Here is a 144179-nt window from a genome sequence, read left to right as displayed (position 1 = left end):
TTGGAATAGGTCATATAATGCATTGAAAATTCAGATTAGAAATAATATGACTACATTAAATTATTTTTGGCTTTAATCTTCTGAATTTGGGGGGATAATGTAAGCCTTCAACCAATATTTTTTTTAATATAAGTGTTTCTAAAAACATGGTTGGTTAATTTTATTCTTGTCTTATAAAGTAACATACATTTCTTAATGACAATACTAAGATTTTTTAAAATGATGATAAATAAGAAAGACCCCCTAAGCTCAAGGGAGGAACTTCCTTTTCAAGTATTCTGTTTTCATATTGTTTCATGATCAAAATTATCACTATCATCATCATCATCAGTAAGCGTGTATCAAGTACCTGCAAATTACATAAACATACATTCTGTAGGAACCCAATGTATGTTTTCTTATGGCATTGAATTATTCTATTTTGGTCTAATAAAGACCTTAAAATATTTTCTAAAGTAAAGTAAATGATTCCTTAAAAATATTCCTTACTTTGTTGTTGTTTTCTCTTTACTGGGTCATTTAAAATTAGATTGCTTAATAGAGCAGAAGAAGAAAAATGCCTTCAAGCCCTAATGTTAGATTATCTTAAGTTTTTCCTATTTTCAATCTTCCTGGTTCTGTGTTTTATTAAATCTCACTTTATTGCTCACTTTTAAAGCTGACGTAAGGGTCTTCTTAAAAAGACCATCATTCATGAACTGATGAGATCAGGTGACTAGGGCCTATCTTTGATCCGCAGGAGCCCCTTAGAAGGTTTAAAGGACTAATATGGTCCATGGGTCCATTCAGTTTTGAACTTCTAGGATGAGAGTGACAACACATAGGATGATCATTTCCACTGAGCTGAGGGTTTTTCCAGGTGGACAACTCTCTGCTCTGAACTGGACTGAGATCACACACACTTCTCTCAGGGCAGTTGTTTGACAGGACTATCCTTCAATCACACGTCTCATGCTAGGTTACATTATGAGACACACAGTGTGAATTAGAGGTCAGCACAAATATAAATACTACCTTCTTTAGTTTTTTTTTTTTTTTAGATGGCGCTCTGAGCCATTGGTTCAGGCAAACTTCAAACCATCAGTAAAATTTCAAAGTAAATAGAATGCCGTACATAACAGGAAAATTGAATTTCAGGAAATTTTTGTAGCTCAAGTTTCTAATTGTACAAAATTCACATCAAAATTTCTAGAATGAAGGAGGTCATGACTTATATCAGCTTGACTAATTGAATTGCTAAAGATTATGCAGCATTGCAAAGGACAGATGAGGGAGTTTCTATCCATCAAAATGGTCATAGAAAAACAAACGCACACAGAAAAATAAGGACAACAGCAAAAATCAAAGCAGGAAATAAACTGAACTACACAGAACCCTGAGGGTCCTTGTAATTTGAACTGATTTATAATAGGATTATAAAACATAAGAACCATAAGGAACCTTAGAGATGATCTCATCTACTTTTCTCATTTGCCAAATCTCAGGCCCAGGAAAACTTAGAAAAATAAGTTGCTTGTTTAATATCATGTGGCTACAGAACGGAGAACAAAGCATTGGATCTTGATCATTGGGTTTCAACTGCAGTGTTCTTTTCACCAAGTGAGCTTCAGTCATGCCCTAAAGGTAGGCAGGGGTGTTTTGACAAAAATAGGAAGAAAGAGACATTTTTGGGAAGTTTGGAATAGGTGTGACTTATTCAAGGAGATAGTAAATATTTAGAGGGGAGGAAGTTAAATGTTTGATCAGGGTAGAAAAGATACTTGTTCCACTCTTAGAACTCATCATCTTGAAGTTTACCTTCACCAAAAGAAAATCAGTAAGATATAATTTGTTATTGAGACTCAGAATTAAAGAATGAATGATGATTGATTGAAGACCGTATACTTCTTCTTAACAAATATACTGGGAAAGCTTATCAAGGTATCTACTTACTAGGTAGATTTCTATAATAAATCCACAGTCCTAGGCAAATGCATAAATACAGTTCTTATGAATTATGGTGAAAACTTTGGTCAAGTGGGCTGACTTATTTTCAGAAGAAATTACACATTCATTGATTAGTTAATAAATAGCAGTTCCAAAGGTGTTGAGATGAGAATAAACTGTTCAATGGCTTTTTAATGATAATAGCAAGCTAACAAAAAAGGAAAGGTGGTAGTTTTGAAAGCAGTTTAAGTAGGAAAAAGTCTAGATTTACTTAAAAGAAAATGGTCATGAAGAGTATAAATGACGCCTTTCCGAGTTTGAAGTCAGTGAGAAAATAAAGAGGGACGTTTACTCGTGGGAGCAGTGGCATCAAATGTAGTTCATTGTTCTCATTGTGCTACTAAAATACATGAATTATTAAGAAGCAAGAGTATTGTTGGCATTTACATTTGAAACAAAACTCATGAATTATAGGTGTTCTTTAGCATAAAGACAAAGAACACATACATTAAATATGAATCAAATTGCTTAGAGGCTACTTTAATTAGTGGAGATTGCTAGTCTACATAGTAGACAAGTTATTGTGGGCATGTTGAAATTTGATGATTTTGATCATTCTGCATAAATTCTATTTACTTTTTAAGAACTCGATTCATTAATTGTCTCCGTTTGGAGGCCTTCTTTGATACCCCTGTCCTCCCTTGGTCCCAGCCTCCTTGCTCTGTTGGGAACCTGGTTTTGTGCTTTATGTAGGTATTAGCCTTTTCCACATTCTGCCCCAGCTAGAGATTTCCTCACCCTATTTAGCCACAAAATAGTCAAGAGCAGTGATTGTATTTTTCTTTTCTGCATCTATAGCAGTGTTCTCAGCGTCCGGCATAGAGTAAGCACTCAGAAAATTGTTTCATGAACGAAATCATTGATGGAAAGATTAGAACGCAAAAAAACTTTCGTTTGCCAGGCCTCATTCTACAGATTACTCATTATTTTGTGGCTGTAGCAATAAAGTGTCCATGATAGTAAACATTTTTTTTCAAGGTGAAATGACGTATTCCAAATTGGAGCCCCAATGGAAATTATGACTCTTAACTTCAACTCTAAAATTATACAATAATTGTAAAACTGCTTTGCTCAAGAATGTCAAAATTATATCTTTTTTTAACAAGTGTCTCTCCAAATGCTATATGATACTAACTCAAACATTTTAATCTCATTACATTCTCAGAGTCATATTATCCAGTCCACACCATTCACTCAGTGAGTATTTAAGGAATGCCTGGGTAGTACAGTAACAATGGAACTTTCTTCTCCTCATGAAGTTTACATATGAGGATGAGGCAGAGGATAAACAAATAAATGTGACAAAAATGCAATGGAAGAAAAAATAACAGAATATGGAGTTACAGAATGCTAAAAAAAAAAGGTCAGTACATGAAGTTTCTCTATGTCATGTGTACGTTAAACTGTAGTGGCAGGTCACCAAAGCTCTACCTTTGTTCATGCAAATATTAGTCCATACAGACAACAGTATGTCAAATTGTCCCTCCTTAACTTTTGCTAGGGGTCCATTCTAAGGCTATCATGGTTGAAGCTCCAATGTGTTATCAGGTTTATATTGAATGCTCCCCACATCACAACAGCTTGAGTATTCTACTGTTGGTTATTCTCCAGACATATTCAGGCCAACAGAACTTGTAGCAGAAATTATTACTTTAATAAAATTTGAGAGAGATGGGGAAATGCTCAGAAATGCTCAGAAAATACTGTAAGATAATATTCTTTGAGAAACAACAGGAACAACGAAGAAAGAGGAAAAGGGGGTATAGGAGGTCCCCAGAAATCATTAGGAAAAATAGACTAGATGATCTGTTACAAAACTTACACCTTCAGCAAGATATAAGGTAAATTGGGCAGGACTTAAAACATAATATTATGCACACATCTGTACAAATTTGACCTACTAGAAGAAGTAAAAAGTGATATTGGTTGCAAATTAGTCATTCTACTTCCAGTAAATTCTATAAACCTTAGACTGGAAGTATGATTGATGGCGTTTAAGTAGGAATTAAAAGAAAGAGAACCAACCATGACATGATTATAGAGGCATAGCATTTCAGAGATGCAATAGATCTTAGAAGGACATTTGGATAAACTTCTTAACTTTACAGATGAAACTGAATTGAGGGGAATTGTTGAGTACAGACCACCTTGCAAGAGAGAAGATGTGGATAATGCTGTCACATTGCTTGCAATGCTTATAGATGTTAACATGAGCTTAGCTCCTTTGCTTACTTCTCTCATACCTCTTATCACATCATAGGGATATGAACTCGATTCTAGGAGCCATCTCTCACATATCACCGAAATCCTGTTATTTAGCACGGAGCCTGGTACAATAGTTCTACTACAAATACTTGATTACTGCCTTGCTTTGCTGAAAAAGGGAGTAAATGAGTACATGGCCAACTCTGTGCAAACTATGATAAGTCAGGAAGCCAACAACAGAGCATCTGACAAAACTTGACTCAATTTTTGGAAAAATTTCTCTCTCAAACTTAAGAAATAATGAAAAGAATTGTCAGTTCAATCTGAATTCCAAATAAAAATAAAGTCAAAATTATTGAGTACAAAGCATGTGCTAAACCACTTTACTTGTACTAAGTTGATTTCCCAATAGCCCCCGCAAGACATATATTATCCTCAGTGAGAAGAAAAAGTAGATAAGTCTAAGGGAAATTAGCTAAATTACCCAAAGTAACATAGCTTGTAAACAATGGAACTAGATTTGAATGCAACTCTGGCTTACCGCACAGCCAATGCCCAATGCCTTTGTGTTCTTCCATTCTTCCTTCTATTGAAACATGGCTTGGAAGAGTGGTGTTTAAAAACCTAGAAGGGTGTGATATTATTAACTAGAATTTATAACAACTATGGAAAGGAACATCGAATATCATTTAACTATAACCAAGACTTTAGGGAAACACAATTCAAAAATGTTAAGAGAAAAAATGCTTGATTCTACGGTCATCCATTTTAAAATGGAAGATGGCTCCAGTATTATAAAAGACTCTGAAACATGAATTTAACAGTAAGATCACTGCACTGCCTTCTTCTAAATCCTGGCTTTTTCACTTACCAGTGTATTATCTTGGGGACATGACTTCTCTGCACCTCATTTTCCTAATTTGTAAAATGGTGATAACAGCAATACTTCTCCTTATAAAGAAATTGGAGAATTACATGAGATGTAATTATAAAGAAAAGTGTTAGCATAATGGTTGGCACATAGTAGACATTTAATGAATGTTAGCTATTATATTAAAGAAGAAGAAATCCAAGTATCCAAATGGTTCCATGATAAAAGATACAGGATCAAACAAGTAGCAACAGAGAGAAGGGAACAAGTCAAGACAGCATGGGACAAAGGCCAGTGGAACCAATTGGGACTGAAAAGTCAATAATTCTCTTTAGGGAGAGGGTTGCGGTAGCAGCCTAAATTTCCGAAGAATAAAGCGAATCTGTAAAAGTTGAATGCAGTTTGCCTTTGCTCTCAATGGCATGAGTGGTATGGTCTTAGCAGCCGTAGGCTTTTCAGAGAATGAAAATATCAAAAATCAAAAAAAGTTACAATCTAGGGAAAACTGACTAAAATTTACAGGATTAAATATAATTGAAATAAATGTAAAGTTTTGCGTTTAGGCTCAAAAACTCAAAATAATAAGGAAAAAATTGACATTACCTTGGAGTCAAATTTGTTTACTGATTATTGAAAATTATCTTTATTTCCTTTGTGATACTTATCACTATCTCATATTATATGGTGTACTTATTTTTTACATATTAGTCTGCATATGTACTTACTAGAATGTATGTCTCCAGTTAGCAGAGAGCTCAACATCTTGTCCCCAGATGCCCACAATGTGCTTAGCATAGTGGCTGGCACATAGCAGGTACTCCAGAAATATTTTTTAATAAAGGCCTTGATTTTTAAAATAAATCCCTTTTACCTTACCTTTGTGGGGCAAGGTATTTGTCTAAGTTCCTGAGTTTTCATGTCCAAAACTGTTATAATAAATGAGTTAACATATGTAAAGTGCTTCGCCTGATGCCTGGCACATTGCAGCATCTCATAAATACTAATTTTACTCTTCCTGTCTAGTGTGGTGGGTAAAGGATAAATCCTGTACCTTGTAGAGGCATTTCCTGGTACGGAATGACACAGGACTGGTCTTTAAATACCATGCTTCGTAGCCTACATGATATTTTATGTATTTTATCTTTTCTAGAAACTCCTAAATTATTTTATAATGAAATTCGCTATTTACACTATATCTTTAGTAAAATATTGATAAAAAAATATCAAAGAAATTCAATTACAATCATGCATCACTTAACAATGGGGACACGTTCAGAGAAGTGTGTCATTGGGCGAACATGCTAGAATATACTTATGCAGACCAAGATGGTATAAGCTAATATACACCTAGGCTATATGGTGCTAATCTTAGGGGACCACCATTGTATATATGGTCCATCATTGCCTGAAATGTCATTATGTGGTACTTGACTGTATATTAAGGTCAATAAGCGCTTACTGGTCCTTATTACATTAATATAAAGATAATACCATCTCTTCTTCAAAGACTGTGTATGATCTAGCTGGGTGGACTTAGATTAAACAGGTATATTGCAAGAAATATATAAAAAAATGTAAAGAGGACCTGGAATTGCCATTATTTTCAGTATATAATTTTTTTTTACAAAGTTGATACCAAACTCTTGGAGACATTAATTTTAATACTAATAATTGCGTGCTCAGAGTTTCCTTGGATTGGGCAAAAGCAATGCAAAGCCGTAAAACAAATCACGAGGGTTATTTAGCTGTTCTTTTTTTTTTAACTTCAACTCCAAAGGAAAACAATTCTATTTGAGACACGCATTTAAGAAATGGATGAATCATAAGGTCAAATTATCTTTAAACAGAATCAAATGACCATTGAAATCTCTTACAAAAGACATTTGGCTTAGGAAAAGTGTTTTCTTTTACTTGAGACTCAGCATTTATACATTTGCTGTTTTAAAGTTACTTCTAAAGATTATCTTCGTATTATAATGGAATTGTTGTGCAAATACAGCTTAATACATAAAATGAGAGCTATTATGGTATCCCTTATGGTTCCATCACGATCCATAAAGAGTCCTCACAGGTCTCTGCACAGTCTGCCCTCTGGTGCCCTACATCTGTGCTGCCACAGACACATGTTCCAGTTTATCAACCCTGAAATAAAAAGCAAATTCTGAGCTCGAAAAGAGACTGATAGATGTAGCCCTAATTCTATTTAAGAAAATCAAATACTATCAAAGGCTGATTTTGAAAGAAGGCTTTCTACCATTCAAAAACAAAACAAAAAAATAATATATCTTAAAATGCCAGTTGAGCACAGTTCTAATTATCAGAAAAAAGCAAGATATGGCAGAAACACTTTCAATATATCATATTTAACTTTCTGCAAGGATTATAAATTGATTTTAGGATTTCTAAAGATGAGAGTTTCTATTGGAAATATGATCTGTATAATAAATACACTTAGTAACAATGCAGTCTTCATTATTTCACAGATGCCTTCTTAGGAAAAAACAAGTTATAGCCAAGTATATTTTTTCTTCTCATAGATATTTTAAAAAAATAAGCAGAGATTCAAATAAAGTCTACTTACTGACCCTATGCTACATGCAAAATTTCTTATTTTAAGCTTGGTGGCAAAACTTTTATACTTTAATCATAGGAAATAAATTCTAGGAAAGGAAAAGCATCTCTTGAACTCTAAAAAATGGTTTAGAGTTCATAAGTTACATGACAAAAATTTATTTTATTAATTTAAACAAGCTGCTGGATTTTATAAAAGACATCTTCATATTCCACAGTGGTATTTAAAATGTGATAGGTCTACAGCCTTATTTTAACCTGAAATTATCAAAATCAGGCTACTTAATACCTCCTTAATTGTAATGCATTAAAGATGATGACTAAATTCAGAACCTACTAGTTGAATATGTGATAATAGCTGACATTTTTGTGGTATTAACAGTTTACAGTAAATGTCTTTTCACATATGGAATATTATTTATACAATCAATACCATATAAAATGCATAGCAAAGGAAAGTTTTGTGTCTTGCAGAGGAATAGTTGGCACTCCTTTTTTGAAAAAATGTAACATTGGGGAACACACAAATCTGAAAATTGTGCATTAACTAAAGTGTTATGAATTCATTTTTTAAGGGGAAAGTACACACGGTTAATTTTGATGATGAGCTATATTGAATTGCTTGCACAATAGCACACGTCTTTGATGATATCAACCTCAGAAATAGATCATTTTAAGCAGCAAAGGCAGCAATTATAGAAGGATGTCAGGTTACAAAAACTGAGCCATTAGACAAGAATTTTAGCTTGACCTGATTCAGTGCAGGTATGGATTTTTTATATTAATTTCTGTTATATCTCTTTATAATAAAATATTTTAATCTCTCTCAAGACCTCTGTAGTTTAACTAAATCCTCCCACCAGATATGCAAACTAGAGCCACACTAGTCATTTTGGAATTGTAAAAAAAATGAGGTAATAACGTGTTGTGGTAACTCTACTGTTCCAATTCATTTCAATGAGAATCAGTCAATAAAAAGTCCCTGTTTCAGCAAAGGCGGGAGAAGAAACAAAAGGACTTAATGAAATGATCTGTTTACAAAATGCTAAGTGAGGGTTCTATGAGAAAACAGCATTAAATCCAATTTTGGTTTCCTAATGCAATTTAGGAAATCTCATATGCTCCCAGTTTTTGCTTGTCATTTTTTTTTATTTTGGTAAATGAACTGAGGCATGTGGTCTTTTTTCTTTTCTTAATGTTAAATTTTTTTAAGAAAGCTATTTCACTTTCTTTCTTTTCAACTTTGCTACAGTATTTCTAAATAGCCTAGAAGAGATAAATCAACACCTGACTGTAACCTTACACTTATATACTTGTTAAATGACTTTTTTACAGTCTGTTATTGCTAGAAATTGGATTGCTTTTAAACTAATGCTGTCTGGCGGGCAAAAGTGAGTGAAACCACAAAGCCTGGAGGAACACTAATTACTTGTTTTAATTAGCAGCAACTTTCACTTGAGTATAATCTCCCTACAGGCCACTTTTCGGTAGGTGTGGAAAAAAATCATGTAGGAGCAAACTGATAATCTCTTACTTGTCCCTAAATGAGAGCAGAACTCTGCTTCCAGTGTAGACGTATCATTCTGCACAAGCCCCTGTAAACCCTCGGGGAACAGGGCCAACCAGGCGAGGCTACCCAATTCAAAGATCTTTAGCAATCAGTTGCACAATAGAGCCCCTTACTTTATGCTGCTACATCATAAAAGTGGTCCTTTTGTTACATTTCCATCCTGAAAAGGGTCTTAATCCCTTTCTTTTCAGACCAGTCTATGGCAAATTCCATTGGGACATCCCATTCGCCACAAGGACTGAAATGACCCACTCCGAAAGCAGCATGTGAAGCTTTGAGCCTTTTTTTCCCCCTGCCACTCTCCAGAGAACATTAAATCGTACTTTTCATTCCCTTCACCATAGGGGGAACCCCCTTAATGATGACAGAGAAAGAAAAATTCCATCACACGGTCCTATGATACCATTCTGCTGTCAGACAGGCGTTTCCCTGGTCAGAGAATCAAACATGGCTTCCAGCAGGTGGACGGTGCTGAAGGTCACAGACAGCAAATGCAGAGGTTACACGCGGAGGAAGCGCAGGTTCCCACAGCAAATTAAGTCATCTGTGAAGCCTTCTCATTTCCCGGTGACTAAATTTACGACTGCTCTAAAGGGTCCTCATTGCTTGCATGCACATGTGCTTTAATGAAAGTATCTGCGAGTTTAGAAGAGCGGTTCATCCCAATTAAAAACACATACAGGAGCTACAGGTTTCAAGGAAATGCGTGAAATACTCAAATGTGCTTATGTAACTCCTTTATTACTGATTAAAGAGATAAAAGCTTCATAATTTTTAATAACTTCATAAAGGTTTAAATAACAGAACACGGGTATATTTCTAAAGTAAAAGTGGAGGTATTGGGAAATAGTAACTTTTTTTCCTTGATATGAAAAATTATTTTAACTTTTACATTAAAGATACTGAAAACCCACAATATTATAGTTGTGTAGTGCTATTATAAATCTTGCTTACTATCTATGGATTCCTATAGAGCTTGAAATATGCATTTCATTTAAAAAAAAATCAAAGCTGATTTAAAATGATTTTTTTATAAAATAAAAAATATGATGTAGTAAATTAGTAGTTTTCACTGGATTTAGTAACCTGTACTTGATTAATTTCATTCAAAATAAAGCTAAAATTTTCTCATAGATTTTACCAGTATTTAATTTTTTATTATTTAAAACATCTTTTAAATTATACTGTAGTTCCTGTTCAAATGTTGACATTAAATAGAATCTATTCCATTTTACACAAATGTCTTAGAGAATTGTCTAATAAACTTTCACATGTTGACATTTCCAACTGTAAATGGTTATATCATTATAAATATTCCCTTGACTTGATTATGATTTTTTTCAAAAAATTAGACATTTGTTAACATCTTTTGTTCATTTTCTTGATTAATAACTTAAGAGAGGCCTTGATTTAAAAGCCTTCCACCCTTTACCAGTATAACTTTTTGCAAACTTTTTTATATACAATCACATACCATAGGGAAATATTTTATCTATATATGATTTCATATGGTAGTATCATATACATATTCGTTTATCTCATACTTAAGGAAATTTCTGAATTACAAAAATAACCTTAAAAAATAAAATCAAATTCAAAACCAGCACATCAAGTCTAGAATACCACAGATATTTTATTCTGCTACTCTTATATGACTCAGTTGGTGATATTTTCCCATGCTTGGTTGTTTAAAATATCAAGGGGAAAAAAAAACCCCAAAATGCTTATACAATAACTTTCCTTTGTTACTGCAGAACATTTCTCTTCAGGAACTTTATTTTAGCTTGCATAAAGGTACCTTTAGTTCCTGTGTTGTAAAAAGTGAAAACTCACAAAGCATTTGTACAAAATTATTGAATCGTTGGCCTGGGGTTTGTTTTCTTCAATGGCCTGCTTGTGGTTCGGTTGTGTTCAGGGTCCAGCTTGCTGGAGGGTTGGGCTATGCTGTGCATGAGATAGCAAAAAGAGATCTGAATGAGTAAAAGTAAACACGCAGAATAAAGAATCAGTTGAAAGGAGCTTTGTGAATAAGGGGTGTTGCAGTAGGAGAGAATGGGTGAGGGTGGGGCTGCCCCAACTCTTTGTCTCCCTTCACAGCGGTGCCTCCGAGAGACCTGCATTGTGCCATGAATGAACTGACCATCTCTCAAACTGAGTAATCGCCACCCCTGTAAGCACATTTAAACTATCAAGCCTAAATATTTGGAGTTATTTGGGGTTTTTTTCATTAATTAGTGGCTACCTACCTACCATTCCTCTATTTTCTGGCTCTCTTTCCCCAATACTTTCTGCAAGATGCGTTCTGAAATCCATGGCTGAAGCTATGCCTGGGACTTCATGCTCTTTAATTAATTCTGAAGAAAAATGGTTTATTTTGTAAGATTTATATGCTGTAGAGAGAACCTGCACATCAAGTGAGATGCAAACTCAAACACGATTTATTCTTATTTTCAAGTTTTATTTTCTAGGCAGAATGCCTTTTTGAGTATAATTTTACCTTATTTGCTCTAACGTGGCCAAAGGAAACCCATGTCTGAAGAAGTACCTTTCGGAATCTACACTTCACAGGAGAAGGAAGTTCACCAAGTGCAGTTTGAAAAAGGAAAAAAAAACGAAGCATAATTCCCCCACCTCACTAAATATCAAGGTATTTGTGTTTTATAATCCTGAAGATTCTCTAGGTAGGTGTCTTGATGGGAAATAAAACTTGAATGTCCATGAGGGACTCAACCATAATTTCCAAGCGTCATTTAAATTCCATTATTAACTTTTTCAGTATTGTGACTGGTGATTAGCCTCTTAGGGAAACACCATTAATAAAATGACTTAATTTAATTACTGAAAATTCAAGTATAGAATATATGTGTACTTTATCATTATTTATATTACTATGTGTACATATATGTATTATATGGCTAATAGCTTATTTGATAGGGCCTTAGGTAAAGTGTAAATTTTTCTTCCGAGGTAAGAAGTGATAAAGCTACAAAAGATTTTAATTATTGACCTTTAAAGCAAACACTTATTCCTGACTCAAAACACCTTCACCAATTACGTATAAGGCAAAACTTTGAAGGTGCAGGTAACTTATCATTTTGGTAATTTAATTCTTTTTATCTTTAAAGAATATTTGTCTTTGAATTTTAAATATAAATGACAAAACAAGATAATCTTATATTTGAGAAAATGATAATATAAATAAATATTTTAATTATAAATAACTATAACTTTATCAGTACTTAATATGGGTTCTGGTTACACAGCTATGTTCAAATTGTGAAAATGAATTAACCTGATATTTATTATTTCCTCCCTTTCAGCATGTATATTTTATTTCAATGAATATCCTATTTAAAATTTTAAATAATTCCCAGAATCATAGAATTCCAGAAGTTACCTTAGGAATTGTTTAATACAGATTTCCCAACAGTTTATTCTTTTCTGAATAAACAATTTTACACCCAGATCTAGTCTTGACAGAGTCAAAGCCTCTGATGGCCCTTTATGGCATCTTTAAAAAGGGTATGAATAATAAACATGAGAGAACTCTGTAAACCAAATGCAAATTGTAATTATAAAGCGCTGTTAAAAGTTGTAAGGGATAGCAAGTTGTGTGAGACAAGTTTGCTTACCTCTGAGAACTCAAGATACAGAGAGAAAGAAGTTAGACATATTCATAAGCAAGTATGCCGATTCTGATTCTTCTGATTGAAATTCAAAGAACCATGGAGTATCCTTGACAAATGCTTACTATGTGCTAGTTATTGCTCTAAGAGTTTTACCTGAATAGTATCATTTATTTTTCACAACAACTCTATGAAATACTTACTGTTATTCCCACTTTACAGATGGAGAAACTAAGACATTAAAAAAGGTCGAGGGGCCGGCCCGGTGGCGCAGGCGGTTGGGTGCGCGCGCTCCGCTGCGGCGGCCTGGGGTTCGCTGGTTCGGATCCCGGGCGCGCACCGACGCACTGCTTGGCAAGCCATGCTGTGGCGGCGTCCCATATAAAGTGGAGGAAGATGGGCACAGATGTTAGCCCAGGGCCGTCTTCCTCAGCAAAAAAAGAGGAGGTTTGGCGGATGTTAGCACAGGGCTGATCTCCTCACACACACACACAAAAAAAGGTCGAAAACATAGTTAGTAAGCATTGAAGAATGAAAGTAGGCAATCTGACTCTGGAATCTATGCTCTTATCTACTATTTGAGACTAAAACACTCTGCAGGCCTCCTGGAAGTTCCCAAGAGTGTGTAAGCAAATGTGGAGCTCCTCATTCCTCCAGGTGACATACACAGTAAAGAGGAATTAAACAAGTTCAAAATGTTTGTTTCCAACTTGTTCATTTAGAACTTGAAATGGATTTCCACAAAGAAATGCTATTATAAATATTTTTTCTAGTTTACAAATATCTGTTTAATTCATGGTTAGGATTTTCTGTGCTAAACTTAGGGATCAAATTTGCTGTGCTTTATGTTGTACAAAGTACTCATTATTTAGTATCTATTTATTGAGTGTGTACTCTGTGCCACATCAAAACGTTGCACCACGATTATTAGGCACACATACCATATTTTAACAGAAGAAACATGGAATTATTGAATGCATTGTGATTAGTCCAATAGTAAATATACTTTCATAGTATTCTAGGAGTACAGTAGAATGGTAGATTTGTTCTGGCTGGCAGATTTGGGGAATACTTCAAATTACGAATGTTACTGATATTTAATTTGTAACCTAAAAGATGAATAGGATTTGACAAGTAGACAAGAGAGCAAGAGATGTTCCTTCTGAAATGTTCCAGATATCCATGTAATGTGTACTCTGTGAAATATATGTATTTTTTTGTTGAACCGTAACTGTCACAGAATAAATTCCCATTATTGCATGCCCCTTAAATGTAGGGCTATGATTTCTGATTCTTGTTTATTCAGAACTCAATTAGCACAGTATTGCAGAGTATGAATATTGTTGAGGTTTTAATACATGTTTGCAAATTCTTTAACACTTCTCAATGGAGAGGTGGGGTCAATTTCCCCTCCCTTTCAGTCTGAGTAGCCATGCAACTGCAATAGAGTAAGCTGGAAATGACGCTACAGGACTTGTGAGGCTAGTTCATAAAAGGCCATGGTACTTGTCTTGTTTGCTAGAACAGAATGCTTGCTCTTGAAGTTGTGAGCCGCCATATAATAAAGTCTGATTAGGATCCATATATTTTGAGAATTAGTAAAGCGACAGACACAATTCTATTAAAATGAAAAAAAATTAAAAATTAAAAATTAAAAAAAATTAAAAAGTCTGACTAACCAGAGGCCTCTATGGTAAAGAGGATCTCGTCAAGATTCCCAACTGAACCCTGCCTTCCTTCCATCTATCCCCAATAAGGTGCTAGAAACATGAGTAGAGTCATCTTGGATTCTAATGACCAGCCCATCCATCAGCTGAATGTTAGCAAGTAACCTCCATCCATGCCACTTGGGAAAAAAAGGAGTTGCCCAGCCAGGCTTTATCCAAATTCCTGATCCACAAAATCATAAAGTATAATAAAGTGGTTGTTATTTTAAACCACTATATTATGAGATAATTTGTTACACCACACTACATAGCTGGAACAAATTAGAACAAACATATTCAAAATTATCTCATATATTTTAAAAGTACTTGACTGTGCAGATCTCTCTAACTACACCCTTATCTTTCTCTTTCCTTCTCTAGAATTGTTGAATGAATGAATAAAAGATGGAATTAAGGATAGGGGCTTTAACAAATAAATAAAGACAAAATAAATATATTAATAAATAGTGATAAATGCTATGAAGTAACTTAAGAGGATGTTATGAAAAACAAATATTAGAAGAATCTACTCCACATTAGGTGCTCAGGGAAAATTTATCTTCAGAAGTGAGATGAAGGAGAGAAGAAGCAGGCTGGATAAAATTAAAAAAGATCTTTCTAGAAAGAAAGAAAAGCTATGTGGCAAGTCTATGAAACAGGAAAGAGCTTGGAATAGTCTAGAAACTGAAGGAAAAGGAAATAACCACTATAACTGAAACATAAGAAGCAAATAGGAGGAGAGCTCAAAATGATTTTGGAGATGTGCCTCAAGAGCCATATTATAGAGGAAAATTTCTTTTAAAGTGTTTGGATTTAATCCCAAATTCAATGGGAAGCTATGTAAATTTTTTATAGGTATTAGCTATTATTACTTCTATTTATATTGTAAAATATTTATCAGATCTCTTTCTACTGAAACATTATATTTATAATACTAATATAGCATTGAACTTTTAATATTTTTTCTTTGTAAAATTAATTTTGAATTCTTACTTCCCAAACCAAAAACATGTTCTCAGCAGAAAGAATAATGACATTTTTTCCTATAATTTGTCCCAAAATGGTAACTCTTAGGTAACCACTAGAAGCTACAGTGACACAAGGAGTTAAGTGGAGGAAGTAAAAGGGCCCTGGGGAAATACAGAGTTGAGGGTCCATCCGTTCCCAACATTGGAAATGTTGGACCATACATTTCCAATGGTCATAGTGAGGGCTAAAACAGTACTTCTCATGGCAGTTGTGAGGCTCAAGTAAAATAATCCATATATTTCACTCATGACATGGTACATAGTGATATTTTAATGTGTTAGTTATCATTGTTATGTTTGAGACGTAAAATTATGGTGAGACAACTTTTCTTCTGAAATGATATAAAGGATGCTTGTGAGGTGAGCATTCACAAGTTGAGTATTCCTTGTCAGCAGTACCCATTTAGTTAGAGAAGCTAACTTTTCTATTGGAAGTTATGTTCAGTATGCCAGGCTGTCACTGAAAAGAGCCGTTACTATTTTGAGAGCAAGCTAATTAACTAATTTTAAAAATAAGCCCAAATGATAAGCCAAGACAAAAATTTTATTGCTTAAAAAGGAAGTGTTTGCTGGTTTCTCATATATCTCACAGTACAGCGAGACCATTTAGGATCCTTTCACACAAATTTGAATAGTTAGCATAATCTAATAAGATTGAAGAGGTACAGACTCTTATTCTTCCTTATTCTTTCCCACCCGAACATGCCACGGGTATCAGAATATGGCCAGTTATTCCCCAAACCAGTTTTCTTTTTCACTCTTTCTCCCTATTTGTGTCCAGACGCGAAAATCCTGCAGAGAAATCCCAGGGAAACGTAGAGCCATGAGATGGGAGGAGCCTGGTTCCCTGAATCACCCTGCGAGAACTCTCCAGCCAGACACTGGCACCGAGCTGTTAGATGAGCAAGAAAGAGACGTCTTGCCCATCAAGCCATTCATTGAGACTTGGGCACTATATGTTTTAGCTATTGGAGTAGCTAGATTAATAAAACCACATATACTCCAGACATCCCAGAAAATGCCATTTTTTCAATGAGCATATTATATTTTAAAAAATCACTTGAAATTACATCTTTCCTTCCAAAAAATTTCTCCTCTTTTGTCTATTTCTGTTAACAGTACCACCACTTTCCTACTTTCTCAGGCTCAAAATCTTGGTGTTGTCATTGGATTTGTCTTGTCTCTCATGTATAATTGGTTGTCATCTTTAGTAAAGTTTGAATCCTCGGTGATTCTTATATCTAGCCCTTCTTCAGCTAAAATAGCAGTTTAGATTTATAGCCTCTTTCTTTGATCGTTATTTAAGCAATTCAACCACAATTTATTTGATTCTCAATATGTGCTGGGGAATACATCAGTTAGAGTCTAGCCAGGAGACAGAAACCATACAGTAATTCGAACAGGGAAAATTTAATATAAAGAATTAGCCAGCAAAAAAGATAAAAAAGGACTCTAAGGCTAAAGAAAAAGCAAATGCAGAAAGCGACTGCTATATCTAGAGCCAAGGGAGAGTGAACAAGAAGGAACTAAGAGCTTAGAAGAGGAAGCCCCCAAAATGCAGAGATTTAGACCTTATTGGAGAAAGCATGACAGACACAGATACATACAGCCTGATGGTGCTTAAGAAACTTGCTGAAGTAAAAAGTGTGCCTATCTGGCCCCTAAGAATGACCCACATAGGGGCTGAGAAAAATGCTTGAGAGTGGGGTAGGTTGTACGTCATCCTTAGAAATGTCTTATTGAATAGCTGAAAAACCTTCTGGAGGAGGCAGTCAGGCCAGAGCTAGCCCCTGAAAAAGGCTTTCAAAGAGGCCAAGAAAACTGCTGAAGGGTGTAGGTGGGCTGGTCCCTAAGCAAGGCCTGTGTTTTACTTTTATTTGTGTTCTCCAGCCCCCTGTCTTAACAAAGCCTCATATCAAGTCAGCTGGCGAAGGAGAAATGTTTGAGGGGTCCAGCTGCAGCATTACAAAGCAGGGAAAAGAAGAATGGATTTGGATCTGAGAAGCATTAATATAACTGGCAGAGGGAATCAGAGAATAACAACCAACTCCCCATATTCCATTAGCTCAGAAATGACTTGGACCAAGATAAAAAAGTAAGTATTTATAATAGATTTGGATAAGTGCTATAATAAAGGTATACAAAATTTTCTTAGGAATATAGAGAAGGTCACCTACTCCATCCTGGGGAAATGAAGGAATGGTCATGCAAGAGGTGATGCTTTAGCTGAGTTTCAGAGAATGAGTAGGCACTAGCTAGATGGGGCATGGGTGAAGAGGGGAAAACTTTCCAGATAGAGGAAACAGCAAGGGCCAAGTCTAAGAGTGTGCTAGAGCATTGCTCATATGATGAATTATAAATTATGTAAATTGCCAAGTATGGCAAAAAATGACCCTAAAAGGCAAGCATAGACTAGGTCACTAATTTGTCATACTACTTTTTTAAATGTTATTCTAAGAAGCTTGAATTTTATCCTGAAGACATCAAAGAGTAACTAAAAGATTAGAAACAATTGGTGGAGGTGGGTGTCACTATCAGAATCGTAATACTGAAAATCCATTGCCAGGGTAAAATTGATGTAAGTTGCACAAGGGTTGGAATCTCTATTCACCAGTGAAGCTCAAATACCTGTAGCCAGCACATAGCATAGGCTCAAAAGCTGTTTGCTGAATGAATGAAGGAATGAATGAATGAGTGAGTGAGGGTTCATTTTAAAGATGGTAACTAATTTAACTTGAGTTAGAAGTGATTGAGTATTCAAGTGTGGAAGTTTAGGAGCCAGGTGAAAAAATCTCTAGCTCAAGAGAGAGTTCTGCAAAGAAATTTAGCTCTGGGAATCGCCAAGATATAGGCAGGATTTGAAGTCTTGAATCTAAATAAAATCACTCAAGGAGAATGTAATAGAATGATATGAAAACAGGGTTATGACAGAACTTAAGAAACATCAATAGTTACGACAGGAGTAAAGAAAAAGAAATCAGAAATAAGACTGAGGAATAACCAAAGATTTTGGATAAGATCTTTAGAAAGAGGTAATTTTAAAAAAAGGAGAAGAGAGAGAAGATGAAGAAAGAATCAGCAGTCAATGGTTTCAAATGCAGCATGAGAATTAAGTAAGATAAAAGTAATGTCAGTATCTTTTTATTTGGCTTTCTCTCTCCAAGCCTATAATACAGCCCGCATGTTGCTCTCTGTTGAGCCTTACTAAACTCTAGCTCTAATCATTTAACTTCCTTTTTAAAAACTTTCACTGATTCCCCACTGCCCTAAAATCAATTTCAAGAATAGTCAACTAGGCCCTACCCTCAGGATAGGTGTGACCTCTACTTTGAACTCCATTGCATTTCACTGGGATGCGTCTTACTCTTTGTATCTCTGCAGATTTAGCATGATGTTTAATTTTTTAAAAATAAAATGTATTAAACACTCACCATATTCAAAAATTGAACTAGATTGCCTTTTCTGATAAAGTTATTAATTAGCATTAAAGCTTATAAGTTAGGTATAATATTACCATTTTTCCTGCTCGGTGGACTTAAAATTCCTTTCCAAATTACTATTATGTGGAAAACTGGAATTTCAGACCAGGACTGTATGCCTGACAAGACTGTGAAATGCTTTTCCCACACTGCACCACATTGTAGATGGAAGGACACCAATAAATATTTATTTAATTAAATTGATAGCAACCTTGGAAATGGTTTCCAATTGTGTTGGTAGAGCTCTATGCTTTGTATTATTGCACATTTTTAAAAATTACATGATTTGGATAATGATTTAGAAAGCAAGGGTTGGGGATACAGTGAGGGAGGGATAACAAGTTGTAGATGACAGAATTAGAAGTTTGAATGATACTGACAGGTTGAAATGATGGGTTAAAGTAAATGAGCTGAAATTCAACAGGGAGAATTCTAGAGGACACGTTAGTGTGGGGGAGGCACAAAAGGTGAAAGAGCAGTCAGGATGGTTTTCAACAGTCCGGGAGAGAAGAAATGAGGACTTGAACTCTGTTAATGGGAACGGATGTGAGTGACACGGAGCATTTAGAAGCTACATACCTTGACAAGTGAATGGATGCAAAGATGAGAAATAAAAATTCAAATAGGACTTTAAATATTGGAGCCTGAATAACCCAGAAAAGGTGAAGACATTGGCAGAGACAGAGAGGTCAGAAAGAAGGAGGCCTCAGATCGGGAGTGGAGTGAGAGGAAGCAGAGTGATTTCAACTTCGGGTACGCAGTTATTCAAGTGGACATAAAACCGTTTTCTTTTTGAAAATTGGACACTGTTGATTCTTCTTAACTCTTTATTTTAGGCAAGATATTGAACCTATTCATGAGTTTTAAAGTGACATTGTATTGAGCAAATACTTTGTGCCAGCAACAAAGGAGGGTGCTTTACATCTTACTTAATTGCCATAACTTGCCTTAAAATTCCATTTACAGCTGGGGAAACTGAAGCTGGCAACTAGAAAAGACAACTGAAGATACTCAGAGACATTTTTTACGACATCCAAAGACATTTGTGGAAATCACGAAAGCTCGTATTAAATTCATTATTAAAGCACACATTGAATAAAATTGCTCTTTTTGTAAAATTTCCACCTAATGTGAACCATTAGGTAAGCCCTGTTTTCATCTCACTGGACTTGATATGCGACTTTGTTTTCCATTTTGTCCCCATTTTGGCATTTATTCATGGGCTGAGTCTATCTGTTTCTGACCTACTTGCTTAGGAGGAGCTCTAGCATCTGGAATTAAAATTTTGAGTCTGATCCATCTGGCTACCCTTAGCTGGACTCATCCCACCCCTTGGTGGAAAGGAACTTGGATATCATCTGGCAGATATGTCTTCTTGAAATTCTCCCACTCTCTCTGGGCTTTCTAGGATTATTTTTTGAACCAGCTCTTGAAGGTTGAGTGGGAGTTTAATGAGTGAATAAGAGAGAAAAGACATTCCAGACAGTAGAAACTATGTGCAAAGCACAATGCAGGAAAGGCACAGTAGGCAGAGGTAATGGCCTCAATGATACTTCTTACACTCTTTAGTATGAAGAGTCTTTTCAGTGCAGGCTGAAGATGAAGACTAAGAGATGAGTGATTCTGTGTTTCACTTTCATCTCCCCAAACCAAGTGGCTCTCTGTTTTTGTTCATCTTTATATACCAAGCAGAGCTAAAATGGACTTTCTAGTTTCCAGTATTATCCTTAAAACATTAACTCATCTTTGACTTTGTCTTCTTGGTATTGGTCATAGAGGTCTATGACGTTATTTTTTATTTGTAAATCTTAGCTCATCAAATATTCTCTATGGTTTCTTTAGATATTCCTTCTTTACTTCTTCATAGGTTTTGTTTTTATTTTGCATAACTGTTCTGCCCTTAAGAGTCATCTTTGGGAAGTTGAAGGAGGGAGTTCTTGATATCAGAGCATGCCTATACTTTTGTCTATTTTTAATTTTATAAATGACTTTCCTAGAAATCTAAGGTACATGTCTCTCTAAGAATCTCCAAAAGATGATTTTTACACTTTTATGAGCTCCTAGATGACATATGTCAGTACCTGTTAGTTGTGTTCCCCTAATATTTACTTTTCCTTTATTTCCTGAGTGATAAACTATAAATTCTACCAGATACAGAATAAATCTCTCAACTTTTGTTGTAACAAGGCATGTTCATGGGCATAAATTTTGGTCAATTGGATATAGGTAGAGATTATGTGTATATAGGAAGTATCCTTAAAGGAAGGTGACATAAGCTTCTCCTTTAATGAGGATGAAATGATGGCAGCCCCAGCTGCCATCCTGGACTGTGAGAAGAGGGCCACATCAGAAAAGCAGTAGTGATAATAACAGCCAGTGGTATATATAGCATTTACTATGTACCAGGAATTACTCTTCACACTTTGCATGTATTAACTCATACATGCTTTACAATGATCATATGAGGTAGGGATCTCAGTTTCCTCATATCTAAATAGTACTTAAGAGCAGGGGTCATATAGCCACATTGCCCAGGCTGTTGTTTGATGCTACATTTTATAATCTATACCTTACTTAGCAAGTAAAGAGTTAAGAACAGTGCCTGGACATGAGAGGCACTAATTAAATGTTAGCTACTCTTACTTTTGAGTAGTTATTACAAATTACTATCCACAGTTCCAATTAACAATTTCCATTAAAGTAATTTATAGTCAGTGATTATAAATCTATTTGCAGATGTAGATATGGAAGCATGGAGAGATGAAGGGACTTGCCAAAGTTTAAACAAGTAGGAAGTTGGAGAGTTGGATTCTGTATCCACGTTGTTAACCTATTCTGTCCTGAATGAATGGCTGAAAGGAGCCTGGGATCTGCACTAATTTGTGATATTGCTACACTAACCCTAGAGAGCTGACCTCTAGATTTTTTAAACAAAGAATCAAATCTAATGCACTAAGCTAGTTAATTTGGGTTTTCTGTTGCATGCAGCTAAACTTAATTCTCACTGTATGTCTTCATTTCTGCCAAAGTCACTGCCACTTTCAGATCATTAAACAATTCTTCCTTATAGATTAAGGTAAAGTTCAGAGTAACAATTTTTGTATCTTCTGTGAGTTAAAATTACCAGCAACGTTAGGGAAGGATTTTATGTTCACAGGAAGTTTAAGTTTTCGTGGAGTTGGTGTTCCCCCAGATATGTGGATAGATGAAGGGCCCACAGCTACCATCAGCATCTTCCCCAGGTCTGTATCATTTATTGCCTATATTAGGAGATCCTCATTCACGTTCTCCGTATGCTCAGGCATTCCATAGTACACTTCCACCAGGGCAGCTCTAGAGTCTCTCTCTCTTTTTATTTTCAACCAGTCTCAAAAATGTTTCCAGGAGGCTGGCCCCATGACCTAGTGGTTAAGTTCGGCATGCTCCACTTCAGCAGCCCGGGTTCAGCTCCTGGGCGTGGACCTACACCACTCGTTGGTATCCCTGTTTTGGCGGCAACCCAGATACAAAATAGAGGAAGATTGGCACAGATGTTAGCTCAGGGCCAATCTTCCTCAGCAAAAAAGAAAAAAAGTTTCTATCCTCATGATCATGAATTTTAATAGAAATACATATTTAACTAGTTTACATCTAAGGCTTCTTATCACTAAACTTGTGCTTTTAAGAACAAGAAGGTTTTGAGAAGTTGTGGTCCTCTTTATTTAACACAAAACACTTATTCCACAATTCTGCTGGGTTTGTCTAATGGAAACATGGTAGGACCTGAGTCTCGCTTTTTAATTTTAGCTCTTATGACCTGTCAAAAATTGTTTAGTATAAAATAGCATAAGTAAAATAGGGAAAAGTGTTGAACAAATTATTAAAATTTAAAGTAACTAATAAATTTAGAAGCTTAGTGGAATCTAATCTAATGTTTTCTATTTGTTTTATCTGATGCTGCTATTAGATAATATTTAGCTGTAGTATAGAAATTCATCTATAGCTATTATTATTTTATACAATTTCAATGATCTAGCTATAGAAATTCATATTAGCACATTTTAATAATTTGCTTTTTGAATTTTTTTTTTAATTAATTCTTCTCAGAAATGAGAACTGGGAAATATATAATCAGTACTTGAGCATGAGGATGAAAAAAAAAGAATTATGTAGTGTAAATTGTAGACCAGAATAACCAAATAGAATATGTTTTGAAAACTGGTCCATCTTCTGTTACTGCTTCTTAGGCAGTCAACCACAAGGATGATTTGGTTTAAACTAGAATCTTCTCAGATATACTCTGAGGTGTAACACTAACACACTAAAGTAAATACCACAAAACATCCTTTGCCTTTGAAACATAACTGCTGTCATAATGACCATCTGCCAGCTGTAGGTTTTGAACATCCAGTGACCTCTGACATTTTTGACAAATTATGTACCAAAGTGTGAGCGACACCTTGTTAAAATGAAGCCAGAGGCCCTCAAGTTCTCAACCCCTCTTGTCTTTAAAAGCATGGGTTAAACGGCGGCAAGAGGCAGCTTGGACAGAAAACAGACATGGCAACAGCTAAAAGGAAATGAAATCCTAATCCTCTACACTTTGACTTTTGCAGCTAGCTTCGCTGCAATGTGCTTTCAACCATTAAACTACCTCAACCTTTGGAAGAGCCAAACCAGTTAAAATTTACTGAAAATTTGCACATCACCACAGAAGCTTTGATTGATTCTTATTTGAAAATTGCATGGAGGACAGTTGCTTACTGTAATATTTTTAACCAACAAAATAAGTTTCTCAGTCACCTCTGGTGCACTGTGAAATTGATGTCATAGAAAAAGCAATGTGAAGAACACTTTTCAAAGTCATAAAGTTAGTCTAGATGCAAAATACAGTAGCGCCAGTTGGATTTAGACTGAGTAGGCTATATTGTAAATGGTTTTTAAACCAATTTCACTTTTTGATCCCAATTTTAAAGTTACATACTAATTTTACATATATGGGGTAAAACAAGTCTAGTTAGTATTTTGTATTAAAATATCTGTATGTTTTTGTAAGCAACAATTTTGTATTGCTATTGTGAAAATAATGTACAAAAAATAAACTTACACAATGCAATTTCTTCATAGAAAAAAACAATGTAAGGCATTTTTAATTTATAATCTCATGACAGAAGGTAATGGTTCTGGGGACTAGAACCTTAGAATAAGCTAACATAGTAATTGATTAGCCTCTGAGCAAACTATACAAAAAGAAACTCATATAACTCCACTTGATGGGATGGCATGAGAGTGTTGACATACTGTGAAATATTAAGACATTTCTTAAGCAAAACCTTTAGGAAAATTGGGGCTCCTAGGCCTCCAATTTCTCACCTATGTTTTTTTGACTGATTAATTTAAAACAGACTGTAATCTTTGGCATAAAAACTAGAAACTGAGGAAGCAGATCGTAGAACATTAAGGCATATACTTAAGCAGTGCAAAAATCTATATTGTACCCTCATGCTTCAAGTAGTTGACCTATTTTTTTAAGAAATGACAAAGCTTTCACAGTTTTGCTTTGTTGGAGATATCATTTACAATTTTGAAAATTGCTTTGGATAAAATGCTAACTTGTCCAAAAGAGAATTAATGACTGACCACTGGAAAACCAACTTATGAAGAAGTTTAATACTTTGTCTCTGGGGATGTGAGATGTTCATCTAACAGATTTGAATTTCCAAATTGGATTAAATGATGAGTAAAATAAATTCTAAAAATACCCCATCACAATGTTTCTTTTGAGTGTGTTTTATAAATTGTATCCAGCAATAATTTTTTTTATCTTTTGTCTGAACTACTTTTTGAAGCCATGCGCCACAGATTTAGATATTGCACCATTGTCTCCTGGTAGAATTTTGTAAATCATGGGTGACTGTATAAAATATGCACATGAATATATGAATATGTTTGCATATTTGTCTACATATTTTATAAATATAACTTTATCATCTTTTATTTGAATATTCTAATTGACATTTCAGAGACAAAATCTGTGCTTAAGCAAAGTTGATCTGAATATATTTCCAGTTCCTTCCCGCCTTGGCGTTTCAGCAGATTCTTTCACCCTCATCCAGTACCTCTGTTTGTCCTTTTTGTCCCCAGAAGGACCACCACTTCTCTTTCCCACTATTCCCCATCAAAATTGGCAGCTATGTTGCAGTCCCCAGGGCATGTCTTCTCTTCTGGAAATTAACAAGCTACCAAGGAATACAACAGCACTTGCGGATTTCTCCATGGGACGTTAGATCTGAAACCTTAGAGATCATATAACCCAGTGATTTTTCATAAATGTGTTGTTTCAAATTAATGGAACTCCTTTTACTTTTCCAAAGATATCTCTGCTTGAAGTGGAAGTGAAAGACCAAGAGCCCTGATTGCTCATCTTGACTTCCTCCTCCCCAAACTTCTCTCCAGCTCCTATGGCTTGTAAAAGACTTCTTGAAGAGAGGTTGACGAGCCTTGTGTAGCCCACCTATACAGACTCCAAACTAAGTCTAAAAGAAATGAAGTGACTTTGGCTCCTTGTCTGAAATGTTCTTCCTTAGTCAACAGTGAAAAATTGAAAGCTCTTCATCTAAGATCAGGAATAAGACAAGAATGTCCATTCTCACCACTCTTATTCAATCTAGTACTGAAAGTCCTAACAAAAGCAATTAGGCGAGACAAAGAAATAAACCAAATTGGAAAGGAAGAAGTAAAATCGTCATTATTTGCAGATGATATGATTTTCTATACAGAAAATCCCAAAGACTCAACCCAAAAACTGTTGCAACTAATTAATGAATTCAGTAAAGTTGCAGGGTATGAAATGTTCCTGCTTCATCAATTTCTTCATATTTAAAACCCTTTTCTTGGGACACCTCTGTCAAGACCTAACTGACTTCTTCTAGATAAAGTCATCATATACTGTTTTGTTGCCACATACTTTTTCTTACAATTTTTAAATAATACTCTGATGCAATTGTTTGTATATTCCATGGGGGCCGAGACTGTTTAACTTATTTTTATCTCTAGCTCCTACTAGTGTCTGACCATAGCAGGTACTCATTAAATTTAACATAGTCAGCATTTTCTTCAGAGCTCACAAGAGTTATTATACAGCTTGATACTGGCAGAAATAAAACTAAATTGACCAGTTCTCCAATCTATATTGCAAAGCTTTATCTACTATGTAATTTTGTTTGAGACTCCTTTCTAATAAGATTGTGTAAAACTTTTATCTCGGTACTCAACTCAAAAAAGAATGAATGGTATGAGAATTTCAGATATAAAATAAAATAAAATTGATATACCTATGCTAAAGAAGTTATGCTGTATCTTACTTTGTAGCTAAATGTCTGTTAACACTTAGGAATGCCAAAACTATCTTTTTCACTGCATGTATATTTCCCACATGCATACATACATGTTTTCCTACATGCATACTTCTCTATCTTAGTCTTGGCTGGTGGATAAGGATATTCACTTTATCCTCCTCTCCTGCAGCAACTGGATGCTTCTTGTTTTGCAGTACATTTGTCTCTCCCACCCATGCCCAGGACTTCACAGTTTCACTCTATACCCGTTGGCTGAGTATCATGGAGAAGAAATTGTGGTACTCTAGGACTGCCTGAAATGAAATGGATTATTTTAAAATACAAATATTCAGAGTTGTTGGTGGATTCAAGTAGAAGGTGAACTATCTGTTTTCCAGATGTTCAGGAGTGAATTTATCCATCAAGTCATGGATCAAACACACGTCCCTACTATTAAATGTACCAATACTTACAGCAATATCCAAAAGCTCTGCCTTCCCCTGTTAAAACAGAAGTCTGTGCTTCTAAAGTAAAATCTTGCATTTGTCCCTAATCACATCCCTTCTCACCTACTCGAAGACATCACTCCAGCAATTCTCCCTCTGTCTCCTGCATCTTCAGTGCTGCTTTCCACTATGCAAACACAGTGTAACATTCTCCATCTTTAAAACAAATCCCTCCCTAGAGCTCTCTTATTGCTTGTCTCTGTCTACTTACCCCTGCCGCCTTTCTCTACTCTGCCTTGAGCAAAACTCCTGGAAATCGATCCTATATGCATCTCAATTTCCTCCCTTTTCTTTCCTCTTGTTTTCTGTTGAATCAATGACAGTCAGCCTTTTTGTTATTCTGAAACTCAGAATTATCTCCCCAAAGGATAGGAGACTGGGGCTTTTATAATCCTGAGTACCATCTTCTCATTATTAGGAATTGTCTGTGAGACCCTTGATTCCACACACCACCACCAAGACTGAGTGAGTTTTTTCGTTTTGGAAAAAAACCTTGAGGCAGTTAAGTAGAAAAACTTGGGAGATTGTTAGCATGGACTGAGACTGTCTACCACAGTTTCAGCTGAGCCTAGAGATTGACCAAGGGGATATGATGCACAGGACGCAAAAAGTGTCTGCTCTGACCTTTTCTGTTTGCCCCATCTCATTCTCTTTTCAGGAATCCTTCTCATTTTCCTAACCTTTAAATTGGCATGCCCCAGAAGTTAATCCTTAGACCTTTCTCTTTTCTAAATACATTTACTACTTATCTGACCTTACATGATCCAATTACTTTGAAATCATGGATATAATGTTAAATTCCAACTATATATTTATCTCTTTCCTGAATTCTAGACCAATATATCCGGTGCCTACACAAAATCTCTACTTGGATATTAGTTCAAACCCAAACTCTTGAGATAAATTTACTATACAACCTAGCCATTCTTTCTCCGAAGAATCTACACACAAGAATTAAAAACATATGTCCTTACAAAGACTTGTACATGAATGTTCAATACTCCAATTTTTATAATAGCCCCAAACTGGAAAAAACCCAACTGGTAACATATCCATACAATGAAATTCTATTCACCAATAAAAAAGAATAAAGAACTAATGCATGCTATAACACGGATGAATCTCAGAACATAGCACTAAGTGAAAGAAGCCAGACACAAAAGCCTACATCCTGTATGATTCTATTTGTATGAAATGTCCAGAATAGGCAAATCTACCAAGACAGAAAGTAGGTTAGTGGTTGTAGGGGCATTAGATGGATATGAGGAGTCACTGCAAATGGGCACAAAGAATCTTTGGGTGGTGACAGAAATGTTCTAAAATTAGATGGGATTGATGGTTGAGTAACTCTAAATTTACTAAAAATCATTAAATTATATACCCCTAATGGGCAAAATTTATGGTATGGGAAGTATACTTCAATAAAGGTGTCAAAAAAAAAACCTACCACTGATCTTCTGCCTTAAATTGTCTTCTGTCTTCCTCATTTCAGGAAAAATCAGCTCTGTTTTGACAGTTACTTATGCAAGAAACCTTGGAATCATTTTTGACTCTAATCTGTCACCTCTCCTCCTAATAATCTTCCTACCACCACTCTAGCAAGAGACCATTATCTCTTGCCTTGCCTACAACATCAACCCCCTTGCCAATCTCCACACATTTATCCTTACCTCTTTATGATTTATTTTCCATGCAACAAATTATTCTACTTATATTTTCAAAATACTCTAGCACCTTTCCTTCTCACTCAGAGTAAATTACAAAGATGTCATCATAGTAGGGTTTCCAGATACAATACAGGACACCTAGTTAAACATGAATTTCAAATGAACAAAAAATATTTTTAAAATTACATATGTCCTATGCAATAATTAGGACATACATATACCAGAATTATTTGTTTTTTCTCTAAAATTCAAACTTAACTGGGCATTCTGTGTCTTTATTTTCTAAATCTAGCAACCCTACATTGAAAAGTGCTTTATGACCTAAGCTTTCACCCTCTCTCTTTCTCTCTTTTTTTTTTTTGTGAGGAAGATCGGCCCTGAGCTAACATTTGCCAATCCTCCTCTTTTTTGCTAAGGAAGACTGGCCCTGGGCTAACATTCATGCCCATCTTCCTCTACTTTATATGGGACACTGCCACAGCAGGGCTTAACAAGCGGTGCGTTGGTGCGTGCTGGGGATCTGAACCGGCGAACCCCGGGCCACCGCAGCGGAGCGCACACCCTTAACCGCTTGTGACACTGGGCTGGCCCTCACCCTCTCCCTTATCTCATCTTCATCCTCACTCCTTTTTGCTCAAACTACTGAGGCCTTTTCACTGCTGTCATACAGGCTAAGAATATTCTAACCATAGGGCCTTGAAGCTTGCTGTTCCCTGTACCTAGCAAACTCTTTCTCCAAATTTCTGCATGGCTTGTTCTCCCATTTCATTTAGCTTTCTGCCAAAATGACAGATAGTCATAGAAGCCTTTCCTGATCAATCAATCTAAAATAGCTCCTGCAGTCCACCATCCTCAGTTCTCTCCTTTGGCTTTACTTACTTTCTTAGCACTTATCACGAGTGGACATACAATATATTTGTCTTGTTTATATCTAACAGTAAAGTAGAGGCAGGAATTTTTCCTCTTGATACTTCTGTATTCAAAGGGACTAGAAAAGTACTTGTCAGATAAGGTGATCAATAAATTCAGCAATCCATCTAATCATTGATTTGTTTATTCATCCATTCAACCTTTTTCTTTTTCTAGGTTCTAGGTCTCAAATCACACGTAGTAACACTGTCAATGTATCAAGTCGTGTATTTTTAGAAGGCAAGTGGAAAAAGAGAAGCAAGGGTGTGGTGAAGCTAACAGAGACAAATTGACAGACAGAAATTGATATGTGTCTGTAGGCTAATAATAGCGAGAAAAGTTGGATGGGCACATGGTTGCTGCACTTGCGTCCCTGAGTGACAAGCCCACCCACCCAACTAGAGTTCAGGGGAGAGGTTAAGTCGAGAGACAGTATTTGGGACTCATCTGCCTAGGGGTGATAGTTAAACTGACATATCCTGAGTTCCTGTCAGCAGCTCCTACACACTCAGGAACTCTCCATTAACATTTAAACTGACTGTCAAGTCCATAATTTTGTCCTCTCTCTTCCATCAATTACCTTCTTGCTTTTAAAATGTTGAAGTCCTCCCTGTCCACTGGCCATTTACCACTGCCTATACAATCCTCTAGTATTTTGTATTTTCAAACTGATTTCACGTTATCATCCAGCCTTATTTCTCTTTTCCTTCATTCCTCTACTTCCTAAGCATATTACATCACTTCAACCATTATATTGAAATTGAATTCGCCAAGGTCCCCAATCACCAATCTATTTATATTTTTCCAATCTTCATTTTCCTGGACTTCTCAGTTGAATATGAGACCATTACCTTTTTTCTTTGTATTTTTCTTACTTTGGTTTCCTCTATGTTACTCAACAAAGCCTGATTTTTTTTTCCTACCAACTTTATAATCTTGGTTCTTTTCTGAACAATTCACTTATCTTTTCCTCTACATATATGCCCTCAAATGCTAATAATCCTCAAAATTTGTTATCAATTTTCTGTTGCTCCTTCTATATTCTCTTGCCTGTGGAATCTTCATGTAACCTCATGACTTTGCATTTCAATACTAGGTATATGCCTCCTCAACTTACATAACCTGCCTGGTTTCTAATTCCTCCAGTTCTGGTAATATGTCACTATCTGCTTATTGTGTATATTCATTTTAATGTACTGAAGATATATAAATTTCAACATGTTAAAATATAACTCTTAATAATTAATATGTCCTGTCTTCCCAAATAGATTTTTATGTTACTTAGCAGAATAAGTTCTGACTTATACTTCTTTCCAAAACGGGTTTGTAAATATCTGATAATTGAGCAAAAATTGTTTTCGATGAAAGGGAAACTGAAAAGTTTTATTTATTTGTATAGATTAAGGATCATGCATAAAAATATGCCAAGGAGTTTCACTTTTTCATTTGTCAGCTTACTCTTACCAGCTTGAGGCTTAAAGTACAGTGGTACTTTAGAAAAGCAAGATGGTAAAAATTGGAGATACATATGCATTTACATTCATGCTCTCATTTTTGGTTGATGTCTTTAATCATAGTAAACTTCATATCATCTCCATTTATCCCAGATATGGCCATCAAGTCGCACTCTAAACCTGTGTCTTATGCTTTCTTCTGATTCTGTCCAACTCCAGAAACAATGATTGAGCAGTCAGCTCTCTTGGGAGACCTTTGATTGTGTCTCTGGTCAAAACCAGTCTAACTCATTTCTGGTGAGCCCCCTCGGTGTCTCAATGTCTAATAACCTGCTCAGTGGGTAGAAGGATTTCCATGCAATAGAATTTTGCTAAAATTGACCTTCTGCCTCTGTAAAAACGTTTAGAGTTTGTACTTGCTTGAAAATATTTGGATTTGAGAGAATTTAAACATGCTCAAAAAGAATTTCTTTACATAACCTTATAAAAAATCACCAAAGATACAGGTAAGCATGGGCATAGATACAAATTAATCTTTTGATCAATAAATATGTTTTGATTCTTAACTATCTAAAAAGTAAACAAGGTAGAGATAAGTGCATATCTGTTGAATTTACAATCTGATTGGAACAAGAGAAAAAACTTTGGGAGTTTGAAGAGGGATAACGAACAGCTAAGAAACGAGTTCTAATTTAATAAAAAGACAAAATTAAATGTAAAACATGGAGAATTAAGAGAAAAGGAAAAAACGACACTTCAGGAAAGGCGAGAATAATCAGAGAAACATATAAAACAGCAGATATAAAAGGTCTGTCAGTCTCATTGCAGGAGTGTGCTATTACCAAATTATAATAAAAGAAAAAATTACATAGGAAGAAAAGCACTATGACCAAATCTTTAAAAATATATTAGTGATTCAGAATATTAATTTCACTCGTGTGAGAAAAAAAGAATTTTAAATATTTGGCGTGATGTGAAATATCAGTTATATAACTGCTCTGATCTTTAGGTAAGTGATTTTGATACATACACAAGAATATCTAAACAACACACACAAAGCTAGAAAGAAAATCATCAGGAATAACAGCTGGTGCCTTATGGTAGAGTTGGTAGAGCTTAAGTGTGTAATCTTAGGCTCAATTTGATCCTTTGATGGATCATTTACTTTCAGAAGTAAGCAATTATGTATATATAATGTTTCTATTATATAATATTTCTATCACATTTTATAATATGATTGTACAGTTATATATTATATCACATTGTTAGAGCACAATTATATGCTATAAAATATCGTAGACAATTTATATTTATCATGTTAATGCCTATAAAATTTATGAAATGTATTTATCATTATTTTCACTTCATCAGTGAGGAAAATGGGATTAAGAAATATCGAGCAGCTTCCAGATTACATAGTGGGTATTAAAACAAGGTCTTAGTGAATCCCCAAAATCATGCTCTTTCTACCAATGTATGTTGCTTCCCTGTATCTGTGAATTGAAATGAGGATATAATTTGCATGGACTCATTGTCTTTATATCTCAAAATATAGCTTGTGATTATACTTCAAGGTCCACTGTAAGCGACTGGTTTATCCTGGCTAAAATTTGTGAATCTAGGAGTCCACAGTTAAAACGCAAATATTGTTAAAATGGTAACATATGGTTATCTCTGATTATCAAACTTTCTCACCCAAAGTGATCTATGAGATCAATATCTAACAGTGACCAGAAGGAGGAAGGACATCGGAAGGAAAAGTCTGGAGTATTGGCCCTACCTGCAAAGCAAAGCTCAGCAAGGACCCCCTGCTGGCAGGTCTGTGTACTGCTGTTAGGGAGGCGGAAGATGGGGCATCGAGCTCCTTAGCTAAGGAAACAGGCACCAAAACGGGAAAGGAAGTGTCAGCCCACCAAAAGCAAATTTCTTGCATTTCTTAAGGTACCTTGGACTTGGTGCTTTACAGTAGGACATTCAGGCAAAATTCCAATTGGTGTAACCAGCATACTTCATTGATTTGAACGTGCATGTTTTCACATTTTAAACTCTTTGAAATGAAGGTTGCATTTTATATAACAAATCATTGCATCATAGTTAGATTGGCAGCATCTTTATTTCTTAGTAGTGGTGTATCTTACAATTGATGGCACCTTAGATTTGGTGAAGGGCGGTAAGTGAGGTTCATCTGAGAATCAAAAGAAAATGTGTATGAGTCTATTCTTAAGTCTCCCGCTGATGCTCAGCATCATTTCTGGTGCAAATTCCGTTCTGATCTGAATTTCTTTAGTCTTTAATTACAAGACTAATATCCCCTAAGTGTGCCACTCAAGGTCTTTGCTGCTCCATTCCTCTATGAAGATGGTGTGATGTTAAATGAGCAAAGAGTGTAAAACATTCCGTTTATATGAGCAACGTATATAAAAGCTATGAAATCGTCATGGCATTTAAAATAGAATTTTAAAAATCTCATAGGATTCAGGATACTTTTACTTTTAAATGAATTTTCAAGTTTTGCAAGATGTTTTATTTTTGTAAGCTTCTGTACTCAAAAGAAATATTTTAACTAAGTAGCTGGTCTGAGATGTAAAGATTGAGTTCAATCTAAAAGAAATTGAGTGCTGGTTAAACTCTGAAAGCAAAAGCTCTGAGCTGTATGTTTCTAGCTTGGATTCTCAGTTTTTGTTTTGTTTTTTAATAAGGCATAGTTTCCCATGCAGTAACATATGGTTTCAATATTTGAGCATTCTCAGCCATTTTCCCCATATGTTTGTTGTAATCAAGTAACCACACATGGCCAAATTCTGCCCTTAGATGAGCATGGAGAATGCTCACTAGGGTCGAGGAAAGCAAGCACATTGCATGCAGCAACCGCCAAACCAGGCTTCTGTCACTATAGGCACATAATGAATGGTGCAAATGAATGATTATAATATATTTTACTAGTGACTCTGATTGCAGAAGCTCCTTTGCTCTGAGAATATCTGAGATTAGCTGTTTGACAAAGAAGTTGTTGAAAGACTTAGAGAAAGTTGTGTGCGAAGATGTGCGTGCATTGGGTAGGGGGATGAGGAGCATCAAAAATCATTTGTAATGTGGCATGTCAAAAGTTATCCAAGGCGTTATTCACTTATTTCATTTATTCCAAAATTTAGCACTCTCTAGGCACTAAGTATACATTATCTGCTCTCGTGGAGCTCCCATTCTAGGGACAAAATACCAATGCTAAACAAGTGAACTGATAAATAAATCAGTAAATTTATGTAAATAAATCAGTAAATTTATGTAAATGCAATAAAGATGATAAAACAGGATAATGTTATATTTCGAGTGTTGGGAATATTTTTTCTAGGGTAGTTAGAGAAAGTCCTCTCTGAAGAAGTGATATTTGACCAGAGACCACAATGATGAGAAGGAGCCAGCCATATGAAAGCTGGAGTGTGAGTAACAATATACTAGACAAGAGGAAGGCCCTAAGGCTTGGACAACCTCATGGTTCTGGAAGGAGGCGGGATCGAAAGTACAGGAAGGAACCAGATTGTGCAGATTCAGGTAGACCATGGTAAGTTTAAGCACGCTGGAGTGTTTTAAGCAAAAAAGTGAAGGAAACCTATTTATTTACACATTTATATTTAAATATTCCTTTACAGTTGCTTTGCTGAATGAACGACCACCACAATAATTAATTATTTAGCTGTGAGCTTTAAGAGGAAAATCAGGATACAGAATGATCCACATGTGAACCTGACATGATTAACATAAACACACTTACATCTGCGATGATTATTAGGAAAATTTGAATGAAAAGTGTTGTGATAATTTTTTTGACAGGTAAAGATTTTTGAAAATAGAAAAAATGGTTATATTTTTAAATCATAAAGTGATTTCCAAAATTGCAGTTTGGCAGATGCATATACAATAAATCTTCTACCACCCCTGTGCAATTTCAATTTGCTTCAATTTTTATTCACTTTAAATGTGATATAGTGACATTTATATATCAATATTAAGGATATTAGAATTCTTTGAAAGAGGTTTAATTTTCAAAATAGCAAAAGAAAATTTTTTGACATATAAGAATGTAATTACCCAGCATCTAATCTTCCCTTTTGTGTTCTCTAAGATGATGATAAAAGTAAAATCATAGAGAAAAACCCTAAATGTTTGGAAATCTTTAACAAGTATTTGCAGGTAGATTTATTTTCCAAATGTTTGCTGTGTATTTTCAGGTTTTAAGGTCCTCATAAGTTCCATGGCACTTTCAAATACTTGTATATGTTCAGTGATATATAGAGATTTATATCAAAACAAGATTGCCTTGCTACAGGAATCTGTAATCTGATAAATGCAGGATGATTGAACTTTTTCTAGAGATTTTGAGAAGGCATGGATTTTCTAACTTAATTTGTAGGCAAATACAGGAATTACCTATTCATTGGCTGCATCAGTAAGATAAACTAGCTCCTGCTGTGGTAACACAACACCAAATTTCAGTGGATCAAAACAACAAAGTTCATTTCTCCCTTGTGCTTCAGTTAATGGACATTTCGATTTTTCCCACTTTTTGGATATCATAAATAATCTTGCTATGAACGTTTGTGTACAAGTTTTTGTGTGAATATGTTTTCAGTTCTCTTGGATGTATATCTAGAGGTGGAATAGCTGTGACATAAGATAACTCAATGTTTAATTTTTTGAGGAATTGCCAAACTACTTTCCAGATTTGCACAATTTTGTATTCCCGCCAGCAAGGTATGTGCTTCCAATATCACCATATCCTCACCAACACTTATTTTCTCTCTCTCTTTTTTTTTAATGGACATTCTTGCAGGTATCTCACTGTGGTTTTGATTTGCGTTTCCCTAATGAAAAATGATGTCAAGCATCTTCTTATGTATTTATTGGCCATTTGTATATCTTTATTGGAGCAATGTCTACTCAAGTCCTTTGCCCATTCGATGATTGGGTTATCTCTCTTTTTGTTGTAAGAGTTACTTTTATATTCTGGATACTAGATCCTTATCAGATATATGATTTGCCAATTCTGTGGTTATCTTTTTATTTTATTGATAGTGTCCTCTGAAGCACAACATTTTTGTATTTATATAAAGTCCAACTTATCTGTTTTTTCATTTTTTGCTTTTGCTTTTGGTGTCATATCTAAGAAACCTTTGACAAATCCAAGGTCGTGTGAATTTACACCTATGAGTCCTTGTAAGATTTTTATAGTATTAGCTCATACATTTATATTTTTGATCCTTTCTGAGTTAATTTTTGTATATTGTGTGAGGGGTCCAAATTTATTCTTTTGCATATTGAATCTAGTTTTTCCAAAACAATTTGTTGAAAATATTATATTTCCCCATTGAATACTCTTGGTACCTTTGTCAAAAATCAATTGACCATAGATGAATGGGTTTATTTCTCAACTCTCAATTTTATTCCCTTGATCTATATGTCTAGCCTTATACTGGTACCACATTGTATTGATTACTGTTGTTTTGTAGCAGGTTTTGAAATAGGGACATGTGAGTCCTCCAACCTTATTCTTATTTTTCAAGATTGTTTTTGCTATCTGGAATCCCTTGCATTTCATTATGAATTTTAGGATCAGCTTGTCTTTTCCTGCAAAAAAGGAATTTTGGAATAGGGATTGCATTGAATCTGCACATCAGCTTGGGGAGTGTTGCCATCTTAATGATATTAAGTCTTCTAATCCATTGATGGAGGATATCATTCTATTTATTTAAATTTCCTTCAATTTATTTAATTAAGTTTTGTAGTTTTTAGTGTACTTGCACTTCTTTGGTTACATTTTTCCCCAAGTATATTATTCCTTTTGATGCTATTGAAAATATAATTGTTTTCTTAATTTCATTTTCAGACTCTTTGTAGCTAACGTCAAGAAATACAATTGAATTTTTGTACATTAATTTTGTATCTTGTAACTTTGCTGAACTCATTTACCAGCTCTGTTCGTGTGTGTGTTTGTGTGTATGTATTCTTTAGTGTATTTAATACATAAGATCATGGCATCTGCAAATAGATAATTTCACTTCTTTCTTTCCAATCTGGATGACTTTTATTTCTTTTTCTTTCCTAAATGCCCTGGCTAGAAATCATGTACAGTGTTGAATAGAAATGATGAGAGCAGATATTCTTGTCTGGTTCCTTATCTTAGAAGGAAAGCTTTCAGTGTTTCACCATTAAGTATGATGTTAATTATGGGTTTTTCATAGATGCCCTTTATCAGGCTGAGGATGCTTCCTTCTATTCCTAGTGTGTTGAGTATTTTTATTATGAAAGTGTGTTGGATTTTGTCAAATGCTTTTTCTGTGTCTGTTGAGATGATCGTGTTTATTTTTTTCTTTATTCTATTAATATGATGTATGACATTGATTTTAATATGTTTAACAAATTTTGCATTCTTGGGATAGATTCCACTTGGTAATGATATATTATACTTCTTCTATACTATTGAATTCTGTTTGTTAATATTTTATGTATATTCATAAAAATATTGATTTGTAGTTTTCTTTTCTTGTGATATCTTTGCCTGACTTTAGAATTAGGGTAACACTGGCCTCATAGAGTGAGTTAATAAGTGGTCCTTCATTTTCTAGTTTTGGGGACGAGTTTGGAAAGGATTAGTGTCAATTCTTTTTTAAACATTTGCTGTAATACACCAATGAAGCCACCAGGCCCTGGGCTTTTCTTTGTTAGAAGCTTTTTGATTACTAACTCAATCTCTTTGCTTGTAATAGGTCTATCTAGATTTTCCATTTTTTCTTGAATCAGTTTTGGTAGGTTGTACATTTCTAAGAATTCATACATTTCATCCAGTTTACCTAAATTGTTGGAATATAATTATTCATAGTGTTCCCTTATCATCCTTTTTATTTCTGAAAAGTGAGAAGTAATATCACCACTGTCGTTCCCAATTCCAGTAGTCTTCTCTCTTGGCTTCGTCAGTATATTTATAGGTTCTTCTGTTTTCATTGATTTCTCTATTTTTTCCCCTATTTCAGTTATTTCCACTCTAGTCTTTATTATTTCTTTCCTTCTTCTCACTTTGGGTTTAGTTTTCTCCCCTTTTTTGCAGTTTCTTAAGATGGAAAATTGATTTGCAATCTTTCTCCTTTATTAAAGAATGCATTTAGAGCTATAATTTTTTCTCTAAGGACTACTTTAGCTGCGTCCCATAAGTTTTGGTACCTTGTGTTTTTGTTTGCATTCATCTCAAGTATTTTCTAATTTCTCTTGTGATTTCTTCTTTGACTCATTTGTTATTTAGGAGTATGTTGTTTAATTTCCACATATTTGTGAATTTTCCAGTTTCCCTTCTGCTATTGATTTCTAGTTTTATTCCATTGTGATTGTAGAACATATTTACAATTTCAATCATTTTACATTTATTGAAATTTGTTTTGTGGACTAACATATGGTCACTCTTGGACAATGTTCCATATTCTCTTGAGAAAAATATGAATTCTGTTTTTATTGGGTATAATGTTCTATAGATGTCCATTGGTCTATTAAGTCAGATCTATTTGGCTTATACGGTTGTTCAGGTCTTCTAGTAGCTTATTGATCTTCTGTCTAGTTCTGGCTTTTGTGAAAGTAGGGTGTTGAAGTCTCCAACTGTTATTATTGATTTGTCTATTTTCCCTTCAAATCTGTCAGTTTTTGCTTCATATATTTTTGAGCTCTGTTGTTAGATGCATATATTTTAATAATTGTTATAGCTTCTTCATGGATTGACTCTTATATCATTACAGAATGTCCTTCTTTGTCACTACTAACAATTTATGTCTTAAAGTCTATTTTGTTTTTTATTTGTATAGCCACTCCGGGTTTATTTTGGTTACTGTTGGCACGGAATATCTTTTTCCATTCTTTTACTTTCAATTTATTTTATTGTACCATTTGAATTCACTTGTCACATCTTTCACTACATATTTTTAGTTACTTTCTCTTTGTTGCATTGGTGATTACAATAAACATTTAACTTATAACAATCTAGTTCAGATTAATACTAATTTAATTTCAGTAGTATACAAAAACTTTGCTCCTATATGGCTCTGTTCTCCCCCACCTTTAAGCTGCTTTCATCACAAGTTATCTCTTTGTATATTTTGTGTCTAACAACACAGCTTTATAATTATTTATCTAAGAAGTTTTGTTTTAAATCAAATAGGGAAAAAAGGATCTACAAACAAAAATATATTATTATGTCTTTTATATGTGCCTGTGTTGTTTCCTTTACCAGAGTTTTTTTATGTCCTCATGGGGATTCAAGTTATTGTCTATTGTTCTTTCATTTCAGCCTGAAGAACTTGTAAGGCAGCAAACTCAATTTTAGTTTATCTGAAAATGTCTAAATTTCTCTTTTATTTTTGAAGGAGAGTTTTGCTAGATCCAGAATTCTTGATTAACAGGTTTTTTTTTTCCTCTTAGCACTTTTATATGTCATTTCCACTGCCTTCTGGCCTCTGTGGTTTCAGATAAGAAATCAGCTTTTAATCTACTGAGGATCTCTTGTATGTGATATTATTTCTGTTTTGCTGCTTTCAAGATTTTTTTCTTGTTTTTGTCTTTTATCAGTTTGATTATGATAAGTCTAGATATAGATCTCTTTGAATTTACCCTACTTGGAGTTTCTTAAGCTTTTTGGATGGGTAGATTAAAGTTTTTCATCAAATTTGGGAAGTTTTTGGACATTATTTTTTCAAATACTCTGTCTACTCCCTTTCTCTCTCTCTTTTTCTGAGACAGGCATTTATGTGTGTGTTCTTATGTTTGATGATGTCCCACCAATCTCTTAGACTTAGGTCATTTAAAAAATTTTTTTTCTCTTTGTTCCTCAAACTGCATAATTTCAACTGACCTATCTTCATATGCACCAATTCTTTCTTCTGCTAGCTTGAATCTGCTGTTGAGCCCCTCTCGTGAATTTTTTATCTCAGTTGTTGTATTTTTTAGCTCTAGAAAGAAAAGAATATATAAATATATAGTATATTCTATCTCATTTTTTATCTCTATTTTTAATTCCTGAGATGTCATTTTCCTACTTTTCTTTAATTCTTTAGCTATGATTTCCTTTAGGTTTTGAACATATTTAAAATAGATTATTTAAAGTTTTTGTCTCATAAATCTAATGTTTAGTCTTCCTCAGGACAATTGTATTGATTGCCTTTTCCTGTTATAAGCCACACTTTCCTATTGCTTTGCATACCTCTTAAATTTTTTGGTTGAAAACTGGACATTTTCAATATTATTATGTGGCAATTCCAGAAATCAGATACCCACATAGTTTTCCCTGACTTGCCTAAAATACACTTACTCTACATATAGAGTAGTTTTGAAGTGAGCCCTCAAATTTTTTTCCAAACTCTCAAAGCTTTTTCTAACTAACATAGAAGTACTCTATATAGCAGAGTAAATTATTTCTAGTTATTGTTGTTTGTTTTTTTTTTCCCAAAAGTTGCTTGGTAAGCTTTAGGGGTTTTATGCCTCTAAGAAGCTAATTTCTGAAGGCATTCAACTTTAGGACAATAACTCATCAAGAGGCATTAAAAAATGAAAAGTAAATGTTGACATACAATGAATTATCAGTACCCTATGTAAGATGTATCATGATTAAGTATGCATTCCTAATCAAAGGTTATTATTTTGATCCAATCCAAACAATACTGAGTGAGGTTTACAAATAGGAATTGTGATATGGTGGACTAAGTTCTAGGATAGGTGCAGCAAGTATTCTTAGCTCTGGCATTGCCTGCTTAGAGGACTTTGTTCCCTTGGGCTCAATTTCCTTATTTGGATCATGGATCCAGTTGGATCATTTCCAACATTCTATAATTTAAATCTACAAATCTCTAAATTATCCGGAGTGCTGTTTATTTGCCAAATTATGTCTCACAATCTTTTTCTGATAGATTTCTCTGTTCACAATGGAAGTTGTTCAAAATCTGACATCTTAAGTCTTGTAGCTTTTAAAATAGACTTCTTGTGTCCCTGGTTTTTTCTTTTACATCTTATTTCTAACTCAGAGGATCAATTAAAAGTGCCTATTCTGAATCCTGAGAAAAAAGAACAACAGTGGAGGTATGAAACTCCCTGACTTCAGAATATACTACAAAGCTATAATAATCAAAACAGCATGGTACTGGCACAAAAACAGACACACAGACCAATGGAACAGAATCGAGAGCCAAAAAATAAACCCACTCATCTATGGACAGCTAATTTTCGATAAGGGATCCCACAACATACGACAGAGAAAGGAAAGTCTGTTCAATAAATGGTGCTGGGAAAACTGGACAGCCACATGCAAAACATGAAAGTAGACCATTATCTTACACCATAAACAAAAATTAACTCAAAATGGATTAAATACTTGATTGTAAGACCTGAAATCATGAAACTTCTAGAAGAAAATATAGGCAGTACACTTTTTGTGTACGTAGAAACTTATCCCTGTGCAGCACTAGTGGCAACAGTTTTGGTAGAGTGATGGAAGTGGCAGGTTAGAGGGGGGAAAGAGGTCTCAGGTTAGGTATCTGTTGGATGTCAACAAGTTGCCGGAGTTGACTCTCAATGGTTTCTATTTCCCCTGATGAGTGAGAGGAAATGTTATTCCCTGGGAGTGAGGGATTTAGGTTAGGATGAATGTTTTGGCGAAATGAGATCGAGTTTGAAATAGTTGCTGTGAAGAACAGGTGAGAGAGCTGACCAGGCAGCCCTGTGGACTTCACTGAGGTTGCAGACCTTGACCATAGAAGTCACAAAAGTTTTAGTGGGGATTCAGGAACTGCTATGAATTTTCCTGTTAAACTCTATGTTTCTCTTGAAGAGAAGGGCCATATCTTAGCTCTCTAACCTCAGCAGACAGCATAATGCCTGAACTCTATATAATGATCTACAACTACTTACTGTATGATGAAATGCTGACTTATGTCATAAGAGGACAGCATCAATTATTGACTCATAATTATGTGCATCAAAAGATAGATAAACTTCCTTCTCTTCTGACTATGCCAATTACGTCCCCAAACTCTCACTTTATAGTTTTACCTTTTACTCTCCCTTTCTTTGTGGCCCAATATTTTCCCAGTCAAGTGATGGTGATCATGGAATGCTAATCATCTATCAAATTTAGCAATTGCAAAATCTTTTCAGTGGAGATTCTTGGTATCATAGCTGTTTTAGGGAGACACCCAAAAAGGGAACACCCTACTTGTTAATAAACATTTTTCTTGATCCTCCTTTCCAAATTCTATTCTCCATCACAGCAATATACTATTTCTTAATGGGAAGCAATTAGAGATTCAGTTTCAGTTCATAGAATCAATATCTTTAGTGCTAGATAAATAGTATTAGAACTCTATATCTCGTGCTAATGAGATAGAAAAGTATCCTATTTTCTTTGTACCATAAAACTCTAGACAGAGTTAATTCACAGCTAAAACTTGAGTTAAAACTCTAACCTGGTTCAGTGAAAGACAACCAATGATCAAGAACATTGTCTCTGTTTCCTTAATGCCTTGTGATGACTTTTTTTCCCTGTATGTGTGGTTAGAAGCAATGATGATTATAAAAAAGAGGCAAGAAAGAGTCTCTGGGTTTGTATTCTATATGGACTAATAGGAATCAAGTTGAATGCATGATGGCCAATCTCAGCCATGACATAGGACAGCTGGGACAAGGCATATTTCACATCAATTCCAAATAATCTCTGTGCTTTTCCGTTCATTTTAGCTATATTAAAGAAGGAGACAGGCTGGGACTCGGGAAGATCATATGGCTGATAGCTTTCAAAAGGAGACTATATGGGATGTATAAGAACATCAGGCCTTCATTCTAAATTGTGCAGACAGTAGTCTTCACTTAAAAAGTATGCCAGAAAAAAACTGCCTGATCACAGCCATGTTTTACTATCTTTAATGCTTGTCTATGATTTAGGGGTAAAATGGCTTTAAAATTTTTTTTTTTGGAAATTCTGGCTTTCCTGTGAAGATCAGCCTCTTCCTAAGCTGCATCCACTTCAAATATTCTGCTGGCAGTGTCTGCACAAGACGCTGCTAGGCTTCAGTCTGCCACAGGCCCTGGGATTCTACAGGGTCTAGAATCCCATGGTGTATGTCTATTCATTTCAAACAGTTTTCAAAACTAGAAAAATGTGAGAGGATGAATGCCTAATATTAAATGAAAGGGATCTTGTGCTACAAAGCCCACACTCTGCCTCTGTTGCACAGAATCATAATTTTGAGGTTGAAATTTATATTCTTAATGTAATTTCAAAGTGGAACACAGCTTTTAAAACAGTGAAACAATAAAGGTGGCCATGCATAGCTTACAGTTATCGCTGTGCTGATAATGCCAGCACCGAAAGTGTCAGAGTTCTCCATGCACGGGTTACTTTTCAAACCAGTCAGGATACCACGAGAAGTACTAAAACACTTGAACCATACTCTGAGAAAATAAGGAGCGAGCGAGTGAAATACCTGCGAGTTTTGCATCAACACCTCTAATATTGAGACTTAAATTCTCTTTCTGTTTCTGCCTGGGTTCTCCAGGAACTCTATAATGTTAATTATATCTTGCAACTCCAGGATATCATTAAGAATATGTGAAATCCTCAGTTATATTATTTTCAATTTTCATTTATTCTTATATATCTTTAGGGCTTGAATAACAATAAAAGGTAAAAATCAAAAAGTCAAACAAAAATCTCTTTATGAACCACAATGATGAACATGGAATATGTACTGTGTAGTAGGCTGTACCCATTGACTAGAATTTGGTGGTTATAACTACAGTCACCATGTGTTCTCTTTTCCAACCATAAGACAGAAGGCCATTAATGGATTTCTGGTTTCAAGAGAGGCAGCTTTAGTTAGAAAATGCAAATGAAAATTGCAATAACCAGTTCTCCAGAACACTGCTTGTCTTACAAGAGAGGGGTGGTTTAGGAAATCAATTATATCAACTTCCTCATCCCTTACCTGGGAAATACTTTTAATGCATTAATTTCCAATTTAGGTTATTAAGTATGTGACAAATCTGAATATCCTTTGTGCATTTTATCTCATATTTTAACATTTTTATCCAATTACACAGAGAGACAGATGTAGAATACTTTTATTTTGGGATCAATTATACCATATTGATAAATGAAAACGACATTGTACCTTATTATTTTCATTAATAAAACTATTCCTTCAATGGAAAACTTCTATCATTTTTCTCAAAGGTTCAAGATATTCATTACCAATATATGTCATATGTCTTTCAGGAAACAACAAAGAAAGAAAGAAAGAGAAATAGTTTACACTATAACTTCTACCATTCCCTCCTGCTTCCCTGCCCACCCCACCCCAACAAAAACAACAGAAAATTATTTCAACTCGCCAGAGTTGGCTGTAATTAATCGTCTTTCCGGTGTGTCTGTCACACTTCATTTTATGATGAAAATTTCCAACTCAAGAAATTGTCGGCAAAAGACAATATATCAGAGTTTAAATATCAGTAATAAAACACTACAGGAGATATTCTGTGACTACTTAGAACTGAAAGCATTTTATTGAAAAAGGTTTGTTTTCTTTGGCAGCCTTCCATGACCTCCTACTGTTGACAAAACTAGCAGCCAGTCCTGTTTGAAGTGTAACTGCAGCAGAAGCCTGCTTCAGAGCAATTACAGGATTTATCTCTAAATTAATATTTTCCTCGAACACACTCACGATGTACCTTACATAATCTTTAAATTATAGGAAAACGCTAGAAGGGTGTTCTGCGAGTCACTGGCTGAAGTCGTGCTGGAGATTTACGGCTCTCTCCAGTCGGCATTTCTGACTGACCTACAGCTCGCCAGGGCTGCTGTTTCCCTTTCCTGATTCATGATAAGTGCAGCTGCCTGCAAATCAGCCTCCCGAGCCCATTAATGCTCAGTCCGTTCCCTGATGGTAAATATGCACATCCCCATTCTCACTTTTTAATGTTCAGCTGTGATCAAGTCGAATAGGAAATCAGGTTGCCATTTCTTACTTGAAACGCTTTGCCAAGAGCCTTGTCACCAAAGTGTGGGTGCCCCAAAGTCCAACTTACCTCTGGCTCTAATTAAGGTGATGCTTTCCAAAATAGTTTACGCACAAAAAATAGCAAAATTGTTTTCCCCTTGCAACATACGTTTTAAGGTCCTGGACTGTGACGCCCTCCGTTTTTCGCTGCCAGCACCATAGCTAATTAACAAAATTGCATAAAGATTGATATGAAAGTAAATATTAAAGGCACGAAAGGGAAAAGAAAGCAAATTATTTAAAATGTCAGAAAAGCCAAGGCATTCATCTTCCCTGCTGCAATTTGTTTTTCATTAATAAAATATACATTGTTTTCCGCGCGGAAAAGTTATTAGTGGCAACACGGTCTGCATGAAGCTTTGTCTCTTCCGAAATGAAGTCTTTGTTTAGAGATCGGTGATGAGGGTTTTGTGCCATTGTCTAATCTGTCAGATTAGATGAGCAAGTGTATTTAGGGGTGCAAAGATGTGCAGCCACACCTGCTGTGCAAAGCTGTGAATTCACAACTCTTCTGACTATTAAAATGTGTTATGCTGGGAGCTCTTTTGTTGTAATGGAACTGTTGGTGGTTGTGTGTTTGAAGTGGCTCAAGTGTCAGGCCTTATTACAATCATAATAATCACTCCAAAAATAACCTCATATTTTGACCATTTAATGTTAATGTGCAGCAAATTAAAGGCTAAGCACCTAATAGATTTGGAGATGTTAAATTGATTTTGCACTCAAATTTTTCTAAGCAAAAACAAAAGTCTATTAATGCAATAATATTTGCAGTCCAGAAAAACTATAGTCATTTGAGAAAGAGTTTTGAAATAATAGAGGAAGGAAACAAAGGATACACAACAAAATATGAAGCCAATATTGTGACAATAAAATTATCGTCAGGAGAATGATATGAAATATCATCCTTAAAGAATGCTAATTATCATTTCTTTGTTTGTTGGTGTTTGTGCTTTTCAGATGAACATACCGTGATATTTTATTCCGTCAGCTAAATATTGGATTATGACTGGGCAGAGAGAATGTTTTCTATTTATTCCTGATTATATAGTCCAGTTTTTTTTGCAGTTTCTGTTATTTAGCTTTGCTGAAATGTAGCTGTATTTAATAATGTTAAAAAGTAAGCCAAACAAAATAATATGAACTGCATTATTTATTAACTCACCATGCGCTTTCTTAAAACTACTTTTCTACCTCATTCGTCTTTTTGATATTAGGTTTTTTTTTTTTTTTTTTTGAAGTGTTGGTGTTCTTTAAAGAATTTTTGAGCATCCAAGGAATCCATAGGAATTTCTTCAGGGTAAGTTAGCAGGCTGTTTGCTGAAAAATGAGAAAATACTTTTTTCAATATTTAAAAAGAAGAAAAATGGAAAAAAGAAAAGAATAAAGTGTTAAACCAAAAGAATCTCTGTTGTCACTTTTATAACATTAAGCAGTTTGTGGCAGGTTTAATAGACCCTAATCTAGAGAGGCCCTTTTAGGGACCTTAGACCTGTATGGCCTCATTAATTCAAATGGTACGTGACAGTTCAGAGGTGTCCTAAACCAGCCATTTACCTGCATAAACAGGCTGTGATGCCAGTGTGTCACGTACACTGTCCCCAGATCAGAATTCCTCATCCTCGATAGCTCTGATTAGAGAAAACCTCTAAAATATAAGAATGTTTTTTCTCTATAAGTACTAATGAAGTCTGGTCATGAAGTATAGCTCACTCCCCTCCAAAATAGATTTTTAAATATTTTTAATACTAACCTAGAAAAAGATAATGCAAACTTAACAGAGAAAAAATATTGTTTTAAAATAATTGAAAGATATTGGCCTCCTTCAACTTTCATCGAAAATTGTCATTGCAAGGAGACTCAGGCAGACAATTAGGTTGTTCTCATTTGACAATCATCACGATGCTGAGACCTGGATTTCAGACTGTGTAACATCTGGATTGTCCTGCAGATGTAGCAGGATGACAGTTTCACACATTCCTTGAAAAGAGGTGTCCACACACTGACAGTTACTCATCATTCAGAAAAAGGAAAAAACAAATGAAATGGAAGAAAGATTTTTGTCCTGACTCTTAATTTAGGCTAATATATGTAAAATACATTATCTAATAGCAACCAGCACAAGAATGGTTTTCTGGCACAATTGCAAATTGCAGCTGGTCCAAAAAATAGCAAGAAATATTTCACCTTGTGATAGAAATAGGAAAAAGTTTTTACTGAAGGCCAAATTTTATATAATAAAGGAAATTAAGAGTAATTGAAGATTTGATTTAATTTAATTAACTTTGTAATAAACAAATTACTTCTCTTTTTTTATCCTTATGTAAATGCCCAATGAAGACATTGAATGTGAAAATGCTAAAATAATATGTAAACCTAGTATTTTAATTGTCAGTGCCAAACGAATTTCTAACCATTACTTGTTGAAAGAAGTCTTCTTGATGACAAGTTTGTTCATTTTAATGCTTTATAAAGTAATAAAAATATATAAATATGTGAAAATTACTATATACATATATATTTTTTTCCTTTTTAAGATACATTGAAATTGTCTACAAACCTTTAATAGTTACCTTTGCACTCAGTCTCCCTAATAATATTGGTGTTTTAATCTCTTCCCCTTTCCTCAGAACCCTGTGCCCTTGTTTTCCAGCCCAATTTTGATCTGGATAAGCAAAATACTGACACTGCTTCAAACTTTCCTGCACAGATGACATTTAAAGAAAGGCAGATACACAAAGATTGGTTTCCATTTCTTGAAATTAAGGAAAGTCACTCAGTGCAATGGATCATTAGGAGAGAAAATACATTATTTTATGGAAGATATTTTAAAAATGTTATGCAGACTTCTCTTGCTCTGCAGTATAGCTAGTCCAGCTAAAAAGATTCAGTAGTCTGACTTACATTTTTACGTACTGGATTAGTCTTTATATTTGTTTTGATAGAAAAGCAGGCAACAGCCTATTTCATGGACAATAAATTCAAGATAGTAATGATGAGATAGTATCGCCTCAGCTAAGTGCACCCAGATTGGAGGGTCACATATTTGACCTCGATCTAGTATGGTCCTTAATGAATCTATATACTTGATTAGAGTTACTGTCTTTTTATGGCTCAAAATAGCTTTGCATGGAAAACTAGCTCATTTTAAGTAGAGTTGAGAGAATCATTTTGCTTCCGACACATCTCTAAAAGTTTTCCAGACTTTTAAGTGCTTACTTTAAAATTTTAACCTTTCAGAAAGCTATCCTTCCGCTTGCCAGTTCTGGTTTTGTTTTACAGACTTCGTTGCATAGGGAAGAAATACTTCTCTGTCTCTTTTTAGTGGTATGAAAAAATCTGATTTTTCAAATAATCAGCATAATTACTGAGATATTAGATTAAAGTCCCAGTCTTGCAGTTATTACAAAATTTTTCAGGTCTTCCTTATCTCTCCCGTAGAGATTTCACAGAGCGGAATGAAAGAATTGATATTGGCATGTCATATTGAGAGTTTGTATAAGTAACAGTAAAAAAATCAACGGGAAGCATTAGAAATCAGAGCCATTACATGTCTTTTGTCCTGTTTTGTCTGTCCTTTGTTTTATTTATTTTTATTAGTATTCTGTCAGCTTCAAAATAATTGGGATTTTTATAGGATCTAGTTACAGATATCACCATTAGAGTTCCGGTTTGCATGCATTGCATTTTCTTTATTATGCAATGGTTTTTCACAGTCTCCCTGCTTCCATGGTGTAGCTCTTTCTCCTTATCTGTGCTTCCAACTCCATCTATGTTCTCTCTGCTTCTCTGGCTGCAGCGCTCATTCTTAATTCCAGGAAGTGATTTCTTACTCCTTGTCACTCTCTTTCTTTCTACCACTCACTCTCAATCTGTCAGAACTCGTTTCCCAATTCTGAGACTACTCTGGACTCATGTATCTCCCTCACTCCATTCCTCTTTCAGAAATATGACCGAGATTCTTTCTTTCCTCTCTTGTTTTTAAAAGCAGATTTCGGAAAGTCTTCTTTTCGTTCTTTATCTCATTCTACCTTTTAGCACTTGGAGAGTAAACAAAACTAGATACTAATATACCAATTTCACATCGCTATGTACACTCCTGGAAAAACAAATATTTTCTAAAAGTTTCTAAAAGTATGAAATGGTAGGCTTCCATGATATTACTCATTAATAAATACAACGAAAGTTTTAAATCAAGGATATTTAAAAATGAAAAATTAGGTATGAAGTATTGTCTCTAACGACAACAAAAAATTAGAATACAAGTAGCCAGGTTGTTGATATTTCCAGCTGTGTTTCCTAGTGTTGGACTCAGGTCTGAATCTGCAAAGAGCAAAAGTGTTAGGATTTTAAGTTTTTTAGTGTACCATTTCACGCACTTAAACTGCTTTTATATTGTTATTCCTTCACATTCTAAAATATGTTGGTCACACATTCTTTTTAATATGTGATTTTGAGTAGATATGTTTATGTCAATATAACAGTGCCTGAATAGTTAAGTAATTCTAACAATATCAGGAATTTCATGTGGAATTCAATAGTTAACAAGAATGTTTTTTTCTAGCATTAACACATCCCTAAACCCTTCAAAATGAATACAGTATATAGGTCAATCTGTTGTTCCTAAGTTTTAAAGTTAAAACAAACATGCAACTTAAAAAGAGATTATTGCATCTACTCTAGAACATCTTCCTCACTAGGGTTACAAACAAGGTAAATTTTCAGTCATGTGCCACTAAAAGTAAGCATTTCAGAAATGACCATTTTAAGAGATACTTTAATTCCACGTAATTGCAATTTTGAATGGGAATTCTTTAGTAATTCCATCAAATGAACTTTGCCTTTAAAAAAAACAAAACAAAAAACCTCTATTGGCATAGAGATCTCTAAGTACTAACGAAAGGAGAAAAGGCTAGGAAATAAACAAACTTTAGGGGCAAAACAAACCTCACAGTTAAAACTAAATTGAGGACACTAGAGCAATCTCTACCATCCGTGTAATGTAGTAAGATAATGACACAGGTACACTTCCAATAATTACTAGGGGGAAAAAAAAACTCTGAACTATATAAATGTAATTCAAAAGGAAACAAATTGATTTTCCTTTGCTCCATGTAAGTGTCACATAAGTAGGCCATAAGCTATGATGTAGGCAACACCCACGGCTTATTGTAAGCGCGCTCGCGTTTCCATAGCACATTTTCACATACCCTACTAAACAGAATAAAATATTTTATATGATGATAGAGCTCAGTCTTCTGCCACCTCGTCATAACAACAATTGCATAGCTCAAGATCCTGTGCATTTTTGCATGAAGATGATAAGTCTCTTTCTTTTCAAGTGGTATTAATCTATTTTGCTGTCTTAGCAGGGATACATTAACCAGGCCCAACTCTGAACACGTTTTTATTTCTTCCCAGAGAAAAGACAGCCAGATAGCTCATTAAAATATATCAATGAATGATAACTTCCTCCTTTAAATTAACTAATATCTAAGTTTAATGAAGCTCTGTTTATAGTGATTTTCTGGCTCAAGTGCTCTTCTCTCTTCCTAATTATGTGCATGTCTTTCCAACAACAAGGAGTGTCTTTAACATTAGATAAGAACCTGGGCTTTGATCTCAATCAATAGTCTTTAGCCTTTGAACTCGTGTCAGCGGAAGACCAGTCCCTCACATTCAGTTCTACCTGATCTCTTTTTCTTCTTGATGCCTGCTGCCATTGACAAAAGAAACACACGCATGCATGCATGCACTCACACACGCTCATCCACACCCACCCACACACCTAAGATATAAGCAGGCAAAGTGTTTAGGTTATTTGTGTGTCTGTGTGTGTGTGTGTGCATGCGCACAAGCATGTGTGGACAGGATCCTTTATAGCTGTAAAGATGTGTGACTATAATGATGATGTTAAAATTTTCTTGTTTCCTTTCACTGGGCTTTGTGTATCTCAAAGGAGCCCCATATGGTGCTCTTTGTCCGTGTCATTACCTCGTTACAGCCACTGTCTGGCAGCCAAAGGTAGAGCGAGCGCTGCAGCTGTAGACAGCGATACAACTGGAATTGTCTAAGGTCAACAGTGCCGTAATTACTTTAAAATGTCAGCGTACAATAAAATACAACAGTTCATCTGGCAGAAAGCAAATTAGCTTTGACCATAGCGTAATTACCCTTTTCTCAGCACCATTAGAAGAGATCAAATCTCCACATTCAGTGTTTGAGGAAAGGCCATCAGAGTACACTCTACCTGACAAGGATGCACATTTGCCATTTTGAGATGTAATTAATTGTCCCTATAATAGAAATTTTTATATTTGACTCTGGAATTGAAATGTGTAATAACCTGGCTTCTTCATTTTAACCATTTTGATGCTGGGAAAAAAGGTATGTTTTGCCAAGTACAAATAAGTAGTGTCAGTATCATCCAGAAGATATTTTTCATTTTGATAACAATTAGTTCTACTGCAGAAGTGGTTTTTCTGAAGTGACTTCCACGCATATTAAGACTGGTACTAATGTCTAGATCCTACATCAGAGGAACCAGATTAAGAAATTAATATCATTAAACTCTTCCTTTCATAGCTTCTTTTTCTTCTCTGCTTGTGTATTTCCCATCTGGCTGGGATGATGTGAGCGAAGTGGCTTTTAAACTGACGTATTAGAGACTGATTTCCACCAGTGGTCTTCACCTACAGCTCTACCTCACACACAAGGGCAATCTAGGTAAAAGAGTACCCCTCCTCCATCTCCCACAGGATTGATGTGCCATTATGCCAAGAACATCCTCTTTTTTTTTTCCAAGACACTCATCATTAATGGTGGAGGGTACAAATGCACCAGTGATATAGTAATTCGATTAACTCGAAACAAACAGCAAGGAGCTGACCAGTGACAGTCCCTGTAGGGCAAAGACTTCACTGCTTGTTGACTTTCATTAATATTTAAGGGCGCCAAAGATGCTTTAAGCTGATTTGAAATGACTTAAGGTGTCTGAGCAGCATTTCTCCTTGTGCCTGGTTGTAGATACACATGAAAAACAGCTGTTTTGTATCAGAGGAGCCTTGCACTGTATTTAGGGAATCCTACCACCGTAAAGCTGTTTACATTTTCTTGGATGTTTCATTCACTGTGTTGTGGGCTTCTTCATAGTTTCTCAAAGAAAAGCGTGTTCTCTTAAGTTCAGAAAATTCCCTTTTGAGCACAGATTTCCTGGGGGGAAAGCTATCTATGAAACCAACAAGGAACTTTACAGTTGGCAAGAAAATTCTTAACACGACGCCTTCTTATGGAACCATTGCTAGTTTTAACGTGCTAAAGCCAAAACAATAAACAAGCTTTCTGGTAAAATCAGTGTAGCGTATCATTGATCAGTTTCTCTCTTCAGAGCAGAAAATTCTGACACATAGTGAGCTTTCTCCCCAGCTGCTGGGTCGCTTCATTCTTCCTCAATGTCATTGCTAACTCTCAGATCATTTCACAAAGTAAGAAAAAATAAGGCCTGAGAAATGTTTAGAAGTAAGCAATATGGTCAGATAAAGATTTTAAATAGATGTGAACAGTTAGGAAGAAAGGAAAATTCTTTCTTTGAGGTCCATCTAGTTTTAGATTAAATCAAGATGCCTGTGAATATATTTAATAGACAATTTGTAGAGTTCAGGGAAGTAAATATCACAGGGTAAGCTTGGAGGGACTTAGTTGGATGGGCACTTTTAAATTGGGAAGACTGACTGAACTGAAACTTTCAGCTGCCCGTGAATGGCACGAATTAATGATTCGCTATTACTTTGAAAGAGAAGTGATTTTTTCCACTCAATAATACTTGGAGGAGTCCTTGGCAGGCCTCTGAGATAGTCTGAAGTTTGCGTTAGCTCTGAATTTAAGGCCTTTGACAATCTCATCCAAATTCATCTTTACTCTCATCTTTTCCCAGTGCAAACTCTCTGCTCCAGCTAAACTATCCCCACACCTCCACGCCCTCACCATGTAACCATGGGTCTCCCAAGTTGGTGCCCAGGATGCCCTCTCTGTGTTACTTTCCCTACTGCTTATTACTGCTTCAAATAAGATTTGTATTCTACTGTCTATCTCATTAGTATGTCCCTAGTGGCGCGCTTCTTGTCCGTTTCGCAATTGTATCTTTCTCTTCTGAATATCTAAAAATTCTATTATCTGTTGAAATAATCCAGCAATTGGATGGCATTTAGATGTTTTTTGTATTCCTTCTCTTATTTCATTTGTATAAATCTTGTTTTGATAATAAAAATGAGTTCTTATTGATGGCAAGGATCACGTATTATTGTCATTGCTTCCACCACTGGTCTGCCACAATGCTCTACACATAACAGGTATTTTTTTTAAAAAGTTGAATAAATTAATTAATTTGTTCAAGAACTTGGGAAAAAATATAAATGTATCAGTCCCTATAAAAATTAGTAAAAATTAGTAAATATTAATTACATATGGTACAAAGGATTAAGAAACAAACATAACGCTAGATTCCTAAATCCAAATACTTCTTCAACTTTTTATATTAAAAACTTTCTTCCATTCAATCCAGTGGTATAAACTAAATAACTCAAAGTGAAAACATAGTCTACAACTACTACAAATGACATAAAGCCATGAAGGTGTAAATCAAAAGCTAACATAGTTTGCTGTGTTACATATTTGGTATCTGGAAAAAAATAAAAGCAAGCATTCTTGAGGAAATCACAAAAGAGATTTATCAAACGATGTTGTAAAAATGTAAAGAGAGAGATAAATCTTGGGAAAAAGAAATATTAAAACTAACATTATGTGCAACAATTAGAGCTAACATGTTCCTTATGGAATTCAGCCTGCATTGCAGAAAGGCAAATAATCTGTGTAGAAAGCAATGCTCATCAGTTTTCTTCAATCAAACGAGTAGGCAATCATTTAAAGGCATCCAACTATTCATTTGACATTTCTTTTTCATTAGTAACCACAATGGCTAAGATTATATTTTTATAATGAAATATTTGTTAAAACTATCAGCTCACTCTACTTTTTCCTTTAAATATTGACATCAGAAGGCATTTCCTTTTCAATTAATTGAAGTCATTAAATCTTTCTCCATTAAACCACGAGTAGAATTGGACATGCAAGGCCTAGTACTGGGCTTCACATTAAAAATAAAGACAGGTTACAGGGCCAGCCAGGTCATGTAGCAGTTAAGTTTGGGCACTCCGCTTTGGTGGCCTGGGGTTTGCGGGTTCGGATCCCTACACACCACTCATCAAGCCATGCTGTGGCGGTGACCCACATACAAAATGGGGGAAGATTGACAAAGGTGTTAGCTCAGGGACAATCTTCCTCAAGCAAAAAGAGGAAGATTGGCAACAGATGTTAGCTCAGGGCTAATCTTCCTTACCAAAAAAATAAAATAAGATAAAAAATAAGGACAAATTTAACATGAGGAATTAAAGATATTTTCATTTACGCATATTTATTTTAACCCTTTTCCTAGACCTCTTAGTTTGGAGCTATTGAATTTTATACATAAAGTCGAGAAATCTTAATACATTTTCAGGAGTAGATTGCATTGCTACTCTCTGGAAGAACTATTTCATGCCTTTACTTCTCTTGTTAAAACTCAAATCCCTCCACCCCTTCTCATTCTCAGCTGATAACCTTGCTTTTATTCCATTGACAGAAACAAAACAAAACAAAAACAAATGACTCTTACCTCTGGCCAAGATGAGAAAACAGGGGCCAGGTTTGCCCTCCAGAATGAAATAACCAAAATACAGACAAAATATGGAAAATAAAAAAGTTTTCAAGACAATGGAAATCAAGCAAGAGAGTACCATGGTTCCTGAGAGATGGGAAAGCAATTAGGTAAGCTCTGTTATTACCACAGCTTACTGCCTTAAGAGAGGTTCCTGCTTGTGGCACAGGGAAAGAAAACACAAGGGAACCCAGCACACCTCTTGCATTGAAGAGACAGAGCTGAGAGTCGAGGGAGATGCAGGGATGAAGATGTCCCAGGGCCGAGTACTAGAGAAGAGAGATCTGCATCAAGAGAGCCCCAGAGACCTGCAGAAAATAGTCAGTAGAGCCATGATCAGAGCCTATATATGAAGAAACCACCCAAGGCCAGGGAAAGAACCATCCAGAAGGATTAAAGGGAACAGTGCTAAGACTAAGATAGGATCCAGAATAATGCCTGTTCTCACCAGCTAGATAAGAAAAATTCATAATTCATGGGGCACTAGGTAGAGTACTCAAGAAGGTCTTGCCTAAGCAATGGGAAACAGTTAGCGCTAGACTAAGCACTGTTCCATATCTACCTTTAAAAAATCGTAATGAAAGCTCTAAAAGCATTAAAATGTTTCCAAGTAATTTAATTTTTCTCTGAAGGAAACCTCAAGAATTTTTATAGGAATACAAATTATCCAGCATCCAACAAGGTAAAATTAACAATGTCTGGCATCCATTCAAAGATTGCCACACATGCAAAGAAGCAGGAAAACAAGATACATAATGAGTAAGCAATCAATTAACACAGACACAGACATTAGAATGAGCAGACAGGGAATTAAAACAGTTATTATAATTGTATTCTGTACGTTAAAAAAAGTTAAGAAGCGACATGAATGATATAAAATAATAAGCAACAAAACAAAGCACCTAAATCAAACTTCTAGATAGAAAAACTAAAATGTCTGAGTAAAAAATACACTGGAGGAGATTAGTGGCAAATCAGACTTCTCATGAACATAGATGTAAAATTCTAAACCTAATTTCAACATATATCCAACAGGATGCAGAAAAGATAATACATCATGATCAAATAGGGTCTATTACAGCAAATAGGGTTGATGTATCACTTAAAAAAAATCGAGCAATGCAATTCCCTATATTAACAAGCAAAAAAGAAAGAAAATGATCATCTCAATAAACGAAGAAAAAGCAGTTGACAAAAATCCAATACCCATTTATGATAAAAACTCAGCAAACTAGGTTTCAAAGAGAACTTCTTCAATTTGATAAAGGATATCTACAAAACACCTCCAGCTAACAAGACATGAATCTCCATGCTCGCCACTTCTACTCAATATTGTCACTGTGGTTCTAGACAGTAACGTCAAGTGAGAAAAAATAGAAGGCATCTAGATTGGAAAAGAAGAAATAAAACTGTCTTTGTTTTCAGATGACATGAGCATCTAGATAAAAAATTCAATGAAAACCAAAAAGAAGCTACAAGAACTAATAAGTGAGTTTGGTAAGATTGCAGGATACAGAATAAATATACAAAATCAATTGTATTTTCATATACTAGTAATGAGTAATCAAAAATTTAAATTAAGAAAACAGTACTATTTAAAATAGTCCTCATCCTTCTTCATGCTAGACCTCATTCAGTGTGCTCCAGCCACACTGGGTTATTCTCTCTCTCTGAGAACACCAAGTTTATTATGGCCTTAGAACTTTTGTACTTGCTTTTCTGTCAGAAGCACTTTGCTGCTGTATCTGTTCATGGCTAATTGCTGCATTATCCAGATCTCAGAAGAAATATCACCTCCACTGATAAGTCATCTCTGATCAGCCTATCTAAAATAGTCACCACTACCACCCTCAATCTCCTCTCATTAGAATTACTTTCTTCAGAGCTCGGTCACTATCTATTCATTTGTTTATTTTTGTCTCTCTTACAGGGTGGCAAGCTCCATGAGATTGGAGACTTCACCATCTTGTTCACTGTTGTATTCCATCATCTAGAACAGTGTTTCAGAGATAGTAAGCACTCAACAAATAACAAACATGTATTGATTGTTGGTACATAAATCAATGAATGTTCATTGTATATTATGTGGGTAGCATACTGAAAGGTGAGTTATTTCATTTTTAAGTATTAGTCCATTTTTTAAAAGTTTTTGCATCCTGTCTTGAAACTTTTCTAAACATAACTAATTTTCCAGAATATAGGCAAACAGTTATTATTTGTCTCTGTGGTATCAGATAATGTGAAGGTATTCTAATCCTTCCTGATTGTCATCTAATGATAATAGTGGGATAGGAATACTGGACTCCAGGAGATGTGTTTGCAATCAGAGTGAATAACTCTATCCTGGATGTATATATACTAATTGCCTTCCATATGCTATCCCATTTATTCAAAAATACAACCATAGGTATTACTATTTCTATTTTGCTGATGGAGAAATTGAGTCTTATTAAAGAAAATTAACTTACCTATTTTAACAGAGAAAGTATATGACATACGTAGGCTAATTTGGGAGTTGATCAGACCTGACTTTTACCTGGGAAGTTTCTATTATAGCATAAAATTTTGAGAGACAAAATGTTAGGTGAATGTTGCTCTACATATGTAGAGATAGGTTGTCTTTACCCAGTCTCCTATTCTTATGCCTTTTTCCTTGTTTTCTGTTTGTTTTTCTCTTTTTCTTTCACTAATTCACTCAAGAAATAAAGGGATGCCCAATAAACGGCAATAGAAAAATTTTGTTTGTTAACTTGACCAGATTTTTCACTGATTCACATTTTTTTAAAGTAGAACCAATATAGGACCGTAAAGACCAGGATGACTGTTTGTGTTGATTAGAGACTCCAATGCTAAGAAAAGCCAAGTTTCTGATTTATTATTTTACACAAAACATCCTTTCTGTTTCACTTATGGTCTACCACATTTATATAACCATGTCATCAATACATGCAACTGCTCAAAAAAATTACATTGAGTAAGAGATGGTAGATGGCTCAGAGCTACTTCTCTCTAAGAGAGGTCATTATCCTCTTCTTTTGCAAAATGCTTTTTAAGTCTACGTGCTGAGTACCACTTTGGAAACCAGGCACTTTTTTGTTTATATTGTTTTCAAAATTAACATGCACAAAAATACGGAATAATCGTCCCATCCTCCCAAAGGTGGAATTACCACCTTATTCTACTATGTAAGCTTAATTACTTTTTTCTATAAATGGCGTTACTCTTTTGTTTTAAAAGCTAATCATCGTACATATTCCTAAATGGAGGCATGTGTTAGCATAGGACCAATGGAAAGGATCAGGTGCATATGCTTAAGTAAAAAAACTATGTCAGAATGAATTTCATACTGATACATGGTAATAGAGACAGGCAAGGGAAAGCCAAACGCCACATGGAGGCCATTTGTTCCTTCAAAGCATGATGCAGATTCAAACCTTCAGATAAAAATGTACAAGCTGCCAACTTCAAAGGTGAGCATTAAGAAATAAAAAAAAAAAAACAGTTGAGAATTGTACCTTGCATGCATAAACACTTAGTGTGCACATGTGTGCTGGTACCTCACATTCATAGAGCATAGCTGATGTCAAACTATATTATCTTAATTGCTGATTTAGAAGATAACTGTTAAAAACTCTGAATTCATAACGCTTTGTGTACATAAAAAAATTCATAAGGTTCTGTAGAAATCCTGGCGTATACAAATTTAACATTATTTACATTTAATTAGGCAAAATCAAATCCTACAAAGTTGGTTCATTAGATTTCTCCAAGGCCAGTTGTTTATGTAAGCACTAAATCATTAATATGCAATTTCTTCCATAATTATAAGGCCGTCAGATAAGAAACCTGCTGCCTAGGACAGATAAAGAAACTTGGAGATAGTCACAGATATAAACCCCAATTCACACTGCTGGAGAATTTGGAAAAGTCTTGCATGAAAATGTGAATCACTTTATAGAGGCAAAAAACAGGGACCCAAATGAAGCAGTGAAAACTAAGTTAATGTTGATTTTTTGTCTCCATCTTCAAAGGAGAATCAAGTAAGAAAATCAGAGAGTGAAATTATTGATTTGTTAGCATTTCTTTATGTAAAGAATTGATTACCAAAGTGGAAAACGTATTTTTCTCAACATAGATATTTAGATGAAGATGAACCCCTATCTTCATCCATGATAATAATGACGTAAAATGTTGCCACCTTGTTTCTCTGAGCCCTCTTCCAAACAGTAAGTCTTGGGATGATTTAGAAACAGGCATATCTGCAAGTTTGTTGAATTCTTTAACTAGAAGTTAACTATGGCGACTCTATTTTCTATAATCTCTCATTTATGTGAAACTAAACAATCATACTCTCAATGAAATCATTTTCAGTCCTGTATTTTGATTCTCATATAGCTTATTCTCAATCCTTTTCCTTTACTACTGATGAACAGCAACTAACGGCCACGTCTGGTGCTTGCTCCTCTATGCTTTCTGTCAACTCCCCCTCAACCTCCACATTCCTCAGTCCCTCTTCCCAGGCAGGCCTTCCACTGTATCTTTCTTCTTTGCCTGGTGACAAAAAAATCATGCCACTAATGCAAAATCTCCTTTGTTGCTTCACCTTTTCTGATATATCTCCCTTTGATTCAGTGTCAAACTCCAAGTGGCCCAAGGTACTGAAGCCTTAATTCTATTACCTCTTCCAGAGGATGCAGTCGATCTCTTCAGGGCAACTGAAGCAACCTTTTACCAATTTCTTGAGGGGTCCTGAGGTAGGGGAATAAAAGATAATTTTTGTTAAAAAAAATGCATAACATACATTTCTCTCTTAGAGTTTCATACTGTTAATTAATCAAAAATGCTGAAAGCAGAGCAGAAAAGAAACTTGGTTTTCTTTGTTAACCCAGTATTTTCCAATCTATTTGAACATATGAACCTTCACTTTCATATAATATCTATGAAGAATTTTGGGAAATAGATTTTAAAATTATTGCTCTTACTGTCTTGCACACTGTATGTTCTCTTTAATAAATAACTTTAGGAAATACATCATGCTTTTATTTTTACCCTGTGTGGTCCCATCATTTTCAGTGATTTCCACATACATTCAAATTGCCCATCTAACAACTAAGCCTCACAGTTCACCACTTTCTTTAATTCAAGTTTTTTTTTAAATTTTATTTTATATCTCCATCTTCAACTCCAACCTCTTTGCCTGACACATCTCCACTCAGAACATCCAATGAGCAGCACTTTACCTACTTTAAGGACTCTGGTCAATTAGCCCAATTCATTCAGTCTTTTCCCACTATGCTGCCCAACTGGAGCTCCATGACCAGTAATTTCAGGGCTGCCCAACTTCTCTCCTAGAGTACCATCTTTCCTTAATCTTTCATAGCTAATTCTCAGCTCAACTCTTCTTTTATCTGTCATTAATTTTCTTTGCTCTTGCCCCTAAATCAGTTCACGAAAAACTCAAAGAACCTTTCAGATATTGGTCTGCTTTAACATGACTGAACCAGGTATTACCAGGTAGTTACTCCACGGCAGTGGGCACAATATTAGACACTTAACTATCCTAGTGTTGACAAGGATTTGTCTAAGTAAGTAATAGTTTTGAAGAAGAGATTTACAACTCAAAGACAAATCCATCAGAGTTCACGGGTTAGAGATCCACCTACATTAGTGAAAGTATCCCCAAATCTTCTTGAGATGATTTAAATTACCAATTTCTCTCACTTTTTTGAACTTTAATTTGAGAAGCAGATTATTTCCCTCTTCAATTCTTTGACTAGAATGTAAAAAGAGAGAGTAAAATGATAGAGTTTGAAGGACAGGGGAAACTCAAGACTTAGTGAAGTTCTGAAGATGATTTGAGTAGTCAGAGATCAGTATGTACAAATTAGGCTCCTGGAGGGTAGAAGAAATCTGTCTCAGAAATGAATGCAATCAAAGGTAACTTCGGCTAATCTACAATTCTGACAGAATTATTTTTGCTGGTGACTGTCCACCCACATGTTACAGAAAAAATCATCTCTGGGTGCTTTGGGGCCACCTGACAGGAATTACCAATGTTTGCATACTCTGTAGTCCTCTGCCTACTTCACTCCCTCTTTCCATTTACACCCACAGTGTTTCTCCAAGATTCAAGTCTAACTATACAACTTTTCTCCCTCTTTCTCTTGATGAGTTTATTTAGTCTCATGGCTGCAGAGAGTACGTTCATCATGATGATTCACTGATTACTTTTGATCCTTATTATCTCACACTTGTGTTATATAAATAGGAGTATAAATAATTCTTCTACTTTTATTTTCTTCCATATTGTAATCTATCCTTTATCATATTGTCAGATTCATCTATCTGAAACATCACAATTCACTCCCATGCTCGAAAATCTTCGAAGATGTGGAATATAAAACCACTTTGTCCCTGCACTTGGACCCTTCATAATTTGGCTCTCTCCTACATTTTCTAATGTACCTTTCGTTATTGCTTACCCATAAGCTTTCTTTCAGCTAATTCCATCTATTTACTGTCCTGCAAGTATGCCTTGCTCATTTCTACCATACTATGCCTTTCCTCTTCACTACCCTCTCTCAATAGCCTAATCCTATCCTTTCTTAAAAATGTAGCCCAAGCTCTACTCCTTCTATGTACCTTCTATGACCTCTCCAGGCCACAGTAGATTCTAGTGCCTCTGAATTCCAAAACATTTATGGTTTATACCATTGGTTAGCACTAACTATATATGATTTTGTACGGTTATTTGCATTGTCCTATGTGTATATGGTACCTTTTTATTACTTTGTATTCCCCCAAAGCTTCTAGCACATGATAGATATAAAATAAATGCCTTTTAAATGAATGAATGTTATTTAATGTCCACAGACTCTTAAACCAAGTCACAAAGGGACTTCTGAAACATCAAAGACATAAAGCATTTAAGACTATTTTAATGTCGATAATACTTTAATAAATTATAAGCATTTGAATAATAATAATTCATGTATAACATAGTAACTTTCAATTTATTAGGGTACTTACTTGAGAACAAACTCCAGGGTGATACAAGTTTCATATTCCCTCATCACCTCTGTATTTACCACCTGAAGAATTTCAGTGACGTGTAGACGCCAATGTGTAAAAAGTACAGCAGGACTCTCAAGTACTCCACACATTTCTGAAAGTGAACAAAATGAACTTCAATTTCACCAAGAAAAATGCCCCAGTAATACGAACAGAAAAAAACAAAACAGAACTTTAGCAAAGAGACAAGACAAAAACATAAATTTTTGAAGGAACACAATAGTCTCATTTAAAACATTGCCTAGGAAGACGAAAATCAGTCCTATTTAGAGTCAATCGAAAGCTTTTAAAACATAGGTATATTTTAATGTAGTGATTACCTGATTCTAAAATAAGGAAATAATCAGGTGATTTTTGCACAAGTGTATGTATAATGATGTTCACTGTAGCACTGTTTATAATGGCCAAAAACAAGAAATTCCATAACATGTGAGGATAGAGAATGGATCAAATGAGTTAAGATACATGTAGACATTAAGATGTAATGGAAAGGTGATCACACCCCATATTAAAATTATAAGGTATTCTACTGTGATCATGGATTACTTGTATAATTTAAAAAATCAACTCTGTATACTATAGAGACAAGGAAAACAGTTTGTGTTATGTCACACTTTGGAGGTTACAGTTTTAAGTATTTAAAAAAAGTAACAAATTTTTCTCCTTTTTATTTTAATATTGACCCACATATAAGAATTTATTTTATATCTTATAAATTATTAAATAAATTTCTGAATTTATACCGGGGTTGCTGAATATCCATGAAGTTCTAAAAATAAGGTTAGTATATAAAAGACAATATAGCTATCTTCAATTAGAATTATATTTCTCCTTAAAGAACATAATGCAGGTGCACTACATTGACTTCTATATTAAATTACTTTTAGGGATCATGGGATTAAATGTTTAAATAATTTTATTGTGTGTAACCCAGATAAACACATTATCAATTCATTATAACAATATAGACACTACCAAAAAAATGATTTAAAGAAATTCCTTCAGGAATAGGAACCATCCATTGATAAAGCAAATAAAAAAGTACTATTTTTTGATTTTTGTGAGGAAGATCGACCCTGAGCTAACATCTGCCAATCCTCCTCTTTTTGCTGAGGAAGACTGGCCCTGGGCTAACATCTGTGCCCATCTTCCTCCACTTTATATGGGATGCCGCCACAGTATGGCTTGCCAAGCAGTGCGTCGGTGCGTGCCCAGTATCCGGACTGGGGAACCCTGATCCGCTGTGGATCACACGCACTTGACCACTTGTGCCACTGGGCCGGCCTCAAAAAAGTACTATTTTTTTATTTGATATGTCATAAATTGTACACACAAATACAGCTGTTAATTCATATCATGAGTATGATAATAGTAGCATTAGTATCTTGCACTTTCTACAATGGAACTAAAAATTATCTTTCAAAGTTGTAGACCAAAGAGAAATATCTCATTTTAAAAATTAATATAATTTATGATGAACTCGGTTGAAAGTAACATAGATAAGTATTGCCTTTATATAGTTATCTGCAATGCAATAATTTTATGTCTTTCTTTTTTAAAAAATCACAATATTACATTGTTTTTGTTCAGGTTATTGACTGGCATCAAATGAATATATCTTTAAGGTTTGAAATTCCTTTGTAATCAAACAATTAACTTTATTCTTCTTGGTAGTTAAAATCTTAAGTACAGTCAGTTGTAATTTGGGTAAATTAATGTGAAAAATGTTTTCAAGTGTTTGCCACATTATGTTAGGTGTTCTAAGTTTAAAAGTCTGTTAAGCAAAAGAAAAAAAATAGAACAATTTTTTGCAAAGTGTTGTTCCTGAACTGAGTACATCAGAATCACCTAGGTGCTTGTTAAAACTTTGTAGATTCTTGGGTGGCATCCAAAGTACTGAAAGATCATCTGTGCTGTAGGGCCCAGATGTCTACACTTTTAACAAGCTTCCCAAATGATCCATGATCCACAATCAAATCTGAGCATCAGTACTCTGAGAAGGTGTTCTTACAGGAAGCCTAATCAGGATCTCAAAGGCTAGTTGTAAAATATGGAATAAATAATTATGAGTTAAGAAAATCTAGGAGAGTCTGGACAAAAATGTCTGTTTATGAATAAAAGAACCTACAAGAAGCAGGCTTCCAAGATGTAGGACCCCTATTACTTCTGCCTTTCATTTTGGAAGCAGAAGAGTTTGTAGACTCCCACATCAATGCGTTTATCAAGCTATCCAAGTACAACCTTTAATTAAGAAGCTTCATTGCTTCATGAAGTAAACTTTGCTACTACTAACCTTTGTCCTAAAGATTTAACAGATTATTAGCAATTTAAATCTATAACGCCTGCTGGGATCCCTGAGTTTTCAGATTTCAAGTGAAGGGAAAGAGCCAGTGGATAACTTCAGATTACATTAAAAGGCAATTGATATTGTTTTAGCCTAAGAATTCTAATTCAATACATACTTGGCTGCAAAGTGTAAAACAAACTCTATGAGTGAAAGTAGTAGAAATTACTTCTACATTAATACTAATGCTATTGTTTCGTATAGAGTTATATAAGCAGGAATTCTTTGTTTGCAAGAACAAAACAAAAGCATAAAAGGGGTGTTTGGAGCTTTGGAATTTGGAGATGTTGGATCCAAGTGCAAGAACACAGTTTGAAAAGGAAGGCTTAAGGAAACCCAAGCCAGCACTCCCTCCATCTTTTAGTTTTGCTCCTCTCTGACCATCTCCTTCTCTGCTTTTGCAGACTGGCTTCTTTTGCTTCTCCCATGTATATAATGGAGAATTAGGCACTAACAGCTTTTGAAAGAAATTGATTGCTTTTTTTCTCTCTGGGTCCTACCATATTCCTTCACAAGTGACAGCCCAGCATATGGGCTAGTTCACTGTGTCTAGGTGTTGGGGGGTTGGGAAAGGGACTCTGATTTGTCAACTTTGGACCCACTGCTCACCCCTAGACCTGTGATTTGGGGGGTCCAGACAGGGGGTTGAGACAGGATGAAAATGGGGTGTGAGGATTACTTTGTATGAACGTGATTGCAGGTCTTCACGGGGATTGAAGGAGGGGCAATGGCCAGAGAGAAGGAACCACCGTGGGGTTCCTATCACAGACTTGATGTTTTTATAGGAAAGCCTAATTACCTGAAAGCGTGAAAGAATCTAAAGTGGCTTGACCTGTGTTCCATAAGCAAGGTTTAACAACTATTTAGCAATTGTGTTTAAACTGGAGAAACAGATTCGTAAGGGGTAACAGGCCCTATCAGTATTAATAGGAATCTTTTGTATAGACTGCTATCAGCCAGGTGCTTTATACACATTATTCCATTTTTTTTCTGCAACTCAATCATTACCTTCATTTTACAGATTAAAAAAACTGATGTTCAGGGGCCAGCCTGGTGACATAGTGGTTAAGTTCATGTGTTCCGCTGTGGCGGCCCAGGGTTTGCATGTTCAGACCCCACTCGTGGACCGGCGCACCGCTTACCAAGCCATGCTGTGGCAGGTGTCCCACATATAAAGTCGAGGAAGATGGGCATGGATGTTAGCCCAGGGCCAATCTTCCCCAGCAAAAAGAGGGGGATTGGCAACAGATGTTAGCCTAGGGCTAATCTTCCTCACCAAACAAACAAACCAAAAAGAATGTTCAGTATCGACGTAAGTAGTGAAAGATGAATTCAGGCATCTAAACCTTGTCTGTCAGAGCTAAAAAGCCATGCTTACCCCACTACACAATTCATATTTTCTGAGTTCAAGGGCATGTTCTGAACAACTGTAACATTATTTTAATAAGAAGAATTATTAGCCATTATACATAAAAAGAGAAATGATCAGAGAATAGGGTGAAACACGATGGAATCGTTGTTACCATCACCCAGAAATCCTCTCAATGTTCTAGAGGAAAACTTCTTAAACTAAGGCCTAGACCACAATCTGCACCTTTCTTCCTTCACCTGGGTCCCTGAATATAGGGGCAGAGAGTTTGTTTCATGGCAGAGGATATAAGAGAAAGTAATCTCAAACTTCTTTAAGGGACGAATCTGGTATTTGAGCAGTAGATTTGCATGTTAAGGCTGCTTTGCAACGTTCTGTGGCCTAAAAGAATGAAGTATCCTGAAGTACCTTCTCTTTGTGAGCAACTTGAGTACTAGGAAAATTTGTCTTCATTTGTATCCTTACTCTGAGAGCGGGATGTGTGGGTACAAATTTTCCAGACTGCTATTTTTGGAACACATGGGCAAAGCTGAAATATATGAACATATGCCTGTCTGTTTGTGTACGTATATGAGCATGTATATTTGTATAAGCAACCACATTTTTATTCTCCCTCTCACCCTCCCGCCCTCTTCTACATTTGGAAGATATTTGAAATATGGAACATGTGTTTGGTGGGCAGGCAGTAACTATTGTTTTATAATGATCAACAATCGTGTGTGTGTGTGTGTATGTGTGTGTGTTTCTCTTAACAAACCTATAAACAATTAATCTATTCTGTAGCTAAAAATTATTTCATATGAATTATTCCCATTTTATTTGTATGCGTATATTATATACTCTTCCATGAGGACAAAGATAATTTGTTATAATCTTGTTTAAAAAGTTTGATTCTAAATTATCGATATAAGTCAGTCAAATAAGAATTTGTCAAAATTTTAAAACACACAAATATTAGAAAGATAATTATGATAACTGGTGGCATTATTGTAAGGCATCAGGGTAAAAGCATAGACTGTAGAAATGGGGTTTTGTGCAGGAATGCATAAATGTGTGTCCGTAAGGTATGGGGCTGTGAGCATATGCACGGGGAAAATCTGTGATGTGAGTTCTTATACATGTGTGCATTTTTTGTTTGACAAATTTTGGTGGAATTACTGATTTTCTTTATCTGTTAAATACTCAATTATATTAATAATGTTATATTTGACAGTGTGCTCAAATATCAATAGTATAAAATTATAGAGTTTATTCTTCTCCAGTAATGTATGCTTTCTTAAAATGATCCACAGTTTACCATGCCTTCCTTTACCTATTTAGTTTCTCTGTTCTTTGCATTTAAAACAAATAAATAAACAAAAATGGGTAAAAATTTGGTGGATTTTGGTAATTTTAAGCTTGGATGGTGCATTTAAAATATTCATATCCTAATTAGGATAGTTAGTCAGATGTTACCATCATCAATTTCAGAAAGTAGAAAGCTAAAAACTAGATTAGAAATTAAAAAGACAAAACTATACTAAATAACTATTGATTAGAAGTTCTTGATATTATTTGTGCATTTAAATATTACATGGCATTCTAGTTATCTCATGTGATGTAAAAATTTTACTCTTTGAAAGTTTGAAAGTTCTGAGGGGTTTTTTTTTAGCATAATCTCTGACCTAATGGACACAGTATCTCACTTTCCATTCAGAATACAGCCATTTACTAAATATGGACTACATCATACAGACAATGCAGTAAGTACAGCATATACATATGCTTCAAAGAATAATACCCATTTGTTTCTCACCAATCTTGGGAAACCTAGGTGAGGAGGAGATTAAGCCATGCAATCCCTCACTCAGTACAACTCCCCTCGTGCTGAAGGTGGTTGGGGAAAGCTATTTTACTCAAAGATCCTTCTCTTTATCAGTAAGTCAACATATTCTTGATAAGTATTTATTCAACCTCAATTATTGTTCCTTTACTTTGAAAACGTTAACCTGCGTCTTTTAAAAACAGCAATCAGAACAAGATTAGTATGTTTTTAACACAGTAATAGCATACATGTCAGCCTGTTACCCAATTTCTATGCTGCCTATTACAGATCTCTTATTACAAACCCACAAGCACCGTTTTCCTAAGAGCACCTTTCAAGTACCCTGCCTTGCACTGAAATGTGGCTGCTACTGTGTACTTATTTTTGAAATGGCTTGACAGAATTGCTAATGTTCTCATTCCTTCAGGATATTTCCTAATACTTGTAGCCTTTTCATGTTTCTAATTAGGCCAGTAATGGTCCCTGAAGTTAAACCAATTAAAATTATTTACTGTGACACTCAGTGTGGAGATAATTATCTGATATCTGAATCCAACTTCTGCTTAGTTCGCAACATTACTTAATAGAAAACAGAGAAACTGATGCCCAGGCTTTCATTTTACTTGTCTACCAAATGTGTTTGCCCTATAGCAAACTGTTTAAATAAAGCATTAAAATCTTTGTGGTGCTAATCAAAATGTTTAAAATCCACTCACACTGCCTTTATAGTTCTGAAAAGCATATAAAACTTTTACACATTACCTTTTACATTACAGCAGCTGACCAATGTAGTATTCTGGGCACATTATACACAGATAATGCAGCTTCTGCAGTTTCCAGTAACCTTACTTTTCTCTCCTCCTCCACTCATTTTCTCTAATTATTTTTTTTCTTTTTAATACTTCTCTTCTTTTCTTTTTCTCTTTGTCTTGTGCTTCATTTCAGTATTGTGTGGTTCACCATAAGGGACACAAATCCAATGGACTTTGAAATATAAGCTTCATACAACAGAAGGTAATTCTGTATAGTCTAAACAGTTATTATGGCATAGAACAAAACACGTTAGATTTATTACCATTTTATCTTTGCATTGGGTTGGGTGTTTGGAAGATTGGAAGCTTACAAAGGGAATTTTAATTGACGGCAGAAGTCTTAGCAAAATTTCAGTTTGTATTTAATGTAAAGCAAAAATCCCTCTAGAAAAAAAATGCACGGAGCAAGTAAATCATGTTGTGAAGCAATGCTTTTCATTAAAAGTTGGCTGGCATCGTGTAGAGAATTTGGACAAATGTAAAGCCTGAGCCTGTAAGTTAGACTTGCATACGCTGTAGTTAAATGCCAAAGTGCAGTCGCTCATAAAGAGTTATAGCTTAGACACTCTGAGAACATTTAGCCCATAATCCCAATGCAAATTATTCTAAGAGAAAATTGAGTTTCATGCCAAAATGCCACCTTGAGACTGGCGATGTAAAGTTGGACATTAAGCCTGATCTTGGGATGGATTCCTTTACTGTTTCCTGCTTTTGTTCAAATATTCACGAAAACCAGTATAGATACAGTACAGACATATTTTCCAAGCCACCATGTGTTTAACTGGAGCCCCTGGCTGTAGGTAATAACTTTACTTTGGAGAAACGGATCACAACAGGGAGAAGTTAGGTATGCCATTCAGTTCAGAACCACAGCCCAAGAGTGTGGTGTTCGGGAACTTCTGGTCCAGGCTCTGGCTTTATAATGGTAATGGATCAAATTTGAGAATCCCTGCTTATGCAGGATGATCTGAGATGCCCAGTTATTTTTCCTAGCAGATAGTAGAGAATGCCTGTCTGTGTACCACATATGCTTGAGAAGGCACCAGGTGAGCAGAGTGCCAGGAAGGGTAGTAGAGAATTTTTGGAGAGGCCTTGAGATCATTCAAGTGTGTGGTGGAATCCTTTGCACAGGCTCTCCTTCCCGTAGCGCTGTGTTTAACCTTAGCAGAACTAACATGCGTTTATAGTGGTTTACAACCGAAGAAATCTGTGCTCCCTCTCCTTCATCATCATGTTTTTTGCACATACCTTCATTAACACAACATGCTTGTGGCATTCTCATTGTTTGTCTGTGTTGGTAAATAAATGTTGCTAAATTTAACTGCAGTCAACAGTATTTCTTCAAGGTTAGTGGTTGCAAAAATTTTTGGAATAGGTGGGGGTATAGATTATAAAATAGACAACCTTAAAATATTAGCAAAAGATGACTTTTCCAACTACTTCTACTTAACTAAAATTTGCTGACTCTATTTTATTTCTTTTGACTTTATTTATATACAATATTTTACATTAATTTATATGACATCTTAAGTGTTTTATCAATATTAGCTTTGTCTTCTCCACTATTTTAAGATTGTGGTCCAAGTAGCCATGACTTGTAAAACGTTTAACACAAAGAACTTTACAGAATAAATATCCTGTAATTGAATTGAAATACAATTCCAGAGCTATGGATTCTATGCTATGAACTCAATAAGTGTTTTTGTACCCTGAGCTCCAGAAGTTTGTACCATAGCATTCTGATGAATAATTACGCAAATGAATTTATCTGTGTTCCACGAGGACACAAGAGTGAGAGAAGGAGGAAGGAAATTTAATTTTCTTCAAGCTTTAAATATTAATTTAACTCTTCAACTAAATTTTTGAGGTTTGATACACTGCTATGATTGCACCACTTATTTTCATCTTTTGCTCTATCTACAAGCAGGAAGGATACTGTTAGTAATAAAATGATTTCCCAGACTCTTTCCCCTCTGCTCTTACATCCTCACAATATACTCATGAACTTGGACTTATGTTTAAATTACATGGTTTATAACTTAGTATTTACAATAGAGGCTGGAAGCAGGATGGTTTAGGGAAAAAATACTTGTATGAGTGGATGTTAAAATAATTGGAGGAAGAGACAAAAACCTGATGAGTGGGTGGTACTGAACATGTGAATAGAAGGAAGAAAGCATTACTAAGACACTAGTACCTACAGTCATGGAAATACACTTTGGAGGTGATACTAACACTATTTTGAGCAACTATCAAACAATATCCAAAGAATAAAAATGGAAATGGACCAATCAACTATTTCTAGATTTTTTGGGGGGTGATGCAAAACAAATCATGAAAGATTTAGAATTCAATTCTTCTCATAAGAATTTGCATGCTAGAAATTAACTGGATAACGTATGTTCTGAAGACTTCAACGTTGTAGACTTTCATTAGCCCGTCTAGCCTATTAATCAGTGTGGGGGAGGGTGGAGGGAGGGAAAGGAATGGCAATATTGCTCTAAAAGAAGATCTAGTCACTATACTTATGTTAATAAGCAAAATGTGAAAAGTATAGATAATTAGACCTGTAAGTGGGAAGAAATTAGGCCATCTTGCTCATTTTAGAGTCAATCAGTCAAAAAATATTGATTGAGCACCTTTTCTGTCTCACACCTCTGGGATTCAGGGATAAACGAGAATGACAGAGTCCCTTTGCTCAAGGAGATTAAATTCTAGGGGAGAAGCAAGAGACAATAAGCACGTCAATAAATAAGATTATATCAGGAATAAATAAATGTGAAGAAAAAGGTAAAACAGGCTAAGGAGGTAGAGCTACCAATGATGGGAGTTGGGATTTCGTCAGCTATGGTGGTTGGTACCAAAAGATAAAAGAAAGTGATGTGCCAAGGTCATGAGAACAGAATGAACTTGGATTGTTTGGGCAGCACAGCTAAAGGGGGCAAATATGGGGACAAATGGAAGGATTTGAGTTTAGAGATAGAAGCACTCTGCAGATCATATGAGATTGTGGACCATGCTAAGGAGCGTGAATTGTTAATATTGAGGTTGTTGCAATGGGAAGCCACTACAGAATTTAAAGCATGGGAGTGAAACAATCTGAATTTATTTTCATGTGAAAGCCTGAAGCTCATAAAGGTTAAGTAATACATAGGCCTTTTAATGTTGAGCAAAATGATGCAAATGACTGAGCTAAAATTTTCAATACTTTCTAATGACTAAGATAAATTAATAATTAAAACAAAAGGCACCACCTCTATCCATGAATGACTGTAGTAGTTTGCTAGCGCTGCCATAGCAAAGTCCTCCAAACTGGACGGCTTAACTAACAGAAATTTACTATCTCACAGTTCTGGAGGCTAGAAGTCCAAAATGAAGGTGTGGGCAGGGTTGGTCCCTTCTGAGTGCTGTGAGGGCAGATCTGTTCCAGGCCTCTCTCTTTGGGTTGTAGACGGCCATCTTAATCTTCATGTGGTGTTCTCCCTGTGTGTATGCCTCTGTGCAAATCTCCCCCTTTTTATAAGAGCACCAGTCATATTGGATTAGGGGTTCACTCTACTCCAGTATGACATCACCTTAACTAGTTACATCTGCAATGACTTTATCTCCAAATAAGGTGGGATTTTGAGGAACTGGGGATTACCACTTCAATATATGAATTTGGGAGAAACACAATTCAACTCATAACAATAGCTATTTTATTATATGAGCTGAAACTAAGATATAAGCAGAAAAATTTTTTCCTGTCTTAATGACCCTTTAGACCTACTCTGTAGAAATTTCTTCTTTATCCCTTAGATGAAATCTTAACCTATGTTGTCCTTTTGTTTTTTTATTTTAGCCTTAGAATAGCGTTATTTCAAAAGGTAAAATGTCCTGTCCGGTGGCACCATCGCATAACTCTGTACATATGCCATGTAACGATTCTTCCTTCTGCCCTTGTCACTTCTTTAAGTGAGGATGCCCCCAGGGAGGAGAAGGGTCAGGGCAGACTTCTCTTTCTTATCTCTAATTCCTACTTTCCCCACTTAGTGGGCTGGTTTTGGACCCCTTCATTGTTTTACCCAGGTGGGGAGAGTGATTTAAAGGAAAGGGGCTTATAAGAGGACATGATCATGTACCAGGCTAGGGAAATATTTAAAGCTGGCTTTTGATCTCCTGGGCTACTTTTGTAGATTTAAAAAAATAAGTAAATAAATAATTGCAACTCCCGTGGTGGAGGGAAATGGGATGACGTTTTCTCTTAGGACACCTCTACTCAGCTCCTGTTTGTTCCCTACATGGACTCTTTTTGTTGAGGCCATTGCCCCTACATGACTCACAGCTGTCTTGAGCAAAGTCCTCTTTCAGATGGCATTAGGCTTTCTTTTGTGGTCCACACTTGAGCCTCTGGAACCACGTATATTTTCTCTGCGGGTAGTAGGACAGTTTGCTTCGAGTGCATCTCACTGTTTCTCTGCTCTTGAGACTCTGAACCACACTGCTTCTCACATTTAGATTTCCTAAATGGGAGTCAGATTCTAGTTCAGCATGTCCCCAGTTCTAGTGATCACAACACAAGCTCTCTGAGTAATCTCCTTCAAGCCTTCTCTGTGGTCTTGAGTTGAAGAGGATGCAGCCTCTACCTATCTCCCAGGGGGTGGGCTTGGGTAACAGTTTAACTGAGAAGGGTTTGGAAAACTTTTACAGCATTCTCAGATAATTTTATGCAAAAATATTTCTCTTCCCAGTGTTCTTTGACTTCAATCTTTCTTTATTTGTGGGTGTTGGGTGAAGCATGATCAGAGGTCTTTGGAATATAGGGGAAATGGCACCAATTCTTTTGTTTTTTGACCTTCATGGACCCACCTGAAGTGGAGATAAAGGATTACCATTTTGCCATTCGGTTACAGTGTAACAATGAAGTTTGGGTTACAGGAGGGATGGAATCTGCTAGGCTCACGCTCAGTCTTATTAGTCCATGTAGGCCCTTCTGCCTGTATATGAAGAAGTCACCAGGAAGATGCTTTTCTGATGTACGTCTCTCTGTAATTAATAGAAACATCAGAGTGGGATTTGTTTTGATTCTCTCTAGAAATACATTCACTGCAAACATCCTGATAATACCCTTAAAATCAGGGATCTTCTCCAGCACACAGGTGACATATTTCTCCAGATCTTTATCCGTGAGCTTTGGAAAGATTCAAGTAGTGTAGAAACTTCTCTCAACATATTTTTATGGCTCTGCTCACATCCCTGCTGGCTGGTTCACGATGTGGTACTGGAGTGCTGGAGCCAATGGTTTATACCTGTGACCTCTGAGGACTTGTCCTTGGTTGACCTTAGCCAGGTCATCCCACCTGGAGATGGCTAGGAAATTAGATTCTCTACCCAGGGGCTGCCATAAATCCTAGGGTGCAAAAGCTGGGCCTTCTTGATTCAAGACGCTGCTGTGTGATTACACTTCCAAGTTTCTTCTCTGGATGAAGCGAAGATTAGGCTTTACCTGAGACCATCTTCTCAGTTTACCTCCTTTCTTTGTTTCCTCCTACTACTAGGAGATTTCTCCTGGGAGCATATTTATCCTGAAATGAGAAGATTTTAAACTACTTATTCTATTATCATAGCAGTCAAATTTTCTATTTTTCCTGGGAATCAGATTTAGTAATTTCTAATTTTCTAAGAATGTGTTCATTTCACCTCATTTTCAGATTTATTGACATAAATGTTTTCAAGATATTTTTCTAATCTTTTAATCTCTATGGCAGCTGAAATTATGTTTCCTTTTTCACTTTAAATTTGGTTTGTGTCTTCATTTTTCCCTTGATTCCAGAAGGTTTTTGTATTTTATTATCCTTTTCAAAGAAGTTGTTTGGCTTTATTTATTCTCTCTATTGAATATTTAATTTCTATTTCATTAATATCTTATTTCTTTTCCTTTCTTTGCATTTATTCCTTCTTTTTCTAACTTCTTTTCTAATTAATTTTCACATTTATTTTTTCTAAGTATTTAAGTACATACTTTTCCCTTTCTGTACTGTTTTCCTGCTTCCAACAAGTGTTATGTACTGTTTTCATATTTTTCATTTCTGAGTATCTTCTAATTTTCGTTATAATCTCTTCTGTGATACATGAGTTAGTTTTTAATTTAATTTCTAACATTAAACTTTTTCCTTATCGCTGATTTCTAATCTAATTTGTAGTGGCCAGAGAACACAGTCTGTATGATATCAATTCTTTTAAATTTCTTTAGAATGGCTGTTGGCCTAGTATATGGTCAAGTTTTATAAATCTTTCCTGTTTCTTGGCGATGGAGGTGGGGAGAGAGGGGAGGAGAGGAAAGTGTCTTCTCCAGCTGTTGTTTTTGCAAGCAGTATTATATTTAGGTTCCATAACCTGTATGGTGGTGTTCCTAACTTTTAGATCTATTTGATTTAACTATCACCGAGAGAGATCTGTGTTCGTATCTCCCTCTACCATATTGGATTTAACAATTTTTGCCATCAGTTTTGTTTGATTTTTTTTTCTTGCTTTGTGTATGTTGAATCTGCATTTCAGTTTCTCACTAGCTTAAGAATTATTGTACCTTCCTAGCTAATTAAAAGTTTTAACAGTGCATAATGACTGTCTTTATCACTAATAATGCTTTGTGTCTCAAAGTATGTTTTGGCCTAAGAATAATATAGCTTTCTTAGCTCTTCATAAGTTAATATTTGCTTGGTATGTTTTTTTCCATCCATCTTGCTTCCTATCTTCTCTACCCTTCTGTTCTAGATTTGTCTTTTTCAATCAGCATATGGAGGGGGTGGGATGTGTTTTTTAACCATTCTGGCAAATTTTTTCTTTTTACTGGAGTACTGTTTGGTCCAATTATGTTTATTTTAATTGTTGATATATGATTTACATTCTATCACTTTGTTTTGTTTTTTATTTTTTTCACTTTTTGTTTAGTATTATTTACGTTTTTTTTTTGCTATCTATTGGATTGGTTAATTTTATTAAACTTAGTTGATTTTTTTTTTTACTTACCAGTTGGGCAGTTATCTGTCTATTTCTATTATTTTAGTGCTACCTCTAGAAATTTTAACATGCATGTTTAAATTAAAAATTGTAAAAAAATCAATAACATTGTCCTTATCAATGCAGTCTGAAAATGTTAGAATGTTTTAATGCTTATAAATCTCCACCCAATTTACATAATATTGTTGTCCAGTGTTTTAGTCTTATCTTTTTTTGACTCCAAAAATATTATCTTAGCCAAATTTGTTTAGATTTACATCAATTTATCATTTTTATTGCTTTCACTCCTTCTTGGATGAATTTCAGGGATGATTTTCCTTTTTCCTGAAAGTGAAATTGTGATTTATAATATATATGATTTTTGTCCCTGTTTGTGGCACAGAGCCCCTAAAACCGTGGGAATTTCCTGTGATGAGAACTACAAGGTGTCCTGATATTTGTAACAAACCCCTTTCAACCACACCTGAGTTTATGTTCATGAAGTGAGTTTTGGAGAGCACCTAAGGATGGGGGCTGGTTGCCAGGGGAACCAAACATGCGATTGGAGGGTTGGAAATTTCAGTCCCATCCCCTGGCCCCCAGGAAAGGGGAGAGCGGCTGGAGGTTGAATGGATTACCAATGGCCAATGATTTAATCCATCATGCCTATGTAATAAAGCCTCCATAAAAACCCAAAGGACTGGGTTTGGAGAGCTTCTTGGTTGGTGAACGCATGGTGATTTGAGGAGAGTAGTGTACCTGGAGAGGGCATGAAATCTCCTCACCCTTTTCCAATACCTTGCCCTGTACATCTCTTCCATCTGGCTGTTCCTGAGTTACATCTGTTGGCTGAGGAAAAATCATTGCCACTTAAACAGCAGATATTTATTTGGACAATTAGAATTGCAATTCGGGAGACACTGATTCAGGTAGAAACCCAAAACGTGTTCTGATTACAGGAGAGGGACTTAGGGTTTTTATGGGGAAAAGGGAGGATGAGGCAAGCTGTATTAAAGAAGAATTCATTGGTGCTAGATGAGGTAAGACTACATTTGTGCTTCTTTGATTGGCTTGAGATTCGGTCATCAGGCACAAGTCTAGAATTCATTGATTGGTTAGTGATTCGGTCATCGTCCAAGTCCAGCTTTATCAGTCCCTACAAACAAGATATTCTTGTCCTTACTGACTTCTTGGAATGCTGGCAGTTTGGTCCAGTTTGGAAGATAAAGAAAACAAGATGTGTAAGGCAATTCCTCTGAAATGGCTGCTCCAGCTTTACTTTAATATGATTCCACTCATGTCATCTTTCACATATCCTTTTACGGTAAACTGGTAATTTAGTAATTAAAGGGTTTCTGAGTTCTAGGGCAGCTCTAGTAAATTAATTGAACCCAAGAAGGGGGTTGTTGTAACCTCCAATCTATAGGCTGTGGGTCAGAAGCCCAGGTGATTGGCTTCTGATGTGTGGGAAGGGGACAGTCTTATACGACCGAGTTTTTAACCTGTGGGATATGATGCTATCTACAGGTAAATAAATAGTGTCAGAATTGAGTTGAACTGTAGGACACCCAGTTGGTATCAGAGAATTGCTTGGTGGTGTGGAAAAACCCACACATTGTATTTTGGAGTCAGAATACTACTGAAGTGCATCTTTAGACATTCTGCTAGTGAGAGTTAGTTACTTGTAATTCATTTAGATTTTGAATTTCAGCGTTTATGTTATTCACGAATTCTGAAAAATTCTTAGCTATAGCTTTTCAGACCTCTTCTACTCATTCTGGCAATCCATTTTGTATATGGGAGATCATCTCACTGTATTCTCTTGTCTTTTAATCTTTTTCACGTTTTCCATCTCCTTGTCTCTCTGTGCTATATTCCAAGTAGTTTCTTTAGATCTAGCTTCCAGTTACTTACACTCTCAATCTGTTTTTCCAGTATGTTGCTAATATGTGTACCTGATTTCTAATATCAATTAAAATAACTTCACTTCTGCAGGTTCCATTAGTTGTCATTCAAGTCTGTGTGGTTAATATCCTGAGGACTGGGTTGTGAACGGGGAAGGAAAAATTCATGAAGGAGTTGGTACTTAAACTGGACCTTAAGGAATGAATAGGATATTTCTCAACTTTATAAACTTTTATTCAATCTATAATAAAGTTGAAAGAATAGCATATTGAATTAAATAAACTCACATATATGCCTTCTACCTAAACTTAAGAATTGTTACTGTGTTGTCACATTTGCACTTACATTATTCTCTCTTTCTACGCACACAGGCACACACACACATATACTCACACATGTACTTTTTTTACAATTTGAAACCTGCAGTATCTTATTTTACCTCTCAATAATTCAGCATTTATCTCCAAAGAAATCCAAGAAACTAACATTAATACAATATTATTATTTTCTTTATAATCAATATTCAGAGTTTTCCAATTGTATCCAAATTGTAAATTATAAACTCTTTCCTTTTCTTTCAATCCAAGATCCAATCAAGGATCATACATTGCATTTGGTTGTCATTTCTCTCTAGTATCTTTAATCTAGAACAGTGTTTCTCAGTGGGGGCAATTTTGTCTTTCATGAGACATTTGGTGATGTTCACAGACATGTTTGGTTGTCACAATTTTTGGGAGGTGGAGAGAGAGCTATTGGCATCTATGGGTAGAGACTGGAGGTGCTGCTAAACATCCTACCATGTTCAAGGTAGTCTCCCACAACAAAGGATTATCCAGCCCAAAATGTCAAATGTGCCGAGGTTGAGGAACTCTGATCTAGAACAGTCCCTTCGTCTTTTTTTTTTTTGCCTTTCATGGCACTGATACTTTTGACGCATCAAAGACAGTTGTCTTATAGAATGTTAAACAATCTGGCTTTGTCTGATTGTTTCCTCATGACTAAATTTAATTTAAACATTTTGGCAAGACTATCATGTAGTGATATATGCCTTGTCATTTTTATAGTCTCTTGTTCTTCATTATTCTTCCAATACCTTGTTTAGTTTCTTTAATTATATTAAATACCTTCTTATCCCATTATTTGCCATTTCTTTAGGTCTGAAGTCTTTTGTGAAGTTTCTTCATCTTGTTTCAACTGATTCTCAATCATAGTGTTTTATTATTTACATGTTTTGGGTTTTAGGGGAGTAATATTTGATTACAAATTCATTTGACTTTATCTGTGGGAATTTCTTTATCTGTGGGAACTCTTTGACACTCAGACTTAAAGGGATTTTTCTTAACTTTCAGAAAGTATTTAAATTAAATTTTTCTCTTTGATTTTTCTTGCCAAATAGTTAGTATGAATTATGAACCCAAACTCATGTGACTGCTTAGAATTTCTCTTGGAAGACAGGCAAGTATTTCTACCATTTCCTCCTTTCTGGCAGGTTTTTAACTAGTTAGCTCACCGAGGGTGTTGCCCTCTGTAGTCTAGTTGTAGCTGTATTCTCCAACTTCTTCTCTTCCTATAGCCCCAAGCCTGTTCTCTGCTTGTGTGGACACCAGTGCTAAGTTGATGGAGATTGGCACATTCTCCCGGGCAAACACCAGTACTTCTTACCTCACTGGATTGAGGCTTTCTTATTGCCTTGGTTGCCCAAACATTTCCTTTACTTTTCTGACAGCTCATCTGTGCATATAGAAATATCTTTTCTCTATTTTATCCAACATTTTCAGTGTTCCCTCCCCACTTAAGAATTTCTTAAATACACTTTCACATTTTGTCAGAAACAGAAGTCATTTTATTCAATCTTTAACATCAAATAATCATTCCAAGACTTCCACTTTGGACTTGCATGCAAATGAATGGTATTCTAAGCAGTACACAGGAATAGATTCTATTGTTGTAAAACTGTGCTAAGAAACTTCCAAAGTGGGAACTGACATCACCACTTTTAGTTTTTCCCACTGACTCTCATTTACCACCAAATCAAGATCAAAATTTACCTCTGCATCCATGTTGATTAAACCCTAGCAATGTGACGAATTGCTCTTATCTCTGCTTCCTAATTAAATGGCTTGTATATGTCATACCATACCATCTCTTTTCCTCCTCTGGTGTGCCACTTTCAGCTGGATGCCTGCCTATGTTCTTTTGCTGTCTGAAACTTACTTTTTGAAGAGAGGCAAGCATAATTAATTTTCTTGTGGAGAAAAAGAGAAATAAAATATACTAGACATGCAGCAGATATTTTTCAAGGGTCATTAAATGGTAGTATTTCGTTTAATTCATTCACTAGGTATGTATTGAGCTCCGTCCTTGTGACAAGCATAATGTCAGAAATTTGGGGATATAACAATGAACAAAAGAGACATTGCCTGATTTTGTGACTTATTAAACAATATGAGGATGTAGATATTAAAGATTTCAAAATGGTGCGTAATTAAAAACAATGATAAGTATATATAGAAAAATAATAGTGTTTTATCAGAATAAATGAGTAGTGAAGTCCTCTTAAAACAAAAATTTAAGTTGAAACCTAAATGAAAGATATGCTATTTGAGTAATCAATGACAAAAAAAAATTTTTAAGTAGAGGCAAAGGTAAGATCCTAGTGGATATGAGGAGCTGAAAGAAGGTATGGGATTGGACTTGACTTGTTAAAAATAATAATAATAGTAATGTTGTAAGAGTAATTAGAGGACAAAGTATATAGGTCCTTGTAAACTAGTTTAAGATTTTATATTTTATTCTAAAAGAAATAGGAAGCCAAAAAGAGTCTTAGAAACAGGACAGTTCACACCTTTACGCTGTTATTCTGACTGTTCTTTGTAAAACTGGATTCATAGGGAGCAATAGTAGAAAAGGAAAATATCCAGTTACGAAGCTGTTGTAATAAACCAAACAAGAGATGAATATAGCTTGAGATTGCGCTATGATCCTGAGGATGGAGAGAAGTAGACAAGGGCAAAGTATACTTTGAAGATAGTGTTAGGAGTATTTTTGATAGATTAGATATAGAGATGGAAAAACCAGAATAGAACACCCAAGGACAGTGGGACCATTTCCAAAGGTGTAACATATGTGTAATTGGAATACAAACATGGTAGATATTAATCCAACTATATCCATAACCGCCTTAAATGTAATAATCAATGCACTAATTAAAAGGCAGATGTTGTCAGAGTGGATTAAAATAAAAAACAAGGCTCAATTATATTTTGTGCACAAGAACCATCTTTAAATATAATGATCCAAGAAAGATTAAAAGTAAAGAAACCCACTTAGAGAAGCCCAAAGTCAAAGTAGGGACAAAAATAAGAACACCAGAGGAATTTGAAGCCTCTGACAGCTAGAGGTACAACAAACATTAAACGTAGCCCAGCATCTAGCCAGATTAGCCTAACACTCACATTAAAGGCCCATTTACCTCTGTTCCTATTGCTCAATATACGGCCATCTTTCAACCAAAAAATTACAAGGCACTCTAAAGGCAAAAGCAAAACAAAACAAAACATAGTTTCAAGAGCCAAAGCAATCATCAGAACAGTTCAGATATGACATAGGTCTTGGAAATATCAGACAGGGAATTTAAAATAACTATGATTAATATGCCAAGGGTTCTAATGGAAAGAGTAGACAACATGTAAGAACAAATGGGTAATGTAAGCAGAGAGATAGGAACTCTAAGAAATCATCAAAAGGAAATATTTGATATAAAAAACACAGCAACAGAAATGAAGAATGCCTGTGATGAGCTCATCAGTAGACTAGACATGGCTGAGCAAAGGATCTGTGAGCTTACAGATAAGTCAATAGAAACTTTCCAAACTGAAATTCAAGGAGAGAAAAGAATGAAAAGTGGTGGAGAAAGATATACCATACAAACACTAATTAAAAGAAAGATGAAGTAGCTATATTAATTCCAAAGTAGACTTCACGACAAGGAAAATTATCACGATAAAGAGAGGCATTGTGTAATGATAAAAGCATTGATTCTCCAAGAAGACACAACAATCTTAAACAGTATGAACTTAAAAACAGAGCACGTATGCAACTAATAATGAAGCAGGAAAATACGTAAAACAAAAACTGATAGAGCTAAAAGGAGAATAGACAAACCCACTAATATAGTTGGCAACTTCTATATCCTTCTGTCACTAATTAACAGATCCATAAGGTAGAAAATCAGTAGATGTATAGATGACTCAACGGTATGATCAATCAACTTACTCTAATTGACATTTACAGACCTCTTCATCAAACAGCAGCAAAAGTCACATTCTTCTTAGACTTAGACAGAACATTTACCAAAATGGATCACATTCAGAGTCATAGAATGAATACACCTGAACAAATTTAAAAGAATAGTAATCATGCGAAGTACATTTATTCTTAGATCGTGATGGAATTAAACTAAAGATTAATAACAGAAAGATAGCTGAGAAATCTCAAATATTTGGAAAGTAAACAACTCATTTCTAAATAAATATTCCATCAAAGAAGATGTCTCAAGAAATTGAAAACTATTTTTGAACTAAATAAAAATGAATATACAACATCATATTTGTGAGATGCAGTGAAGCAGTCCTTAAAGAGAAATTTATAGCACTAAATGCATATATTGTAAAAGAAGAAAGATCTAAAATTAATAACCCAGCTTCCACTTTAAGAAACTAGAGAAAGAAAAGCAATTTAAGCCTAAACCAAGCAGAAGGAAAGAAATGATTAAAATTAGAGCAGAAACCAATGAAATTGAAAATAGGAAAATAGAGAAAATCAACAAAAACAAAAGTTGGTTCTTTGAAAAGAGTGACTTAAGTTTCTGGCTTCAGCAGCTGATTCAAATGAAAATGATATTTGCTGATACGGGAAAAAATGAAAGAGAGGCAAATTTTGGGAGATAGGTCAAAGTTTTAGCCTTGGACATGATTATGTTTAAAAGTAGTTTAGCTATGAAGTAGGCAGACACTTGAGTTTGGGGCTCAGGAGAAACTTCTGGCTGCAAATATAACATTGGGACTCACTGGCACACAGATGGTCTGTAGAGTCATGGAAATGGAGTTTTCCCTAATGAGCAAAGAAAGCAACTCGACAGTGCCCAGCTATGTCAAATGCTGCTAAAATGTCCTGGCAACAACAAATAAATGAATAACAAAGTCCTCTAAAAAAAAAATGAGTTATGGAGTGGTACACATACAAAATGGAAAGTTCGCATACAGAGTGTGGGAGACTTTTGGTGAGCGTGGAGGCAGTGAGGGCTCTGTTTAGTAGATAACACCTTTCAAAATTTACCTCAAGGTTAGCAAAAAGGTATATTGTGGCTGGAGGTTAAGGTAGGATCTAGGAGACTTCTTTCTTTTTTAGGCTAGAACTAATGCTCCTAAATGTTTGTGGAAATGACACAATGGGAAAGGGATATTTGAAGATGCAGGGACAAGCTCCTGAGAAAGTGGGAGGGAGCTAGTTATACAGCACGTGTAGAAGGATAAACTTCCCTGTATAGACCACTGTGTGTCTGATGTTAAACTCAGAGCTTTATATAGATATTTAAGTTTATCTGCACAATAATTTGAGAAAATAATTGAGAAAATTCAAGTTTAGAAAAATTAATTAGCCCAAACTTACAGAGCTAGTAAGTCGTAGAGCCAGAATTCTAACTGGATCTGATGTCAACACCTATATTTTGTTTGTTTGTTTTTGTTTTATTTTGGTGAGGAAGATCAGCTCTGAGCTAACATCTGTTGTCAATCCTCCTCTATTTCATATGTGGGACGCCTGCCACAGCATGGCTTGATAAGCAGTAGGTAGGTCTGCACCCCAGATCTGAACCTGTGAACCTGGGGCTGCTGAAGCAGGAGCGTGCAAACTTAACCACTACACCACCTGGCCGGCCCCAACATGTATATTTTTTTAATTAGTATCTGCATTGCCTCTTATTTTCATATCTGCAATGGTCCTGAACCTGCAACCAAAAGAAATATGTATGATTTCTGCCTGATACTACAATACTGAAATCGGAGTAGAGCTATGCCAAGAAGAAAGAATAGTTCCCAGTTCTGTGATGCTTGGCTGTGAATCAGCCAAACAGATTAACACCCCTAGAATGTACTCCTCTCTTTCCTTTGCACTTTTCTTTTGCATTCACCTCTTCACATTCATTATTCTTTCTTGCCTGGAGTGCTTTTCTCCAAATATTTGTGTGATTTTTGCTTTCTTTTCCCTCAGATAAGAGCTTAAATGTCACTTTCTTAGAGAACCTGATGGGGGAGTCAGTATCAGGAGAAATAATGAGAATGAGAATCATGGGCAAAATTGGCAATGCCCACTACTCCAAAATTTTCTAGAAGAGAAACTCACTCTAACCAGCATATGCTGAGAATTTAGGCTCCATTGGCAAGTGCATTCTCCCTCTGCCACTTCCTTGCTTTGTGATCCTAAACAAGTTAATTAACCACTCTGTGCCAGTTTCTTCACTGTAAAACAGAGATAATAACTGAACACTTTACAAGGGTTTTTATAAATATTAAATGAGCTAATTCGTAGAAAGTGCTTAGAACAATGCTCGGCACGTAAAAAGTGTTCCATGGTGTCAGCTACTAATATTGCTAAAGTCATCTCTACTGAGAGATGGGATGCGTGATCATGCTCTCTTAACATGATGATGATAAAACATTAGATCAGTCTAATTCCCCTTTGCTTTGATTCCATATTTACAAAAGAATTTCCCAATGACTGTTTTGCTTCGTTTTTTATCTGCAGACAGGAAAAGAATTGTCTGGCCCCCTCTGCCTGGGATCTATGATTGTGAGTTTCATTGTTAATTTATAAAATAATATTCTTATGAAATTCATCATATAAATCTTTCCCTAAGAGAAAATTGTCTGGGCATACCACCTAAACACAGAACATTCTGGTTCCCTGTGTTGGTTATTTCTGAATGTATATGAGGCTTTATTCAAAGCTGCATGTGTTTGGAAAATATAAGTGCATCCTAATATTAGTCTGCTTTGGAGTTGTTGAGAAAAGCAAGTTGGAGAGCAGATTAGTGACTTTCTGGATGATGAAAGTCACTGTCTTAGGAGAGAGTGGGCAGCCTTATCCCAGACAGACAGCATGCAATCTCCTTACACCTCCTTATGCAGAGCTTTTTTTTCCTCATTTGCATTTTTAGAATCCATGCCATTATCTTCATGTTACAGATGGTGATCAGAGAAGCAAAGTAACTTGCCCAAGGTCGCATAAGCATAAGTGGCAGAGCCTGTGCTCAGACTCGGCTTTGACTGACAGCAAAGGCCTCTTACTACATATACACTCTGTTCCAATAATAGTAAATATAAGAATGATCAGAAAATTATCCCTTTGAGGATAAAAAAGTCATTTGAAATGTGTTTAGTAATGAGAACTCTATAAAAAGAACTTTGTAAAATCAAAGGAATATTTAAATAATTATGCAATTATGCATATAACTATTCTGTTTCTTTTTCAAACACATACACACATGCACACGCATTCATGCTCTCATACAGATTTGCTAGTAAATTGTCAGTAGTTCTTGATATCATTATTTTAAACTCAACAAACTGTGGGCTAATAGATTTAGTTGGTGTGAAAGATGAACATGCTTGTAAATTAAAAAGGCATTTCAGAAAAGTGCTATTTATTTAATATGGTATGTGGGTTATAGCTTAGTTAGGTAATTGAGTAACTTGGTCATTCTAATGATTGTTCCCTTCCAACTCCAGCTGAAAAGTTTGGACATTAATAACAGACTTGTTATAAGTAACGGCTTACCACATACCTAAGTACAGAGTTTGTAAATTTATTGGCAAGATTGTGGAAGTGGGGGCTGGCCCTGTGGCCTAGTGGTTAATTTGACACACTCCACTTTGGTGGCCCGGGTTCAGTTCCCAGGCGTAGACCTACACCACGCATTGGGGGCCATGCTGTGATGGCAACCCACATACAAAATAGAGGAAGACTGGCACAGATGTTAGCTCAGGATGAATCTTCCTCAAGCAAAAAGAGAAAGATTGGCAACAGATGTCAGCTCAGGGTGACTCTTCTTCAGCAAAAAAAAAAAAAGATTGTGAAAGCTAAAGTAACACAATCACGTTGCTATATGGGGTGTTATTTGACTTTTTTTTCTTTTTCTGAGCATCTCAGCTCAAAGTGGTTCCTGAAAAAGAGTTTAACCACATTTCAGTAAGTCTCTTCATCTTTGGCTTCCATCTGCACTGCTAAGGTCTGTGGACCTGGTCTCATGCGTAGTTCAGTTTCTGTAGCATCTTTATTAGTACTATAGAAAAAGAAACTGAACATTGACAAATCCACTCAATCATAGAAGGCTGAGAAAAATACAAGTAGATCGAAATGCAAGCACAGAAATCTACAGTAAAGAACAATGCATTTTAATATCCACAAGAGAAAGGAACCACAAATAGATAGACTGAAAAGACTGGAGGAACTGGGGAAAATGCAATAGTGCCAAAAAAAGGCTTAAGGACAGTGGTCTAAAAAATGAAAGATTCACTTGCATGTGGTTTGGTGAGAAGGAAAAACCAAGATCACTAAGAACACTTCTGTAAAAAAGACTACCATTAAAAATAAATCTGAGGATTTTTTCTTACAGCGTCTCTAAGATCAAGTCTTTCCTTCTTATTCCACTACTGTTTTCCTGCTTCACTTTTCCCTTCACAGCCCTATTTCTGGTTTTCCTCTTCCTCTTCCAGCCATGGCTCTTTCAGCAAATTCTAGACTGACAGGATAGTTTTCTGCAAATATCACTCTCATTAGATGATCATCTACTCTGGTCATTCCTTTATTTTCTACTGCTTGTGTCCCTACATTACACTATGCACCTTCTCAGTATTAAGCTATTTCTCAAAGTTTCCCATCTGAGTTTATTTGTCCTTCAGTTCTATACTATAATCTTGTGAACATAGCTTATTTTTTAATATTTCATTAGCTTTTCGTAGTTTAGTGCTTAAATAGAATCTTCTAGAATAGAATATTGCATTCCAGGTAGAGTTTTCAGTTTGTGTAAGAATAGATTCTTGTCCCAAATATGGTTAAAGAAATTGAGTTCTATGCAAATGTTAAAGGAAACAAACAAATTGCTAATATGTGCTTGAGTAATAATAAAGGAAGACAAAATGAAGATTATAGTAGTAGAAAGAGCATTTTCAAATACAAGCTCTATCACTTAGTTCTAAGAATTTGGGCAAATTTCTTAAATCTCTGTTCCTGAGTAGTAAAATGGAGTAAATAATGCTGAATTCATACATACGACCACCTAGACATATGGGCATTTTTGCTTCATAAACAAACATTTCTGAGTAACGCAAATGTTTCTTACTTCTTTCCAATTTCCATTGTCTTTTTCACATTGTAACTGTTTTCTATAAAGCCATGTTGTCCCGTAAGAATTGCTTATTATGAATTTTTTAGTGAATGTTCTTTTAAGAGTGTTTTACGCTACTGAGAAGCAATAGGAAAATGTGAAATTTAGATGGCACAGATTTAGGAGAAGTCATAAATATGGTCTCTAAGATACAGCCTAAGAAACAAAAAGCTCTGTTTTCCACCATTATACCAATTAAATGACAAAGATAATCACTGAAATATAGTATAGGAATTTTATATCTTATATCAAAAATTGTATACACTGTATTAAACCTATTCATAGTCTATGAAGGTTCAAAAAATACGCATTCCGTACTACTACTATGTGGAATGCGTTGCACTGATAAAAGTTAGACATGTCTTGAGGTATTCTGTCAATGTAAGAAAATGACAAGTGATTCTAGTCCTGATGTCAGCCTGCTAATCACCACAGCTAATCAGTCCTGGCATTCTCATGGTTCAGTGGCCAGCAATGGAGTAAATGGCCAGTCTTTGGCATTAAGGAGTTAAATACGCCTTAGTCCAAACTCTGAAAAAGTTTTGCTCCATGCCCTTTTAGACAATGACTAGCTGTTAAGCTCAAAACTAATTAACATTTCAAAAACTAGTGTTAATCAGTATTAGGAAGACTCAAGGGAAATACTTCCCTGCAGAGACCTCTTTCTTCCTTTGCTTTAAAGAAATAACTTCTAAATTATTACTTTAATTTTAAGTTGTGTTTGGCACATAGTAAACAAACTTAAAAATCAGTAAGCTAAAAGAAATGGAATCATAGATTGGTTTCTTATTTCTTACTCTTTCAAATAGAGGCAACTTCTGTTGTCCTGATTTTACTTGTTCATAGAAACCAACACTAACGTGGTCAATAATCTTGCTCTTTAATATGGGTCCATAAACTCACGCTTGTAGAATGTATGGGTAGAGACACCTTAATCCCCTACAGTATTACTCTGTTACTGCTGCTACCTATAGATTTAGAAATAGGGCTGAAAGACCGTCCAATGTGTAAGATTGAAGTAATCTAATTTAACATCTTGTATTTAGGTTTGGAAAGGGTCTTCCCAACCAAACTTCCTGCCCATTGCCTCATTTTACACATGCAGGCACTGAGCTCCAGGGTCAGAGACGTAGTTGTTGGTGGACATGCACTTAGAATGCAGATGTTTTCAATTCCACACTCCTTCCTCTCACTGATGAGCATTTGATCAAATGATAATAATCATGTGTTTAAAATTTCAGTTTCATTTAATTGGGATATGTAAGTATCAATAAACCTCCCCTTTCCCAAGAACTTCTACATGTAAGATCCTTTGAGAGACTTTTTTCTATACACACATTCAATAGGCAGCCTGTTTCCTTTTGGATGCAGATCTGTACAAGTCTTTTAGTAGGCAGTTCGTGGCATATTGGATTACATACGGACTCAGGACTTCCTGGGCTCAAATGCTTGCTCCCCTGTTTGATAACTGTGTATCCTTATAGCTAAGGTCATCCTGCTAAGGTTTGTTTTCTCATCTGTGAAAAGAAGATAATACTACTTATCTCACCCTCACTGTGAGGCTGAAAAGAGATAGTGTACATACTTGCCTGGCACATAGTAAGAGTTTAATAAAGCACTAAAATAGATAAACAAGTATTTAGATTGTAAGGTTGGAACCAACTGGAAAAATCGGCTCATATCATGAAACAGTGAAGTACTACAAGATGCCTCTGAAACCATGGATACGTTTGAGGGGGTACTTTTTTGTTTTGTGGTGATTTCATCACAGAAGCTGCATGTGACAAAATAGATATGAAGTGATGTATTCCTTGTTACCTTGCCTTTAAAAAATGAAATAAGTGGTTCCAGAGAGTTCATGGGAAAAATAATCTGAGAAAAGACCTCACACCTGTGAAGATTTCAAATCATCACAGTGAGAGCGATGGAAGCAATGACTGACACCTTTCTTTTCAAATTTACAGGCTGCATCTCACAAGCTGAGTAACAAATATAATCTTGAAGCCTATAGTGATTTGAGATTGTGGGGAAAGTGATCCTGAAGACTTCTGCTTTGGTCTGTGCAATGTGCTCATCTTAAAGCCCTCTGTGAATTGTCTCTCTTCCTGGCAGCCCAAGGCTCTGCATTGCCTTAATTGTAACCTTGAGAGTTTTGCAATAGCTTTTTTCACTTAATAATATCCAGTCCAGCAAGCTTGCAAGAACATTTGGTTTGGCCACCCAAGCCGAAACACTGTTTCTCCCAAATCGAACTCATTACTAATGCAGGAAGGGCTCTTGGGATTTCAGTGTAGCTAAGAAAAACTCGGATTTTCCTCAATTATTGTTTAAAGATATTTTGCCAGTAGCTTTACACCCAGTCATGAAAAGACAAAGGAGAAAGAAAGAGTAGTGACACCATCCTTCATGTTTATTTCCTTTAATTCTAGCAATTACAACAGGCAAAACAACAAAATTTTTAAGATGGTGTTCTCTTCCATCTTCATATTGAGTTCTCTGAGGCCTGGAATTCCATTGACTTTGTCCACCACTGAGTCTCCAGGGCCCAGCGAGTGTGAGTGGCATGCTAGGAACTCTCTAAATAGTTGTGGTTTCCATTCATTTTCTTCATTCATGCAGCCTAAGAGTTTAGGAGTAGATCTACTTCCCATGCATATAATAACTGGAAGAGAAAGACAGACTGGGAGTGAAGGAGGATGGTAGTCTTTCTAGTGGAAAAGCTTCACTTAATTCCAGAGTGTTTTTGCTATTGGGTAAACTTGCCTCCTGACGCTGAGGTAGTAGGCAAAAGTTGGCTAAGAAAAGGTTATTTAGGAGGCAGAATGGGCTATAGAGAAATTCTAAGACTATAAGAATTAAAGTGTAAGAACTTTTATTATAAAGAAAGAATGGTCTGGTTGTATACAGTTCTGTGCAAATTTAGGAAAAAAAGCATTCAAGTTGGATAAAATTTTTTTAAACATAAAAAGTAAATGTTTCAAATCACCTTTGGGAGAAAGTCAGTTACAGGCATGGCTTATGAATATATGGTATGTATAACATGATCACAGGTTATTAAAAAGCATAGTTTTACACGTATAGGAAAATAACGCGTGCACCAAATGTTCAAGAATGTTTATCTCAATGGAAAAGACGCTACTAAGGGAGGAGGAAATTATCTCTTTATACCTAATATATATGTGTAATGTTTGAAATTTAGCAGCAAGTGTGGTTTACTCTTCTAATAGGATCCAGTGAAGAATACAAACTCTGAATTCAAACTTCTGAAGATCAAGCAGTCTCTTCTGATTACTAGCTAGTATTTAATATCTGCATGCTTTTGTTTATCTGTAAAATTGATATGAATGATAATAATTTTAACTTTATAGAACTTTGAATGTTACATGGGATAAAAGATATAAAATTCATCCGGTGATGAATCAATGCTATCAATAATTTATAATATGTAATATAAAATTATAATCTATTATAAAATATAATATATAAATGTTATTATTAATAAGTTATTATGGGTAGTATTGTTATTACTAATTAGTAAAAACAACAAACACTTTAAAAGACTAAAACTACACTTGAAAAGGATTGGAATGAAAACATTCTTTTTAAAGTTACTTTGTGTAACATCTGTTAGGTCTAATACCTTCCTAGGGAGAAACTCCCTGACCATTTTTTCTATGTATGTTTCTCTGTTTTTCATTATCCCAGCGCCATGTGCCTTTTCTTCTTAACATGTCACATTTCATCCTTAACTACTTATTTGTTCATCTTCTACCTCCCATGCAGTGTGTTAGTTACCATCATGCGGACAGAGACGACGTCTGTCTTGCATGGCCCTGCAGCACAACTCCGGATACCCAGTCCCAGCACAGTGACCATCCATGGTATACAGACAATTAATATTTGGGTCAGTACTCTTGGTTTCACATGATATGAACCCAGTTAAATTTGTCAAAAAAAGGGTCTATCAGCTTGGACAGCCAAACATGGAAAAGTGTGGTGTGGCAGGCCCTCAGTGTAGCTTAGACTCAAGGACTGCCAGTGTCTATATGCTGTCCCTCTTTCTCTTTACCTCTGTCACCATTTGAGGGCTTGTTGGGTTGCAGAGGCTGATTGTTTAACAATCCCAAGACCACAGTCTCATAGGTTGTCATCCAAAGGGGAATAGAGAGCTGCCTTGGAGAAAGATTGTTATTGGTCAAGCCTGTGTCACATGCATAATCCTTGATGGGAGTGGGAGTGTACAAACAGGCACCCCATAAACCCAGGGAGGCCAGTGCTATTACCAGAAGGGGAAAGGGGAAAAAATAGCTTTCTACTACAGACATAAAAACCAATAAGTCAATTAGATAGCAGTTGACTATATAGTTGCTTTCAGATTTTGAAAGCTACAGGTGTCTTCAAACTTTTTTTTCTTACAGAATAAAATTTAACTGTAAAACTTGGGCCACTTTTACACTATGTAAACAAAAGCTTTGGTGGCTGAAGTGTGGCAACTTTTAATATAATCACATATTTAGGTCAATGCAGATGAATGTCAACCATTGATATCGCCAGCTCATTTCCATTGTGGCAGGAGAGCAATTGCTGAATGGAGAAACAGAAGTAATTGTTGGGGACAAAGCTGCTAGAGAAGTGGGTAATTGGAAATGCGTTCTATAATTTTCTCCTTGAGATCTTTGTCATGGAAGCATGCAAGAAACAAACACATGAACACCAGTTTTTGCACAGCAATTTCTAGAATAAAAGTGGATAAAAATGTTACATTATATTAAAAATCCAATAATACAGAATGTTGTATATAGACTTTATTTTAATATACGCTTATGATTTAGAAAAAGCAATGTGGGAAACTCTAAATTAAATAATATCACTGAGTTATGTTTAAAAGAATTGGTGCAATATAAGGCTTATCTTTATTTTCCTTAAGTGTTTTTATTTTTTATCCACTGCTTCTCCACCTTCTGTGGGCATGAAATGAATGAGTCTGGATGACTGGATTGAGGAACTAGTGATATTTAGCTTCCGACATTTCTAGAAAAGTGTTTATTTTCAGAATTAAAGATGGTTGCCTTTGAATACCTAATGTTTACATTGAAATTACTTTGGCCTTTGATCTTACAATATTATACAAAATTTTGTGGTTGTTTTTGTACTTGATAACATATATTATCAAAAAATAGTTATGAAAGGGGAGGGTAGACCTGATGTTGTTCTATGACTCATGAATGGACATGCACAGGGTCGTTAACTGAGGGAGGAGGTTCGCCAAGGAAAATCCTTGACTGCTTTGATAAATGCAGATGATGATTAAGTATGTGACATTGTTCCCATCTATTCAGTGCTGAATCAATCAGTGCCCCAAGTCAGCCTGATGCAATGGGCTACTCTAGATGTGGTCCTCTGAATAAGACAGAGTGTTAAAATGAGGTCATGACCACTTTTCATGGTACTTTTTTGCTTGGCCACATTCCAGCTTCGCTAATTAAAGTCTGTCTTTCTAAGACCCCTTTACAGTTTTAATTGGGTATGTTATTTCTTGTGAATTGTATGGAATTGTTATTCACTGTCATAAGCGGCGGCTGTATTTCACCATGGAGGTGGTTGCATTTCATCATAGGGATCAAAGGAAGGAAACATGAATATAACTTTTAAGAGCATTTTGCAATGCTTTGAGCTCTTTGGTAGAAAGCATTAAAAAGGAAAATAATGGTGTTCTTAAAGTGTAAAGTATGACTATTATCATTCTTAAAAGAACCTGGAGATTAAGAATGTGCTTTCTGGTGAAGTTTAGGAAAAATTATTTTACTGTTTTAGAGAAAGGGCATAAATACGATTATTAATTGAAAATTTAGTGAAAAATTTTGCTGAAAAATATATTATCTGTGTTTAGGGAAAATAGTTGGAACTTCTAAACCTTTCTGAGAAGACATTTTGTATAGCTAAGATTTTATTTACAGTTCATTTTCTCTTCTTCTATACAGATTGACAGTCTATATTGAACTAATATACTCCTAGACAAATGATACATTTTCACATCACACTGAGCTTTTGTTTAGCCTATTTGAGTTATCTTAATTGATTGGTTGAGTCACACCTCTTGGAGGGGTGTCCCCCCACATATACACATGGACATGTACGAAATAAGAGTCTCTTTAGCAAAATGGTTGGATGGAGGGAAGGTGACAAAATAGCTTTCTCCTATGGACATAATAACCGATAAAGTTATTGGCTATTTTCCATGTATTTGTATTTTCAGAATCAAGAAATGGGGTTGATTTAACAGAATAAAGTAAAATAGAATACCAGAAAAGTGAGATTAAAAAAAGAAATGCAAATAGATAGATGAAATGGAAACTTGGTTGTGATGAAAAAAATAAATTCAACTATACATTATATATTTGCTATAGATATAGCCTGTAGTTAACACAAAAAAATCTTTTAAAAAAGCACCTTAGCTGCATAGTTGACTGTGTCTCGAAGATAAAACACAAACTGGTTAGGAATGTAGCGCTATTTCTATTCCTAAATTCATTTGGGATTTTACTCCCCTTGGGATACCCACAAAGAAAACACTGCGATTTAACAGCCTCAAAAACACCCTTACCAGAGACATGATTTTTCACAAGATTGTTCACTGCAAAGCTCTTAAAAATAAATGTATAGTATTGCACAAAAACACAATCCAGTAGAAAAACTTTTGGTCATGGCTACCCAAGCTAACATATAATTCGCCTTTGCTCCACACTTGTTTGACTGTTCAGTTTATAATTTTCACTTCTTCATACTGCACTGTGAAATATGGCAGCATCGACTCAGCATAATGCTGTTTATGCGAATAGTGATGCATGACAGAGCTGTCTCACTGTGTAAATTGCATGTGTGTTTATATATACAAATATTCACATGTATGTACATATCCACTATAAAAGAATACTCCATAAGTTTCTATCTCTGTATTGTTTTATTTTTCTGTTACACATATCACTTACCACTACCTGAAAAAATGTGCGTATGTGTGACACACAGACACACACACACACAAATCTCAGGAGCACAGAATTGAATTAATCATAATCCTTGGTTTTTAATACACTACTGTCTTTAGTCCTTACATAGTCCTCATTTTCATTCACTCGTTCATTTATTCAGGATATAATGAACACCCTTGGACCCAACATCTAACCTTAAAAAAAGTTCCACTAATGCTCTTTCTCTATCCATCCTCCTGCTTTCCTCAGAGGCAGCTAGCCATTATCCTAATTCTGTGTCTATCATCTTCTTGCCTAAATACACACATACACACACATGCTTGAACAATGATTTTTTAAGTTAAAATTGTTTTTCATTTTATAAAAAATCTTTATGCAGAATATAATCTTCTGTGGCCCACTTCTTGTGCTCAAGTACAACCTAGCTATGTTGTTGCAGGTATCTGGGGTTACTTGTTTCCTATACAGTGTAATATTTCATAGTGTAAATATACCAAATATCTTTTCTTTTCCTATGGCAGCTTCCAATCTTCTGCAATTATTAATAGTATTGCTGCTTACATTTCTGTCTATATCTCCTGGGGCAAATGTGCAAGCATTTCTCTTGAATGTGTCCCTAGGAATAGAATTACTGAGTCTAAGGTTATGTTCAACTTTACAAGGCAACAACCTATTGTCTGCCAATTTACACTCCTACCTACCATATTTAAAATACTCTTTAAGCCCATATCATCTTTAATAGTATTACAAGACTTCTTAATAATTGCCAAGCAAATGAGAGTAAAATGGTATTTAGTTTTGGTAACATTTTATTATTTATTTTTTATTTGATAATTTATTATCTGTTTCCTTCCACTAGAATATACTCTTCATAAAGCCTGGTACTTTATTTTCTTTATTGTGTTTATCTTCAGGACCTATGATAGTGCCTGGTATAAAGAAATGCTCAATGAATAATTATTAAATGAATTAATATGAAATTATGCATTTTTGACTATAAATCTGGTATTTGGTACCATGTTCATACATGAGAAAATATACATAAAATTAGAGCATATAGTAAATTCCTAAAAATAAATGTTTATGATGAAAATAATCATAGTCCACCTTTTCATCTTTATATCAACCTGCGCAAATAGACTGTTTTAACGTCTCGAGCCTACTTACTAAATTTTTGTGCATTTTTCTGAACAGAAAAACTATGAGATCATTTAAATTAAAAACACTGAGCAACACTGCTGAGATTTAAGAGGAAATTTTTCCACCAACAGAGCCTCAAAGGTATCTAAAACATACCCACAGACATACATACACACACAAACTATACCAATAAGGAAGGTATGAGTTCATAGCTGGTTCTCCAAAGACCTAGAATAGCTGTCACTCATTAACACAAACTATTTTATTATCTACTTACATAATTATTTAAAGGCATTTCAGAGTTTTATAGTACTGATTTATCATTATGGCCATAAGTTTATGATGAAAGCAATTATAAGAAGTCTTACAAAATAATTTTTCAGTTGCTTATCTATAAATTTGGATTCAGTTAACACAGAAATGAAATGTTGCTAAATCAATTTTAGTGAGATTCGAATACAGGTTCTCTAGGGCAGTGATTCTCCAAGTGTGGTTTGAGGAACTGTGAAGGTCTCTCAGACCCTTTCAGGGGGCTCACAAGGTCCCCTCTTTTCCAACTATATATGTATGTGAGGACAGATTTTTTTTATATACTTTATTTAAAGTAACATATTGCAACAGACTGAATGCTGAAGCAGATATGAGAATTTGTCTTCTATAAGCTAGACATTTAGAAGATTAACAAAAATATAAAGGGATGCCACTCTTTCCACTATTATTTGTTTGGGGAAATATAATTCTTTCCATAAAAGCATATTTGTTAATGAGATTAGTGGGTTTATTTTTAAAATTAATATTTTCAAAATTTTTGGTTTAATTTCCAATATGATAGCCATCGATAGATATAACCTACCTAAACAAAAACTTCTTGCAAGTCTCAACTTTTAAGAATATAGATGAGTCCTAGTGACAGAATGTTTGAGAACTGCTGCTCTTGGGGAACACATGTTTTTTGTACATAATTGTAGACATAAAAATTGTGCTTATCCTTAAGAAAAGAGTCACTGACATATTCCTTCACTCATCAAATGTTTATGAAGCTCCTACTATGTGTCCAGCACAGTGACATGGTGCTGTGGTGTTGGGATACAATGATGAAAGTTGAGTATGTCATCCTTTCCCTTGTGGAGTACAATTGGCCTAAGCTGGCAATTACAAAGCAGTGTAAGAGTTGTGGCTTCACATACAAATGTGAATGTGATGGCATTATGCCCTGTTACTTGCTGACCTATTAATGAGCCAGAATATACTTTTTCAGCCAAAAATATTCTGAAAATAAATACATGTATAAAATATTTCTAAGATACTTCTGAAGCTTTAAAACAAAGCACTAAATCAGAGAAGGAAAACAAACCACATATAATGAAAACAAATATACTGATTGGAACAATACTCCTATATTTACTTTCTTTGATTACTCATTAAAATCTACATACCAAGCTTCACAAGCCTTGACACAAGATCCTCATCATATCCTCTCATCATATTTCTGTATTGCTGCAGGTTCCTAAGGACACAATCTGCGGTGAAGAGCATGTTTGCTATAAATTGATAGTTTTTTAGAATCCTGAAGTGAAACCAGAGGAGGCTGTAATGCTCACTTCATTATCCTGTTGCCATCTTGGATTTTACATGCTGTTTTATATATTGATTTGATACATTTTTACCCTGTTGATATAGGCTCTTATACCAACTGCCTCTCCCCATTCTGCTTAGCTTTCCTCCTAGGTATTTTTAACTAGATGTAAAGGTAGATGTAATCCATTGTCTAATTATGATTATAATTTCTTTTATGACTGGCATCCTTTACTCAGTAAGAGGGTATAGCCACAGGCCCACCATTAATGCCTCTTAAATCATCTCTACACCAAAGAGGAAAAACCTGCTCTCAGCATTATGTTGGAACACTAAAGTATGGGTTTATGTATTTGAAACTATATTGGCAGGTTCATGCTATTTTATTATACACTTGGCTTTCTATCTTCTTCTTGTTCTCTGTGGTGATCAGCTTGTTTCATGGTGCTCACCCCTCTTCTGTCTGGCTCAGTATCTGAGCCAAGCACCATGGGCACCCATGGGGTGAACTTGGCAGCTATGAGACCCAGATGCTGAGCTCCAGTATGTAATTTTCCAGCAACAGCATCTGGGTGTTTGGTTAGCCTTTTATCTGGCTTATGTTGTCTGTCATGGTGGCTGTAGAAAGCCTGTGAATCTGGCACAAGATTTGTCTCCTTGTTTGCGGGCCTATCTTGTCTGTATAAAATGTCATTTTGCATTTATTCTTATTTGGTGTTGTACAGTTATCCTTGGTCATACATCTGGATAAGGAACTGGAGTGAAATTCCCTGGAGGTGACCTACACGGTTAACATTTTCACGTCTTCTCCTTCTAACTTCCCTGCCCAATCACATGCTATATATTTTCTACTTATATTCTGTGGTTGTGTGTTCACTCTTGTCCCCATTTCCACTGTGAATCAGAAAGTGTAATAAAATGATTCAGTGGTTGGCACATGTGTGCAGGAGCCGTTTCTTGGTGATTGGACCCCTAGGGCTCTAGGCTTCTTTTGGTTTCAAGTTCTAATTTTAGACTCTGACTATCAAAATACAATTCATATCCTATGTGCCATATTCATTGTTTGAATAAAAGAACAAGATTATTAAAGTTTAAATAGGGTTGGTCTTTTCATCAGAATATTAACAGTACATTGATATCTGTCTTTAATACACTGCTACAGCAAATATCAAATCTCTTCCCATTTTATCTCTTCAAAATAGATCATATCATTTGAAAAAGATTGTATGTTTTTCTTTTCTTTCCTGGTTTTGATCTCAAGGAATTTAAAAAAACTTTCCCTTTTATTAAGGATTTATCAGATTACAGTTCACTGGGGAACACAATTTTTCTTCCTATACACAAACTTACATAGTTTTCTTTGCATTATTTTTAAACCAATAAAATGAATGATGAAACCTAAAATATTAATTGCTATAAGAAAACGTGGTAAATTTTTTAAAGTTTGATACTAGAACAACCATTATCAGATTGTGAGAACTGGATTTAATTTATTTTCTCTACAATCTAACTTATGAAAGAACAAAAAATCATGTAGGCACACAGTTGTCCTTGATGTGAAAATATAACTCCCTATATGGTAAGATATGTGACATCTTTCCTACTGACAAGTGCTTACAGTCCTGTTCATTAATTTTATCACTAACATAAACTTTTAATATGCATATGATCAGAATATAGGACTTCCAGGGCAGCTTAAAGTGACTGTAACCTGTAATTACAGTTCCTGTACTTGATTATAATAATCTGATTGCAATTATTCAGTGATTTTAATACAAGCCTCAAGCTACATAACAATAATTCAAGTTCAGTGATTGGGAACATGTTTCTGTTTGGCTGTGAAATGATGTTTTAATCCATAGTGATTCAAAGATCTGAACTATAGTTCTGTTCAGGTAATTAAAGCACATTTATATTGTCAGGTAAAATAACCTTATTTTGAAATAGATTCACTAATGTAAAAATTCCATAAGTCAAGATAGATCATTATCATGCATTCTTTAAGAAAAGGTAATATAGGAAAGATTCTATGGTTGAGTAAGTTGACCTCTATGATCATGTATCTAAAAATTGCAAATAGAATTGAAGAAGGAAACGAGGTAAAGCCAGTGGAAGGATATATCAGTTATAGCACATTAGTGCTACTCTAAATATTTCTATTGAACTATGGTACTTGAAAGGCTTAAAAGTCAAATAAATAGGTATAATTTATTCTGTAGAAAAGTTTCTAGAAACACCGAAAGTGAAGAAAAATATTTGGTACAGGAATGATTTCAAAATATTCGAGGCAAGAATAAGTGGCAAGGACAGCAACTCACATTTGTCAAATAATTTCAAGGAAGCTTCTCTGGAAAAGAACAAATCTTTGAGAGAAAAAAATGTATTGCACACTAGATCTGTGACAGTATGCTTTTTATTTTGGTATTTGTTTCCTTTTCCTTTTTCAAATTAGAATTAACAAGTAGTAACACTTGACTCTAAAACAAGAAATACAGGACACCAAATAATGCTCCCAGACACTTTATCTAATGATAAATTAATAGTTCAAAATGAGAGCTATACAGTGGTATACGAGAGGGATAATAGTTTTAAGATAGTATCTTGAACTAGAATGTCAGAATTACTGGACTGCCTGAAGGGGTAGAGGAGGCAGACCCAATAGACTGCCTTGAAAAATGGATCCCTAAGGCTCTTCAACTCAATCTAACAAGCGACCCAATTTTCTTCTAGAGGTGCTTAAGAATTCCAGGAAACAAAGGAGCAAGGAGACAAAGCAGAATCCTGATTTTTAAAGTTCCCAACTGGAGAAATAAAGAATGAATTATCTCTACGTGTACCAAATGAAGTGCACATTACAAAAAAAACCACAAAGTACTTTTCCCTTCCAACACTAGACCCACATTCAGGTGAAGGACCAGGAAAACATCTTTCATGCTAGCTGATGAAAACCTGTATTATAACCAGGTAAATTAGGGTAAAAGGTATATCTTTGCATTAAATATAGCATGAAAAGTATAAGATCAGGTCAATAGAACAAGCAATCTGTTCAAGAGTAAATTCTCAAGGACAACTCAGGAATTAAGCGAACATTTCTAAACAGCTGACAATGAGCAGCTTCAAGTGATTTTTCACAGTATGGGGAGGATTTGGCATATGATCACCAGATGCAGTTGGCAATGTTTTTGAACCACATTCTCAACAGAATTTACTTCCTTTCTCTTCTCAGTGTTTCTCTGAAGAATGTGCTTGCCAGGCTTTTTATGCTGGTCTCAGTGTCAAACCATCTTTATCTCTTTCCTAAAACAAGTAGAGACTTAGAGGGTGGTATTTTACCAATGAACTCTCTTTTGGGTTATAAACCTTGCCCGGTTTTGAGGTTTGGGGGGCAGGTGTCAGAGCAAACACAGTTTCATTTTGTCAGCTATTCTCTTTAGCTGTGGCTTTCGGGGGAAGACCTCATAGCAGTGAAAAATACTCTAAGTTTGAGAAATGTAAAAATGCTTTTCAAAATTATTATATAGACATGATATTAAATATAAATCTCTCTAACCATGTGGATAATTTTATGTTTCTTTTCTTTCCCCATACATGATATAGAGACTTCTAATATTTACATATTAAAAGATTCTACAAAGCTAGATAGAATATTTCAGGGAATGGAGGCACCCTCCCTTTGGGTTATATTTGAAACCTAAAGAAAAAAAAGATCAAAACTGTTTTCGAATCAATTTTTACAGAATATGTGAATAATATAGAAATAATGAAGAAAAACATGAAACCATTTTCTATATTTTATGACATAACTTTTAAAAAATACATTCAGAATTTTTCATCATTTATTATTCTTTAAAAGCCAATGCAAAATAATTTGTTTCTAGGTTTTAGAAGAAGAAAGTAATGATACAGCTCATGACTAGTTATGATTATGTGATTGTAGTTCAAGCATATAAAATGATTGCCTCTAGGATTAAGGCCACCTCTTAGCTACTAAAGGAACCTAAGAAAGGACTGAAATGTCATCAGTTCCTAAATGCTCCGTGGTAAATTTTAGAATCATGTGAGTCAGCAAGTAACTGCTGATATTGTCCGTCATCCTAAAGGCTTTATATATCTCTGGGATGCACCTTTATACATGTTTAAGTATATGTGTGTGTGTGTGTGTGTGTATGCATGTGTGTGTGTGTGTGTGTGTGTGTGTGTATCTCTCTCTATATATATATGGACTATTAGGTCCACAGTTCTAATTCTGCCTGAAAATTGCCAACTAATGATGTAAAATTAATTTTAGGGAGTTGGTGGCAAAATTGTGATCATATTCTGTGGAAAGTTAACTGTTACCTCATGATGCTTACAATAGACCACTAAACAACTATTTAGAAAATTGCTACAAATATAATTTCATTATATAAAGATTTAACTTGCTTATAGAAGCATATCACATATAATCACAGGATTTTGTTTCAGAAGGAAACTAGCTATCAAATAATACGCACATTTAAAGTTGAGGTTATTTTGTCCAAAAAAATGAAGTAATTTTCTCAGGTCTTGTATTTGGTCAGTGGCAAAACCAAGAAAACACAGGTTCTCTGACTTCTTGTTTAAGATATTTTGCAATGCCTTACTCATATTTGAAGGCTAAGTGAATTTTTCTAAAAAAGTATATTTTATCTTACACCAAAAGTAGATAAAAACTACAAAGAGAAATGAATCAATCTAACAAAAATTCTCTTGATTTCTATTTCGCTAAAAATAATACATATATGAAACACAAGTTTAATATGTACATAATTTATGCCTCTGAGTTGTTTATTGTAATTCTCCAGTTCATTACAAAGTAAAGCTCAGAAAAATTATATAATTTTCTCTTATCTTTACATATTCTTCTTTGCTAAATATCTCAAGGCAGAAAGTCCCCACTATTATAATGATCCCAAATCCGTGATAATGGAAAGATATTAATGGGAAAATCCATCATATAATTTTATTCCAGGACTATTACCTTAAGATAGTCTCATGAACGCCAACATTTGTAACCTAAACGTGAAATAAAGAAAGATGCTGAGACCAGTCTGCTACTATTGTTTTAACCTACTTATCAGCTGTGAGTACTTTAAATATTAATCTCACCCAAGCCCTTTTCTCCATCCCAGTTTAATAGACTGGTTTTTATTCATCTGAAGTGGTTTCAATTTCCAATAGTGCATCAAAGTCAATAAAAGAAACGGATATACTGCACCTACTTTTAAATCTCCAGAGATTTTTTTCCAAATCGTTAACCAAAGTGAGCATCTTACCACTACTTCCACAATTGCTTTTGCCTAATGACACTTGGTTAATATCCAGCAAAAGGATGCTTCCATCATAATAATAAACTATTGGTCCCAATTGTATATCACAGTGTAGGAAACCACGTTTTCATTGACCACAGCCACCACAAATTCACATTTTGACTTCCTTTCTTTTTCTGCATGAGCAGCAGTTTATTATAGACTCCTCTGTTAGCATCTTCAGCAGTGAAAGTTCAAATGCCCAGCTCTATCTTAAGCCACATGAGGTAATTTTAACGATGGTGGCACAACTGTACGTTAAGTCCGTTTTACGAAATTGGGGTAGTTTGTTTTGATAAGCAGGACAATCTCATGAAAAAGAGTACTGGATTAAAAGTCAAAAGATATAAAGTATAGTACCCAATTTTTGGTTCTAAAGAAGTCACCTTCAGTATGGCAGGTTGTATTTTTTTTTTCTTTTCCATGCATAGGATGGATACAAATGTAACTCAAAGAGTTTAGTGGTATAATATGTGTAATCTTATTATAAATTTTAAAATTGTGTACTCAGTAAGGTGTTGTGTTTATTGTGGATTGAGTATGGGTTTAAAAAAGCTAAAGAGTCACTTTATGGAGAACATGTTAATTCTTCAAGGTGACATTTCAAGTTTCTAAGAAAAGTAAATCACTTTTAGTTGTTTCTCTTAGCAATGCTATTTTTCCAGACTTGAATGCAAGGCAAATGCTATTTGAAGAACACCAACATCCATCTGCTCTTTAAAATTGACTCTCTCATTGGCTTGTATAGCCTATAGCACATCCAAACAGGTTCTTAAAAAGAAGAGAGCACCGGGGCCGGCCCGGTGGCGCAAGCGGTTAAGTGCGCGCGCTCCGCTGCGGCGGCCCGGGGTTCGCTGGTTCGGATCCCGGGCGCGCACCGACGCACTGCTTGGTAAGCCATGCTGTGGCGGCGTCCCATATAAAGTGGAGGAAGATAGGCACCGATGTTAGCCCAGGGCCGTCTTCCTCAGCGAAAAGGGAGGAGGATTGGCGGATGTTAGCTCAGGGCTGATCTCCTCACAAAAAAAAAAAAAAAAAAAAAAAAAAAAAAAGAGCACCTACACAGTTTAGAAGAGTGCTTCTCAGTGTATTCCCCTAACCAGCAACGTCAGTATCATCTAGGAACGTACTAGAAATACAACTTCTTGAACCTAGCCCCAAACCTACTGAATCAGAAACTATGTGGGTTTCCCCATCAATTGCTTTTATTAGCCCTCCATTCTGATAACATTGGTTTAGACAAAAGTCTACAAACTTTTCTGTAAAGGTCCAGGAAGTAAATATTTTAGACTTTGTTGGTCACATGGTCTCTAAAGCAATCATAAACAATGTGTATATGAGTAGATATGGCTATATTTCAATAAAGCTTTTTTTATAAAAATAGATAGTAGGTTGAATTTGGCCTGTAGGACAAGTTTGTCCACTCCTGGTTTAGAGAAGCTTTTTCGTGTGTGTGTGTGAATAGTTCTCTTCCATCTGCTAACTGACCCCTATTAGAACCTAAAAGCACTTATAAGGCCATCCAAAATATATCTACAAATCTGAGGTAAATGGGGAAGCGGATGAATAAAGACCCTGAAGTACGGAGGGCAGATCTGAGAAAAAGATCATATGGGATGGACATTTTGAGTGTTTGGGAAGAGCAGTAGCTGACTTAAAATTCAGTGGTTTGGTCTGAGACTAGTCCTGCATTGATGTGAGCGGTATTAAACACGTACTCTTAAGATCTGTCGTGGAATTTCAGCCTGTGATATCTGGAATATCCCAACTAGGAGAAGAAAAACCACAGTTTGGTAAGATATAACATGTGTTTCACATTTACAGTAGAACCACTCACTGATGCTTTTCTATTTAGAGATATACTTTGGATCATTACTTATATTTAAACACAAATAATGATTTAGAATAAACTTTAAAAAACAATACAGGTATCCTCTTAAAGTAAAATTACTTTAAGACCATTTACATTCACATTGCTTGTCCAATGATGTCTGACAGACACTTCCTTTTTCTCTTTGTACAGACAAAGTAGCCAATGCCCACCAATATCACAGAGGTAAGGCATGGCAGAATCCAGAACAGCACTGGTTTCCATACTTTCCGACCATGCTCAACCCTATGCATTTTAGAATGTACATTTCCAAAGACAGTACCTGTACCTTTTTGAATGGGCCATTTACTGTCCAGAAAATGGTCAAGAATAAAAATTTTAAAACTAGTAAACTAAAACAAAGCTAGTATTTTTGTTTGTTTGTTTGTTTTTGAGGAGGAGGAGGGGATGCAGGTGTGTTTTGAGCCAGGATAGAATGAGATGTCAAATATTTTGATTTGAAATGCCAATGAATCCCAACTTTGACACCAGAAGAACACAATCAGACTTGAAAAAAGTAATAATAGTACCAGCTACATTTACTGTAATGTAAACTTTACCGATTACGAAGAACTTTATATACATTATTTTATTCAAACCCAAAGACATGTTTTGCTGTAAGAGAACTTATAAGAAGAAATATAAAGGGCCAGCCCAGTGGCATAGTGGTTAAGTTCACAAGCACTGCTCATCAAGCAATGCTGTGGCAGTGTCCCACATACAAAAAATAGAGAAAGATTGGCATAGATGTTAGCTCAGGGACAAATCTTCCTCAAGAAAAAAGAGGAAGACTGGCAAGAGATGTTAGCCCAGGGCCAATCTTCCTTACCAAAAAAAAAATAATAATAATAATAAGGCAGGAAAATTATCTTACCGGATTTTTTCAAAATCATTAAGTAGTCTTAAGTCTTCCATAAAGACATTAAATCATCATTAAAATTGCTCCCAGAGATATTATTTAAAATTTTGTGATGCAAGCAAAAAATAGTTTGATCACAGATTGATTCTATGAAGTAGTATAAACTGGACATATTTATAAACAGTTAAAAACTACATGTTAAGTTAGCAACTATAAATATATTATAAAATGGCCTATTAACAAATTTAAGTAACTGGTTACTCCATTTTCCCTGTTTGATTGAAATACACTTTTTGGGAGCTTTAAAATTTGCATGATGATAGTTTATCACTTTTATTTGATGGAATATGCAATTTTGCAATCAGTTCCTTAAAACAGTGGAGGTGAAAACCCTTAGTGAAGAATTTTAAACCCCTAATATATCTTATTTTCTATGTGAAGTGGCATTCAAACCTGTATGAATAATTATGAACTTAGTGTACATTTTCATAAATGTAACCCAATTTTGGATTATAATATTAGATTATCTGTAACTTAAAAACCAGATATCATGGATATAGATAGTCATTGTTATCATTAGGTTGAAATATTTTGTCAAGCTACATTTAACAGTACACCAGTGATAAAGAAATACACAACTGGAATAAGGAAAGAGAGGAGTCCTTTGCAAAGATAACTGATGGAAAGGGTCTTAAAGCAGAATTAAACTCTGAATTAACCTGTTCATTCAGAGCATTACAACAAGGAAGGAGAATGAATTAACCATGGTTATTGTGGACAGCCTCTGGCCTTGCTTGACTGGCAACAATTGTAAGCCCTGTTTTACCTTAAAGAACATGACAAGGTCACAAACAAAATTCTGGAACTCATCCAGGCCTAGTGGTTCTAATTTCCAACAGATATTAATCCTCAGGATTTGGGAACAAGAAATTGGAATTCCTAAGAATTCTTGGGATTGCTGAAACACAAGAATTTCACAATGGAGATTTCATAACAGTCATGTCATCTTCTCTTTGTATTTCTTCTAGAATATTTCAAAGAATCATAGCCTATAGAAAATACTGAAACACTGGAAAACATCAGTGAGCAACATTGGATAGAATTAAAAAAATAAGATATTTGTATCTCCTATCAAGTTTAACATGTGTCATGTGTCAATTGCCAATTTAATAGCTTATTTTACTTCTAAATTGATTGTTTCTTGGAGCACCACTCATAGTATTTGTATAAAGTATACACTATGTATAAACTTACTAATATTTATTTTAAAGAATGATTCATTGTAAGCAGCCCACAGAGGCAGGAACAAACACTTAGATCATGATAATAACCACATGCAAAGCTGACTGATTAGCCCATGACGGCCTCTGGCCTGTGTGATCCTGTCCTCTTTCCAGGAAATATCCACCTTAACATTTGACCCTGAGTGTCAGAGTGTCTTGCTTTTAGCTTGATGTCAGTGGATTCCTTAAAACCAGTAACATCTCTGTATTGATTTTTTAAGCTTTAATTCTTGCAGAAGGATTATAATACACTTTCCAATTTTCCCCAATTTCTCAGTTGATAATTCTTCAAGATTCAAATTTGGAAAAACATAAAAATTTCCCAAGAAATATTGTGAAGGAATTCCCATAAGAGGACAGTGTTCAGGCTGATTGCATTATAGTCATATTCATGTAACTTCTCAGTATTTGTGTGAAGCGTACACATGCCATCAGGTTTCCAAACTTATGTCCCACAGAACAAGGAAAAATGGCATTGATAGGATCTTTTACTTATTAATGCAAAATAAGGCACCAATCACCATCAGAAAGTCACCCCTAGAGATTAGCCTCAAAAAGTAACAGCTGTCCAATGACCCACTGGCATATTATTTGGAGATAGAGTAAATTGTTTATGAAAAAGTACTCAGCAGTCAATGAGATGAGGAGGTAAATGGGTCAATCGTGACAGGCTCTGCAAACAAAAGTTCATTCAATAAGTGAGGAAGTGGTTCTAACAGTTTACAACAGAAAACTTGTGATTCTCTTTATTTTCAACCTAACTCACTTAACCAGGATGTCAAAGTAATGATTTATGTGTGCAAAAGACAACATATACTGTGAATGATAAAATTAATGCCAAGAAGCATAATTCAAGGGGAATGCAAATTCTCTTCATTTCCACAACCATCTCCTACAGGGGTGGGGATGTATGTGTGTGTCTAAAGTTGGTAAGTTGGTAAATGCCTGCCTGACCTAGTTTAATTAAAAGGATAAATAAAGTTTTATTAAAGTATTATATAATTTGCTTGGCTTTGTATTTGTTTAGAAAGAACATGTCATTAAATACTTTTCCGATTTGTAGCTATAATTTTGTCTCAAGTCAAATGATACTTAATGTTGTTACTAAAGTGCAAAAACACCAAGCAAGCAAACAAAAATCCTTTCTTTAAAGATGGACTGGCAAAATGAGAGAGGAGTGCAAACTACATGTCCTAGAAAATGATCAAAGCTTTGTTTATTCTTTGTTGTGTCATATACAATAGTGAAAATGCTTCATTTAAACGTTCTTTTTCCTTTAGAACCAACAACAATGATAACACACAAACTTTCTGCTGGGGGAAATAAATAGCTAAGTTTTAATCAACATTCCTGCACTGAACTCTGATCCATGCGACACTGAAGATTCCAGAGGTGATTCAAGGATTAATACTGACATTTGGCATATTTTTTCTCAAAGAATTCCTCAAGTTTTTGGTGAGGGCTGAATTTAGTCACCACGTCCTTAGCATATGTTCTTTGGAAGAGCAGCTGTTCTACAGCTTTGCGAATCAAAAAGCATAAGACTAATATGGGATCTAAAGCAAGCACGGGGGTGGTCAAGTGGTCGGTTATATGTCAATTACAGCAGGTCGAGCAATCTTCCAGTCCATCAGCTCTACAGTGCCCATTAAAGCAGGCATCAAGAAGAACCATGCCTCACTTGACAGCTATAGGCTTTAGCTTAAGTTGTGTAAATACTGAGGAAGATTCATGGAGTCAAAGCTTGATTTTAAAAAAAAATTACATTTGAGAAAACAAGGCGTTTGATTATTTCATATAATCTGATCTACATTAAGTGAGTCAAGAACTGGGCTCACCAATCACAGGCATCTAAAAATGACCAATTTTGTTGAATGTTTAGGTGGTTTATTTGGCTTAAAAATATTAACTGTTATTTCCTTTTTCTATGCATTCCATAGCTATCTCTTCTAGTTAGGTAATGTAACATTTAGGTAAAAGTATTAAATTTGTCAATCTAATTAAGATCAAAATCGAAAAGATATAATAGCTGTTCCCTTTCCTACCTGTATCTTGGGAAGCTGTGAAAACCAGCATTATGAGTAAATCAAGGTATAGTGCCACTTTTTAAGTATGGATATAGATATGTGTAGATACACACATATAAATCTATATATCTACATATATCATATATGTAGATATACATACATATATATGTAGATAAAATTTTTAGAATTTAAAGGATTGACAAATGCCAACTTTTAAATTATATAATTAAAGTTTTTATTTTACTACTTATATCAAGTGTAAAGCTGTTTACCAACTTTGCAGGCTGGTACGATACTGAGAGCTAGTGAGTTGCCACCATAACGTTCTCCATTGTAGGGATAAGAGATTTGCAGATAGTTTCCCAACATTTTTGATCTAATAGAAAATTGACTTCAATTAATATGTCCTCTAAGGCAAGAGATAGATTCCACTGAGACGTGTACCTTCTTTCACTCAAAGGTAATTATCAAGCACCAGGAATGACTCGTTTAATAAAATTTCTAGTGATCATATACCAAGTACATATAATATAAATTAGTAGATAGAGCGTTCCTATAAATACTACCAATACTTAAATACTTCATGTGAAATATATCTATACAACCTTCAGATTTATCTACAATGTATGTCTCAGTTAAGCATTTTACAAATACATCCAGCTCTAGGCTATTTTTTCTTTCTTTTTAAAAATCTATTCTTTTTGGAAAATAATGTGTATAAGCATAAGTATAGATTTGTAAGCGATAAGGCACAGATTGTTGACACGTATGATTGTAGATAGATTTATACATAAATGTTTATATGCAAATATACATTTCTTGTAACTTTCTGTGTTGAGTTCTTTATTAATGTAATTTGATTTCTAAAATTCTTTTCTATTTAGAATCACTGGAAAGAGCCTTTAACCTACTGGGAGAGACGCTAAAATAGATTCCTATGTGGCGAGAAAATAGAAGGGAATACTTTCTATTCATACTAATCCTGAAGACGTTCCAGGTCACTGACCCACACTGATAGGGTGTACATTAAACTCCACCTATCGTTTCATGATACATTTAATTTCTGGATACTAAATCTTAAAATGTTCCCGTTATAACCTAATACATTGTTTTTTCATCTTTCAAGGGGAAAGAAGATACCGTGCAATTCAAGCTCTTTGCACACAAAAATGGAAATATGGGACAATGTATATTGCTTAATATTTTTGCCAAATTTTAAATGCCTATGTGGAATTAAATGTAACGTTAAATTTTTGCTGCTTACCTTTCCTTAGGGGTAAGAGAAAATAATGGATTTTATTTTTATGGGCTTGGTAAATATCCAGAAAAAAGTTTGGGACAGAGACAACACAAAGGTTTTAAACTAAGTTGTTTTTTTTTTAATCACTCTTTGTCCATTAATCACTGTGCACGTGTACTCTCAAGGTATTATGTGGAAGCATTTCAGTCAAAGTTCTGTAACGAAGACTTAATTGAAAAGAATTGTGTATTTTCATTTATTAACTTAGGTATTGTGATATGGGGAAATGAGTATCTCAGATCTTTTTAGGACTTTAATGAGCACATTTTAAGAGATTAGTAACACCTCTTCAACTCACCCAACTTCTCAACCCTGCTCTAAGGGAATCACATGAGCACTTGACCTCAGTAAGATTTTAAGAAGAAAAACAAACTTCATAAAATTTAATCACATTAGTTGAAAGCTGGAAGGATGTTTTAATGCTTCTCCTAAGCCACCAAGTTCCATTACCTGAATCCTATCAACATAATCCTTTCTAAGGAAGAAAAGAATGAATCAAATAGAAAAGATTTGTAATTGAATTATCTTCAGTCTCAGGGCCAATTAGAAACATTTTTTATCAGTACACCTAGATAAAACCTTGACTGTTTCTAATTAGTCCATCAACTCAGATAATAAGAAATGCAGGAACATTTCTACAGGGTTGTAAATTGAGAAGAGTTCATATTGTTGAAAGCATGTGTACTACCCATGTATGAATAGATGGGGAAAGAAGTGCATTTATAATAGGATGACGTGTTATGACATAACGTATTTCCATTAGTGAGTAAAGAAGGTCATTCCTTTGCACAGAAAGAATTATAATTCTACTGCCGTCTATGCCATATCCTTTTTAGATATTACCAGGTTTTAGCCAGTTGCACTGTTTGAGGAAAAATGAATGTGGTATGTAGTTTGTATAAAAGTAGAGCTATCAGCACAATATAGGTTTTTGGCATGGTTTTCCATAAAACAGATTACAGTAAAACTGGATATTGGGAGTGATGGAACATGTGCATTTCTAACTGATTTCTCAGTAGTTAGAACATTTTTAAATGTCAAAGTCCATTTCAGCAGTGGAATTGAATACAAAAAGAAGCATGCTCAATTCTCTACTCTGATATTCTGTGTTAACGAGTAAAACATTCCTGTTATTTCACTTCTTAGAAAACTTGATAAATGGACAACCTGAGTTCTCCTGAAAAGTGCTGTTATGGAATTAGACAGAAAATGATCATTGCCACGTGGATTATTGTTCAACTGTGGATTATGATTTTTATTTGATATTTTTCACAAATGATATGTATTTCATAGCTCTAGGTTTTAAGAAGTAATGAGTTACTTCTTAAAGAGGAAAACTCTTTGAACAGAAGTTCTCCATGTGTAAATAAGAAACGCACTGATTTTGGTAATAATACGTTCAACCTATTTTTACAATTATTAGTGAAAGTTTTTTAAATTTAACCTAAAGTTACTTTAAAAACTTTCTTTAATCCAATTATTTATATATATATATTTTTTTGTTCATGCATAGGTTTCCATTCAAGTATTTTTGTGCTTTTTCTTCCAGATGAATAATTGTAAATAGCTTTAAAGCAGACTGTATGTACCCAATGAGGGAATTTTTAGTCTATCCAGTGAACAAATATTTATTGAATATCTACTAGAGACTAGACACTTACTATAGATGAAGTTGAGATAAAAACAAAAAGTAAATAAGGCATGGTCACTGCAGTCAAGCAGCTTTTGCTCCAGACATTTACCTGCATACTTTAACGTGAGAAAAACTATGGGGGGCAGAATCTAGATCATAACGAGTGTCTAACAAATATTTACAAAAAGAAAGGCTAAAATTTGGAACAATAAAATTTGCAAAGGTTGGAAAAAATCATAAATCTATGTTTTTAAATGTTAAAACTACATTTTGCATGCTGTTTTTCATTACTAGATTATCTAATCTATACATTTATTGTTTATATATTTCAAATAAGAGCAAATATTTAGAATGAAAATAAAACATACATTTATACCAAAATACTTATTTGGCAATTTTGGGATACAATAAAGAAATTGAAAGTAGAAAAGGAATTTTATACTTATCAAATATAAAACATGCTGCATTCTCAATTTAACAGTGAAGATAAAGATTCACTTAAATGATCTGGAAAAATCTTTATGTAACTTTCATAGTTAGTTATGAAGTTGGAAAGAAAGTAGTTTTAGTGTAAACATACTGCCTGCAATTTCTAGCTGTAATTTAAAAGAGTTATTCCAGGCATAAGAATTTCACCATTTATCACTTTTTTACTTTATGTATATTAAATGAATTACATTATGATAGCTAGAATAAAGAGTTATTAACCTTACAGTTCAGTACCTATTTTTAAATAACATACCTTTCTATATTATTAGTAACTATATTACTGGTAGTGGGGGGCTATCATTTTTACTAGTTATCTGTATAGATTGTAGAGTACTATCTTTAGCAATTTCCTATTATGTTTGCACATACTAACGGGTTAAGGGTGGGGATAGGAGCAGGCAATTCCCAATTGCTCCTGCGAATTTGCAATCGAGAGATTGTAATTCTAGGTTGTGGCTCTTTTGCTACTAGTGACTCACAATCATTTAAGAAAAGATGTATCCTTACTGGGCCATATTCCTTCTAGGGAGATGTAGGTCACATACAATCTCCTGATGTCATTCCTGTGTGCACAATGCCATATATGTCAATTATGAAATATGACTTCATACTTTGCCCCTGGGGAGAAAGAAAAATTATGCAGACATATAAAACTGAAATATTCCTTTCCAATCTATAGCCAGGAGAGTATTTCTTTGGGGACAGAAAAAGAAAAAGACTGTGAGGAGTTAAATTTAGGTTAAATGTTGCACTAAATTTACAAATTAAAAAAGGAAGGCGGGTTTGCAGTTAGTTGCTTGTCTGAAATGGCAGCAAATGTAAATAAAATTGTAAAAATATCATTTTATCCTAATAGTTTACTGTGATATTATGTATTTATTTCTACTTAGATTATGATAATTTTCAAGAACTCAAGTAACTGAAAGAAAAACTATGTCAAATGTAGCTAATAAAAATAGTTTTCCTTGGAGGCTAAGAATTAAACAGGTGTTATTTTGGCATAAATTTGTTAGTGAGAAAGGAATGGCTAAAATACTAATTGTAAATTCTATCCAAAACATAATATTTGCTGGCTTTCATTTGAATCTTTTCATTCACAAAACTTTCTCCCAAACATTCTTAGTGCACAAGTTTAAAATGTCTTCTACATTTTGAACATCTGAACGTTAACAGAAGATATATTTTTTTAGATATCCAAAAACGGCAGTTGTGATGGGTATTTTAAAATCATTAATCATACATTTGCATGTGTTATTGATGTCTTAATGTTCCAAAGTTGCTGTAAGTAGTTACAAGAAAACATAAGGAAAATCTTGGGCTTGGAGAAATATATTTTCTAACCAGTGGAACATCAATATACCACTTTTATTTTCTCTACTAACTATAGTGAGGTAAAAATGCCTTGACTGCAGTCAAATCTTACCTTGAGGTTAGATGCCATCTATCTGTAGCTAAGATATTAAAAAACAATGTAATTCTTACCAATACAAAAACCAAAACACAGACTATTAAGGACTGTCTCATTTTACATGATTATTTTACGTTTAATCATAGTCTTAAAATTTACAATCCTCTCAGTTTTCCTGCTGTTTCCTTTCAAGATGAGTTTTAACATTACTGGTGTCCAAAACAAGCCAAAGAAAGAGCTTAATGTAGCAGAGGACATAACAAGTAGGGCAATGACCTCATATTTGTATAGTTCTCCAGAACTGACAAAGTGCCATGAAACAAATGGAAAGATGAAAGTCCGGATTAGATTGCTAAATTGATGAGTTCTTTATTATTACTGATAGTGTTTTACAAACTGTGAAGATATGCAGTAGAGAAACCTAGTATTTATTTTAAGGGATGAATTGTAATGATTAAACAATATAAACCCTGTGACCTATTTCAGATCTCATAGAAAAGCTAGTTGCTTTGGGTGAATAAATTCTTTACACTCAGAAACAACTGTTGCAAATATGAATAGATTTTAGATAATAATAGTCTTCCTTGAAACTACTAGTCTATTTATCATAACCCCCCAAATCATACTGGGGATGCTTAATTTAATCTCATAGTGTATCATACATGTCACATATTTAAAGTCTTACTTTGTAAAGGAGGCAAATTGAATGTCTGTTTTGGAGGGTATTATGATCATTTTTCTCCAACTTTCAGATGTCAGAGAATAGTACTCGGATTTTACATAGATATATTTTATTTCTTCAGAATGCAAGCTCTGATTTCAGATTTAGTCAGAAAAGAGATACACATAAATCTATATGACCAGAAGAGATAAGTAGATCATAAAAAGTCCACACACATCATAACCCTGCACATCTAACACAGAGATAAGGACAGTTACAGATTATTATGGCACGGATAGCTTGATAATCTATGGTGAATCTATGATAAATTTCAAACTATAACAAATACAATGACTCATTTTTTTTAAAGAAACAAACCACGAAGGCATAAATTTACCCTGAGATTTGTGTCACTAAGAAACTGAATAGTTCAAAGTCAAACATTATGCGACATGCTTTAGATTGCTCTTATGAAAGGCACTATAGAAATGTCACCCTATTATAACCTACTGTATTTAAGAATTAACTGCAGCAGAACAGCCAGGGGAGATAAATATATACTGATGTGATCATCCCCATCTATTACTCGCCAGCAGTTAATACAAAGCACATTTTAGAAAAGAGTCTATAAGACAAAGAAATAAACACATTGTTAAAAAGAGTGCGTTTAATATCAGGATTTTTTTTCACTAATTCTAACAGACCCTTATACTATCGTGTTTTCTCTTTAATAATAGGAGCCTTTCATTTAAATGATGCAATCAGTGTGTCACAAGCGGGTTCTTTCTTTAGTGGGAGGAGTTAGCAGCTCCAACATTCAATTGACCTGTTTCCAAATAATCTACAGGAAAAAAATGAAGATTAAGTCCTCTAACAAGAGCAGTTTTCACAGCCTTGCATACAAAGAGAAGGATTCGGTAAAAAGATGAGAGGGCGAGCCGCATTGTGCCGGCCCACTTAAATCTTATTTCCAATTCACTAAATGTGTTATTTGACTTGGCAAGTGAGCTAGTATGTGTATTAGATCAGCAGGGAGCCTAATCAAGGAGATGCCAAGTTTACTGCAGCCCCTCTGAGCTGCATTAGCCTCAACTAGTGACCTTAAGCAAAGTGGGTGGTTGAACCCAAAAGAGAATAGCATTAACTTTTGCTTGAAGTTCAGCCTGATTTGAAGTCTCCTTTTGTGCCGTATTCCAAAAAAAAGAGACAGAGGAAAAAAAAGCGAAAAGCATTTAACAGAATTGAATCTAGTCTGCTCAGCACCATCTTCACACGCAAGGCTTCATAGAAGCTTGCCTCCATTAATGCTGACACATGCAAAAGAAATGAAAAGCATTAACTCAGCTGAGGCACTTGATTTTGCAGCTGCAGAACAATTCACTTTGTAACTCAGTAACTCAGATGGGGCTTTTCCACCCAGATAAACTGCTAATTTGCTAATTGATACAAAAGTATTTTCAAATATTAAATAAACTGCAAATAAAGCAAAAAAAAAAAAAAAGAACATAAATTACAAGGACACATGAAAGATACATAGTTTACTTGGAACATTTCTAAGTAGTAAAGTATTAAGAGACGTATTTCCAAAGACAACTTTTACCATGTAGCCAGCATTGAGTATCCATTCCTAGTTTCATATAATACATTGCATGTATGAGTGAACCCTTCAATTATATTTTGTACCAAGTAAACCTTTGTAGTTAAAAAAAAAAAAGTTATATAATGCAAGCAATGGATTCATCTTTAGAAACGTCTTTGTTCTCCATTGGGTTTCCCTATTTTAAAATTGCCTTCTTGTTTCTATACTCAAAGATTTCTAATGCCAATTTTTACACATTGTTTAGAAACACTTTGAATTCTATCTTTAATTCCAGGATGTTGGATTCAGAAATATTCATACAGCAAAAATTTGTTGGCTACGTAGAGTATAAAGGTATCAAAGCTCAAAACATGAATGTTTTCTAGGATCTTCTGTACGGCCTTTGGCTATAAAACTTTTGTTTCCTACACAAAATGTAAGATGTTCTTTTTATTTCATCCTTCGTTTTCCACTGTTTGTTTGGCTTCTCTCCTCAAATCTATCTGAAACACGAAGCAAGCAAAGCTTAATCACCTTCTGGAAACTGTAGGAACTACAATCAAAATCAACAAAGCAGAGCACCCTTCCAAAGATTCATCTCCTTGGTGTTTAAGTGATGGGACGACTCTACAAAACTCCGATTCAGCCCTTAGCTAGAAGCTGCAAGTCACAGAGAGATTCTACTGAGGCAATTTGAAAACGACCATAAAACCACCCCTTTAATTTACGCTTCCAGGTAGTATAATTGCCTTTGTATCATGTGTTTTTAGAAAAAGTGGCTTAAAATAATGAGTAGTGTTTTAGAAATAAGATGCTTAAATAACTGGCATTGACATTGCCTTTTTTAACTCTGGGATTTCACAACATTTTCCAAACATTAATTGCAATGGGACCCCTGTGAGGCTGATATTATCATACCTATTTTCCAGGACGATAAGCAGGGAGCACAGGGCCCATTTCTTGCCTTGCCCCATGCCCTTCAGAGCTTGTCCAAGCTCAGAGCTCCCTTAAAAACCACTGGATCAGCTCTATGGGAGCACAGAGGAAAATGAGAAACGGGCTCTTGGAGATTTAAGGGATTTTGTAAGGTCATGTGCAAGTGAGCTGTAGCTAAAAGTCAAAGCTGAAAATCTAAGATACCTTATTCAGTGGTTAGATATATTTCCTCATTACGGTAACACATGCAGAATATCAGGCTTACAGGCATACGCTGGTAAGAAATGGAATCTGTTGCTGCACATTTTTGAGTAACTTATTTAATACCAAAAATGTCTCCTTTTGATTTGAATAAAAATGACTAAATTTTCACATGCAGCATGTGTAGGAGACAAGCAAGGACCAACAGTGAATTTCAACATTGACTTCTAAAAATTGTGAAAGAGATGCTAACAGCCTGATTTGTAGAGACTGGATTTTGCCTCTGTATCAGGTGGTATTATAAAGCAGAGGCATATACAGAAGGTGGAATGAGGGGTTAAAAGTCACACCAAACATGCTGCAAAGGCCTGTGGGCATCTCAACCTTTTTTCTTTAATTGGGAGAAGAAGAGCTTTTGACTAAAGATGAAGTTCCACAATGTAGGCCGGTAGCCCAACTGGGAAATACTCTTGATTTGAACGGTTTGCAGCAGTTCTATTCTGAACTCTTTATATAGATCCTCTTTCAATACTGGGACACATATTTTAAGGTAAAAAGGGTATTTTACTAATTTTTTTTAATGAAACTTTGACTGCAAGCAATCTGTGGAGTTGGTAATCATCGGCTCGTGCCTGTCCCCTTCTGCCCTGCAGGAAGGAGGGCAGTTTCACAGCTGGTTGTCAGCACAGCTCTTATTACTTATACCAATTATTGATTTTTAAAAGGCCTCCACTATTAGTACCCTGCTATATCTCTTCACACACAATATATGTTTTAAAAATTCCTTTTAAAAAATAGAAAATCTGAGTCTAACCTTTCTATCATCAGTGTGCTCGCTCTTTACATTTCATCTTAAATCTTCACAGGAAAGCAAACCAGGAATCTTTTTTTTTTTTTTTTGAAACTTCTGGGCTAATTTAGAAGCAGACATGCTTTGCCCATATGATCTCTCTGGCAGGTATCACGTTAGGAAAGAGAAAATGATGGGCAGCGAAGGGAGAAGAAAAGAACTCAGTTAAAAAGTTGAGGATCTATCCCCTTTTTCCTGCCTTTATTTCATGCTTTCCCAATCTATGTGAAAGCCAATCCTGAAAACCATCCTGGACTCCTTCCACTAGGATGTCTGCTTTGGCATAGGACTTCATACCAAAATGGGCTTTTCTCACCTCTTTGCCAGTTCCCAATGGTTCATTCTAGGAATTCTTTCAAAATAAACTAGTCACACTTTGATCAGTCTGATCATTTACATTTTCCCCAAACAATAGGCAGTTCTGAGAATATTATTCCTCAGCAACAGTTTATAGGTGTACTAGTTTCCTGGGGCTGCCATAACAAAGTACCACAAACCACGTGGCTTATGCAACAAATCTGTTGTCTCACAGTTCTGGAGGCTAGAAGTCTGAGATCTAAGGGTCAGCAAGGTTGGTTACTTGTGAGAACCATGAGAGAGAATCTTTTCCATGTCTGTCTCCTAGCTTCTGGTAGTTTTCTGGCAACTGTTGGCATTTCTTAGTTTTAGATGCATCTCCCTCATATCTGCCTTCATATTCACATAGCATTCTCCCTGTGTATGTGTCTGTGCCCAAATTTCCTCTTTTTATAACGGCACAGTCATATTGGGTTAGGGCCCACTGCAATGACCTCATCTTAACTTTATCAGCTACCAAGACCCTCTTTCCAAATAAGGTCACATTCACAGGGTAAGACTTCAACGTCTTTTTGGGGGACACATTTCAAACCAAAACAATAGGGTTTGTTAAATGTCTTTACACGTCATTACTAAGATATCAATGCCAATGCCTCAGCAAGGAAGAAAAATTAATGCATTAATTTGATTACTCTCTACATGGGTAGTATATGAGTATTGGTAAATGAAAAAATTTGAATTTCATGAGGGTGCTAGAAATTTGCAAGTCAGAAAATCAAATTCATTTAATTCATCCTACTATGTACTAAATAAATATCTTAAGTATGACCCACACTCTGATAGATGTTTTTCAGTGACAAATTGAATATAAAAACTGAGCATATATTTTCTTTAGCAACTACTAAGTGCATTACTGCTATCAGTCATTAGAATTCAAAAAATAAATGATTAAGTGCTTTTTATCTTCAAACAGTTGAGGGAGGAGGAGTGAGGTATAAAGAGATCACTAATATTTAGAGGGCACCATAAAGGAACGCCTATAAATGGGGGGAAGAAATGGCAGGGGTCACCTCAGCCTAAGTAGCCTCATAGTTGTGGGGAGGCTCTTGAAGGAAGTGAGGGTGTGTCTTCATACAAGAACAGATCTGTACCGTCTCACCTAGCAGTAGGGCTGCCTGCGGCAAGAGTACAAATGGAGGCCCACACTTCATGTATCTAAACATTTAAAATGATAAATTAAGCTAACAAACGGCTCACTAAAACATATTCTAATGTCCTACCTTGCCAAATATAACTTTTGAGCAGCAAAATATAAAAATAAATGCACGATTGTGAGTTTTCTATGTGACTGGAGGAGGAAAAATAGGAAACATGATAGAATTTGATTATTGCCCAAGTTTAGATCTTCTCTTGATGGGCTGGTGATGTTTGAATGAGTACCAAAGGAGACATACATAATTCATAAATATATGTGTATATATTTTATACAATTTTTTTCTCACCTTCATTTCGATGAAATTCATTAATTTTCTTGCATTGAGATTTGCCCTGATGGTGAAAAAATTCACTCTTTAGAATTTATTTAACTTTTAGTGCATCTTAGATGTTGTTTAAATGAAATCTAGTTACTTTAATAGTATTTAGTCTACATTATCATCATGCATGCCAGAGCATAAGGTCAAATCTGATACATATGTTTAAGAAATAAAAGAAATCATCTGGATAACTCATCCAGGGATGCTAAATATACACTTATTTAAAAAGAGAAAAATATTACAATTTTTCTATCTCTTACTTAACTTCAAAAATCGTGATTTGAATAAATTATTTTGGAAATTCTAAAAGGCAATAGAAACAAATCAAAACCAAAAAATAACGTGCACAACTTATATGACTTTTGAAAACGTTGACAATCTCCATAACTGTAAACCTCACAACATCAAATCTTCAAAACATCTGGATATTGGGTATTGAATAACATTTGGATATTTGATTATTTGATTTTTTTTTCACATTTCTTCCTGCAGTTTTGGCATAGTGCAGACACAAATTACAAAGAATTAGTAAAATTTCCTTGATTTACAATATTTGTTGTCCTCCCTCCCTCAGTAATTTTCCAGGAAAATGCACCCAGGCTTGGTGGTCTTTGAAATCTCCAAAGGAGCTTAAATATAGGTAAACACCAATGTGAAATCATAAAAACAAAGCTGATTGTTATTTCTAACTGCAGTGACTCAATGTTAATGCCCACCCACAAAGGAAATTCCTTGGTTCACTCCTCTGACACTGTACTAACATATCAACCTGTGGGTTTAGTATACACACAACAATCACTTTAGTGTTAAGACGAAATTAGCCTTTACCATGAGGAGTTGGGTTGTCATATCTTCATCTTGCTGGTAACAGAGTAAAGAAACACATAGCACCTGGAAATATTGGCTCTGAATCTTCTGCTTAGATACATAGCTTACTTGTATCTTACATAGCTACTTATGTAGCTTACATATTCAATAAGTTAATGTTAATCATAATTTTATCATTTAATCAAAGTAGATTGTGTGACTGAAATTCCTGAAGTTTGCCTGTTATTTAACATCATGTTGCTGGAACTTTAATGCTGTCCTCACTGCTCACTCCTGAAACTAGTCAGGAAATGTTACACTCTCTGGGGACCTGAGTAGAGTTTATTAGACTGTAACTTCCATAAAAGGAGTTATGTCTTAAACACACCCACGATTATTACTGCAAAAATGTTATTATTCAAATAATGAGTATATTGACCATTTAAGCTGACAGTCTCTGCCACAAATTATCAAAGGCAAATTAGCATAGTTAAGGTCACCAAAAGGAAACTATTAAAACATAAATGTTTTGATTTCTGATCTAGTACTTTTCCTACAGTGCTATATGTCACTTTAGTGCTTCTTAATTAAAAGGATGCCTTCCTCCAACTTTAAATCTACAGCATTCCCTGTCCTATGTCTCTTTTGATTTACAAAATAAAATACAAAGCTGGCTTGTATTATCTTAAAATCAAATCAACACCAATATGTAGCTTTTAATGGTTTATAACAATGATTTCACTAGAGGCAATAAAAATGTATCTGGGAATGAGAAATTTCTCTTTTCAAATATTGGAACTCTCCTTCTTTCTCTCTGCTTTTAAATTAATATTATATTTTATTACCTTAGAACCTTCATAATCTAAGTATACCTTACTTCTATTATACTAAATTTAGGATATATCCCTTTATCATGTATTACCTATTAAAATATCTACAGCAGTTATTATAAAAAAAAAAAAACATTAAAATGCCTAGCCCTCATGTAAAAGTAGAGGCTGTAGACATTTAAAATAAAAATGATATAACATTTAATTTTTCTGTTGACATTTTTATTAAGATAATTGTAGATTCACACGTAGTTGAAAGAAATAATTTGGAGATCCTGTGTACACTTTTCCTACTTCCTGCCATTGGTAAACTATAGCATGATATCAAACCAGGATATTCATGTTGATACAACCCATCAATCTTATCCAGCTTTTTCCAGGTTTATTTGTGTGGAAATTTGTGTGTAGTGTATTTAGTTCTATATGCCTTTATTACAGTAACTTTTAATTTGAACATGTAAATATTTTCTTAAATTTTAAGCACCTATGCTTAACAGGTGCTTATGGGGTAGATTACATATAGTTAATCCTATGAAACATAAAAATACTTACTAAAAATAGCTTTTCCTTTAGAATCCTAACCAATAAATATATTACATTTTAAGGCCTGGTTAAATATTATTAGCAAGTAGTTGGAAAAGATTGACTATTGTTGCCCTAAATGAAGAAGACAGTTTAAAAATCGGTATTGACAAATGTTCTTTTCATATGAAAGCACACCACAGTTTTAAATCGGAGGTTCAAAAGAGGTTAAGAAATATGAATCCATTTTCAGTGTTTGGGGCATCAGCTCATTAAGAGGAATAGAGCAGGCTTCCAGTTTGAAAAAGGCATTGACTCAAATGTGTAATGATTTCACTTTCAAATTTCTTTTATCTCAGCTGCTTCTACTTCAACAAATACAAGTGCTTCAGATATAATAAGACTAATGAGCATTGCAGATGATTAGGAAAAGATAATACTTCCCAAGGCATAATGATATCTTTTTCCCCAAATTAAGGGGAAAAAAAAAAGGAAATTTCCCTAGTTAGAGTTTTTGTTGCCTGAATATGACCTCGGTTAAAAGCAAAAATTCAACTCTCGAACACATCTATGAAGAAAGTATTTTGTGAGCAGGACTCCTTAGCTTGTAAGGGAAGTTTTATTAACTTTAGCAAAGACTATATATGTGCTATAGGATTACATCCTTAAAATAAAATGTGCCAAAATGGGTCGTTTGAAATCACTGCCTCATTGCAGCTTGGAGTTGGCATTCTGCTGATCAGCTCACCGTGTACTTCTGGGTACTTTCTCTATGAAGTGGTTACAAGTCCAGCCTTCTGATGTTATAGTTGGCTGCACTATATAAAAGGGTCATTTTCTAGTAAGTATCTTACTTGCTTCAGAGCCAGAATGCACAAGCTCTTTCATCAGTCCTAGTTTTGAAACAGCAAGGGGTGCAATGTATCAGTTTGTTCAAAATAGACATTGTGCTGTTTACACAGAAATGCTGACAGAAATCAGGCAAGAACTTATAACCAGTGCTATGCAACATAATTTAAAAAACAAAAAAAAATAGAGTGCCTAATCTGACCCACAAAACGAGACATTTGCAAACCGCTACAGCAAATTGTGTAATGAACAGCATCTCCAGGGTCTCCTCATGTAATTCAGAGCTGTTTTTGGCTTTCTTTCATTTTGGTTTGAAGACAGATTGTTTTACAAGGTACATCAGCCTTCAGGGAATAGCAATTTCCTCCCTCCCCCCTCCCCCCAATAACAACACAAATGTAACTTTTTAAACTGTTTATCTTTGATCAAAATATATTACTTAGCATGCTAAGTAAACAGCCCAACAATTTGTCATAGAAATTATTGCTTCCTGTGACTATTTTTAGTGGTTTCTTTCTTTTTTCTTTTTTCACATTTACTGGGCAATTGGTAATGAGAGCTGATAACCCTGCCATTTGTTTTTTATTTTTATAACGATCTCAGAAAAACATTTTGGAATATGATCTGCTCTTTAATGTAATGGATAAACTACTATGCTGCCAGGAATTATACCCAACTTCCTCACTCAATAGTCATGGGAACTCAAGCAACAACCACAACCCACACATATACTGCAGGAAATGATACGGAACACATGTATTACATTTCTGTGGTGATGTGTTTACCAAAAAAGGCCACTTTAGCACTACTGAAGCTCCAGATATTAAATCAAGAAGACTCAAAAATATATAAATGCTGGTAGAACACTATGCTCAATTGTAAAGTATTTTGCTTTTTGAAACAGTTTGATAACCACCTATTAAATAATGAATTTTATTTAAAATACATTTAAACATGAAAGGGAAAACAAAAATACAATATTATTCCATTTTGCTTTTTGCTGCTATGCAAAATCCTCGTCAGCCCTACATATATTCTCAATACTTTTATCATTCTTAAATATAGCTTTTTTATTTTTATCTTAATTGTAGTTTGGTATGAATATTATAATCTATATAGTTAAACTGAGCATACTGCTATTGATTATTATACATAGGTTCTACTTTTTAATATCAGCATTGGAGAAGCTATATCTTTTTACATATTACTTGTTGTTTTCTGTTCCCCAATTTTCTGTGGAGAACTTATTTTCTTTTTCCCCCTATCATTTTGGAAGTACATTGCATCTCATGTTTGAAAGAGCCCTTAAATTCGGGGTTATCAGTTCCATTTTTTCACCTATATTTGACATGCATCCAGAACATATAGAACAAATCCTTATTTGTTCTATAATACTTATGGACTACATGATGGATAATTTGAATTTAGAGACAAATATTTACTTCATCCTCATTAATAAATATATGTATTATACTACTATATCTTATCTTTAAAGGTCACTCATTTGATTTCTTAATATAGGAATAAGAATAATTTTATGGTTGGTTAAAAAAATAACAGTTTCATTTCTTCTCTTATGATTTCAGTCTTACTCACTAGTCTGATAGTTTTTAAAAGAACAACATATATTTATACCATTTCATGCTCTATGCTGTGCTTTTCAAACCCTATGCCCCATAAAAAACTGGAATCTAAAGAGAAAAAGAAAAATTAAAACTAAACAATGTCTCAGAAATGTATAGATTCAAGATTTTGTGAAGGCCTTCAGATGTGGGGTGCCTTTTGCAGTTTTAAGATAACGATACAATGTTGAAACATCTCTCTGCCTTCCCTTTGCCCTCCCCTGTATCTGCTTAAGCAGCAGAATCGGAAGTGCTCTGCTAGTAGCTTTGTGGGTCAAGCCAAGAATTGTCCAGAGCTTTCTTGAAATCTTTGTTAACTAATAAGAAAGTTTATAACTGAAAACAGACTTCTTCTGTTATACTTTATATACTTTTTGTACTTTATTCTATTACTATATGTGCAAAATTGAAGATACATATACCCAATTTATGTGTGTGTGTGTATATATATGTGCACTAAGCAGTTATTTATCCCTGATAATCTCATTACATAAAGATTAATGAAATTATCTGCAACAGTTCTCGAGGTCTGTTTTTTGATGGAAAGAGGGCAGAAATGTAAAATCATACCTCTTTTTTCTTCCACAAACTGTCATAGAAACAAGTTAAATCCTTTCCTTTACGGCCCCTCCTTGAACCCAGAACACATGGGCAGATAATGCAACAAAATCAAAGATTAGTTGATGTGTCTTACAAAGATGTGAAATGTGGCTTTTAAAGCCCCAAAGAAACATAAATATGGAACAATATTAAAGCTAATATTCATTCTTTTTAAAATTAATAATCTTGTTTGATGTAAGTATATATTGTATTTTGGGAAGCAATAGAAGAATTATAGAATTTCAATATCACAAAGAACTATATAAATCATAATGGATGACAAAAGAAAATAAAAATATCACCATATAGCCCCTATTAGATTCAAATTGGTACAAGAAAAAAAAAATACACACCCAAAGGTATAATTTTGTCATCACAGCAAAGTTTAAGGAAATTAAAGGAATATATCAGCACAAACAAAATCTGACACTGCTTTGCCCATTTTCCTAATGCTTAGGAAATAGGCAGAACATATTCATGAAAAACAATTACCTCTTAAAATTCTAATATAAGTTCTGAGGAAATAGTTGTACATAATAAAACGAGGAAGGAAAGTACCACTAGCAGATTCTATGATGGTAATTAAAACAGAGATACAATCTCATTTGCCTCAACATCGGATGTCAAAACATTTTAGTAAAATGATTATACTTGTATATTGTTACTATAAATAAATTCTTAAAAAGTTGTCCAACATAGGGCAGATAATTTAAAGAAAATTGAAATTACTTGCTAGACTATAAGCTCCTCAATAACAGGGATCTGTCTCTATTTTGTTCCCTAATGTATCTGAAGTGTCTGGACCAACCCTGGATCACAATAGGTACTTGATAAATATATTATGCTTGAATTAATTATTTCATAATATCTTAATCTTATATTCTGTGTTCAATGAAGAAATTCAGGAAAAAACTAAGTTTTAGTTTTTGTTTTTAATATGTAGACATATTATATGAAATTCTAATTTTAATTTGGAGGGAATTTTAATATCATAGATATTAAAGCAATCCTACCATATGAAATCTTGTGCTGATTAAGAATGAGGACCCTGGAATTAGACTGCCTATGTTACATTACAATCTTGGCATCACCACTTACTAAATTGGTGATCTTGGGAAAATGACAATATATCTGTGAGATGGTTTCCTTTCTACACAGTATAGGTGTCATTAATGGTATCTATCTCATAAAGTTGTTCTAGGAACTGTATATTCAAGAGGATTTTAGGTTTTAAAGTGTGTACTCCAGTTAATATAAAAAAATAGACATTTATTTGTTCATTGAGTTATAAATGTGATGCCTATATATAGAGAGTCTTGTAGATAACTTATTGAATTATAGGATCTGAAAGATTTTAAAAGACTCATCTTAAAAACCTTCTCATGCTAACATATCTTAACTGTTGGAATTGAAATGCATGTATTGGTCCCTCTTTAGTAGTATATACCTGACAAAAGTAGGCATTAAACCATTATCACCTTAAACAACTTACTTCACATGCATTTAACAGAATTGCCAGACAGATGAGAAGCAGAATTTGGAAAGAATAATTATAGCTAAAATTTATTGAGCACATTCTATATCTCAGATATTGTGCTAAGTGCTCAAAAAAGTTTTGATGAGGACACAACGGGTCACAAGAATGACCTTTCTGGAGAAGAGGAAAATCCCCAGGAACTAGGGTTCAAGTACAGAATCATAGATGGATATTAAAGCAATCATACCATGTGAGATGTTGAGCTGGTTGAAAGTGAATCTGAAATTGTAGTTTGTTCATTTAAGAACATTCCTTGGGCTGTAATATATGCCAAGAACTAAGAATAAGGGACACTGAGTAGGAACATGTGTTTATCTAGGTCTTGATACGTAGCGGCACACCTTGCTTTTAGCTTGAGAGCAAGTTCGAAACATTAAAAAACTGCTGATGACTTTATAAATTACTTGATCTCTCTCTCTCTCTTAATGAGGGTTTAGCTGGAAATGGTTCTATTACTAGAAACACTTAGAGCAGGAATACAGTTCCTGACAACTTACATTTGATTTATTCAACAAACATCATACACATAGAAGCAGCTTCCTGGCTTCATTGTCTCCACACCATCTCCTCTCTTTGTTTCCAGCAAGGGCTATAATTTCTAATACTTTCAATAGTGTCTCAGGAAGCAGAACTAATATAGAAAGAAGAATATCAAATGTAAAAGTAAGGTGACAATCTCTGATGTGAAAGAGTCTAGAAGGCTCAGTGGAAAATCTTAACCAGTGAGACATTGGCCACATAATGAAATATTCAATCCCGCATAGTTATACCATCTCATTGGTGGCTAAGGGGCCAGCTTTCTTCTACTTCAGGGCAATCTTAGTAAATGTTTTCATTTCACGTTAAAACAAAGGGCATGAGAAGTATTTTATTCTGTGTCAAACATATAAACATGATAGCAGCAGTCATTTAATATAATTCTTTAGCCTAGTAGTTAGAATTTGAGTCCTTTAAACAACAACAAACAAACACACGGAGACAGAGGTTGGATTAGTGGTTACCAGAGGGGAAGTGGGGAGGGAGGAGGGCAAAACGGATAATCAGGCACATGTGTGGAGTGATGGATTGTAATTAGCAATTGGGTGGTGACCATGAGAATGTGATGTAATCCATGCAGAAATAGAAGTATAATGATCTACACCTGAAACTTATACAATGTTATAAACCAATGTTACCGCAATAAACAACAACAAAAAAAGAATTTGAGTCCTTTAGGTAAGTTTCACAATTTTAAATTTGTAGCTCAGCACTACTTCCTTCAGTAAATTGGAAGTCTCTTGGACTAAGATTTAAGCCAGGATTATGACACATTTTAGGAGTTAATTAGCAAAACAAATCCAAATAAGAATTAAATACCTAATGAAAAGAGTAAAAATTTGTGTTAAAAAATATTTTCCTTATTTTTCATCACTGTACACTATTGTGTTCTACTCACGGATGGGTGTACTATGGCCCATGGGCCAGATCCAGCCTGCCACCGGTTTTTGCATAGCCCGCAAGCTAAGCGTCATTTTTATCTTTTAAGTGGTTGAGAAAAAAAAGAAGAATATTTTGTGAAATGTAAAAATTATATACAATTCAAATTGCAGTGTCTATAGTTAGGGTTTTATTGGAACATAGACACTCTCATTTATGTGTCGTCTAGGGCTGCTTTCACACTACAATGGCAGAGTTGAGTAGCTGTGACAGAGACCGTATGGCCCACAAAGCCTAAAATACTTACTATCTTGTCCCTCAAAGGAAGAGTTTGCCGACCCCTGTTCCTGCTCATGCACTGATCCGCCTGTGAAGCAGAAATCCTAGCGAAAATGAACACTTACACAGTAATCTGAGTCTAGGCGACTTAAGCAAGATAACAACTATGTTTCATTCTCTTTAGTACTTTAATCTTAATTAAAAGGTAATAAATATTTCCAAAATAGTTATAGGACCAATAGAAAAGCCACACCAAAAGTGAGAAAAATTTTTGCAGCTCACAAGAGCAATATAGCCACTTCTGCCCCAAAGACTTGGTTAGACTTTGCACCCAACCTTAATAGAGACACACCATGATGCCAACAATAAAAGTGTTTATCGTAAGAGAAGACTGAGTTGGCAAAAATCTGACTGCGTTCCTGCTGAATGAATTTGCTCCAATACCCCAGTGGGTCCCTTGATCAGCAGATCTCTGATGAAAGCACAGGCTAACTGGATATCTCCGCAGCAAAGATCTGCTTTCCATTCTCCAAGTTACTTGACTTCACATAATTAAGCAGGTCTTTTTTTTTCCGGTTTCTCTCAGAGCCAGTGCTACCTTCCATTCTAAGAGTATACCAAGCCATCGCAGGAATGTAAAATATTTATTTTCATGCAAATGTGGTCATATATCTGGAAACTTCTGGTTCCAACCTAATGGGCCAGGGGCTGAAAATAACTTTCTCAATGTGTTGAAGAATGTTTTCCTCATTTTTATGGCATTGCTTTACTTACTATTATAGTGACTGTTGTACACCATTACACTTTATATTTATACCTTTACCCACTTTGCTTATCATACGAACTTTAAAAGGACGACTCTAAGTAGAATAAAGAGATATGTATTTTCATTTATGACAATTCCACTGTGAGAGGGAAAGATGATAGTTTGAGTCCTTACATTAAAAACCTTAAACTTTTAAATTTGCAAATAGTACATTTATTGTTCTTTAAAAGTAATTATTCTTTGGGCAGAAGTTAATATCCTATACTTATAATTTAGGGAATTAAGACTTTCACTAGCACTATAAAATTATTGCATTGCTTTTTAATTGTGGTTTATTGATTCACTAGACCGTTGGTGAGTGGAAATGCCAATGTAAATTAAAGTGCCATTTAAGAAATCAGTGTGTTTGAAAAACAACGTAGACCCTTAAAATCCCTGTTATGTTACCAGCTTTAAAAAAATGGGGATAAAAATTGGAGCCTAAAAAGGATGTTAGTTATCAAACTACTTATATCTTTAAACTCTAGCCAAGTGCTTAGATCATAGAAAAATGATTTCCGGGTCAACTGGTCTCAAGCTGTTTAAACACCTACTAGGATAATTTTTCCCACCAGTGTGCAAACAGGAAGTTTATAAAAAAAAAAAGGAAGTTTAAGCAACAAGTTTTTATTATACATAGCAAACCTCAATGTATAAAACCCACAGAAGTTTGAGGCCTGCCAAATTCCAATCTCACATATATATTTGGATTGGATCTAATTTACAAACATAAAACAAGTTTACCATGTAGACCGGCAAATTAAAATGAGAAATGGGAATGAGAATGTTCACAAAGACAGACACAGCATGAGTGACTCATTGTTGCTCTCTTATCATTAGAAATGCTGAGCTTCTAACCTTAAATGTTAATTAATTGTGTTATTTTTAATGTATATATGTTTTCTCATAAAATTAACTTGATAAGCAGTTCCCTTTCTTTCCTAACTGGCTCCTATAAGATTTTGTTATAAAACAAAACCAAAACTGAAATAAGCATTTCTTACACCTTTGTTGAGTTACAAATACCTGTGAATTTGCATATATTCATGATATCTTTGCCCAGTTGGCTCTCCCACCCTACAATGAGACACTTGTGGCCAGTTGGTGAATATCTATTAATTGCATACGTTAGCTTTGGACTTTGCAGGTGTGTCCTTCCCTCCTTTCCACATCAAAGCCATTCTCTTCATGTAAAAGGAGAAACAACTACTATTTATAATAACTTACACCATTTTTTCAAGGTTATAAAAGCTATGATCTATATCAGAGCATGGAGAATTGTTCTCTCACCAACTTGGCCACATTTTGTCACCTTTCCCCAAAGTATCTTGACATGTCCCTGGTGTCTCAAAAAACCTCTCATGAAAATAGTTCCTCCCACTTTGAAATAACTAACGATTAGCCCTCCTCTTCCATTCTTGCATCTGTGTCTCCAATCTAGGAAATAAGAAAAGTCGATCTACAGTCTTCTGTTACAGTATTTTTTTTAAAAGAAGGAATTGGAAACTTTTATTACTATAGAATAGGTTTATTGACTACATTTTTATTTTCTGTTTAGCTATTTATATGAAAAATGTAGAACAAGATGAAGATAATTAAGGAGGAAAATAATGTATGATTCTTGGGAAAATACAGCTTAAAATGAAATTAAAGGCACGAAATTTGTAATTTGTAGTAGAATATTGAATAATTTTCAAAATCAGTAGCAATTCAAGCAGTAGCCTCCTAAAGTGGATTTGAACTAATGACTTTGAGCCACTATTGTAGCCCTTAGATGTCAAGTTCACTAAGTGTATAATATTAATTTGTGTGATCATTAGGACAACAATCATTTAGATAAGGTAATAAATTTACCAGTTTAAATTGATAACAATCAAGTAATTGTATTGATTTCCCAATATAACACATATATTTGTTGAAGCTGAGCGTGTGTGTGTGTGTACACACAACTTTATACACAGGCACATATACTGTATAATACATAATTTATAAATTTTTACACATTTTATAAATTTAAAAACTTAGGAAGTGATATAAACTTATTTTTTCCTCATTTCTTCTACATCAATAGCAGTTTTATCAGGTTGGTATACTTTGAAGCCTAAGGTGATATTAATAAAGGGCTGGTTTTCTATAAACATTGGATTTTTGGACTGAATGTTAATAGAATTTGTTGATGTTCAAAGATGATACAATTAGGAGGCATTGTTTTAGAAAGTGGTATGAAAAGTTGGGAAATTTGGTTTCTTAATAATTTCTCAATAGTCAAAGCAAATCAATTCACTTGACTTAAGTTGCTTTTATGATAACACCAGTTCAAAGGCAGAGCACCAGACAAGAGGAGTTTTGAAAGGATATTTCATTTCTAAGATCCAAAAACATATGTTTTCAAGTGATATTTTAAATTTAAAATATCAGAATATATATGCATCAATCAAGAATTTGAGAAAACCAGCCACAAATAAAATTAAATTTGAATTTTTACCATTTATTCCTGCAGTTTAGATAATTAGTTTGCTAAACTACATTTTGACCCATAATTATTTAATTTTAACTACTTTTGTTTAAATTAAAAGAAACTTATTGCCAATGATTATTCTACAAAAACAAGTGCAAACATACTTTTGAGAACTGGATCGAAACTGATGTTACTAAATTAAGAAATATTTGGCCGTATATGATAGTGCAGACAAACTTAGAGTTACCAAAGGGCTAGAAAAAGTGGAGATTCCTCAGCATAGAAATAATCTTAATATAAAGTTATTGAAAAATTGGTTTTAAAATGTTTTAAGTGATGCAAGTAGAATTCATTTAGTAATGAAAAGCTGAAGTGAGGAAAATATACTTTAGTTTACACAATTGTTTGTAAATAAAATTCTGGCTAATGACTTTTAATATGGAAAAGTGTTCAATATGGGAAAAGTAATCCAAACATATAATTAAAATTTCAAAAGGGAAATTGATTCAAAGATTCAAAGAAAGGTTCAATTGTTTTCAACAAATGTTTCTTATCTCAAGGAGGTGGCATGGGGAAAGGGGATAGTGAAGAAAAATCAACCTTTTTATTTATTCATCTCTGAATTGCATTTGATTTGTACTATGAATATGTATTTTTTTATAGTTTATAAAGAGCACCTACTGTGAGTGATGCAAACAAATCAAAGTTCATGAGTTTGTGCAGGAGGAGAGAGAAATATGTGTAAAGGAGATGTCCACTATATGCTTACCTGACTCAGGATATTCCAGGGTGCTTAATTTGGTCCAATAAGAACATGGATGGATATTCTCTTCACAAATATACTAGGCATTCAGGGGTCCTCTTTAGCTTTATGTTTGTCCTGCAGGATGCTACACATCGGCATCCATCCTTTTGGGTCTGCTAATGCTGTCAAGGGCAGATTCACGGCATGTGAGTTATTGCTTCTGCTTCTTGATGCTAAGTTTACTGAAGATAAATTGACGAGTGTACCTGGTGCAGTTGGTGTGAAGTTCTACTCAAGTAAGAACCAATGGTGTAAGTGTTTAAAGTTCCTATCCCAGTGAAGACTGTAGTTGGCTGGTCCCTACCAGCCAATGACTGGTACCAATCATGACTCTTTGGTACCTAAATGCTGATTCTCCAAGCACAACTTGTTTTCATTCCTCTCCAGTCCTGCTGGGCAGCATCCCTACTCTAGGTCTTCTTTCCCATTATGGACTTTTGATGTTAACGCTTCTCTCTCTGATCCTCTTGCCAATGAGTGTTGGCAAAGAACACAAGATCACTAAATTCATTGTCTATAAACTTATGATGATTCATAGCTTTCACACATAGATAAAGAACAACTTTTAACAACTGTATCATTAGCTTCCTTCAAAAACTATGTATATCCTACGGTAGAGTGAAGCAATAAAGGAAATAGTTTCTTTTTTTAAAATTCGAATAAATATGGATTTTTTATGTAGCATAACTAGAGCGCATGACATGTTAGAATCTAATTCTTTAATATCTAGCCAAAATTATTCTTGATAGATGCAAACTATTAAATATTTATGCCATAGGTTTAATTTTTAGGCCCCCAATTTTTTTCAGAACGATGAATCTGTTGGATCTCTTTTTGTTTATTCTACTTGGAATTTATTGAACTTCTTTGATGTGTAAACTAATATTTTTCATTGAATTTGGGAAGTTTTTGGCCATTATTTCTTTAAATATTGTTTTTGCCTTTTTCTCTCTTTCTTCTTTTGAGACCGCCATTGTGCACATGATGGTATGCTAGACTGAGTCCCACAGGTCTGAGCCAATGCTCTTTTTTTCATTCGTTTTTTTTCCTATTCTTCGGAGCGGATAACCTCAATTGCCTATTTTCAAGTTTATGGATTCTTTCTTCTGCCAGCTCAAATCTGCTGTTGAATCCTTTGAAGTGAATTTTTAATTTCGGTTCTTTTACTTTTCAACTCCATAATTTTTTGTTCTTTTTTTAATAATTTCTATCACCATATTGACATTCTCTATTTGATGAGACATTGTTTTATAATGTTCTCTATTCTATAGACATTGTTTTTTAGTTTTTGAAAATATTCATGAAAGATGATTTAAAGTCTCTGCCTAGTAAACACAACATCTGACCTGCTTCAGGACAGTTTCTATTGACTGTTTTATTTCCTGCATATGGACCACACTTTCCTGTTCATTTGCATGTCTCATAAATTATTGTTTAAATCTTGATGTTTTAGATAATGTGGCAATTCTGAAAATTAGATTCCTACCTTCCCAGTTCTTTTTCTTCTAGGTTATCTTAATGGTCATCCAAAGATTGTTCAGACATTCCCTTTAGTAGCTAGAGCTAATAAATCTTATTCTTTTTCAAAAGGGTCTGTGTTTGTGGTGAGGTATGCCTTAATGCTCAGGCAGCTTACAAATCTGTCTAGCTTTCACTTTTTACTTGGCTCAAGACCAGCCACAGGAGAGATTGGGGTCCTCTTCGATGTTTCCTGTGTATGCGTACAAAACTGCACATATATGCAACCTTCGAGATCCTGAAGAATGTCTCAGAGCTTTTCAAAGCCTCCCATGGACGTATAGTTCTCCAGATTTTCCTTTTTAATTTTTGGCCAGGATCCTATTTTCTCCGAATAGTATCACAGACTGAGGTAGTTTTTATAATCCAAGAAAACTTTCAAGAAATTAAAGATCTGACTTTACATATTCAAAAAGCCCACATAGTATCTCAGAAAACTGTCATAACATTTGTCAACTCTGGGATATATTCTAGTAAATCTAATGGAGAAAGTCCTCAGGGCCTTCAAACAAAAAAGCAAATAATATACAAAGATCAAAGAATTAGACTAGCATCATCCTACAACATACAAAAGTAACATACCAATCAGGACAATGATAAAGGAGGGTTGAAAAAGAAGGAGGGAGGAAAGGAGCAGAGAGAGAAGGAAAGAAACTCCAGGAAAGAGTGTCCAGTAAGGAATTTTATATCCATTCAAGCTGTCCTTCAATTATCAAGGCTATAGACAAACATTTTTAAGTATGCAAAATTTCAGGAAATGCAGTTCCAAAGAGCCATCTTGGGAAATCTATTATATGTATATATTATTAAAGTTCTTTATAAGCTTTTTTCTATTATTAAGATGTAATTGAAATATAGCATTGCATTAGTTGTAAGTGTACAAATAATCCTAATGCAATCTTACTATAAATATCAATTTTTTTTTGCAGCTAGTCAATGTGACATTAAAATTCATATGGAAAATACACCTGCCAGAATGTCTAGGAAAACACTAAACAATAAGCTATGAGAGGGAACCAGTCTTACATATTAAATTATGCTATAAAAAGCCCCTATCATCAAAATTTCATATTCATATGGATCTGCCTTTGAGTTCACTGCCCCCCTCTCTGGTTTTTCTTTTTTTTTTTTTTCATTTCTAATCTGCTGTTAAGACAATCATGTGAGTGTTTTTATTTTACTTCAGTTATTGTACTCTTTATTTCTAGTATTTCTGATTTTTTTATAATTTTCATTTCTTACCTGAGATTCCCTGTCTGTTCATTCATTAATACCATATTTTTCTTTAAGTCTACATACATATGCACATACACATACGTACATATATATGTACATATGTATGTATGTATATGTATATACACATTTATATATGTGTGTGTGTATATATATGTATACATAGATACATATACATGTACACACACACACATATATATATAAATAGCTGCTTTAAAGTTATTACCTGTGAAATCCATCTGAACTATCTTGGGGTCAGTTTTTAAAAATTTTTTTAAACTAGAGTTTACATTCTTCTGTTTACTTGGATGTCTAATAAATTTTGATTGTATAGTGAACCTTTTGAATGATACATTGGATAATTCTCCTGAAGAATGTTGTTTTGGTGTTATGTGTGTTTGTTTCTGATTGACATCTTGAACAGATATACAAGTTAGTGTGGATATATAGAAAGACCAATATTTTTTCCAAGCTATTCCCTCTAGGTGGAATTTTACTTCCAAATTCTCTCTCTCTTAACGATTTTGTTGAGGCTTGAATTTTGGCTTTGTTAGGGCCAGTCTAGTGTAGACATCACTATAAATGTGGACCTTATTCCTAATTTAGGGCCATTCTTGAGACTCAGATGGTTTCTCCTTTCTGGCTAGGGCTGGAACTCTAATGTCCCTCAGTACTGCTTGACTTCTATTATCTTTATTTGCCTTGGAGCAGCTGAGCTGTAGTAACCTCATGTAAGCCGTCACATACTCTGATCTCTGCTTGATCTCTAGCTTCCTGTAGAGATCCAGAACAATCATGGAGCTTGTCTTGTGAGTTTCCCTTTTCTCAAGAACTGCAGTCTGCACTGCCTGCTATCTAATATTTGAAAACAGTTGCCTCATACATTTTTTCTCCAATTTTATATTTTTTTACCACACCAGAGTGAGTTTAGTTCCAGTTATTTTGACATTGCCAGAAGAAGTAGAAGCTCCTCGCATGGTTCTTAATTGTTTTATTTTCTGGTATTTCATAGGTCTTATTTCATAAATGCAATAAGTTACATCAATATTTATATATTGATGCTGGAAGATCCTTGCATTCTTGGGATCAAATGAGAATTAGCCAAGTTGTCTCTCTCTTTTTATATACTATTATTTCAAGTTTGTTAGCATTTTACTTGGTATTTTATGTTATAGTCACAAGTGAAATTAATGTCTAGATTAATTTTTAGTGATACTTTTGTTTGATGTCAGACAAATGTTATCTTCAAGAATGAACTGGTAAGCTTTTTAAATATTTTCACATTTCGAAACCATTTAGATAGAATAACTATTTCTTCTTTGAATATTTGAATGTTTTAATTTCAATGTGGTCATTTTTATGAATTATCACTTTACTATTTCTATGTTTTTTTCTGTCTCTTCTAAGAAATTCTTTCTTATTCAAAGGCCTTATTTTCTTACATTTCCCTTTATAATTTGTAAATTTTAGCTTTATACATTTATTTCTTTGAAAGGAAAAAATACTTCTCTTTCTCTACTGTGCTATACTCTAGCAACACTTTTGACACTTCTCTTCTGACACCAAATGTGTAGCTTTTTCTCCCAACAAAGCAATTTTGCAACACCAGGGGGGTGTCCTACAGTTCAATTCAATTCTGACGCTATCTATGGGGAGTTAGCATCAGATCCCAAAGGCTAAGAGATCAGTCCGACAAGCCTTCCTCCCCCATTTCAGATGCCAATTGCAAGTCCAGGTTGTTACCTGTGCTTTTCACTGACCAACTATAAAGTGGAAGTTACCACAACCCCCTCCTACGGTACCATAATTTGCTAGAGTAGCTCACAGAACTCAGGAAAACAGTTTACTCACTAGATTACTGGTTTCTTATAAAAGGATACAATTTAGGAACAGCCAGATGGAAGAGATGCACCTGGCAATGTATGGAGGAAGGGATACAGAACTTCCGTGCCCTCTCTGATACTGCCAGGTGTTCACCAACCTGGAAGCTCTTTGAACCCTGTACTTTACGGATGTTTGTGGAGACTTCATTATGTAGCCATAATTGGTTAAGTCATTGACCATTGGTGATTAGCTCAATCTTCAGCCCCTCTCCCATCCAGAGTTGGGGCGGAAGACAGGGGGAGCTGAAAGTTCCAACCCTCTAATCATATCATTTGTTCCCCTGGCAACCAGCCCCCATCCTGTAGTTATCCAGGGCCTTTAAAAAAATCAACTCATTAACATAAACTCAGGTATGATTGAAAGGGGCTTCTCTATGAATCAAAAGACATTCCTTTCACCTTTATTGCTATGGAGCTATTTCAGGAATTAAGGACAAAAGACGAAATATTATAACAAAAGATGTTCCCATGGCTCTTATCACTTAGGAAATTAGAAGGATTTTAGGAGCTGTGTGCCAAGAACTGTGGACTAAGACCAAAGTATGTAAGTTCTTATTATGAATCATAATATCACATTATTTAATACACTAACCATCTGTTTTATGACATAGGCATTGATTAAATTTTATTTTTCTGTGTGGGTAATCAATTTTTTCAGCACCAATTATTAAATAGTCCACTAATAGTAATAGATTTTGTTTGATACCATCTCTGTCTGACATTATTTCTATATATTGTTTTATATTTCTGAACTCTCAAATCTCTTATATTTGCCTCTTTCTCTGAAAATATTACAATATCTAACTATTAATGTTTTACAATAATCCTGATATCTCACTGGTTAACCTTTCCCACTTCATTCTCCTACATAACGTTCTTGATTATTCTTGGTCCTTTGTTCTTCTGTGAAGTTTTCTGAAATTTGTCAGGTTTCGTTAAAAACTCTGTCGTCAATGTAACTGCATTTAATTTATAGATCACCATAATTTATTGATTTCTTAATAATATTATCTTTCAGCATATGAAGGTATTGTATGTTTTAATTTATTTGAAATTTTGTCTTATATCACTCTATTATATTTTGTAATTTTCTCCATAAAGGTCTCACAGATTTTTATTAGATTTAATCCTAACATCTTCATGGTTTCTGCTGCCATTGTAAACAGTATCTTTTCTCTGTGACATTTTTTAGTTGACTTTAATCAGTGGATAAAATGTTGCTGATTTTTGAATTTTAATTTTTCAATTTAGATACTGGGTTGGTTATCTTATTAGATACAATATTTTGTCTATAGATTGACCTTGAGTATCCTATCATATTATATTAGCTGCCACTCAGGAGATTTTCAACTCTTGTTTTCAATTCTTATAAGGAGCATGTTTCCTGCAAAAGGGAACACATGACGTCACAAACTGCAAGAGAGGATGGGAAACATAGCCTTTCTTTAAACTCAGAAAGAGTAAATGGGAATGGCGAGCATTTAGCCAGTCTATCCTACCATCTGCCCTTCTGATCGCCAAATATACATTTCTCTTTCCCTTCACAATAGTATACTCACTTAAAACAAACTGCCCAACATGTTACCCAGTCACTGCATTCAGTTCAAAGTCCAAGATATCTCTTTTATGTGACAGCTTTTGATGTTAAAAAAAAAGATATGTCACCACACCCAATATACAGTGGGGGAACAGGGATCAGATCACCACGTTAGATACTTCTGAACATAAGGGGTCTTGAAGACAGTGAGTAATTCAAAGTCCCCACTGGGCCAACATTTTGAAGGCCCTCATTCTGCTCTCTGAGAACTGCCTTTGCACATTCTTTTCCACAGCTCTAGTTTCTGTCATTTTGGAGACATCTCCTTGGCTTCCTTAGATGTGGTGTTGGGAGTCTGGCTTCCACGGTGGTTGCGCAGAATTCAAAGCCTCCCTCTTTTTCATAGAAGCTGAGAGCTGGCATTGTTTTAAGTCTCAAAAAGTCAAAGACTTTTTAAAAATCAGAACTTGTTTCTTTGGCACAATATTTCTTCAACAGTGTAATAGAAATTTTATCAATTTTCTCTTAAGATACAAATTTTACTAACCATATCCCCCTCTTGCCCCATCCTTTCTCTCTCAGCTTGATAGTGGCTGCCATAGGCTATCTGGAACAATAGTGGGAAGGTCACAACTCACAATCTGATTTTTGCACTTGGTCCCTTTATTTAACTGAGAAGTTCAGTGTGGCATCATAACTCTTAATCTGATATTTTCCCTGTGTCATTTTATTCAACTGAAAAATTTTGTGGGGCTGTGCCACTTTTGAATTTGTCATCTGTCATTTAGACTCTAGAAGCAGCTAGTTTGTTGAAGTCCACAAGGCCACAGATTGTGTCTATTCCCTTTCATATTGGAAAACCAGCCAATTCTTTATTGAGCTCAACTTTCTCTTGTGCTTTGCCAATTTCAGGCAATAATAGCCAACACACACTGTTTTCCAACTCTTTCCCTTAAAGCTACAATTTCCAAAGGAATGTGGTCTGCCTCCCAGTTTACTTCAGGTATCAATTTTACCTGAAGTTTTCCAACTGCAAAGCAAAGATCACTGGACTGCTGTATTAAGTATAAATGATTAGGACAAGTGGATTGGGGGAGAGACACAAAGGTGAAATCATAGAGAGAAGGCAGGGAGCAATTACAATAATTTAAGAAACACATGCTAGTGACTTTAGCAAGTAGGGGGGATGGTATGAGGTCATCAAATTCTCAATATATATTCACAACAGATATCTCTCTATATATGTCTATAACAGAGTCTATATTATTTGATGATAGATTGGATATGAAAGAGAGAGTATGGTATGAATGAGGACTCTAAGGTTTGTGGTCAAAAACCTGCAAAGATATTTTTGCCATTATTTCATATGGGGAAGACAATAGAGAGATTCGATTTGGGTGGTAGATAATGTTAAGAGTTTCTCCTGGGACATTTAAGGTTGATATACCTGTTAGATAGCAAAGTGTATATTGAATGGAAAATTAGGTATACAAGTCTGGAGTTCAGTGAGAATTCCAGGCTGTAGATATACATAAGTCATCAGCATTATACAGAATTTGAAATCATGATACCACTACCTGTGAGTAAGTATTATAAGGAGGGAAAAAACTATATACATATGTAAATATCTGGTAGGGCTTGTCTCTACCATGAACCCTTCCCAATTTAGGTACTTTCTACCCTTTTTTTCCCCTCATTAAAAAAAATTATATTTGGTATTTTTAAATTTGTAGGCTAACTTAGAAATAACTCATCTTTAAGATACATCTTCCTAAGAACTGGAGATGCCTTTGCATTTGTTTTTATTATCTTCATGTCCTTATAGCAGTTAAAATATTTTTCAAGTAGATTTTAAATATTTTAATTAGGTTCTTTCAGAGGTATTCTTTTTCATATTTAAAAATGTGGTCTTTAATTCCATTTTGTCTTTTAAGTAGTTATTTGTACATAAGGAAGATATTGCTTTCTGACTATTAATTTTATACCCAGAAATCTTAAGTTTTTTATTAGGTGTAATAATATTCCATTTTTATTCTTGGATTTTCCACATAAATTATTCTTTTCAATGTTTATACCTCTTTTCCTTTGTCTAGTTATATTGGCTAGTTGTTCCAGAAAAGGAAAAATGAGAGTAGGAGCAAAGAACATTCTTATCTTGTTCCTGTTTTTAATTTTAACAGAAATACTTCTGGTGTCTCTTTGTGAAGCGTGAGGCTGACTTTGGAATGATGACGTATAAAGAAAATATTCATCTATTTCTATTTTAAAAATAGATGTTGAAATTATGTCAGCTGTATTTTTAACATATGAATGTAATCATATCAGTAACTCAAAACTAGTTTTTGAGCACTTACTCTGTGCCAGGTTTTGTTCTATGTGCTGGGGATACAGGAATGATTAAAATAGTCAAAGTCCCTGCTCCACACATCTAGCATTTCACTAGAGCACACAGATAATGAACAAGGCATACAAAGATAAATAATGTAGAGTTAGGTAATGATTACTGTTAGGTAGAAAAGTAAACAGGGTAACGGGTTCTAGAAAGAAGCTAAGAGCTCATTTAGAAAGGGTGATCCATTAAAGCTTCTCTACGGAGGGGACAAATAAACAGACACTTGAATGGCTGGGGTGAGGATGAGCCTTCAAAATATGTGGGGAGGGGAGTGTGTTCTAAGCAAAGGGAACAGCAAGTGCTTTATACACTAATATAATTAATTATTTTAACAGATTTCCTAATCTCGAATTATTTTTGCATTCTGGATTAAACTCCGCATAATCACAATAGGGAACTGTCTCTTCTTACTCTTCCCCAGTGTCATTGCCTTGGTACACTTGCTCATCTAAACTATTCTAGTTTATTTTCATATAGACTCCGCTAGGCTGTTGTAATAGTCTCCTATCAGGTCTCTAGTTTTGTGTTCTTCTCTCTGTTTTCCATCTCCAATAAAATTAGAATTTTCTTTCAAAAACACAAACTTTTTTTTTGCATGTCTACTTAGATAACTTTCTACAGCTTCCCCTTGCCTCCAGAATAAACCCCAATGCACCAATCAATGCATTTAGAGCTCTAATCTACCATTTAGACACATCTCCCACCACTCTCTCGTTGCAACATGCCCTCGCATACACATTGTATTCCAGCCACCTTATGTTTCTGTGAATAGGACATGCATTGTTCTTATTGAAGTTGTCTAATTTTTCAACTGTTCTGATCTCAGTGACATCAGTGGACCTCTCACATGTCTCAGTCTTGTTTAATCATCATGATTTTTTTCTTTACTCTGCCTTTGCTGCCATACTCTGTGATATGGCTCCCACAGCTTACTGTTACAGATCTTATCTTTTATTTATAGCTTTATAATTTCTTTATACTTAATATTCCCAGAATTCTGATACTAATTTATAGACTTAACCTCCATTTCATTCACCAAACTCTTATTATATAAACCAAATTATTACTATTAGGCACCAAATGTTAGGGATACAAATATGAATAAGTCTCAGTGCTTTTCTTTTCAGAATTGATTTTTTATTCAAGGAAATAGTCATAGAACTAGATAATCAGACCACAATGTATTGTGGGTAAGTGTGATTATATAATTATGAAAAGAGTGTCCTGGGAGTACATAGGAGAGAGTAGATCACTTTACCTGTGTAGTGGGGAAGGGGATAACATTTTGCAAAAAAGATGACAGAGCATTGACTCTTGAAAGATAACTAGGAAGGTGTATAGCACTAGAAGTTTCAAACACCTCTTAAATGGGAAACTCTACCCTTTATCTCAGAGATATTAATTGCCCACATTCATATTAGTCACTTTCCATTGTGATCTAACGGAAAAAAATAAAAGATAAGTTGAAAATAAAATTATTCATAGATAAGTTATTCACCAACCACTTTTATTATTCATGGATAAAATTGTATTAAACATCAGAATTTTCTAAGTCAATAAACAGACAGATCATGACATATTTTCTGTTTCCTTGGACAGATTTCAATAGGATGAAATGGTGAAAATCTCTCAACTTAAAAAAAAATTTACATGTCTTTTGGAAAAAGATCACAGTTACATTTACTATAGTATTGTTCTTAAATAATGGAATCAAATTTTGAATAATTTTAAACAAATTTGATATTCCTAAGACTGTATTAATTTGTTGCCAAAGAATAAATGGCACTTTCCTTATATTGTACCTTTAAAAAGCTCAGTTGTAAATCATTTTTTCTTAAAGATGCTCATCTGAGAAAAGATTGAGGCACAGATAAAATCTGAATTATGTCTCATCCTGAAAGTTTTGCATTGCTTTGCTATGTGAGGTCATCCACAATAAAAATCAACAATGAAATGATCCGATTTGAAAATATCGTAAAACTCAAAGGCAAATCTATATTTGGAAAATTCTAGTGATGTTTTGAAAACAACTGAGATGACTCATCTAATGAATGAGATTGTGTGGCTTCCTTGGAATTCTTAGCATTTGAACATCTTCTCATCTCACTTCCCCCAAACCACCCCCATCTGTCTGCTCTTCTGCATTTTTGTCTCCAGTGAATGGATGAATGGATAAGGACTAAGGCATTTTTGTACATTACCCTTTAATTTCCATATTCCTATAGTCCTTCAGTTCTCACTGATGCTATTTGGGTTGCATGACTATTAGTATGGATTTAAATCTATAGTTCTGAAAAAGCTTTCTTTAGAGATTGAGATGGATATAGATGAGAGTTAGGGAGTCAGGAGATCATGGCTTCACATCCTGATTGCACATGATCTTATAGGTAAATCATTTAATTTCACTGGTCTTCAATTCCCTTATCCCATTTAAAATTCCATATTTATGACTCTTGAGTGATCTCAATTAATGTGTTTATTTAACAAACATGTTTTAGGTGCCTACTAAGTGCCAAGTACTGTACAGGACACTAACACAGTCACTGCTTTCAAAAGCTGAGATCTCTTCAAGTTGTGTGATCCAACTATATTCTGCTTTTCTCTCTTGCTCCACTGCAAGAGAGAAGATGACAAGAGCCAGATCATGAAGGATCTTATAAGATTTGTCAAGAGGACGTTGTTTATTGCTCCTTTCTGTACATAGAAAATAGGGCAATTACTTATATGTGACATTATTAATTTACATAAAATATTGTTATCTGAGCCAAACTAGAGAGAATGCTGAAATAAAACAAAATTAAAATTATTTAAATTAACATACCTTTCATTCTGCTTTAATTACAAAGCAGTTTTCTATTTCTTTTTTCTCCTTAGAGTTTCTGAAATGTATTAATTCATTTTTTAAATGTTTTGGTCTTAGAATAGCCCATTTTGCTAGACATTTTCCCAATAATTTTTAAACTCATGTTTATTTTAAAAGTAATGTAATCCATGTGTTTCTAATTCATTTCACTTAATCTTTCCAAATATTGTTGTCTATGAATGTACTAATGGAGAAGGAGCCTCTTTTATTAGGTGTTTGAAATACTTTAAAGAAACAACAATTTGCCAAGAAGTAAAGTAACTTTGAAAAGTTTGATGTTCCTGATCTATGAAACACATTTTACTAAATTTATTCATGCACTTAGTTGAAGAATCATCACAAAAATAAGAACTTAACTAAATCAAGATCTTGCATTTCTTTCTTTTCCAAACTTTATGGGCCTAGTGTCCAGATATTCGTAATCTGATTTAACAACTTTCTTGAGATTCATATCAGTGTGTTTCAGACAATAAAAAGAAATCTAATGCTTTATGAAAAAGAGACTCGGATTGAGAATAACTGAGAAGCTGAATATGAGAAGAAAGGAAATGCTATTTTTTCCACAGCCTGGTGAATGTTTTCTCCCTGTTATTTTTATATTAGTTGAGTAATAATCTGTGTCTTTTCAAAATAAGTGATGTGAAGTTTCCTAGACTTTCTTTGATGTATCCACTGAATATGAACAACTTTGGCCTTTTCCTTTTTTTCTTCCCTAAGGAACTTTTCCTCCAGGTATGCATAGGTTCAGACAATAACAAAAACACCAATGAAGACAACAAGGTCTTCTTCACTAGGAGCAGGCTAACATAATGTAAGAACTCAGAAACAGACCTATGTCCAAACCCAAGCTCCGCCATTTACAAATTGTCTGACTTCAGAGAAGTTTTTAAACTTCCCAAGACCTTTAATATCTTTTTTTTGTAGAGATAAAAATTCATATCCAAGTTGTTGTAAAAATTGAGAAAACTACCTAACATTATATTTCCCCCACTTCCTTTTTAAAATGTGTATTATTTAGTTCTAGGTGTTGATGGGCTACCAGATATTAGCTGAGTCTTTTAAACTGGTTCTAGGTATTTTTGCCATAAGCATCTTTGCTGTATACGGTCTTTGTCACAAGTATTTTTGCCACAAACATTTTGCCTCATAACTTCTTGGCCATAAGGCAATTTGACCATAAAAGATAAAATAACAAAAATAAAGGAGGGACATTAAAAGGAACATAATGAAACATGAAAATGAATAAAAAAACTAAAAAGACTTCATTGCAAAATAAAAAATGTTTGAATGCATTTTAAATGTGTGTAGGGTCATGACAATACTGCTCAAATAACTGATTTAATTTTGTGAGTTGTACCTAAGCACTGTGTTTGAAGTCTTTCGATCATGATATTATACCTGTTTTTTTTTGCATGTAGGAGACGAATACATGTTGATTCGTCTCCTTGTTCAGCATCCATCGCACTTTTTCTTTTTCACTGAAATTTCTTCCTTCATTAGGAGAGGTATCAGTTTCCAAATACTAGGATGCATATTTATAACTGAGCTTCGTATTGCTTTGTGAGAAGCCTTCTATATTGGTGTTCTGGACATGTTGTCACATATCTGTTGACAGACGTTCCAAAATTCTACGGCAAATGTGGAGCTAAGATTTATATAATATAAAAATGGGAGTACTGCATCAGTGGAGAAATGAACTCAAACTGTCAACCAGTTGAAACCAAACTGTCAACCAGTTATTTTACCTTTTTTTTTTTTTTTGGTGAGGAAGATTGGCCCTGAGCGAACATCTGTTGCCAATCTTCCTCTATTTTGT

Source organism: Diceros bicornis, chromosome 1 (assembly GCF_020826845.1).
Source record: "Diceros bicornis minor isolate mBicDic1 chromosome 1, mDicBic1.mat.cur, whole genome shotgun sequence".
NCBI lineage: Eukaryota > Metazoa > Chordata > Mammalia > Perissodactyla > Rhinocerotidae > Diceros > Diceros bicornis.
The sequence above is the reverse complement of the archived record's forward strand: the minus strand, read 5'-3'. Positions refer to the sequence as shown.